This window comes from Staurois parvus, unplaced genomic scaffold, assembly GCF_062004578.1.
Source record: "Staurois parvus isolate SC_StPar_1 unplaced genomic scaffold, SC_StPar_1.0 ptg000425l, whole genome shotgun sequence".
NCBI classification, from domain to species: Eukaryota; Metazoa; Chordata; class Amphibia; order Anura; family Ranidae; genus Staurois; species Staurois parvus.
Window position 1 is genome coordinate 4,814,059 of NW_028318221.1, and position 108,037 is coordinate 4,922,095.

General features: G+C 41.7%; 1 protein-coding gene across 2 annotated transcripts; it reads right to left on the minus strand.

Annotated features, from left to right (window-relative positions):
• Positions 1–11,870: 11,870 nt before the first annotated feature.
• MATK (megakaryocyte-associated tyrosine kinase) lies at positions 11,871–106,313 on the minus strand. 2 transcript variants are annotated; one of them, XM_089687460.1, is made up of 13 exons: positions 106,217–106,313; positions 102,122–102,213; positions 93,591–93,710; positions 83,327–83,442; positions 82,784–83,003; positions 76,071–76,164; positions 74,363–74,428; positions 48,469–48,568; positions 23,365–23,449; positions 23,201–23,274; positions 13,082–13,280; positions 12,844–12,930; positions 11,871–12,320 (listed from the first exon to the last, which is right to left on the minus strand). In XM_089687460.1, the coding sequence occupies exons 2-13, from the start codon at positions 102,128–102,130 to the stop codon at positions 12,144–12,146; spliced, it is 1,347 nt and encodes a 448-aa protein (XP_089543586.1). In that variant the 5' UTR covers positions 102,131–102,213; positions 106,217–106,313; the 3' UTR covers positions 11,871–12,143. The 2 variants fall into 2 exon arrangements, with proteins under 2 accessions (XP_089543586.1, XP_089543587.1); XM_089687461.1 differs by lacking the exons at positions 23,201–23,274; positions 23,365–23,449.
• Between the last annotated feature and the right edge of the window lie 1,724 nt (positions 106,314–108,037).

Sequence of the window (108,037 nt, forward strand, 5' to 3'; positions counted from 1 at the left end):
GGCAGCTTGCGGCTTCATGCACGAGTAGCGCTGCGCTTCATGAATCGTCCTGTAGTCTTCTGGGACCTGTCACATGTCCCAAAAGACTACAGGGAGGACATCTTCCACTTCTGATCGCCTAGGCAATCGGACCCAAAGTGGGAGCGGGTACCTGTCAAATTCGGGTACCCGCTCCCCCCCCGCCCCCCAAAGGTGCCAATCCTTAATGGGGAGCGGGGGAGCAGTCCTTAAAGCGAAACTTCCCCTTTTGTGTGGAGCTCCGCTTTAACATGAGTTAGATTAATTGATCCTACTCCTTTTGTTAGTAGTGCTACCAGTTTGGGTCAATTTTTCCCACCCCCTAACAGATTTACCTACCCAAGTATCGCAAATAATTTCTGAATCTGTTGTGTGGCATATATGTTATGTAGAGCAAACATAACAAAAGAATTAAAGTATATTTAAACTCATTCACTAAAATCATATATGCACATTAACTGTCAAAAGACACCAGAGACAAAATTGTGGACCTCCACAAGGCTGGAAAGGGCTACGGGGCAATTGTGTATATATATACAGTGGGCCAAAAAAGTATAGTCAGCCACCAATTGTGCAAGTTCTCCCACTTAAAAAGATGAAAGAGGCCTGTAATTGGCATCATAGGTAGACCTCAACTATGAGAGACAAAATGAGAAAAAAAATCCAGACAATCACATTGGCTGATTTGGAAAGAATATATTTGCAAATTATGGTGGAAAATAAGTATTTGGTCACCTACAAACAAGCAAGATTTCTGGCTCTCACAGACCTGTACCTTCTTCTTTAAGAGGCTCCTCTGTCCTGCACTCATTACCTGTATCAATGGCACCTGTTTGAACTTGTTATCAGTATAAAAGACACCTGTCCACAACCTCAAACACTCACACTCCAAACTCCACTATGGTGAAGACCAAAGAGCTGTCGAAGGACATCAGAAACAAAATTGTAGACCTGCACCAGGCTGGGAAGACTGAATCTGCAATAGGCAAGCAGCTTGGTGTGAACAAATCAACTGTGGGAGCAATAATTAGAAAAGACATACAAGACCACTGATAATCTCCCTCGATCTGGGGCTCCATGCAAGATCTCACCCCGTGGGGTCAAAATGATCACAAGAACGGTGAGCAAAAATCCCAGGACCACACGGGGGGACCTAGTGAATGACCTGCAGAGAGCTGGGACCAACGTAACAAAGGCTACCATCAGTAACACACTACGCCGCCAGGGACTCAGATCCTGCAGTGCCAGACGTGTCCGCCTGCTTAAGCCAGTACATGTCCGGGCCCGTCTGAAGTTTGCTAGAGAGCATTTGGATGATCCAGAAGAGGATTGGGAGAATGTCATATGGTCAGATGAAACCAAAATAGAACTGTTTGGTAGAAACACAACTCGTCGTGTTTGGAGGAGAGAGAATGCTGAGTGGCATCCAAAGAACACCATACCTACTGTGAAGCATGGGGGTGGCAACATCATGCTTTGGGGCTGTTTCTCCGCAAAGGGACCAGGACGACTGATCCATGTACAGGACAGAATGAATGGAGCCAAGTATCGTGAGATTTTGAGTTCAAACCTCCTTCCATCAGTAAGGGCATTGAAGATGAAACGTGGCTGGGTCTTCCAACATGACAATGATCCCAAACATACCGCCCAGGCAACGAAGGAGTGGCTTCGTAAGAAGCATTCAAGGTCCTTGAGTGGCCTAGCCAGTCTCCAGATCTCAACCCCATAGAAAACCTTTGGAGGGAGTTGAAAGTCCGTGTTGCCCAGCGACAGCCCCAAAACATCACTGCTCTAGAGGAGATCTGCATGGAGGAATGGGCCAACATACCAGCAACAGTGTGTGCCAACCTTGTGAAGACTTACAGGAAACATTTGACCTCTGTCATTGCCAACAAAGGATATATAACAAAGTATTGAGATGAACTTTTGATATTGACCAAATACTTATTTTCCACCATAATTTGCAAATAAATTCTTTCCAAATCAGCCAATGTGATTGTCTGGATTTGTTTTCTCATTTTGTCTCTCATAGTTGAGGTCTAGCTATGATGCCAATTACAGGTCTCTCTCATCTTTTTGAGTGGGAGAACTTGCACAATTGGTGGCTGACTAAATACTTTTTTGCCCCACTGTGTATATATATATATATACTGTATGTGGTGTATTCTCATGTTATTATGCAGGCCAGCATAGGACTGAGCTAGATGTATTTTACACAGCAAAAGCATTGCCAAGGATTCTTTTCTATGTTACTTTTATGCAATATCACCTTGGCACTTGGGGACCAACTTGTTACAATAGGTAATTTGCAAACTTGCAAGGGTGATAAAATGCAGATTGCTCAGTCAGACTTGAAAGGACTTGGCCAGCATCTAATATCTAATAACATGAAAAGGGGTATTAGGTATGGTAAATAGTATTCTTCAAAGGGGAACTTGTTTATCTAATTATTAGTAAAAGAATGTAGTTTAGGAAATATCTGGACAACTTTGATTAGAATTATGACTGCAGCTGTTCAAGCCCAAAAGGCATTACTTGACACCAAGAAGATCAAAGGGGCTCCTAAAAGTGCCCAATCAGAGTGCTTGTCACTCTACTTAATTGGGAGAATGTGTACATTAGGGAAGCTTTTTTTGGTTAAGTTGTGACAGGAGAAAGTGAGCCTTGAGTTTGATGGTTGCATGCAAATTCTAAATACCCTGTCATCTGCCTTGTCTGTACTTCTGCTTTATAAATTGTTTCTGAGCCAAATAAATGCATCTCTCTAGAAAAGAACTGTTGGACTAGTTGCTGCAGGAAAAGTACATTTATAAATATATATAATTACAATATCCCTACAAGGAGGACAGTGGACAAAGCTTGGATTTGACTTACTCCCCTACCCACAGCTATGGTCACCAACTTTTTTTTATAGCAATGTTTCCATTAGAAGATGGAAGCTGAGCTGCTTTCAAGTCCCACTGTGGAAAAGGCTTTACTGCAGAAGATCAGCTTCTTGTGACAGATTATTATTATTATTACAGGTACTTATATAGCACTGTCAATTTACGTATTACTTCATATATATATACAGTGTATGTATATATATATATATATGTATATATATATATAACATTCACATCAGTGCCTAACCCTCAAGGTGCATACAATCTAAGGTCTCTAACTCACATTCTTACACTGGAGCCAATTTAGGCAGGAGATAATTAACCTACCAGCATGTCTTTGGAGTGTGGGAAGAAACCAGAGTACCTGGAGGAAACCCACACAGACACAGGGAGAAAATGCAAACTCCAGGCAGGTAGTGCCATGGTTGGGTTTCAAACCAACCTCCCTAGTGTTGCTAGACGGAAGTGCTAACCACTTAGCCACTGTGCTGCCCTAAAAAACTTTTGATTTGACCATTGACTAGTCATATATTTAGGAAAGTAGAAAATCCACTACTTGCATTTGTATTTACTGATAGCTGTTTTTCTGCTCCTTCTTAAAAAATTCTAGTGCAGCAGCTTGCATTTTGCATGACATTCCTTTCTTGTTGGACAGCCATTAGTTGATCGTCTTACAAGCTCTCTCATACATGGTGTTTGTGACCTTTTCCCTACCTGAGAAAGTGGTATCAAACTTTAATGTTGTGCCCTCAAAATTTCCTGTTCAGGTACCAGGTTGTTAACTTGGGACATTATATTACATTTTGTTGTACTGTACTGGAGCCTGATGAATTAAATGTGGGATGTTGGGCAGAATCTATGTGGTTTCTTGCTTAGCCTCTGGAGACTGTAAAAGCAAGCCCTCTGTGGCCAATAAGTGACAATGTCTGTCCAGATTTTCTGTATCACTTTGGAGATTAGGGAAAGAGGACAGAAATCATATGCTAGGTGTCTATGAGTGAGAAAATGCATCTAGACCCTGGCTACCACATTTCTCCTCTAGTGAAAACAAATGATAATTGTAAATTTGTTTTGGATGTAAACAGGTCTATGCTCCGTCTTCCTCATTTCCCTATCTGTTGAAAAATGTAGTGATTTAATTGCTATTCTGATTGTTTTAGTTCTTTCCTGATAAGATACTCTGCTAAGGAATTCAATGTCCCATTCTGGTGTACAGTAGATAAGAAGAGCAAATGATCCTCTGAGAACAGAAGAACGTCTTCCACTATGGAGGATGACTTAAAGTCGTTGTAAACCATGTCCACAAAACAAAAATCCCCTGCAAGTTAAAGGCATAATGTGTTAGTATGCATCACATAGTGGAGAGCTGTCACCGCTGTAGAGGCTTCCATCTTCACCCGGTCCACGAGTTCCGGTCATCTGGCTGACTGAGCCACGATGATGTCACTCCCGCACATGCGCACGGGAGTCTTGGGACACGGCACAGTGCTCTGAAGGAACGGCACGGAGCGCATGTGCCAACTATAGAAAAAACAGAATATCTCCTAAATGGTGCACGTTTAGGAGATATTAATTTTTACCTATAGATAAGCTGTATTATAAGCTTACCTGTAGGTAAAAATTAACAAAGTGGCTTTATTACCATTTTAAAAAATCAGTAGCAACATTCTACTGGTCCTGTGCTTTCAGAAAATGTGTGGTTTGTAGGAATTTTATGAAGTCTGGGAGCTGTAAGGAAAAAAATATAGCAAAAATGGTCTCGACAATTTGTTATACAAAGACCACAACTTTTTCTTCGGGTCAGCAAGGCTTTTATCTGGCTGGGCTTTGTTTAAAAAAAAAAAAAAACTGTACCTTAAATCAATTTAATAAGACCTCTTGCCATCGAAATGTAAATTAGAGATAGAGATCTCAAACCATACAACCCAGGGATAAAAAAGACCACAGTGCCTAATCCCTTATATCATTGGTCAGGGCTGCTGTTAGAAACCACGGGGCCCCATACAGCCAACCTGACAGGGCCCCAATCCCAAAAAAACAGTTGACTATGCTTTGGTTATGAATGAACACAGTGAGTGATCGGTAACGGTACTGGTATGGCTCTCTCTGCAGCAGCAGAAAGCCAGCAAGAAGAAGAGGAGAAGAAGCCAGCTTTTAGCTGCTGCAGAGAGAGACATACAGGGGATTGGTTCCAGTAATTTACCCCCTGCCACACGATCACCCTCTCTGCCCAAATCAGATTCACCCAGCTGCCTGGGCCCCTCTGCTGGCCTGGGCCCCATATAAGAAGACTGGTGGTACCCTCTTATTCACAGCCCTGTCATTGGTAAAGGGGAAAATGACCACAAAGATACAGCTAGAATGGGGTTCCGTGGAAGCAGTGGCAAGGTCTTTTGAGTTTGTCTTATCCTCTCTGTACTTGATGGCTGCCTTGAAGAAGTGCTGACTTTAAAATATTACATATCCCCATTGATCTGGTAGCTGATGTGCTTGCTGGAAGTGATATTTTGAGCACCTCCCTGTCCCCTTAAGAGGAGAAATGTGTCAAAAAGAAGGAGGTTTTCCTGTGTTTACTCATGCACACCCACAATGCCAAACTGCAGACTTCATTTAGTAGCAAGGAACATATTACAGTGCTGTTGTTATAGCTGGTGGAATCCAGGAATTGTACATGAGCCTGAATGGGGCTAGATTATGAGGCTGCTTTAACCCATATCTCAGTATGGGGAAGAAGAGAGAACAACTAGGTCCAACAGAAGTCTAAAAAAAAAGAGAATCACTCTTGCTCATCAGTTCCTAAGCATACAGGTCCACTATCCTGGGACGCAGCTTGAACTGGGTGGGGCCCCTCCAACTAGCATGGTAGCCTGGAAAACATAAGACACTACTTGTTGTGAAGTTGTCCCTGCTCATCCAAGGAAACACAAATAACTGAGATAGCTAGTACTTTTTTTATTTGGATGTGAACGTTGTGTTTCCTGCTTTGGGTGGAGCCACCTGCTCATTTGCCCTTTTATCAGCCACTCTCCCACCATCCTGGAAGACAATTAAGAAAAAACATTTGGCTTTAGATATACTTTAGATACAGTATGTTAAGGGCTCACTTTGCGGTTAGCTGTTGGGGATGGGTTTTAGGGTTAAATGTTATAGGATAATATAAAAAAATATTTGACTTTGCTATTATTAAAAAGTGTTTGTCTTATTATTGTCCTTAGGTAATCCCTTATTCATCAGACCTTAGACTGGGGGAGGAAGGGGCTGCCCTAGAAGACCATTAGGTGGGCTGCTTTGCACATGTTTTAACCTCTTGCCGTCCGCCTGCTGTTTATAAACGGCAGGGCGGTGGCAGTCCAAGGTCGGGTTGCCGTTCCTAAACGGCACCCGCCTTTTCTAGCTGTGCGCGCTCCCTAGGAGCGCGCACCACCGCGATCCGGTGTCCGCTGTGTCCTCCGGACACAGTGAAACACCGATCGTCGGACGGGACCTCTGTACGAGGTCCCGGTCATGTGATCACTGATTGGCGAATCAGTGATCACATGCAAAGTAGTAAGCAAGATGTCACTTGTGACATCATTGCTTACTACGTGTGAAATCTGTGAATGATCACAGAGGTCACATGGTACAAGGCTATTCACAACAGCCTTGTACCATGTGACAAGCTGTGACCAATCACAGCTCACTCAGTATTTCTCAATGACTGCAAGAATGCAGACAGAGAGAAAGAGAAATGATTGCTTTTACATCCTATATGGGTGTAAAAGCAATCAGTGTAAAAAAAAAAAAAAAAATCTTCATCACCCCCCACAAGTAGTACAGTGTCACCATGGTGACACTGTACTGCTAGGGTGACAGTATGTAAAAATAAAAAATAAAAATAAAAAATAATATAAAAAAAAATAAAATAAAAATGTAAAAAAAAATGTTTAAAAATTATAATGTTTGGTTATAAACTAATTTGGATTTTTTTTTTTTATTAAAAAAATAACGGAATAAATTTTGGCCAAGATTTAGGATGAAATATTATTTATTTGCAAAATTTTATTAAAAAAAACACTTTTTTTCAAAATTTTTGGACTTTTTCATTTACATAGTAAAAAAAATAAAAATCCCAGCGGTGAATAAATACCACCAAAATAAAGCTTTATCTGTCTCAAAAAAATGGTAAAAAATTCATATGGGTACAGTATTGCATGACCGCGCAATTGTCATTCAAAATGTGATAGCGCTGAGAGCTGAAAATTGCCCTGGACAGGAAGGGGGTAAAAGTGTCCGGACAGGAAGTGGTTAATAGGAGAGACAGCAGAAGTGTGAACTACTGCTGCTTCTTCACTTTTCAACTACAGTCTAGTGGGCAGGTACCCTAGTTTTATTTCTTAATTGTACTAGAGAAAAGTATGCCTGGCTTCACGGTCTGTCAGAGCTATGTAAATCTTAGGACTGGATGGAGAGGGAAACAAAATTTTTGCCTGAAGCTCACCAAGTGTTGGGTGAATTCTAAATTTTTTAATTTGCTGTAATGGGGGTACAATTTTTTAGCACATACCAAAAAATTACCGGTGCCAGACATTGAAAACAAATAAACATGTTTATTATTCTATCCTACAGAACAGGGATAAAGCTAAAAAAATCACAGGGTCCCATAGCAAAATTTTAATGCCCCCCCTCCCAACAGCATGTGGTCATTGTGCAAAACTAAGCTGTTACAGCTAAGCTCTTAAACCAAGAAGAAAGAACCAAGAAAAAAAAGAGGTGTCAGTGGTTGGTAGGTAAGAAAAAATCCTCAACGAAGGGGGAAAAGATAAATTGGTGATCAATAGAAGGATACAAAATACCCCTTTGGTGGTTATAGTAAAAAAAACTTATTGGTCAGTGGGAGGAAAAATATTCGAGGCTCTGGCGGACGCTGGTATGCTGTGCAGGGATGGATCTCTGTGGGAGTCTTGAGGACTCTGTGGGAAGCTGGAGGGCAGTGTGGAAGCAGAGGATTCTGCAAGAGCCTATGGAAAAAGGGGTCTGTTCAGCAGGCACTGTGGGAAGCTCTGTAGGTGGAGAGGAGATCTTTAGCAGGCTTGGGGGCACTATAGAGGGCTAGGGGTTCTGCAGTAATATGTGGCCTCCTTGAAGGAGAAGAGGGTATTGTGGGGAGAATAGGGGCACTGTGGACAGGTAAACTGGGGACACAGTACTATTGGTGGTGTAGGGAAAGTAGGAGGCTATTCAGAAAGCACTACACTGTAGCAGGCCAAGGAGGGGAGGGGGAGGGGTAGGGGGGTGGCTGCACTGTGTAATACTGGAAAAGCACACAGATTAATTAAATCAGGTGAAGATATTCTTCTTCTTCTAATCTGCATGCGGTTTCAGAAACAGTAGTCAGTAGTGTAAGCCTTTACACTTGATAAGGATTGCTCACCCCACCTTACTTACTGATTAGACCTGCTATCAGCACTGACTCCCATTGGGAAGTCAAGGTGTTACTACCCCTTCTTCTCTCCGGTCATGTAGGAGGAGAAAGAATGGGACTCCCTGGTGCGTGCCTAAGCTAACGAGAGGTCTGTAGATGCTCTACATTAGAAGAATAATTGATCTACAATGCCTCCCCATGATGCCTCATGGAGCAATGCCCAGTGCTGGAACATTTAGCGATCTAGCATTTGACACTCTTTCCCACTAACTGGCACCAACTTTAGACCACCGAGTTCCATAGCCACTGCATAGACTGATAGTTTGTACATACTTTATAAACTACAAATATATAGAATGTATTACAGTTGGGGAAACACATAAAGTTATGTGAAAAAGTATACTTTGTGGAAGTTGTACACTTTTTCAACATATTTAAACAGACATACATCAAAAGTTGATTCAAATAGTGCTTACAGATAAAAGTTATATACTTAAACAAATGACATATAAAATTGAATGGTGTATTCATTTTCATGATTTAAATTAAAGTGGTAGTAAAGGCTGACTTTTTTTATCTTTATGCATTCTATGCATGAATGTAAAAAACCTTCAGTGACAGCAGTGCCCCTAGTCCCCTCAATACTTACCTGAGCCCCATCGAGAGCCATTGATGTGCATAACAGCCTTGGCTGTCCTGGGTATCTGCCTCCTCATTGGCTGAGACGGCCAGCGGGAGCCATTGGCTCCCACTGCTGTCAATCACAGCCAGTGGGCAATGAGCTGCGGCTCCATGTGTGAATGGACACATGAAGCAGGGCATAGCAAGCTGCTTGCTGTAGGGGCCCCCGACAGACAGAAGGAGCCAGGAGAGCCTGCAGGGGAGCCAAGAAGAGGAGGATCCAGGCTGCTCTGTGCAAAACCCTTGCACACAGCAGGTAAGTATAGACATGTTTGTTATTTTACAAGAACAAAAATTTAACCTTTAGTATCGCTTTAATGAAAATGCCGATTTGCCGTATGAAAAAACTAAGTAAACATCCACATTTACCACTAATTAAAATCCATGAGATTAAAATCAGGTGTTCCATTTCAAGTCATCATGCTAGTGCAATGCATGAATGTATGCTAGTGCAACCTGTGTTATTTACACATCAGACATTTAGGGGTTGATCTATTTTGCAAGTAAATTACCACTTATTTTACCGAAACAGTATTTTTACTTGCGCATGACTGTATGAAGGAAGTTAGCACAGCTTCCCCACATTTGCTAAGCTAAAGGAGAATGCCTTTACAAATTGAATAGCTCATTTGCCTTTAGTAAATCAATTCCATAGGGGCAGGTGTTTTATTTGTTATTGATAAATAGTATGTGGTATCATTATGCCAATACCATAAGAGCGCACAGAAAGAAAGTTGTAGATGCTATGAGCTTGGCAAGGGATTTGAAAAGATCCCCAAATTACTTGCTATCAGTCATTCCACTGTAAGGAAAATAATCTACATGTGTCACAACTGCTAATCTGTCCAGTTCTAGCAAAGACTTCAAATTTATATACTAGTGACAAACAAATGGAGAAGAGTGTAAATGCTGACTGAAATCATTACTTGATTATAGAGAATTAATAATGACTCCATATTTATTGTGTATGTGTCACAGCATTAAAATTGATTAAAATAAACACCGTTACATTATGTAACACATACACTATATTGACAAAAGTATTGAGACGCCTGCCTTTACATGCATATGAACTTTATTTGCATCCCAGTCTTAGTCCGTAGGGTTCAATATTGAGTTGGCCCACCATTTACAGCTATAACAGCTTCAACTCTTCTGGGAAGGCTGTCCACAAGGTTTAGGAGTGTGTCTATGGGAATGTTTGACCATTCTTCCAGAAGCGCATTTGTGAGGTCAAGTACTAATGTCGGAAGAGAAGGACTGGCTTGCAGTGTCTGCGCTAATTCATTCCATCAGTTCCATACGGTTGAGGTCAGAACTCTGTGCAGGCCAGTCAAGTTCCTCTGCCCCAAACTCACTCATCCCATGTCTTTATGGACCTTGCTTTGTGCACTGGTGCGCAGTCATGTTGGAACAGGAAGGGCCCATCCCCAAACTGTTCCCACAAAGTTGGGAGCATGAAATTGTCCAAAATGTCTTGGTATGCTGACGCCTTAAGAGTTCCCTTCACTGGAATTAAGGGGCCAAGTCTAGCCCCTGAAAAACAGCCCCACACCATAAGTTCCCCTCCACCTAACTTTACACTTGGTAGAATGGTAACACAGTCAGGTAAGTACCAAACCCAGACACATCCATCAGATTGCCAGACAGAGAACCGTGGTTTGTCACTTGAGAACACATCTCCACTACTCTACGGTCCAGCAGGGGCGTGCTTTACACCACTGCATCCGTCATTTTGCATTGCACTTGGTGATGTAAGGCTTGGATGCAGCTGCTTGGCTATGGAAACCCATTTTATGAAGCTCTCTATGCACTGTTGTTGTGCTAATCTGAAGGCCACACAAAGTTTGGAGGTCTTTAGCTATTGACTCTTTAGACAGTTGGCAGCTTCTGCGCATTGTGCACTTCAGTATACGGTCTGTCAATTTACGTGGCCTACCATTTCATGGCTGAGTTGCTGCTGTTCCCAGTTGCTTCTACATTGTTAAAATACCACTAACAGTTGACTGTGGAATACTTAGTAGCAAGGAAATTTCACAGATGGACTTATTGCACAGGTGACAACCTATCATGGTACCACGCTTGAATTCACTGAGCTCCTGAGAGCGACCCATTCTTTCAAAAATGTTTGTAGAAGCAGTCTGCATGCCTAGGTGCTTGATTTTATACACCTGTTGCCATCGAGGTTATTGGAACACCTGAATCCAATGATTTGGAGGAGTGTTCCTATACTTTTGGTAATATAGTATATTACAACTCAGTGAATTGGGCATTTACTATATCTTACCTGAAACATATTTAAAGTAGATTTAAATATGTTATTTCAAACATTATTTTCAACATTTTAATGTCTGCAGCTCTCAATAAAATAATATCTAGTGCTCCTACCAGAAAGGTCCTTGTTCAGACATTTCCTGTTATAGGGAAACAATGCTCTGTTCCTGTCTCCCCGTTGTGGATCTGTTGTCTCCTTGTCACACAAGCTTCCGATGGAATCTATACGTGACACATTTTAATGGCATGATCCACTGTTGTCACCACCAGCAAACCATTCCTGAGGAATGCCATTATTAGTGCGCATGCATGTAGGAAGTAGCTGCGAAGAGGCTGGATTTCAACTAGAAGGAAATAACAAATAAATGTAATCTGGTTACATTAACTTGCCAATTCTCTTTAGCATTTTCTAACATTGTATCCATTGTTACAAAGACTTATGTATTTCCTATGCCACTAAGCTTCATCTAAAGGCCATAATGAAAGAATATTCGTTCAGAAGAGAAAATAGGCTAAAAAAAACTTTCAATTTTGGCCAATAACACAAAACAAATGTGGAAGAATGGCTATGCCACTCTTTTTTTTTTTTTTTACAAATAGAAAACACAAAGTGTAGGCATGTGTTTAATGCATGATGAATTTACATCAGTCTTGATCAAATTGAATAACCTTCTAGAAGCAGTAAAGAACTGCATGCATTCATAAGTTAAAATAATTTGCTGCTCTGACTTTTGAGTCATAAAATCATAGTTGCAAACAGTGCCATTGGATGATGAAAAAGCAGACGTTGACTGGTAAGTTAATTTTTTCATTATTTAAATGAATTGTTGAATTCATCAGCCATTTGTGGATGAGAAATATTTATGGTATGTCTATGGGTACTTTTATTGATCTCCAGGTATTAGCTTCTCCAGCTTCTCTTTCAGCTTTTTGAAAGAAGGACGTTTTCCCGGATCATCATCCCAGCAGCTCCTCATTAAGCTGTAAATTATATGTGGACAATTTGCAGGGGCCTCCATACGGTATCCATTGCAAATCTTCTCATAAACCTCTTTTACCGTCTATAAAAGAAAACAAAAATTGTTGAAGCAATTTTAAAGGTTTTTTTTGGGGGGGGGGGGATAACAAACATATAATACTTACTGTGTGCAGTGCTTTTGCACAAAGCAGGCTGGATCTTCCTCTTCTCAGGTCCCCCGCAGGCTCTCCTGGTCCCTCCCTCCAGTCAGGTACCCCCACAGCAAGCAGCTTGCTATGGGGGCACCCGCTGCTCCGTGTGTCGATTCATTCCGTGTGCCCCCTCTCTCTCCTCATTGGCTGTGATTGACAGCAGTGGGAGCCAATGGCTCTCACTGGCTATCTCAGCCAATGAGGAGGCAGAGACCTTACAGCTTAGGCTGTTGTGCACATCGATGGATCGTGATGGGGCTCAGGTAAGTAATGAGGGAGCTGGGGGCACTGCTGCACACAGAAGGTTTTTTTTACCTTCATGCATAGAATGCATGAAGGTAAAAACCTTGAGCCTTTACAACCAGTTTAAGGGTTCACTTTTTCATTATACCAAAACAGTAAAAGCATAATTACCAATCTAGGGTAAGGTGCTCGCCCATAAGAATAAACTTCCCACAATAAGATTCCATAACTCCACACATCTGACCGAGATGAGAATTTCTGAAAGTTATGAGAAAGAAAAATCAATGTAACAGTAATTTAATTTCAGTTCAATTTCAACAGATTAATTAAATGAACTAAAAGTGCACAGCAAAAAATACAGATGGCTGAGAACAGATGTAAAGATTAGAAGAAAGAAATGACTCCTCACATTTTGTAGCAGTGCTTCTGGAGCAGTCCATTTGATAGGAATACGACTGCTTTGGTCCTTTTGCAGTAACTTAGACTGAGAAAGCCCAAAGTCACTGACTTTTGCGATACCCTGCTCTGATATCAAAATGTTCCGTGCAGCCAAATCACGATGTACAAGCCGCTTTTCTTCCAAATATTCCATACCTTGAGCCACATCCCTAAGTTTTTCAAATAAAACAGTGAGATGTTAAATAGGCAAGTAACTATTTTTAAAGTATTACAACTAGTATTTGGATGAATATGGTCAATAAGGTAAATATCAACAATAAATAACTTGTGGCATTAAATGGACAAAGAATAACAACTGAGGCAGGTTCTCCACACGATTAATGATATTAAAGAATAACAACTGAAGCAGGTTCTACACACAATTAAAGATATTACTTCAGTTGGGTAACCATGGCTGGGGAAGTTCAAGTAAGTTCTAGAAAGGCAATCATCATATATAGTGTAGCCTTTGAGTATTAGAAATCATACCCTAGCCCTTACAGCTAGTATCAGCAAGTATCCTGCCCATAAGGTAAATGTCAGTAATAAATGGCTTGTGGCATGAAATAGACAAAGAATAACAACTGAAGCAGGTTCTCCACATTACTAAAGTAATGATTTTGCTTCAGTTGGGTAACCATGGCTGGAGAAGTCCTAGTCAGTTCTAGAAAGGCACTTATCACATATAGTGGAGCCTCCAAAGAAATCATACCCTCTCAGTGAGGCTGGTTACTGCAAAAGAAATGTTAAACTTCCAAATGTGGTATATATGTACATAACTCACAACCATGTTGTGTATTTTACCCCGTACTAACTTTCTTTGCACACAACACTAATCACACTCTGACGTACACACATTCCTTCATTTCCTGGAATTTTCCCGTCTACATGCATGCATTGTATTGCTTAGTTGCACCTTTGTTTCCTTTAAAGTAGACTTGTGAAATTGCTTTCTTTTTTACGTAAGCATCTGTATAAAATCCAAATGCTCCATAATAAACTTTAGAACAGCTTCGGAAGCAGGTCCAGTGTATGTGTGTCTGTTCACTCACTGCAGCAATACAGATCGGATCAATTAGGAGCCGATAGTCAATTATTTTACAGAATTTTGCTATGAATAACTATATTTCGCAAAATTAGCACAGACCTTGACAATACAAAACTCTTTGTTATCACAGAAAATTAAGGAGTCAGAGCTTCACAAGTTTGCTTTGAATCTAAGATCCAGCTAAAAAAGTTAGATGCCAGTTTTTTTTTTTTAGCATAGTATGGGTTGTCAGCGCCCAGGGCAAGGCAACTTTTGATTGATAAGCTTCAAGCAATGTGATTTGCTGCACAACAATCATGGCAAAACCACACCATGTTTTAGGTGCCATTGAAAATAATGGTCACAATCCCCCCTCTCACTCCCTCGCTTCCCCCCTCCCTTCCCCATTACATGTCCCTGCGCCCGCACATAGCCCACACAAAGGGGTGTTCTGGGCGCCAGGGATCTGCCCCCTGCAGTGCGGTTCGCACCTCTCCTCAGCTGGATGCCAAGGAGTTGGCCACCCCGCTGTGCCTGCACGTGGATTCCCCACGTGCAAGCCATTTGGGTGTCTCCGCACGCCCCCTCCCCTTGTCTCGGCGGGCACAGCGCAGCCCTGAGGTTCCCGTGCTCTGCGTCCGCCGGAGACAAAGGCCGAGCTCCCTGTCCGCAGCCAGAGTGAGGAGGCTGGGCTTGTTGCCCTGGAAACCCAAACGCCAGGCTGGCCGTTGCCGGGGCAACCAGGAAGTGTCCTGCTCCGGCAATAAAGAGACCGTAGCAGGATCCGAGGTGTTAGTTTGTCCCCTGCTCGGGGCAGAGTGTTGTGAGGGGTCTGAGTTGCGGCCAGACCCCACAGTCAAGACCCTGCAAGCCTGTCTACTGAGCACCCCTGCACCCTGCCCGCTGCTGGGTGCCCCTGGAAGCTGTCGCTGAGTGTCCCTGAAAGCTGTCCATTGCTGAGTGTCCCTGGAAGCTGTCCGTTGCTGAGTGTCCCTGGAAGCTGCCCGTTGCTGAGTGTCCCTGGAATCTGACCGCTGGGAGTGTCCCTGGAAGCTGTCCATTGCTTAGTGTCCCTGGAAGCTGTCCGTTTCTGAGTGTCCCTGGAAGCTGACCGCTGTGAGTGTCCCTGCACACTGCCTGCTACTGAGTGTCCCTGGAAGCTGTCCATTGCTGAGTGTCCCTGGAAGCTGTCCGTTGTTGAGTATCCCTGGAAGCTGACCGCTGGGAGTGTCCCTGGAAGCTGTCCGTTGCTGAGTGTCCCTGGAAGCTGTCCGTTGTTGAGTGTCCCTGGAAGCTGACCGCCGGGAGTGTCCCTGGAAGCTGTTCGTTGCTGAGTGTCCCTGGAAGCTGTCCTTTGCTGAGTGTCCCTGCACACTGCCTGCTACTGAGTGTCTGCACGCTGACTGCTGCTGAGTGTCCCTGGAAGCTGTCCATTGCTGAGTGTCCCTGGAAGCTAACCGCTGGGAGTGTCCCTGGAAGCTGTCCGTTGCTGAGTGTCCCTGCACATTGCCTGCTACTGAGTGTCTCTGCACGCTGACTGCTGCTGAGTGTCCCTGGAAGCTGTCCGTTGCTGAGTGTCCCTGGAAGCTGTCCGTTGCTGAGTGTCCCTGGAAGCTGTCCATTGCTGAGTGTCCCTGGAAGCTGTCTGTTGCTGAGTGTCCCTGCACACTGCCTGCTACTGAGTGTCTGCACGCTGACTGCTGCTGAGTGTCCCGGGAAGCTGTCCGTTGCTGAGTGTCCCTGTAAGCTGTCTGTTGCTGAGTGTCCCTGCACACTGCCTGCTACTGAGTGTCTGCACGCTGACTGCTGCTGAGTGTCCCTGGAAGCTGTCCGTTGCTGAGTGTCCCTGGAAGCTGTCCATTGCTGAGTGTCCCTGGAAGCTGACCACTGGGAGTGTCCCTGGAAGCTGTCCGTTGCTGAGTGTCCCTGGAAGCTGTCTGTTGCTGAGTGTCCCTGCACACTGCCTGCTACTGAGTGTCTGCATGCTGACTGCTGCTGAGTGTCCCTGGAAGCTGTCCGTTGCTGAGTGTCCCTGGAAGCTGACCACTGGGAGTGTCCCTGGAAGCTGTCCATTGCTGAGTGTCCCTGGAAGCTGTCTGTTGCTGAGTGTCCTTGCACACTGCCTGCTACTGAGTGTCTGCACGCTGACTGCTGCTGAGTGTCCCTGGAAGCTGTCCATTGCTGAGTGTCCCTGGAACCTGTCTGTTGCTGAGTGTCCCTGGAAGCTGCTGAGTGACCCTGCACGCTGTCCGCTGCTGAGTGCCCCTGGAAGCTGCCGCTGAGTGTTCCTGCACTCTGTCTGCTGTGAGTGTCCCTGGAAGCTGACCGCTGTGAGTGTCCCTGCACACTGCCTGCTACGGAGTGTCCCTGCACGCTGTCCGCTGCTGTGTGCCCCTGGAAGTTGCCGCTGAGGGTCCCTGCACGCTGCCTGCTGTAAGTGTCCCTGGAAGCTGCCGCTGAGTGTCCCTGCACGCTGCCTGCTGTGAGTGTCCCTGGAAGCTGCCGCTGAGTATCCCTGCACGCTGCCTGCTGTGAGTGTCCCTGGAAGCTGCTGAGTGTCCTTGCACGCTGTCCACTGCTGAGTGTCCCTGCACGCTGTACGCTGCTTAGTGTCCCTGGAAGCTGCTGCTGAGTGACCCTGCACGCTGCCCGCTGCTGAGAGTCCCTGCACGCTGTCCGCTGCTGAGTGCCCCTGGAAGCTGCCGCTGAGGGTCCCTGCACGCTGCCTGCTGTGAGTGTCCCTGGAAGCTGCCCGCTGCTGAGTGTCCCTAGAAGATGTCTGCCGTGAGTGTCCCTACAAACCGCATGTTGCGGAGTGCCCCTGCAGTCCCCTACTGGGTGCCCAAATTATCATTGCCTGAACTCCCCCTGCTATGTGCCCGGATTATCCTTGCCTGAACTGCCCCTATCGTGTGCCGGAACTATCTTTGCCTGAACTGCCCCTGCTGTGTGCTCGGATTATCCCTGCCTGAACTGCCCCTCTGTGTGTCCGGACTATTTTTGCCTGACTTGCCCCCTGTTGTGTGCCTGGACTACCTTGCCTGAACTGCCCCTGCTGTGTGCTCGGACTATTTTTGCCTGACTTGCCCCTAATTGTGTGCTTGGACTACCTTGGCCTGAACTGCCCCCCTATTGTGTGCCCGGACTACCTTGGCCTGAACTGCCCCCTGCTGTGGGCCCGGATGATCTTTGCCTGAACTGTCCCTCTGTTGTGTGCCCCGGACGTTACCCTTGTTACCCCGATCAAGTGTCCCACATCCCTCAATAAAAAAACCTTGTGTGCCCACTGCTCTCCTTGTGCGTTCTGTCCTGCCCACACCTCCGTCACAGACTCAAATTTGCATTGAAGTCAGTGGGAGGCAGTGTGTGAACCCAGGCACCAGGATGCAATTCCTAGTCAACATGGCAACCTGGCACCTGGGATTTGTCGAGTCTGCTTTAAGTAATATTCAGTTGTACACAGGACCACTTAAAACATATTTTCTCTGTCAATTATACAAATTGGTCAAACCAAAATGTCTATCCAGCATGCATTTTTTCTGGAAAATGTAGAGTGTGGACTTTATAGGCACGTAACCTCACAACCAACATTTGTTAAAAATACTTTATTTATTACAATCTTAATAGTTAAACACAAGAGAAGAGGTTTATACATTTTTGCATAACAGTGAATGGCTCCACATTACTAATCATAATAGCACCAAATCATATTTGAATCAAAAGTAGCAATGGAAAAGGTAACCCCATAGGTACTTTCAAGTTTGGTACCAATGTGGTGCCAATATTTAAAAAGGGGTCAAAATCTTTACCAAGTAATTATAGACCTGTTAGTTTAACTTCTATACTTGGGAAGATACTGAAGAGTTTAAAAAAAGACCACATAGATGAATTTCTGCTGAAAAATAATATTTTAAGCAACAGACAGCATGGATTCATGAAAGACAGAAGTTGTGAAACAAATCTGATTTCTTTTTATGAGGAGGTGAGCAAAACCTTGGAAAGAGGTGTGGCGTTGGACGTGGTATACTTGGATTTTGCAAAAGCATTTGACACAGTTCCCCACACATGGCTAAAAGATTGTATTCAAACCTATGTAAATTTGATTATAAATGCCGCATCGGCTACCAGTTTGGGATGAATAATTGGTCCAGTAAGGGGATATCCAGATTCCAGTAAATAGATTGCTCGACATGTTTTGCGACAATAGGCGCTAAGTAGGTGCATTTGGTAAGGAAACAAACATACAGCTTTGATCATTGGACACAAAGACAATAGCCAATCATGTGTCAATGTGTCAATACAGAATACAACCAAGTGACAGTAGAAAAGGGTACAGAACAGTTGGACCGCCTGGCCTATGTATCTGGATATGGAGGATATCAGGTGGCTGTAAAGGGCACCATAAAAAAAAAAATAAGAACATGAGTATGCCTGAAATATGTAATATATATATGTACATATACACACACAGTTAGGTCCATATATATTCACCTGTATATATAATTAAATATACAGAAAAAGTATGGCCATACTTTTTCCTGTATATTTAATTATATATACAGGTGGATTTATACAGTTAGGTCCATATATATTAGGACACAGGCACACTTTTCATACTTTTGGCTCTGTATGCCACCAGAATAAATTAAAATGAAACAATCCAAATGAATTTGAAGTACAGACTTTCACCTTTAATTCAAGGGGTTGAACATAAATATCAAGTACAAATTTTAGGAACTGCGTCCATTTTTATACACAGTCCCTCCATGTTCAGGGACTGAAATGTAATTGGACAAATTAATATAACCTTAAATAAAATATTCATTTTTAATATTTTGTTGAGAATCCTTTACTGACAATGACTGGGTCTGGAACCCATGGACATTACCAAAGACTGGGGTTCCTCCTTTCTGATGCTTTGCCAGGCTCTAACTGCAGCTGTCTTTATTTGTTCTTTGTTTGTGGGTCTTTCTGCCTTTAGTTTTGCCTTCAGCAAGTGAAATGCATGCTCAATTGGGTTGAGATCAGGTGATTGACTCAGCCATTGCAGAATATTCCACATATTTTCCTTCAAAAGCTCCTGGGTTGTTTTTGCAGTGTGTTTGGATCATTGTCCATCTGTACTGTGAAGCGCTGTCCAATCAACTTTGCTGCATTCGGCTGAATCTGGGCTGACAGTATATCTCTAAACACAGCAGAATTCATCTGGATGCTTCTGTCTTCTGTCACATCATCAATAAACACCAATGACCCAGTGCCACTGGAAGCCATGCATGCCCATGCCATCACACTGCCTCCACCATGTTTTACAGATGATGTTGCGTGCTTTGCATTATGAACTGTTCCAAGCCTTCCCCACACTTTTTTCTTCCAGTCATTCTGGTACAGATTAATCTTAGTTTCATCCATCCAAAGAATGCTTTTCCCAGAACTGGTCCGGCTTTTTTAGATGTTTTTTGGACCTAACTGTATATGCAGAAAGGTCCATATATATTTGGACACAGGCACAATTTTAGTTTTTTCAGGTATTTATCAAAACCTATTCAAGCTATAGTATAATGGATATGGGCTGAAAGTGCACACTCTTAGGTTTAATTTGAGGGCGTGTACATCCAAATTGGAGGAAGGGTTTATGAATTACATCTCATAAGAGTAACCACCCCCCCTTTTTCAAGGAACCAAAAGTAATTGGACAATTGAATCAAAAGCTGTTTCATGGCCAGGTGTGGGCTACACCTTCATTATTTTTTCATCTAACAATTAAGCAGGTAAAAGGTCTGGAGTTGATTCTAAGTGTGGTATTTGCATTTCAAATCTATTGCTGTGAACCTACATCATGTGTTCAAAGGAGCTGTCCAGGCAAGTGAAACAGGCCATTGTAAGGCTTCAAAAATGAAACAAAACCATCAGAGAGATAGCAGCAACATCAGGAGTGGCCAAATCAACAGTTTGGTACAGTCTAAGGACAAAAGAACACACTGGTGAGCTCAGCAACATAAAAAGGCATGGACGTCCATGAAGAAAACTGTGGTGGATGATCACAGGATCCTCTCTATGGTAAAGAAAACCCATTCACACATCCAGACAAGTGAAGACACAGGAGGTGGGTGTATTATTGTCAAAGTCTACAACCAAGAGAAGACTTCACTACAGCAAATACTGAGGGTTCACCAGAAGGTGCAAACCATTCATAAGCCTGAAAATTAGAAAAGCTAGATTAGACTTTGCCAAAAAACATCTAAAAAAGTCAGACCAGTTCTGGAAAAGCATTTTTTGGACAGATGAAACTAAGATTAATCTGTACCAGAATGACTGGAATAAAAAAGTGTGAAGAAGGCTTGGAACAGCTCAAGATCCAAAGCACACAACGTCATCTGTAAAACATAGTGGAGGCAGTGTGATGGCATGGGCATGCATGGCTTCCAGTGGCACTGGGTCATTGGTGTTTATTGATGATGTAACAGAAGACAGAAGCAGCCGGATGAATTCTGCAATGGCTAGAGATTTACTGTCAGTCAAGATTCAGCCAAATGCAGAAAAAGTTGATAGGATGGCACTTCATAGTACAAATGGACAATGATCCAAAACACACTCAGGAGCTTCTGAAGGAAAAGAAGTGGAATACTCTGCAGACAGTTGGCAACTTCTACGCACTGTGTGCGTCAGCATCCTGTGGCCATATACACACACACAGTGATGTTCAAAATAATAGCAGTCAGACATCACTAACCTGATCAATCACTGTTTTTGGTAGAAATTATATTTCTACATGGCAAATAATTTACTAGCAGGTGTAGTAGAGTAATAGAAATCCAACAGACCCAACAGTCATGACATGCATGCTGCTGATTCTGTGTAATTGAATCACTAATTGAAAGGGGCATGTTCAAAATAATAGCAGTGTGGAGTTTTATTAGTGAGGTCATTCATTCTTTGAAAAACAGGTGGCAATTATTGCCCTTATTTAAGGAAGGAAGGCAGCAAATGTTGTACATGCTGGTTACAGTGCATTTCTCTCTGAAATTCTGAGGAAATGGGTTGTTCCAGATATTGTTCAGAAGAACAGCGTACCTTGATTAAAAAGTTGATTGGAGAGGGGAAAACATATAAAGAAGTGCAGAAAATGATAGGCTGCTCAGCTAAAATGATCGCAAATGCTTTAAAATGGCAACCAAAATATGAAAGACATGGAAGAAAGAGAAAAACTACCATTCAAATGGATAGAAGAATAGCCAAAATGGCAAGGACTCAGCCAACAATCAGCTCCAGGAAGATCAAAGAAGGTCTAAAGTTACCTGTGAGTACTGTTACAATTAGAAGACGCCAAGCCGATGTAAAGCCAAGCTATCTGCAAGAAGCCCCCGCAAAGTCCCACTGTTGAAAAAAAGACATGCTGAAGAGGTTACAATTTGCCAAAGAGCACATTGATTGGGCTAAAGAGAAATGGCGCAACATTTTGTGGACTGATGAAAGTAAGATTGTTCTTTTTGGGTCTAGTGGCCGAAGACAGTTTGTCAGACGACCCCCAAACACTGAATTCAAGCCATAGTACGCTGTGAAGACAGTGAAGCATGGTTGCGCAAGCATCATGATATGGGGATGTTTCTCATACTACGGTGTTGGGTCTATTTATCGCATATCAGGGATCATGGATCAGTTTGAATACATCAGAATACTTGAAGAGGTTATGCTGAAGAGGAAATGCCCTTGAAATGGGTGTTCCAACAAGACAACGACTCCAAACACACCAGTAAACGTGCAACATCTTGGTTCCAGACCAACAAGATTGACGTTATGGAGTGACCAGCCCAATCCCCGGATCTTAATCCAATAGAAAACATGTGGGGTGACATCAAAAATGCAGTTTCTGAGGCAAAACCAAGAAAAAGAGAAGAACTGTGGAATGTAGTCCAATCATCCTGGGCTGGAATACCTGTTCACAGGTGCCAGAAGTTGGTTGACGCCATGCAACACAGATGTACAGCAGTTCTCAGAAACAGTGCTTATACAACTAAATATTAATTAAGTGCTTCAAAGGAAAGTAAAATCTTCAAACATTTTTCAGTTTATATAGTGAATGTTTGAGTTTGTAAAGAAGAATACAAACACTGCTATTTTTTTGAACAGTCTAATATTCACATTTCTTCAATTTTTTTAGAGGAACAACACAAATTTGATATATTTTTCTTCATGTATTAATTTGGAATAGAATGTGTTGTGTTCCCAATGCATTTGTGTGTATGGAAATAAAAGCTATTAGAAGGATTTTGAGCTATATTCACTTTTTTCAACAAACTATTATTTTGAACACAACTGTATATATAACTGTTTATATATACCTACTCAAGTTCTTATTTTGTTTTTTTATGGTGACCTTTACAGCCTCCTGATAGCCTCTATATCCAGATACATAGGCCTGGTGGTCCAAATGTTCTCTGAACTTTTCTACTATCACTTGGTTGTATTCTTTATTGACACATTTGTAAGTAATAATACCACTTTTCAATATCTTGTTATGATTGGCTATTGTCTCTATGTTCAATGATCAAAGCTGTATGTCTGTTTCCTTACCAGATGCACCTACTTAGCTCCCGAGGAAGCAACTTATTGACGTGAAACATGTTGAGCAATCAATTTACTGGAATTAGGATATTACCCTTACTGGACCAATTATTCATCTTAAACTGGTAGCCCATGCGGCATTTATAATTACATTTATAATTAACTATGGGGGTAATTTTTTCCAATGCTACTTTTGATTCAACTATGATGTGGAGCCATTCACTGTTATGCATAATTGTATATACCTCACCTCTTGTTTTTAATTAATAAGATTGTAATAAAGAAAGTATTTTTAACAAATGTTGGTTTTGAGGTTACGTGCCTACAAAGTACATACATTTTTCTGGAATATATTGATTATAAGACGTGGCACATATTCAGTGGTGTTGGTTCCCTAGTACCGCCCTATGGTAACAACTTCATTAACTGTTTGGAATTTGCAGTATGCATTTTAAATACACTTCATATGCCAAATATATATTAAATGTATCAGCAACTCACAAACTAAAAAAGATAAGCTGCTGCGGTGACACTGAAAGACGACCTCTTGATTGGAGATAACTTACAAGGTTTCCCTTAAAGGAAAAACAAGTTAATAAAGACTGTGACTTGACACTGGTAGGTGGTTCTTCAGCTGGCAATGGGATGGTGTGTAATTTACTTACCTTACTCATAAATTCCATCACAATATATAGTCCATTGTGGAGGACAACTCCCAGCAGATTTACAAGGTTCTTATGTTTAAGTTTCCTTAAGAGACAATGAATTTACTATTATAATATAGTTCACAAATGTTTCATTTTGGAGCTGATTCTAGAGTTTATCCAGAACTAACTAAGATTGTGGGCTTTTTCCCAGGCATCACCTCAAACAGTTTTTTTCCTTTGCTTTCATAAGTGGACACCATTACTAATAACTAGAAGCTAGCCATTAGAGATGAGCGAATCGAACCAGGCGAAGTGGAATTCGTTTCGAATTTCAGGAAAAATTCGATTCGCGGCGAATCCGAATATTAGCATACTTCGGGTGCGCGAATCGGATTTTTCCCGATCAGCCGGCAAAAGTGTCCCTGCAGAGAGCTACGCTATTTCTGACAGTTCTCTGACAGTTCCTTCACATGTACAGCGGTTGAAACATTGTATCTATTTGTTTCCATTTAGGATACAGATGTTTTTATTCGGAAATAGATACAATGTTTCAACCGCTGTAAATGTGAAGGAACTGTCAGAGAACTGTCAGAAATAGCGGAGCTCTCTGCAGATACACTTTTTGCTGTACTGGAATACTTCTTCTTTTCATTCTTCTTTTCATTCTTCTCATTCTTCTTTTCTTCTTCATGAAAAGAAGAATGAGAAGAAGAATGAAAAGAGGAATGAAAAGAAGAATGAGAAGAATGAAAAGAAGAAGAAGAATGAAAAGAAGAAGAAGAATGAAAAGAAGAATGAAAAGAAGAATGAGAAGAAGAATAAGAAGAATGAGAAGAATGAAAAGAAGAATGAAAAGAAGAATGAAAAGAAGAAGAAGAAGAATGAAAAGAAGAAGAAGGAGAATGAAAAGAAGAATGAAAAGAAGAAGAAGAATGAAAAGAAGAATGAGAAGAAGAATGAAAAGAAGAATGAAAAGAAGAATGAGAAGAATGAAAAGAAGAATGAAAAGAAGAAGAAGAATGAAAAGAAGAATGAGAAGAAGAATGAAAAGAAGAATGAGAAGAAGAATGAAAAGAAGAATGAAAAGAAGAATGAGAAGAATGAAAAGAAGAATGAAAAGAAGAAGAAGAATGAAAAGAAGAATGAGAAGAAGAATGAGAAGAATGAAAAGAAGAATGAAAAGAAGAAGAAGAAGAAGAATGAAAAGAAGAAGAAGAATGAAAAGAAGAATGAAAAGAAGAAGAAGAAGAATCTTTTCATTCTTCTCATTCTTCTTTTCATTCTTCTTTTCATTCTTCTTCTTCTTCTTTTCATTCTTCTTCTTCTTTTCATTCTTCTTTTCATTCTTCTTCTTTTCATTCTTCTTCTTCTTCTGAGGATGAGGATGAGGATGAAGAAGAAGTAGGATGAAAATAAGAAGAATTCCAAGCCGGCAAAAAGTGTATCTGCAGAGCTCCTCTATTTCTGACAGTTCTCTGACATTCACATTTACAGCGGTTGAAACATTGTATCTATTTGTTTCCATTTATGGAAACAAATAGATACAATGTTTCAACCGCTGTATGGAGTGAATGTCAGAGAACTGTCAGAAATAGCGGAGCTCTGCAGATACACTTAGCGGAGCTCTGCAGATACACTTTTTGCCGGCTTGGAATTCTTCTTATTTTCATCCTACTTCTTCTTCTTCTTCTTCTTCATCCTCATCCTCAGAAGAAGAAGAGGATGAGGATGAAGAAGAAGAAGAAGAGGAAGAAGAAGTAGGATGAAAATAAGAAGAATTCCAAGCCGGCAAAAAGTGTATCTGCAGAGCTCCGCTAAGTGTATCTGCAGAGCTCCGCTATTTCTGACAGTTCTCTGACATTAACTCCATACAGCGGTTGAAACATTGTATCTATTTGTTTCCATTTATGGAAACAAATAGATACAATGTTTCAACCGCTGTATGGAGTGAATGTCAGAGAACTGTCAGAAATAGCGGAGCTCTGCAGATACACTTAGCGGAGCTCTGCAGATAGATACAGCGGTTGAAACATTGTATCTATTTGTTTCCATTTATGGAAACAAATAGATACAATGTTTCAACCGCTGTATGGAGTGAATGTCAGAGAACTGTCAGAAATAGCGGAGCTCTGCAGATACACTTAGCGGAGCTCTGCAGATACACTTTTTGCCGGCTTGGAATTCTTCTTATTTTCATCCTACTTCTTCTTCTTCTTCTTCATCCTCATCCTCATCCTCAGAAGAAGAAGAGGATGAGGATGAAGAAGAAGAAGAAGAATTCCAAGCCGGCAAAAAGTGTATCTGCAGAGCTCCGCTAAGTGTATCTGCAGAGCTCCGCTAAGAAATAGCGGAGCTCTGCAGATACACTTTTTGCCGGCTTGGAATTCTCCTTCTTCTCATCCTTCTTCTTCTTCTCATCCTTCTCCTTCTTCTCATCCTTCTCCTTCTTCTCATCCTTCTCCTTCTTCTCATCCTTCTTCTTCTTCTCATCCTTCTCCTTCTTCTCATCCTTCTCCTTCTTCTCATCCTTCTCCTTCTTCTCATCCTTCTTCTTCTTCTCATCCTTCTTCTTCTTCTCATCCTTCTTCTTCTTCTCATCCTTCTCCTTCTTCTCATCATCCTTCTTCTTCTTCTCATCCTTCTCCTTCTTCTCATCCTTCTTCTTCTCATCCTTCTCCTTCTTCTCATCCTTCTTCTCATCCTTCTCCTTCTTCTCATCCTTCTTCTTATCCTTCTCCTTCTTCTCATCCTTCTTCTCATCCTTCTCCTTCTTCTCATCCTTCTCATCCTTCTTCTCATCCTTCTCCTTCTCCTTCTTCTCATCCTTCTCCTTCTCCTCATCCTTCTCCTTCTCCTCATCCTTCTCCTTCTTCTCATCCTTCTCCTTCTTCTCATCCTTCTCCTTCTCCTTCTTCTTCTCCTTCTTCTCATCCTTCTCCTTCTCCTTCCTCATCTCCAAGGGCATTTAAATTAAAGGTACAGTGTTCTGCACTAATATAAAGGCTCTCTGAAGCCTAGAAACCCTTTTTATAAGTTAAATTCGCAGCGAATAAATTCGCATCGAATCAAATTTTTTGAATAATTCGCTCATCTCTACTAGCCATATATTGACCAGAGAAAATTATGCATCTTAACTTCTGTAGAGTCAAGTGCAAGTAACGTTTGAATTGCTTCTGAATTAACTAAACCATAACTCCATTTCTAGGAACATACAGTACTGTGCAAACATTTTAGCAGGTGTGAAGAATTGATGTAAACTAAGAATGCTTTAAAAAAAAAAATATTTTAATAGTTTTTTTTCATTAATTTACAAAATGCAAAGTGAGCAAACAGAAGAAAAATATAAATCAATATTTGGTGTGAATACCCTTTAGCTTCAAATCAGCATCAATTCTTACACACTTTGTAAACTTGCACAACATCAGGGATTTTGTATGGTTAAAGTCAGGTGTATGATTAACTGATTATACCAAGCAGGTGCTAATGATAATCAATTTCATAGGTAGGCTGAAACACAGTCATTAAATTAAACAGAAACAGCTGTGCAGGAGGTTTAAAACTGGATGAGAAACTGCCAAACTTTGCTACTAAGATGAGGTTGTACAAAGACAGTTTCATGTGACAGTTCATACACCACGGCAAGACTGAGCAGAGCAATAAAACACAAGGTAGTTATACTGCATCAGCAAGGTCTTTCCCAGGCATATATTTCAAAGTAGACTGGGGTTTCAAGGTGTGCTGATCAAGATCTTTTAAAGAAGCACAAAGAAAAGGGCAACGTTGAGGACCATTGTTGCAGTGGTCGGCCAAGGAAACTTGTTGCAGCAGATGAAAGACACATCATGCTTACTTCCCTTCAACACTGGACCATCAGCACAGAACTAGCAGAAACCAATAGGACCCAGGTCCACCCATCACATCTACTGTCCGGAGAAGTCAGGCCAGAAGTTATTTTCATTGAAGAATTGTGGCCAAAAAGCCATACTCCTGACATGGAAAGAGTTGAGCTAAGCAACTCAAGTATGCACAAAAACATAGGAACTGGGGTGCAGCAAAATGGCAGCAGGTGCTCTGAACTGATGAGTCAGAATTCTAAAGAACAAGGAGTTCTGAAAGTGATGGTCTGGCCCCCACAGAGCGCTGATCTCAACATCATTGAGTCTGTCTGGGATTATATGAACAGACCGATGAATTTGAGGCAGCCTACATCCACAAAAGATCTTTGGTTAGTTTTCCAAGATGTTCAGAACACATGACTGGGCCATTAATATTCTTGGCTATGTTCTCTTTCAGAGAGACAGGGTAAATAGGAAAGGTGGTGGTGTCTGTCTGTATGTGAGAAGTGATCTCAGAGCGAGTGTGAAAGAGGACCTAGTTGATGGATAGTGTGATGAGGCTGAAGTATTGGGTGGAACTGCACATGGGGGTGCGTACTACAAAGGAAATCATTGGAGTTTGTTATAGGCCTCCCAGTGTTAATAAGGAGGTGGAGATTCAGCTCCTTGCACAGAAAAGGCTGCAAGGGCTGGGACAGTGATAATAATGGGGGATTTAACTACCCGGAATCTGACTGGAGTAATGGTACTGCAGGAACAGTTAAAGGGCAAGGATTTTTAAACCTACTACAGGACAATTTTATGGTACAGTTCATAGAGGCCCCAACTAGGAATGATGCTCCTTACAGATATTTTTTTCAGAAATAGAAGTGTTAAGTTTATTTTTGTCAGTTATCAAAATGCACAGTAAATGAACAGAAGATAAATTCAAATCAAATCAATATATGGTGTGACCACTCTTTGTCTTCAGAACAGCATCAATCCTTCTAGGTACACTTGCTTACACACAGTTTGAAGGAACTCAGCAGATAGGTTTTTCTAGTTACATAGTTACATAGTTAGTCTGGCTGAAAAAAGTCCATCCAGTTCAACCATTAAAAGAAAAAAAAAAGTTATAATCCTACACTCAAAGTTGATCCAGAGCAAGGCAAAAAAAACAATATCTCCAACAAACTCTCACCAATACACCCCAAGAAAAGTCTCACTTTCACCCTTGAAAGTAAATAATCAAAAACCTTTTCTCTAATTATACTCAAACCCCTATCTCTAAATAACACCCACCTAAAATAAAACCTCTATAACCTTATACGTGTCTCACAAAAATCCAAAATCATAGCCCAAAATAATAGTGTCCAAAATATCAATGTCTTCCAAGATTCTACAGTGTGTCCAACTCAATTCACCAGTCCAGATCCTGTAAACCTCGAAAAAAATTAAACTAGATATAGTGTATTACCTTCAAATATCATTAAACAATAAATAAATTAGTAACCCGCGAATCATGCACAAAAATTATTATTAATCACTCGGTGTGCACTCCTGACAACGTGGAAAATCAAAACGCACAGACTTCTTACATTTCTAAATCTTAAATGTAAGAAGTCTAATACATTTGGTCTTATACCTCATATTATACAGTTGATGGATCTCTTCTTTACCTCCACGAGGAATTGGGGAAATTGAAAAGGGTACTACCTGCATGGTGGAAGCTGACAAGCAATTATATCCTGAAATGCTGTTTTTTTACTGCAAGAGGGTAATTGCCTTGAATCCCACTAGTGTGAGGTATCACTGAGTGTTCACTTCACCTTTGATGTGTATTGGAAGCTGACAAGCGAATACTATTTACATCCAGAAAAGCTTGTGATTCCAAGAGGGTAATTGCCTTTAATCCCACTAGTGTGAGGTGTCATGGAGTGCTCACTTCACTTTTGATGTGTTGAATTTCACTGAGTGTTTTGTGGATTTGTATTTATATAGAATTTTTTTTTTTTTTTTTGTGTGCGGTTTGATTTTCCAAGTTGTCAGAAGTGCACACCGAGTGATTAATAATAATTTTTGTGCATGATTCACGGGTCACTATTTATTTATTGTTTAATGATATTTGAAGGTAATACTATCTGTATATTACTATATTATATTATATAGTATATAATACTATTATAAAACTATAATATCTAGTTTCATTTTTCGAGGTTTACGGGATCTGGACTGGTGAAATGAGTTGGACACACTGTAGAATCTTGGAAGACATTGATATTTTGGACACTATTATTTTGGATTATAATTTGGGATTTTTGTGAGACACATTGAAGGCTAAAAAAACCCCCCCAGCAAAACATGATTCAATTTGCTCCTGCAGGGAACACAAATTCCTTCCTGATCCCCCGAGAGGCAATCGGATATTCTCTGGATCAACTTTACCTATAAATGTTAGTATCCAGATATATTCTGTGTATCCAAGAAAGAATCCAGGCCTTTTTTAACCACTTCCATACAGGGCACTTTTACCCTCTTCCTGCCCAGGCCAATTTTCAGGTTTCAGCGCTCTCACACTTTGAATGACAATTGCACGGTCATACAACATTGTACCCAAACTAAAATGTTATCATTTTCTTCACACAACTAGAGCTTTCTTTTGGTGGTATTTAATCACCGCTGGGGTTTTTATTTTTTGCTAAATTAACAAAAAAATTTTGAAAATAACCCAAATTAGTATTTATTATTTAGTCTGTAGGAAAGTTATAGAGTTCACAAACTATGGTATATATCTGAATATTGATCAATACTGAAGTTCTGATGGCCAATCTAATTTCTTGAAGTCCAAGAATGTCAGAACAGTACAGATATCCCCCAAATGACCCCTTTTTGCAAAGTAGACAGTCCAACGTTTTTCATAACAGGCATGGCGAGTTTTTTGAAGTTGTAATTTTTTTGTCATAATTTTTCAGAAATGAAGAAATAAAAAATAGATTTTCACTATTTGTTTTTTACATACTGTCACCAGTGCAGTACAGCGTCATCATATAACTGGCATGGCGGTGATCAGGGACACTGACTGGTTGAGAAAAATTTAGATTTTTTAAATGTTTTTAAATTTTTTTATTATTTTTTATTACATTTTTTTTTCTTTTTTTAAGATTTTTTTTCATATTTCACTATGACCAAAGTAGTATAATGTTACCATAGTAACATTGTACTACTTTGGGGAAGTGATCTATATATATTTTTTTTTTACACAATTTGCTTATAGCAAAGAATTACTTTGCTATAAGCAAGCATTTACCTAAATGAAATCGATTAATTCAGGATTTTTTTTTTCTTAACTGTGATTTGGCCACAGCTAATCACATGACACAGCTGGGCTGTGATTGGCCCAGCTTGTGCATGTGATTGCTGTGACCATTCACAGCTAGCCACACTTGTATACAATGGATGGCATGATAGGAAGCCATTCATTGTATACAACTGTCATGTGACCTGCTGTGATTGGTCACAGCAGGTCACATGGTACTGGCAACGGGACCGGTACACAGATCTGTCATCGGCCTTGTCCGAGGTACACGGCCGGTGACAGATCACGCCGCTGAGTGGCTCTGCTGGCATGCAAACTGCGCATGCCTGAAAGGACGCCATATGGCGTCCACCCGGAGGGACGAGGGTTTTTGCCGGCCACCATTTGGCCAAAGGCCGGGCGTGAACCAGTTAAAGCAATCCACTGAGCTGGCCAGAACCAACTCTTGAGGGAGTCTATTCCACATATTCACAGCTCTTACAGTCTGAAGAATTTAATTTGGAGATTAAATCTCTTTTCCTCCAGACATAAAGAGTGCCCCCTTGTCCTCTGTGATGAGCTTAAGGTGAATACTGTAACTCTACACCGAGTTTACTATATGATCCACTGATGTATTTATACATGTTGATCATATCCTCCCTTAATCTCCTCTTCTCAGGAAAGAATAAATTCAGTTCCTTTAATCTTTCTTCATAGCTGAGCTCCTCCATGCCTCTTATCAGTTTGGCTGATTCACCCTGAGGTCATCACAGAGGACAAGGGGGCTCTCTTTACATCTGAAGGAAAAGAAATTTAATCTCCAAACACAGAAAGGTTTCAGACAAATGGACACTCTTTACATTTGAAGGAAAATAAATTTAATCTCCAAACACAGAAAGGTTTCTTACCTTTCTGTGTTTGGAGATTAAATTTCTTTTCCTTCAGATGTAAAGAGTGTCCCTTTGTCCTCTGTGATGACCTCAAGGTGAATAACTCTACATCTACACTATATGAACCACTTATGTATTTATACATGTTGATCATATCCCCCCTTAATTTCCTCTTCTCAAGAAAGAATAAATTCAGTTCCTCTAATCTTTCCTCATAGCTGAGCTCCTCCATGCCTCTTATCAGTTTGGTTGCCCTTCTCTACACTTTCTCCAGTTCCCCAATGTTCTTTTTGTGAATTGGTGCCCAAAACTGAACTGCATATTCCAGATGAGGTGTTACTAATGATTTGTACAGGGGTAAAATTATATTTCTCTCTCTGGAGTCTATACCTCTTTTAATACAAGAGAGGATTTTGCTCGCTTTAGAAACCTCAGCTTGGCATTGCATGTCATTATTAAGCTTGTGATCTACCAGAACTCCCAGATCCTTCTCCACCATTGATTCCCCCAGTTGTACTCCCCCTAGTATGTATGATGCATGCATATTCTTAGCCCCCAAGTGCATAACCTTACATTTATCAACATTAAACCTCATTTGCCACATAGTTGCCCAATTAAACAGTGCATTGAGGTCGGCTTGTAAGTTGGAGATATCCTGTGTGACGTCGTGTTTGTGATTTGGACTTCACAGCTTACCACATGTTTTTTCTTTTTGCGGTATTTACCGACACATTTTTAATTTTGTGCTAAATACAGCAGAATCGTTATTTTGTTTGTGAATTGGACATTTTGTTACCGAATGCAATAATTTATGCAAATGAGTCATGTAACAGTGTTATCGCATACCTTTAGTGAATGGGTCAATTTTGTGTACTATTTGGCCTTAAAATAAGCATACACCTCTCTGAGAAAGTAAACATTACATTAAATGACGTTTTAAAATGTCATTTTGCAAAACAGGTAGGGGGTGCGTGTGACCGCCCTACCCATGCTGCCGATTGCGGTTGCGGGTGTCAATCACCGGGTCCCGGAGGGTCAGTACCCGCAGGGTCCCGGCGATTGCTGGCAAACAGTGACACAGAGCACAGCTGCATTGTTTACAATGCAGATCTGCTCCCTGTCAGTTTCCAGCACACTGTTTCTTGAGAGCGGAGTTAACCCTTTGATTGCCTAAAAAAAAGTTAACCCCTTCCTCCCCAGTGCCATCAGTACAGTGTCAGTGTTTTTTTTGCACTGATCACTGTATTGGTGTCACTGGGGATGTCAGTAACCCCAAGTCAGTTCGCTGATCACTATCATAAATCGCTGATCACCGCCATAAGTCGCTGATCACTGTCATAAATCGCTGATCACCACCATAAGTCGCTGATCGCCGCTATTATTAGTTTAAAAAAAAACAAAACAGTATCTTTCCCGCCATTTGTAGACGCTATAACTATCACGTAAACCAATTCATTTACACATATTAGGATTTTTTTTAGCAAAGACATGTCGCAGAATACATTTTGGCCGAAATTTATGCCGAAATTAGATTTTAAAATTTTTTCACTGGACATGTTTTATAGCAAAAAGTCCAAAATATAGTTTTTTTCTCAAAATTGTCAGCCTTTTTTTTATAGTGCAAAAAAAAACAAACTCACAGGCGATCAAATACCACCAAAAGAAAGGTCAATTCGTGGGAAAAAAGAGCGTAAATTTAATTTGGGTGCAGTGTTGCATGACTGCACAATTGTCAGTTAAAGTAACGCAGCGCCGTAACACAAACCGCTTCTGTAGCCGCTTCCTGACCGCCCTATAGCAGAAATACTGCTACAGGGCAGCATGGGTGTACAAAATCACACATATATATATATATATATATATATATATATATAAATATATACACACACACACACATGATTTGCACTCCCTTGGTTTTCACACCCCTCCCAGATAGCGTCAGATTGCCTGTCAGTACACCAGTCATCACCTTTAACCCCTTGATTGCCAGGAACACGCTCTTGCACAATAAAATTCCATTGCTAGTATAGTGTCTGAATGGATCAATATATTTGATCAGATCAGCAGTATACCAGCATTCACATTAGTATAGCGTCCCCAAAAACACAGCATTAGCGGGATCAGCCCCAGCACCTGCCAACACCTGCGTTTAGCCCCTACGCTTCCCCCCCTTCTCCCCCAGCAAGTGCAGTGTCAGTAGGTCACTGTCACTTGATACATTGCACACAAAACCGCAGTGTTCGCAGAATCAGGCCTGATCTCTGTTAGTACTTGCTGGTAAATTTTGATGACTCTCATATGCAGCAGAGTGCCAGTACTAGTGCCGCGCTACCTTTTTGGTGACCTGGCGAGCACAAGCGGTCTAGTACATCTTGGTCTTTCACATACCTCTTAGATTGTAAGCTCCCAAGATCAGGGCCCTCCTAACCTTGTATTTTTTTTTTTTATTTAAATATTTATTAATTTTTCAAAATAATTACAAACACTTTCATCATATTCACAATAAATATACATAGCTATATCTTATTACCTTTCTTTTCCCCCCTTAAAACGTTTCCCCCTTCCCCCGTTTTAATTGATGATAACGCCACTCATCTAACCTAGTGAATATCTCTCCCTTTTCCTTTACCAGATCTTTAAATGGTTTCAATTTCCCCTCCACTATTATATCTCTCAGTAGAACATCCTCCTTTTTAAACCATCTACCTGTTATCTCCTCTCTGCCTGAGGGAAAAAGTTCTGTATTCCTTAGTGGCATTAATATAGAATTAAACTCCCATTTCATATATTTGTGTACTTTGTCCCATTCCCTTAATACATTTAAAGTGTATACACTTAAATCCTCTTTTAATCCTCTATATTGTGTAGGTAACCAAATAATTCTATTCAAATTAGTTCCACTAAGTGCATTTTCAATTTTTACCCAACTTTTCCCCTCTAAATTAAACGTCCAATCAAAAATTCTCCCTAATATTACTGCTTTGTAATATCTCTTAACCTCCCTGGCGGTATTCCCGAGTGTAGCTCGGGGTAACATTTCAGTACCAAAAGCGGTAACCCCGAGCTACACTCGGGCTTACCCTGAGGCACTGCTCCGGCAAGTGTTCTTCACTTACCTTACCCTGCGCTCCCACGATGTGTCCCCTGCAGCGTCCCCGGCCATCTCCTCCGGCCGATGCCGGCATCCGGCTTCTGTGTCCTGTCCCTGTGACGTCGGGACGTACGGGCGCCGCAGCCGCCGGCGGCGGGAAATTTAAAAATTTTAAAAAATGTCATTTTTTTTTTTTTACATTTTACCTAGTAAAACATTGCTGTCTCAACCAATTTCACATACATATTGTCCCTAGTGCTTTGTCCTGCGCCCTGCCTGCATTTTGTCTGTTCTTTCTGCCTGGAAACTGAGAAATGTCCATGGCGTCCAAAAAGCGTCCCTTTAGGTCAAAAGCGGTTTTAGACCGGCTAGAGAACAGCGATAGTAAATCAGAACCACTTGCAGAATTGAGTGATAATGATTCGTGGGGGAAATTCGTCATCAGACACTGAAAACGATTTTGCGACTGAGCTCAGCAATGTGCGAACTTGGCGCTCTATTTCACATTTCAGTGTTTTTGGTTTGATTATATTATTGAATTAAATTTTTTATTATTTTTATATTATTTTTATGATTATTTATTAAATTATAATTTATGATTTTGTGTTTCAAATTTTATCATACCCGGGATGTTTACTAGACTCTTGTTCGGACAGATTTCAGTGAGTTTTTCCTAAAAATTACAGCCTACAATAAAAAAAATACATATTTCCATGCAAAAAAATGGTACCGCTTTCAGCACCAAAAATCTGAAATAATCATACCGCCAGGGAGGTTAATATCTGGAACTTCCAATCCACCCTTCTCTTTATCACTACTTAATATTCCATAAGACACTCTCGGTTTTTTATTCCTCCAAATGTATCTTATTATCATTCTTTTTATTACCTTGAAAAAAGCTTCTGGAAGTTTAATTGGGATCATTTGAAATCTATATAAGATTTTAGGTACGATTATCCTTTTTACCAAGTTTATACGTCCTATCCATGATGGGATTCCTCTTTCTAATGTTTTTAATTCCTCCTTAATTTTGTTTAATAATGAAATATAGTTTAGTTTATACAAGTACTTATATGCAGCAGTGAGTCTTACTCCTAAATATTTTATATCTCTTTCTTTCCAGATGAAAGGGAATTCCTTTTGTATTTTCTCTTTTTCACCTTTTGGAATATTTATATTTAGAATCTCAGTTTTTGTTGGGTTAATTTTTTAATTTGATAATTCCCCATATTCCTTCAGTGACTTTATTAAATTTGGGAGTGTTATCCTGGGATTGCCCACATAAAATAGCAAATCATCTGCAAAGGCCGCCACTTTGTGCTCTATGGCTTCTATCTGAATTCCCTTTATATCTCTATTCTTCCTTATTGTAGACAACAAGGGCTCCAATGACATAACATACAACAAGGGCGACAGTGGGCAGCCCTGTCTTGTTCCATTTGACATCCCAATAGGCTCTGTTCTTTCCCCATTTACTATAATAACTGCGGAGGGATTCCTATACAACGTTCTAATCCATTCCCTCATTCTAGCTCCAATTCCCAGGGCTTCTAAGGTGTCCATCATGAAGCCCCAGTCTACTCTATCAAAGGCCTTTTCAGCATCGATCGAAAGAGCCACCGCCGGTACCTTCCCTTTTCTACTTTTCTGAATAAGCATCAGGGATCTCAACCCACTGTCCCTACCCTCCCTCTCTGGGACAAAACCCACCTGGTCCCCATGTATCCATTCTGGCATAAGCTCTTTCAACCTGTTTGCTAAGACCTTAGCATATAGCTTGGTGTTTGAGTTCAGTAATGAGATTGGCCTATAGCTAGAACACTGTGAAGCGTCTTTTCCTTCCTTATGTAACAACACCACATGAGCCTGTAGAGATTCTCTCCTCATATCCATCTCTCCTCCCAGAGCATTCATATATTTCTCCATCTTGGGAATTAGTAAGTCGCTAAATTTTTTATAATACCTCACCGTGTAGCCATCTGGTCTTGGACTCTTTCCCGTCTCTGTGCTTTTTAACGCTACTTTTATTTCTTCATGTGTAATTTCTGCTTCTAGGGCGTTTAATTGTGCTTCTTTTAATTTCGGTAAACCCGCATTTTTTAAATATTTCCTTCCTTTTTTCCTTTTTTCAGTTTCCATATTATTTACTGAGTCATGGGGATTGATATTATACAAATTTTTATAATAATCCATAAACACCTTTGCAATTTCCTTGTTTGAATAAACCAGTTCTCCCTTAGCGCTTTTTATTTTATGTATATAATTCCTATTTTTCTTTTTCCTTAAGGCTCTCATTAAATGTTTTCCTGGTCTATCTCCCCATCTATACCTCTTGCTTAGCACTTTGTTATAGACTCTCCTTCTCTCCTCCTCCATTAAAGTCTCTAGCTCTTCTTTCTTTTTTATTATCTTCTGCTTAATTTCTTTTGCTATACTATTTTTATGTATCTGTTCCAGGTCAAATATATCCTTTAAGAGCCCACTCATTTTCTCTCTTCTTCTCTTTTCTTTCTTGCCCCAATCGCAATCAGGATACCTCTTATATATGCCTTATGAGACTCCCACACTGTAGCTATCGACACATCTTCTGTCTCATTCTCTCTAAAAAATCTCTCAATTTCTTTCCCAATCTTCTGTGCAGTATCTTTATCCAGGAGAAGTGCCTCGTTCAACCTCCTACACCACCTGTTTTCCCCCTTCCCCATCCCGTCTTCAATACAACAGGGGCGTGATCCGAAATAGTCATTGCTCCTATTTCTACTTCAGCCATTAACTCAATAAATCGATGTTCTATCAATATGTAGTTCAACCTCGAATACATCTCATGTGCATTTGAGAAGAATGTATAGTCTCTGTCTTTCATATGCATAATTCTCCATGTGTCCACCAATTGAAACTCATGGATCGCCTTCTTTAATAATCTCAGAGACCTACTCCCATCTCGCTGCACAGAAGAAGTTGTATCTTTTTTTGGGTCCATACAAAAATTAAAATCCCCAGCCAATATCAAACAACCCTTTTTAAAATCCATCAATTTTTTTAGCACACCTTTCAATATATATCTCCGGCTTCTTGTTTGGACAATATATGTTAGCTACTGTACCCTCCACCTCCTGCAGTTTACCCTTCAAAAACAGATATCTCCCCTCTGGGTCCACTTTTCTATCCTCCAACTCAAACCTTATATTTTTTGCTAACCCTATTGCCACCCCTTTTGCTCTCCTGATCGGGGAATCTGCATAATACCATGTTGGATAATCTCTAGATTTTAACTTAATCTTAGATTCTATCTCAAAATGTGTCTCTTGCAAAAAAACCACTGAAGATGCTTTATGGTGAAGTTCTTTAAATAACCTAAATCTCTTCACAGGACAATTCAACCCCTTTACATTATAAGTGATAACTTGTAGTTCTTCCATCTATCTATGTCGCTCCTCTTCCCTTCCATCTTTCCTCCTCTTTTCCCCTTGCTTTTGTACCTCCCTCAATCCTGCAGAGTGTTAAGCCTAATGCCCCTCCCCCCACCCCCTCCCATCCCCCCAACCCCCCTCCCATTTTTAGGCTACTAATATACCTATTAATCATTTGTGGGCCAAGGTCCCCACCTTTGATTTAATACTTAGGGTCAAACCCCGCCCATGGACAGCTCCTCCTCCCTCCCACCTCCCCAGTACCCTCCAACTTTTATTTAACTCCCTAAATTTCCACAGGCCCCTTGCATCAGAAGCTTAGGTAACATACTATAAAGGAAGGTATAGGGGAAAAGAAGAGAGAGAGAGAGGAGGGAGAGAAAAAAAAACAAAACAAAGAAAACCGCACAACTCCCCTCTCTCCCCCCCCCACCCTAATTTCTCCCTCTAATAGACTGTCAGTCCTCTTGTCTTATCATTCCTATTTCTCTCTCTTCTTCCTCCCATCCGGCAATCTCCATTCTTTGCAACTCAAGTTTTTCACAGAAATCGCTCAAGTCTTCCGGAAATCTCAGATAAGCTGTAACTCCATCTTTCCATCCAATTAGGCACGGTGGGGTCCCCCATCTATAGAGCACATTCTTTTTCCTCATCTGCTCTAAGAGGGATTTCAGGGATCTCCTTCTCCACAAAGTCTCTGGTGTAAGATCTGCAAATATCTGAATATAATTTTCTCCATATCTAATTGACGCTTTTCCTTTGATCTTCCTCCAAATCGCTTCTTTATCCCTATATTTGTTAAATTTAACAATTATGTTCCTTGGTTTTTTCCTTCTCAGTGTCTTGTTGGTGTTTTCCTATTCTCATGATATCGTCCAGATCAATCAACTCTAAGGCGGGCCTGTCCATTATGGAGTTTAAGATTTTACCTACTAATTCTTGCAGTGCTTCCCCTTTTGCATTCTCTGGGACTCCTCTTATCCTAACGTTACTCCTCCTGTCCCAATTTTCTTGTACCTCTATCTTATATATCAATTTTTTCTGGATTTTCCTCATATTCTTTATTTTCTTTTCTAGTTCTGCGATGCTTTGGGCCTGGTGTTTAACTTTCTCCTCTATTTCTTCCACTCTCACCAACACCTGCCCCAAATCATTTCGGATAGTTGCCATTTCTTGCTTTATTGTCTTCTCTAGTTCTTTAAACATCTCTGCCATTTCTTTTTTATTCGGCACTTGTAATTTACTTTCACTCTCTCTCATCTCCATGGTTCCTATTGTTTGTTGACTACTAATATTTAGACCCAGCGATAGTCTAGAACTGCTTTCCAGACTGATATCCCATCACCTTTTCCGTTTATACCTTGGGATCTTTCTGGGGTCACTTTTCCCTGGGATATATATTGTTTAATCATTCCCATTTGGGCCCCTTTGGGCTCGCTTCCTTTACTACTTTTGTTCTTCATTGTTTCTATGGGCCTTATTCTCCTCTGTGTTCTCTTATAGAGATAGATGATTCACATAGAAAAAGTCTTAGGTTGCTTAATCTTCTTCTCATCCTATTCCTCTTCCCTCTTCTTCTTCTATTTCAAAGCCCCTGGGACTCCCCCTCTTCTCCCCCTCACCCCCTGCTCTCCTTAACAGCACACTGGGACATTTTGGGTTGTAATAATTTCAGTCACTCTCACTCACCCACATCTCTCGTCCCTAGCTGCAAAGTAGGTGGGGTCTTCAGGTATCCAGCTCCTCTGTTCAGTTCTTTCCCTGGGGGGGACTTCACAGGGCTGCTTCTCCTGCTTCCATTGGGGTCTTCCAACGGAAAGCCGGTGTCCACGTCTTCACCGCTATACACTGCCAGCCAGGGAGCACACTAAGGAGCCGAAAGCCGGGAGCAGATAACCGCCTTCCTCTTTTATCAAAACGCCGTCCGGCGTCCTCCGCTCCCAATGCTCCTTTGCGGCTAGACACGTGGCCACGCCGCACTCCCGGCTTTCTAACCCGCCGGACTCTAGGCGGGCCGATCTCCCACAACCTCCACTCTCCAGCCGACACCCCCAGTGCTCAGGTAGGACTCGCCACGGCTCTTACTCCATATAGAGGGCCCCTGGGGAGGTTAGTGGAGGAGTTTAACGGCGAGCTCCTACATCAAGCCCTCCACCGCCACCATGCTCAGGCTCCTCCCCGACGTCTTAAGAGTTTAATTCACTGGAACTAAGGGGCCAATCTCTGAAAAACAACCCCACCCTAACCTTCTTGTATTGAACTGTATTGTTGCTGTATTGTCTCCTGTTATACTGTAAAGCGCAAACTGTTGGCGCAGTATGACTTGGTGACGTGATGAATCCCATAAGTCCAGTACTAGCCGGTGCGGTGGCAAGCACAAGTATTGTCCTGCAGCCACCAGGAATTCGCACACAGGCCCATAGAGCTCCTAGTATCCTTCCGAATGTGCTTGCAAATCCTGATTGACAGCCCACAAATTCTGCAGCACCCGTACTTCCCCCATTCACTGCCCAACCCGGAATTGTGATACATATGTGACATGGGTGTATAGAATGTATGTGTGAAGGATGATTGACACTCAATTGCCTTAATTTTAGTAGGATACATCAGTGGAGAAGTAACTAGAGTTTAGAATAATAAGACATGGACATTGTTAAAATCTACCAAGGCTAGATCTATGATTCATAGTTACAAGATGTATAGTCGAAGCAAGTCAAGGTTATTAATCACAATAGTTACACAAACAGAGAGCGCATGGCAGTAGAAAAGGACACTGCAAATTATGTATATAAAAGAAGGGGGATCTATGGGAATTCGGGACTCGTTGAAGATGCGGCAGAGGTGCCTTGTGGTGATTTCCCGGATTTCCCCTTGCTGATTGCTGGACTCCCCCAATCGTTGGGCAACGGGTGATGCTACAATATCCGGTGATGTATTGGTGCTTTATTCTTACTATAATATGATCCAAATATGATTTGCACTTCTGACCATTCTTATGTTATTATACTAACAGAACTTATTCAATAAATCATTAATAAAGAAGAACAGAACTTCTGCGCTAGAAATGGAGCCCTATCCCTATAGCTGCTGACACTTAGGGGTTTATTTACTAAAGCTGGAGAGTCCAAAATCAGACTCCCTTCTGCATAGAAACCAATCAGCTTCTAACCTCAGCTTGTTCAATGAAGCTTTGGCAATGAAACCTGGAAGCTGATTGGTTTCTATGCAAAAGGGAGTCTGATTTTGACTCTCCAGCTTTAGTAAATAAACCCCTTAGCCTCCTACCACAGTGAGTACAATACAATAAATAATAAACAGTGCAGCCCTAAATCATAAATCTAAAGATGCATAAATAAATAAATACAAAATTAATTTATATATACAATATATAAGTGCAGCCGTGCAAATAAAAATTAAATAAAGTGCAACACGTGTATTCACCACGGGAATAATCAAAGTGACAAAGTGATCACAGCAATCAATCTGTCAACAAATCAATCTAATATAAATCACCACTCATTATAAACAAGTCCATATAAATATAGTGTCCAATACGAAATCTTCATTCAAGTGATAACAAGTGTCCACACTGTGTATATCCAGAAAATGGCTACAGTGGCCCCTCACCTCCTTACATTGACCCTACAGGGTCAGCTCGCTTTAGGATAAAACACCACTCAGATGTATCACAGGATCCTCCCCAGAGATGTATACTCTGTCAGCAGCTTCCTCTCCGGTTCATATATAAACAGAAAGCTCTCATAGTGTAAAACCGCAATTTATTGAGTAAACTTTATACAGAAATGCCCACTCACATGTTCGTTCATCTTCATCCAACCCTCTGATGAAGTGCTGTAGCACGAAAGGCCTCAGGAGGAGCCAGTAGCAAGTGTGACTTCCTGACCACTGGGACCACGAGGAGGTCCGGTGGTCTTTGATCCTCGCCGGGTTAGTACATGTTTTTATCTTTCATATTTACCAGTCTGCTTGATGGCTAATGGTATTTGTGTGCACATGTAAATACCACGGGAATACACGTGTTGCACTTTATTTAATTTATGCTGCACTTATATATTGTATATATAAATTAATTTTGTATTTGTATTTATTTATTTATGTATCTTTAGATTTATGATTTAGCGCTGCACTGTTTATTATTTATTCAATAAATCATGTTTTGCTTTAATATTTATTAAACCTAATCCGTGTATTAGTGAGCGATTGTAGTAGTGTTAAAAACACTTTGTTTTGAGGCAAAACAGGGATCGGAATAACCAATCTTATCTCTAAGTATCACCCAACCCGTACACTCCGCTCCTCGCAAGACCTCCTACTCTCTAGCTCTCTTATCTCCTCCTCCCATGCTCGTCTCCAAGACTTCTCCAGGGCGTCACCCATCCTCTGGAACTCCCTACCCCAATCTATCAGACTATCGCCTACTCTACTTACTTTTAGGCGATCACTGAAAACATATCTCTTCAGGGAAGCCTATCGCACCCTCTGCTAATACTGGAATCCTTTACTCTTTCAACCACTCCATCCCCCACAGTTATTACCTATTGTACCATTCACCCCCCCTCCTAGATTGTAAGCTCCAAGGAGCAGGGCCCTCAAAACCCTCCTGTATTGAAGTGTATTGTTACAGTAATGTCTCCCACTATAATGTAAAGCACTGAGCAAACCATTGGTGCTATATAAATCCTGTATAATGGTAATAATTCAGGTGGAAATAGCAAATTTAACTACTCCCCTTAATTTTTGGAGCTGTTTTTCACGGAATATCTGTATGCGTTGATTGTGGATCAAAGCAATTTATATGCACAACAATTTATCGCCGCCAACCCAAATTCAAACCTTGTCAGACCAGTCGCATGGAAACTTATTATGGTTTCTGAATTTACATTTTTTTGGGGCCTAACCCTCAACATGGGCATTACTAAAAGAAATGAATTGCGGTTGTATTGGTCCGCAGACCCGATTCATCATATGTCCGTGTTCTCTGCTGCCATGGCCAGGCATAGATATGAGAGTATAATGTGTTTTATGCATTTCAAAGACAATACACTGTCATCCTCGGGGTGACCCTGAATTTGATTGGCTCCACAAAATTCAGCCCCTCGCAAATCACCTTAACCAAAAATTTGCAGATGTCTATACTCCCCAGCAAAACATCTGCGTTGATGAGACCCTGATTAATTTTTTTGGCCGCCTTGCATTCACACAATTTCTCCCCAGCAAGTGTGCCAGATATGGGGTCAAGATGTAGAAGACCTGTGAGAGGACAACAGGCTATACTTCTAAGTTTCGTTTATTATGAGGGAAAAGATAGTCACGTGGAGCCCCCTTGATGCCCAGACTACATGGGGAGCAGTGGCAAGATAGTTTGAGACTTGGTGTCATCCTTTTTCCATATGGGGTACCACTTATACATGGACAATTTTTATTCAAGCGTTCCACTATTTAGACATTTGTAAAATCTTGGAACTGGCGCATGTGGCAAAGTGTGACCTAATGTGTGCCCACCATTAGAAGTGGGTGGATGCAGGGCGGTATATTCTAATGGTGGGCATACCATACACTTTTTCTGGCAGAGATTTCTTCTCTTTTTTTCATTCAGTCCACAGGCTGCATACAAAAAAAAAAGAACATAGCATATACACCCAACAAGGACCAGCGACGTACTGGTATATCACTGGACTTTGAATGGTTATACCAGGATGATGCCTACAGCTGCAGGCATCATCCTGGTATCGTTTTTTTCAGCCGGTGATCGTCTTTCATGTAAAAGCAATCCTAGTGGCTAATTAGCTGCAGGATTGCTTTTACAAGCAGCGGGATGTGATGCCCCCCTCCCCCGTTGCCTTTCACGGCCTTCTCGGGCAGTCCCGAGCCATCGAGAGAACCTGAGAATGCAGCCGGTGTTTCTGCCAGCTGACCATAGAGCTGGTTGGAGACCAAAGTGGTGCCAATCATCTCTATAGTCTAAGAATTCGGAAGCTACGAGCATTTCATCACTTCAGTTTCGCAGGATATAAACAGCACCATTTGTAAATGGTGCTCCCCAATGGAATGGTTTCCCAATGGAAAGCATCTGATCACACCGATTTTGGTTTTATTAGATAATGTAAGGGCAGAGGAGATATCTAGAGCCTGATAGACCCCAGATTTCTCAAAAAAGAATATATGACAATCCCCATTAAAATTATAGGGGATATTTGCATTCCCTGTGATAGCATTAAAAGTGACAAAAAAAAAAAATGAAAGGTACAGTGTAAAAATAATTAAAATAACTTAAAAAAAAAAAAACACTCGCCCCTCCCATGCATGCACACCTGTGTACACAAGCGTTGACCCTGTGTCGGTATGTAAACAGCGGTTGCACCATACATGTGAGGTATCGCCATGAACATCAGATCAAGGGCAGTAATTCTAACACTAGACCTCCTCTGTAAATCTAAAATGGTAGCTTTTAAAGCGTTGCCTATGGATATTAAAAATGTATGCAGTTTGTCGCCATTGCACGGGGCATGTGCAGTTTTAAAGCATGTCATGTTTGGTATCTATTTACTCGACATACCATCATCTTTTATATCTTACCAAATAATTGGCCAATATATTGTGTTTTTGTGCATTAAAAGTAATAAAAGTGTATTTTTTATTTTAACAAATTGCATTTGAAGAATCGCTGCGCGAGTACTATGCGCCATACAAAATTGTAGTACCCACCATTTTATTCACTAGGGTGTCTGCTTTAAAAAAATATATAATGTTTGGGGGTTTAAATTAATTTCCTAGCAAAAAATTTAGATTTTTTTCATGTGAACAAAAAGTGTCAGAAAAGGCTTGATCTTCAGGTGGTTAGAAGAGTGAGTGATGTGTGGCATAAACTTCTAATGCTGGGCATAAAATGCCCCCACCCCCCAAAACGACCCCTTTTTGGAAAGTAGACACCCAAAACTATTTGCTGAGAGGCATGTTGAATCAATAGAAGAATTTAGTTTTTTACCACAAATTTTTGGAAAAATTACATTTTTTTTTTTTTTTTACACAAAATTGTCACTTAAATGATTTACTGCTCATACATGCCATGGGTATATGTGGAATTACTCCCCAAAATACATTCTGCTACTTCTCCCAAGTATGGGGGTACCACATGTGAGAGACTTTTTGGCAGTCTAGCCAAGTACAGGACCCCAAATCCAATAAGCACCTTCAGGTTTTTAAAGGACTTTATTTCCTCATTACACTTCCTGACTATCTATAACAGTTTTGGAGGCCCTGAAATACCAGGATAGCACCTAACCCCCCCAAATGACCCCTTTTTGGAAAGTAGATACCCCAAGGAATTTGATAAGAAGCATGGTAAGTATTTTGCAGATCTCATTTGTTGCCACACGTTTTTGGAAAATGAAGAAAAAAAACAAAAACATATTTTTCTATTTTTTTCATATTTCAAAGCCTTGTGAGAAAAAATGAGATCTGCAAAATACTCAAAAATACTCACCATGCCTCTTTTTAAATTCCTTGGGGTGTCTGCTTTCCAGAAAGGGGTCAATTGGGGGGGGGGGGGGGTTGGTGCTGTCCTGGCATTTCAGGGCCTTCGAAACTGTGATAGGTATTGAGGAAGTGAGATGAGGAAGTTACGCACCTTCAGGCTTTCAAAGTGGTCATTGGATTTCAGGCTCCTGAATGTGGCTAGGCTCCCAGAAAGTCTCACACATGTGGTATCCCCATACTCGGTAGAAGTAGCAGAATGTATTTTAGGGTGTAATTCCACATATACCCATGCTTGTGCGAGAAATAAATAATTTAAATGACAACTTTGTGTAAAAAAAAAAAATGTTTTTGTCATTTTCCAGAAACTTGTGGAAAAAAAATAAATCTTACATGGACTCAATATGCCTCTCAGCAGATAGCTTAGGGTGTCTATTTTCCAAAAAGGGGTCATTTGAGGGTGTTTGTACTATCCTGGTATTTTAGCACCTCAAGAAATATGATGAGCAGTCAGAAAGTAAAAGCTGTGTAAATTCCATTATCTATTCCATAGTTTGTAGATGCTATAACTTTCACACAAAGAAATAAATATACACTTACTGGGATTTTTTAAACCAAAAACATGTAGCAGAATACATTTTGGCCTAAATTTATGATGAATTTTTAGTCTTTTGGATATTTTTTATGACCAAAATGAGAAAATAGGTTTTTTAAAAAAAAAAAAATTCTCTTCAATATATTCAATAAAAATGTTTTTGTTTATAGCACCAAAAATAAAAAAGTGCACAGGTGATCAAATACCACCAAAAGAAAGCTCTATTTGTGTGAAAAAAAGGACATAAATTTATGTACCATATTGCATGATCGCGCAATTGTCCGTTAAACTAGCGCAGCGCTGTATAGCAAAAAATAGCGTAAATTGCAGTATTTATACCATAGTTTGTAGACGCTATAACTGTCACACCAAGCAATCAATATACACTCATTGGGATTTTTTTTTACCAAAAACATGTAGTAGCATATATTTTGGACTAAATGTATAACTAACTTTGAGTTTACTATATATTTTTTAATAGCTGAATGTAAAAAATATCGTTTTTCTCCAAACTTTTCGGATTTTTTTTGTTTATAGCATGAAAAATAAAAAGCGCACAGGTGATAAAATACCACTGAAAGAAAGCTCTATTTCTGTGAAAAGAAGGACGTAAATTTCGTTTGGGTGCAGCATTGCATGACCATGCAATTATCAGTTGAATTAGTGCAGTGCAGGGGCGGACTGACCATTTAGAAACTCTGCCACTGCCCGAGGGCCGGGGGTCAGTAGGGGGCCCCATGAGATGCACCTGGTACCTTTTTCATAGGCTTTTTTGAGTTTGGGCAAGGACACAGGGGCCCCATGATCCCCTATTGCCCGGGGGCCCCATGAGTTGTCAGTCCACCCCTGGTGCAGCGCCGAGTAGCAAAAAGAGGCCTGGTCATTAAGGGGGGTAAATCCTCAGGAGTGCCAGTGGTTAAACAAACTCCAATACCAATAGCAGACACCCAAATACATACTTAGGAATGTATGAACATATGTATTAAATGCTACATTTACATATGAACTATTTTGTATCATTCTATATGTATACAGTACAATTAGAAAATGAGATTTTTCTATAAATGTTGATATTTTTATGTTTGAGTTTTTTAGTTATACAAATTTGGTCTACAGCATAATAAAACATAGAAAATAGAAAAAATATCAAATGTTTAAACTGAGAACATGGTAAACCTGGAGCAGCTATATATAGAAGCCAATCAGCTTTATTCTTCAACTTGTTAGGTCACGCTTTGAAAATGAAAGCTAGAAGCTGATTGGATGCAATGCATAACAGATCCAGATTCTGGCTGCTCCAGTGCTAATAAATTCATCTCATCATATTATTATTGCATCAGTTTTCCTGCAAGAGGAATGGATGTACTTTCATATTTATATATATGAAATATATAATTATGTGCCTAACATATGTTTGTGTGTGTACTGTGTGCTGCTTTTACTGTGGATCTAGTAGTTTTCATTCCTCGCTTAGCACAGCCAGGCAGGCGTGCCCCTGGATCCTCTGGATCAACTGTGGGTATAGGATTATAACTTTTTCTTTTTTTATGGTTGAACTAGATGGACATTTGTCTTTTTTTAGACAGACTAACTAGGTAATGTGCCCCCTACCCAGAAATGCAGAATTGCATTTTTATTTACAGCGGCCGCCTTGTAGCAGTAAAGCTGCAATGGCCTGGTCTTGAAGTGGTAAAGCAGCATACTGTGACTGTGCACAAATTATAGGAATCTAGCATATGACAATTTAGAATTTGTGCCTGGAGCTTTGCTTAAGTCAAAGAGGAAGTTCTGCTTGTTTGTCTCCTCCGCCCCTCCACTGCCATATTTGGCACCTTTTGGGGAGGAGGGGGGAGCGGATACTTGTTTTTGACAGGTACCTGCTCCCACTTCTGGCTCAGTTTGCCGTGGCGAAGTGAGCCTGAAATTGAGTCCCCTCCTTTCTGCCGCAGTCTCCTGCGAACCTTCACAAGTCACAGAAAATTGCCCAACCAATCAGAATGCGCAGCGTGACTCGCGCATGCGCAGTGGGCACCCGCAAGCTGTCACAGCCTGGTGCCCACAGTTGTAATGCCGGTGCCAGGGAGAGAAGAAGAGAAGGGACAGCGCGGGTGAGCACATCGCTGGACCCCGGGACAGGTGAGTGTGTTTATTAAAAGTCAGCAGCTACAGTTTTTGTAGCTGATGACTTTTAATAAACACAAAACTGACTGGAACTTTGCAGGGTGTCAAACTGAAGGCTCTCCAGCTGTTGTGGAACTACAAGTCCAATCATGCCTCTGCCTGTGGGAGTCATGCTTTTAACTGTCAACCTTGCAATGCCTCATGGGACTTGTAGTTCCACAACAGCTGGAGGGCCACCAGTTTGACACCTAAAGTGATGTGTGTATATATGCAATTTAATTCAAACTAGAACACTTCTCTGTAAAATGCTAAACACACAAACTCTTCTATTATTAGCTTTTATTGTGATGTTGAAATGAAAGTATCTCTAAATGTTTCACCTACTTGATTATTCAAAAATATTACACTCACGTCATTGTAGCAGTTTCTGCCAAGAAACAGTTTGCTGTAATGTCGCACCTAATGTTTTTAATGGCTACAGGTTGTCCCATATATTCACCTTGCAGAACATCTGAGGAAAAAGCAAAAGATCACAAAGCCTAAAGTTTGAGTGTGATTTGAATATTAAATGCCACATATTCTGATTCAACAACCAAGGATAATATACTTCGGTGCCAAAGATAAGCTACACTTCCAGTTACAAAAAGCACTAGTCCGAAAAGCTCTCAGTCTCAGTTTTGTAGAAGAGAAAGAAAAATAATCATCCCATTACAAAGATGAAGTAAAATGGTTCTAAAAGCAGAAGTCTTTTTTTGCCTTCATGCATTCTCTGCTTAAAGTAAGAAAAAACCTTCTGCATGCAGCTTCCCCCCGCCCCTTCCTTATACTCACCTGAGCCTGATCCTGATCCAGCTATGTGCAAAATAATTGCACAGAGAAAGTAAGTACGTATAACATGTTTGTTATTTTGTAAAAAATAAAAAGTTTCCCTTACAATCACATTCAATTCTGTGGATACTACAAGTCCCAGCGTGCCTCACATATAAGCAACTAGCATAGATGTTTATAATGAAAAATTATTATTCTCATTGTTTATGCAATATTTTATTTATGCAGTATTTCTCCTGTCTGCATAGAATCATGCAATACATGAATCATAGCAGATAAATGAAGAAAAACCATCATCAAAATAGGTCGGGAAATTGAATTTGCTAATGAGATACTGTGGCCAGATTACACTGTAGTGGCATCTAGATAACAGAACACTATAGTGGTGAAAGTGCTGGTCACTATGATGGCTATAGAAAATCAAGTATCCACATTCTATCTGACCTGCAGCAGAGAGCTGAGAGGAGTGATCTCAAACTTCTCAGCTTTGTGCTGCAGCTCTGATAGGCAGTGGGAAAACACAGGAGGAGGCAGCAGTTGAGTATATCTGCCCACCACACAAACTCCAACCCCTGGGCGTGTGGCAAGGTCATGAGCAGCTGGTTGCTTCTGGACTCTAGTGGGAGTTGTGTGGGCACTGGGCATCAGTGATAGATTTTAAAATTACAGTCTGCAATTGTCTAAGCCTGGCCATACACCAATGATTTTTATTGTTCAACCAGAGGGTTTGAATGAAAGAAAATTACTTGGTTCTCCTATGTTTGGGGGAATTCCTCGCCATCAGAATACACATTCAACTGGATACTATCATTTATAGGTAAAGAATCAGAATAGGTAAAGTTTGATCCAGGGAATATCCGATTGCCTCTCGAGGGATCAGGAAGGAATTTTTTCCCCTGCAGGAGCAAATTGGATCACGGTTTGCTGTTTTTTTTTGCCTTTTTGCCAGTAGATCACTGTCACTTGATACATTGCACACAAAACTGCAGGGTTAGCAAGATCAGGCCTGTTCTCTGTTAGCACTAATAGGTAAATTTTTTTGTAGCGGTTCAACAGCCAGGTGCTGTTTTTCCCATGAGTTGCGCTATATACCTATAAATTTAGTGGCCAAAATGTCCAGCAATAGGTACACTAGTGAAGAGGCCTACAGGATTCTGAGTGTGCCAGATGAGAGCAAAGGGGAATCCTCAGTGACAGAATCAGGCTCAGAATACGAACCTGTAGAGAGCAGCGGCACCTGCAGTATCACTTGGTGATGTGGCAAGTCCCATAAGTGCAGTACAAGCTGATGCGGTGGCGAGTACAAGTATTGTCCCGCAACCACCAAGAATTCACATACAGGCCCATAGATCCCCTAGCATCCTTTTGGATGTGCTTGCAAGCCTACAGATTCTGCAGCACCTGTACTTCCCCCAATCACTGCCCAACCCAGAATTCAGGTGGAAACAGCAAATTTAACTACTCCCCTTGATTTTTTTGGAGCTGTTTTTCACAGAATATCTGAATGGATTGATTGTGGATCAAAGCAATTTATATGCACAACAATTTTTTGTCGTCAATCCAAATTGAAACCTTGCCAGGCTATTTGCGTAGAAACCTATTACGGTTTCCGAATTAAAATTTTTTTGGGGCCTAACCCTCAACATGGGCATTACTAAAAAAAAAGAATGAACTGCGGTTGTATTGGTCCACAGACCCGATTTATCATATGCCCGTGTTCTCTGCGATGGCCAGGCATACCATATGAGAGTATAATGCAATTTATGCATTTCAATGGCTATACACTCTGTCATCCTTAGGGTGACCCTGAATATGACAGGCTCCACAAGATTCCGCCCCTCATAAATCACCTTAACCAGAAACTTGTTGATGTGTATACTCCCCAGCAAAACATCTGCATTGATAAGTCTCTCATGAATTTTTATGGCCACCTTCTATTCAAACAATTTCTACCCAGCAACCGTGCCAGATATGGGGTCAAAATGTGTAAGACCTTTACATACACCTTTACAGGGCAACTGGTTATACATGTAATTTTTGGATTTACGAGAGAAAAGATAGTTACGTGGAGAACCCGGATGCCCAGACTACAGGAAGTGCAGTGGCAAAATCTTTTCATCCTGTCTTCCATTCACGAAGACATACATTGTCTTTGATGACTGGCATAGTACCACTGAATTGGCGTAAGGCAAATGTGGTGCCTATATTTAACAAGGGATTAAAATCTTTACCAAGTAATTATAGACCTGTTAGTTTAACGTCTATAGTTGGGAAGATACTGAAGAGTTTAATAAAACACCACATAGATGAGTTCTTGCTTAAAAAAATATTTTAAGCAACAGACAGCATGGATTCATGAAAGACAGAAGTTGTCTGATTTATTTTTATGAGAAGGTGAGCAAAACCTTGGGCAGAATGGTGGCTGTGGACGTGGCTAATGTGTAAGGTAAAGTTTACGGGCTTGGCAAAAATCAGTATATAAATGGATAGAAAACTGGCTATAAGATCGTATACTGAGTGGTTATTGATTTATGCTCTAAATGGTCTAGGGTTGTTAGTGGTGTACCCCAAAGTTCAGTGTTGGGACCCTTACCTTTTAATATATTTATAAATGATATAGGGTCTGGGATTGAAAATACCGTTTCAATCTTTGCAGATGACACCAAGCTGTGCAGTGGAATAACGTCCTTACAGGATGTCTCCAACTTACAAGCCAACCTCAATTCTGGGAGTTCTGGTAGATCATACGCTTAATAATGGCATGCAATGCCAAGCTGCGGTTTCTAAAGCGAGCAAAATCCTCTCGTATTAAAAGAGGTATAGACTTCAGAGAGATAGATATCATTTTACCCTTGTGCAAATCATTAGTAAGACCTCATCTGGAATATGCAGTTCAATTTTGGGCACCAATTCACAAAAAGAACATTGGGGAACTAGAGAAAGTACAGAGAAGGGCAGCCAAACTGATAAGAGGCATAGAGGAGCTCAGCTATGAAGAAAGATTAAAAGGAACTGAATTTATTATTTAAGAAGAGGAGATTAAGGGAGGATATGATCAGCATGTATAAATACATCAGTGGATCATATAGTGAACTCGGTGTAGAGTTACAGTATTCACTTTAAGGTCATCACAGAGGACAAGGGGGCACTCTTTATGTCTGGAGGAAAAGAGATTTAATCTCCAAATTAAATTCTTCACACAGTAAGAGCAGTGAAAATGTGGAATAGACTCCCTCAAGAGTTGGTTCTGGCCAGCTCAGTAGATTAATCCAGGGAATATCCGATTGCCTCTCGGGGGATCCGGAAGGAATTTTTTGCCTTCCTCTGGATCAACTGTGGATATAGTATTATAACTTTTTTTTTTAATGGTTGCACTAGATGGACTTTTGTCTTTTTTCAGCCAGACTAACTACAGTATGTAACTATCACAGACACGACCATCCAATTTTCTACAATTGTTGTTGAGAAGCCCCTCTGTGTCCACGACTGTAACCTTAACATGGGAGGGGTGGACTACAACTATCAGATGATGAAGCCGTATTTAGTTTCCCATAAAGCCAGACTCTGGTACAAAATTCCAGGAAGAGATCACGGTCCTTTTGTATCGAAAAGGTGCTCTGGCCCAAACCCCCAACCCAGATGCAATGAGCTGGCTGCATGAGAGGCATTTTCCTGATGCCATTCCTGGTACCCCAACCCAAAAGTCACCCCAAAAAAGATGTTGTGCTTTTTTGTTCCTCCTGTCCTGGCCAACCTGGTCTCTGCCTCAAGGACTGCGTCCGTTGCTACCACACACTAGTGGAGTATTAGGATAGGGTACAGCATGGCACGTCTAGGGCACATATATACGCCGGGTCTCTAATGATGTTAGATAGTCAGGAAACAGGCATTGCATTTTGAGAGACCCTGACATCTGGATTTTAGTTTTTTTTTTTTAAAAAAGTTTAAAAAATAAATAAATAAGTTAAAAAAAAACAAAATTGTTTTATTGAGTTACTGATTTATTGTTACGGTTTTATTCTGACAACAACAGGGTGTGGAGAATATACGTCAGAGTGTGCAGTGCTGCTGGATGAGATTTTTCATCGGCAGTTAAAAAAAGAACATATATGCCCAAGCGTGGGGGCCTGGGGTGGCCAGTGGGTGCATTGCTCCTTTGCTTCAGCATATTTTTTTTTTCATATTTTTTGGCACACATTTTAATAAAGTTGTTTTACTAAGTTACTGTTCTGTTGGTACTGTTTTATTGTTAAGCATTGTTGTTTTCTTTGCCAGAACACCATTCAGCTGAAGCACCGATCTGTTTATTCTGACAGCAAGAGGGTGTGCTCTCAGAATATACGTCAGGGCATGCAGCGAGATATCTCATCTGCAGTTAAAAAAAAAAGAACATATATACCCAAGCATGGGGTCCTGGGGAGGTCAGAGGGTGGATCGTTCCTATGCTTTGGTATATATTTTTTTTTTTTTTTTTGTATTTCAATAGTTTTATTAGTTTTAAGCAGTATAAAACAGAGGCGACAAAACATGCCCCCACAGGGGCTATCAATTGCACCGATAAGATAAAAAACATAATAACAAAAGAAAAACAGTGCTCTAACTTCAACAAGGCAGAAGGTACGCCCACGCAGGGGCTATCAATGGCACATAGGTTACAATGACGGTAATGAAATTCTAACTGCAATTAAAGGCAACTGTCAACTATCACCCAAAAAAACTAACAGAAATGGAAAGAAAGAGAAGAGAAATAAGAGGAGAGAAAAAGAAAAAAAAGAGAAGAGGGGGCAGAGATCCAGGAGCGCCACCATCAAACGCCAGTGCCTAACGTCAGTACATCCCCATACTAGCCAAAGGAAGCGTAGGAAAGGCATATTGCAACCATGGTTCCCATATTTTCGAGAATTTACATTGGGAGTCGTTGCATATGCTCGACATCTGCTCATTAAGCATCATATTGGTCATACGATCCCGCACCCCCTGAAAAGGGACAAACGGACTCTTCCAGGCCTGAGCAATTGTTCTGGTGGCCGACAGAAACAAATAGGACGCCAGCTTCTGCTGATGAGCAAAGAGACCCGGTATGGGGCAATGAAGCAAGGCATACCGAGCATCCCGGCGTATGGATAGATGAAACAACGTGAAAAGGAGGCCAAATACACGAGACCAAAAACGGACCAGTCTCGGGCATGACCACCAGATATGCAAGACATCGCCACGATGGCCACAACCCCGGAAACATCGATCACTACAAGCGGGATTAGCCTGGGCCAAACGAGCCGGAACCCAATACCAACGAAACAATACCTTATAGGCTGCCTCCAGCGTGGTGGTATTGAATGAGCATTTAGCTATGAGTGACCAGGCCCTATTCCAGTCCTCCGGATCCACATCCACCCCCAGGTCACGCTCCCACTGAACAACATATGAAAGAGAAGTATGCGACGGGCGTCTGTTCAAGGCTGCATAAAGAAGGGAGATAAGGCCCGGGGCACCCGGGCGCTGCTGACAAAGCTGTTCAAAGGCCGATTTCTGGTATGGAAAAGAAGAAGTGCCCGCAGCGAGAGTAGCCAGTGCCGCAATTGAAGGTATCGAAAAAATTCCGCCGGGGGAACATCCCGGGACTCCCGAAGAAGATCCCAGGTAGGGAAGGACCGAGAAACCAAAAAGTGTCGTACCTGCGAAAACCCATGAGCCACCCACCAAGAGAACGCCCTTGGGTGATCTAAACCCGGTGGAAAAAGAGGGTTGTTAACAATTGGAAGCAAAGGCAGAAAGGGTGACATCAGGCCACTGGAATAACGTACCGAGTCCCAGATTCGTAAGCCATGGAGCAACATCGGGCTCAGCGATATAGGGCGCAGGGCAGGGGGAAGCCATAGAAGCGCCGACGGTTGGATAGGGGCACAGTTAGGTAGCTCCAGCAAGACCCAGAAAGGGACGTCAGAGGAAGCGTGCAACATAGACAGCGGGGCAATCTGGCTCGCCTGGTAATACTTAGTTACATTGGGCACCCCAAGGCCACCCTGAAGTCTATGAGCAAAGAGCGTATTTCTAGATACTCTGGGGTGCTTATTGGCCCAGATGAAACGCATAAGCTTCGCCTGAAGCAACCGAAGGAAATGAGGGGGAACCCGCACCGGGAGAGTACGAAAATAATATAACAATTTCGGCAGGACGGTCATTTTCACCGAATGAACCCGCCCTATCCAAGACAGGTGCGGAAATTGCCAGGAATGCAGAAGAGAAGATAAAGAACTAAGCAATGGGTAATAATTCGCAGCAAAGAGGGAGTCATAGGTGGGGGTCAAGCGGATGCCCAAATATTCAAGAGAGGAGGAAGCCCATTTATAAGGGAAGTAGGATTGAAGGCGTGAAACCAAATCGGAATCCAAAGTAATATTAAGAGCGACAGTCTTATCCAAGTTAATACGGAGACCCGAAATCAAAGAGAAGCGCTCAAGAACCTGTTGCAGATTAGGAAGCGTCGTCAGAGGCTTAGTAAGAGTCAAGAGGGCATCGTCTGCAAAAAGATTCAGCTTAAACTCCTGTCCCGCGTATGAAACCCCCGATATATTGCAATCGGTCCGGAGCGCTAAAGCCAGCGGCTCAAGCGCCAGTATAAAAAGCGCCGGGGACAAAGGGCAGCCCTGTCTCGTCCCTCGCCCAATAGGAAAGGGGTTCGAGAAATACCCAGCATATTTAACGGAGGCTGAAGGAGACGAATACAAGGCTTGAATCCAAGAAAGGATAGAATCCCCGAAACCCCAACGAGACAGCACAAACCGCAGATATTCCCAGGATAGAGAGTCAAAGGCTTTATATATGTCTAAGGACAGTAAGAATCCCGGGATTTTCCGCTGTTGCAGAAGATATATAAGATGGACCACCTTACGAACGTTATCACCCGCCTGCCTCCCAGGGATAAACCCCACTTGGTCCCTGTGGACCAGGCTACGCAAATAGTTATTGATGCGAGAGCTAAGAATCTTGCCCAATATCTTCAGGTCTTCATTAAGAAGAGAAATGGGCCGAAAGGCTTTCGGTTCCTGTACATCCTCGTTCGTCTTAGGAATCATGGCTATATGTGCTCTAAGTGCGTCCGGGGAGGGCAAGGAGCCCTGTCGTAACTCATTGAAATAGTCAGCCAAGAAGGGCGCCAACAGGACCGAGAATTTCTTATAATAGAGACCGGAGTAGCCATCAGGACCTGGGGCCGCGGCGGACCTCAAAGATTTGATGGCTTGGAGCACTTCCGGTACGGTAACACAGGCATTGAGGGCCACCTGTGCTGCCTCGGATAATCCCGGAAGACGAAGATCTTGAAAAAATGCCTCTGCCTGAGCCACAGGGAAGGGATCAGGCGCAGTGTAAAGGCGCGAAAGGAAGTCCGAAAATAGGGAAACAATCTGCCGAGGATTAGAAGTACATCCACCTGTGGGAAGTCGCAGTCGAATTGGTTTATGGGGTTTCCCCACGGAATTGAGCTTCCTAGCCAGCATCGGGCCCGGTTTATTAGCACAGGAATAAAATTTGTGTTTGGTCCAACGCAGAGCCCGTTCCGCCTCCGAAGAGGCAAGTAAGTCTAATTCGGTCGCCAGAGCGTCCCGAGCGCGTTTATGGGCTGCGGATGGAGACGACTTCCAGCGCGCATCCGCAGAAGCCAGGAGAGAATGAAGCTCCAAAAGTCGGCGCTCCCGCTCCCGCTTCCGGACCGCCGCCAGCTGTATAACATGACCCCGCACCGTGGCCTTATGCGCCTCCCATAGGGGCACTGCCGAGGAGACCGATCCCGAGTTTTCCGCGAAGTATGTACGTAAGAAAAATTCTATTTGTTGGCAGGTAGCCTGAGTGGTCAATAAAGAATCGTTGATGCGCCAATGAAAAGGGCGCCCTTCTGACCCAGAGAGGGCAAGGAGAAGTACCAAGGGATCGTGATCCGACCAAGGTGAGGAGGGAATAGTTATCCGCCTGACCAAGGGAAGCTGCTGAACCGGCATAAATATATGATCAATTCTACAAAAACTATCATGAGGACTGGAATAAAATGTAAAGTCGCGTTCAGTCGGGTGAAGCTCCCTCCAGACGTCCGCTAGCCCCGCTGTCCGCAAAAGAGAGCGCATACGTTCCTCCAGCACCAAATCATGGGAAGGGGCCGCCCCCCGTGCACAGCGCCTATCCAACGTGGAATCCAAAGTAACATTTGAATCCCCCAAAACAAGAATGAGACCCTTGGAGTGTCGGGAAACAATGGTGCAAAGATGCGAAAAGAATTTATCCTGAAAACGATTGGGTGCGTAGTAAGAGACAAAAGTAACCTCCTGGTCCCAGAGAGTGCCCTGCAAAAGCAAATACCTGCCCGTGGGGTCCGCTATATTCCGAGCACAGACAAAGGGAAGATTGCGTTTAAAAGCTATCAGTACACCCCGACGCTTCTCAGGAGCCGAGGCCGTGTAAAAGGTGGGATAGTGAGGTGAAAGATAACGCGGAGCGGAGGACTGCGAAAACCTGGTCTCTTGTAAACATACCACGTCAATTTGTTGCGATTTAAGGTGATGAAAGACTTTAGCCCGCTTCTGAGGCGAATTGAAGCCTTGAACATTCTGCGAGTGTATTTTCAAAAGGGGCGAGGCCATGGCGATATCAACGCAACACGCTCGGCAGAAAAACCCATAAAGCAGCTAGCAATTTCCGCTTCCAATGGCGAGCGGACCGTGGCGTCCTGGAACCCTGCAGAAAACAAGAACAAAAAAAAAACCAAAGGAGAAAAAAGACAAAGAAAGAAAAAAGGAAAAAGACATAAAAAGTATATACAATAGTGCAATTGTGTCACGCCAATGGTGACGCGCATCCTACAAAAGGAAGGATACCAGTTAGGGGTGGCTCTACCACCGGACACATGGCTGCAAATGAAAACATCAGAAACTAAAGCCCCCAGGGGGCAAAAGGGCAATAAGGCAACAAACATAATCGAACGGGGTCCGAAGCTATAAAACTAAGGGTCCCAGGAGCGAGGCCTCCATGATGACCTCCCATAAAAACCCAAAGAACCTTGGGGCCAACCCCCTCCCACCCAGCCGGGCCCGCCAGATCAACCTCCCACCCCGAAGCCCGAGGGAACCCTCACCCCATGCTACCAACGGAAACCAAAATACCCTCACCCAGGCCCAAGATAGGTTGCGGCAGCGGAAAGTCATAAGTCCTGAGTCCGCGAGGGGACCCCCTCCCACCCAACCAGGGAAGGAACCCAAGGGGGTAAACCAGATCAGTCCCAACCCGGAATGCTGACAAACCGGGGGAGCCCCAAGGGCCAAACTCACGGTCCCGCCAGAGAAGTCCATCGCTGAGATGACACACGGGAAGTCCAAGACACATCCTCAGCCCGGAGAAGAACAAGAAGGACTTGATCGCGAAGGGGTCTGGGGGAGAGCCCTCTTCCTATCGGACGACCGCTCCCAGATGCGGCCCGGAGGAAGCGGCCGTGCCGGAGATCCTGATGAATGAGCCGGGCTCCGATCCGCAGAATCAGGCGAAAGAAGGCGCAAGGACTCCAGCAGAGAATGGGCCTCCTCCGGCGTAGCCACAGAGTGACTGCGGCCCTGGTAGGTGAAGGTGAGGCGAAACGGGAAGCCCCAGGCGTATTTAATACGGTGTTTCACCAGGACCGAAGTGAAGGGCTTCAACTGGCGGCGCTTCTGAAGAGTGGTCTGGGAGAGGTCCGCAAAGAGCTGGTAGCGATGCCCCTGGAAGCTGAGGTCAGGGTTGTTCCTAGCCGCCAAGAGGATAGTTTCCTTAGTGCGGTAATACGTAAACTTGATGATAATGTCCCTGGGGGGCCCCTCCGGTCGTCTGGGGCCCAATGCACGATGTATGCGGTCAAATTCAAGCCGGTCTATGGGAATAGCGGGTGTCAGCTCCTGGAACAGAGCAGTAGCAGTAGAAGTAAGATCTGCGACCGTTTCCGGGATACCCCTTAACCGCAGATTGCCACGGCGGGAACGGTTTTCGAAATCCTCAAGCCGTAGTAGCGTGTCCGCCAATTCTTTCTTGAGGTCGCACAGATCCTGTTCGTGATTTTCCATGACCGTGACTGCCGCGTCCATCTTATCTTCAAGGTCGTTCGTCCGATTGCCCAACTCCCGAATTTCCCGTGAAAGACGATCGACCAGCTTGGAGGTAGCGGAGGACAACTCGGACTGCAACATGCACTTAAAGCGGCGTAGGAGCTCAGCATCCCGCAGGGATGGGATCGGAGACTGCAGGGATGGCTCTGGTGCCAGGTCCTCCCCACTGCCAGGGTCCGACCCACCCAGGGATGGTGACAGCGAGGGACCCAAAATTGCGTCTGGGGCTCTATCTGAGGTCCCCGGCGGGAGCCGCGAATCCGCGGCCGGGGTCTTGGAAGTGTCTGGCGGCCGGCCAAAAATCGAGGCCGCGGCTTCAGCCGCAATCTCCGGCGGGTAGGCCGCAAACTCCGGAGCGGCCCGCCGGGAGCTGGAGGCACGGGCGGCCGGCGTTTTTTTGCCCATCAGGGCACCAGGGAGACAGGGGGCCAGAGAGGAGACAGGGGGACCCCCCCTGGAGGGCGAAGATCGGCCGATGTGTCCGGCGGCCGAGGTGGGATTTTAAAAAGCAGCCATCCTGGTTGCTGCTCACGAGCGCCCCCATCTGGTATATATTTTTAAATTTTTTTGGGGAAGAGATTTCTTCATCCACATCAATCGATGTGAATAGAGGAATCTGTCAGAGCATTTCATGTATGCCCAACATTAGAAGTGGGTGGATGCAGGGCAGTATATTCTAATACTGAGCATACCACACACTGGCAGAGATTTCTTCTTCACAGACTGCATAAAAAAAAAAAATAACATAACATATGTGTCCAATAAAAACCAGCGACGTACTGGTACATCACTGGACTTTGAGTGGTTATACAGTACCAGGATGATGCCTGGTACTCAGGGGCAGACTGACCATTTGGAAATTTGGGCACTGCCCGAGGTCAGAAGGGGGCCTCATGAGATGCCCCTGGTACCTTTTTCATATACTTTTTTGAGTTTGGGCAAGGACACAGGGGCCCCATGATCCCTTATTGCCCTGGGGCCCCATGAGTTGTCAGTCCACCCCTGCTGGTACTGCCGCAGGATTGCTTTTACAAGCAGATGTTTCCCCCTTCCCCGGTACCTTCCACAGCTTTCTCGGGCAGTCCCATGCCATCAGGGAACCTGAGAGTGCAGCTAGCATTTCTGCCAGCAGACCACAGAGCAGATTGGAGACCGGAGTGGCTCCAATCATCTCTATAGTCTAAGAAACCGGACGTTACAAGCATTTTATCATTTCGGTTTTGCAAGATATAAACAGCGCCATTTTAGATTGGGAAAGCATCTGATCACACCGATCTTGGTGAGATCAGATGATTTAAGGGCAGGGATACTTCGGCCCTCTGGTGGGTGACCCAGATTAAATACTTGGGGCTACATATTACTAGGTCAGTTTCCGATTTCATTAGGCTGAATGTCATTCCTATAGTTTCCCTTCTCAAACATAAGATCAATACCTGGAAGAATCTCCCTCTCTCCATGATAGGGATAATTAATCTGCTCAAAATTAAATTTCTCCCTGTTTTGCTTTATGTCATACGTAACTCACCAGTTTGGATCCCCAAATCCATTTTTCAGTCTACACATAGCCTGATCTCTGGTTTTATTTGACAGGGGTGGCCTTTATTTAGGCTTAGGCTAGCAGTGCTGCAACAACCATGGAAAAAAGGGGGAATGGCAGTCCCGGATATCCATAAATATTTCTGAGTGGGGCAGGTGGTGTTTGCACACAGATGGCTCACGAAACCTCTTGATAATGCAGCGGTCGCCTTGTAGGCAGCCATAGTGGGTTCTTATGAAGCCTTAACACACTTGGTTCATCGAGGTTGCAAATCCCCCCGGGGATTCCTCCCCCACTCCCTTCATGATGCTCCTCTCTGGAAAAATCCTCGTTTAGCCCATTTTCTTAATTATGAGGATTAGATAGTGTGGGGTCAAGACCATTGGGATATATTACACAATGGGGTCCTGCGATCCTTTGATGAGTTGAAAGCTATGCACCGCCTTCCAAATACTCATTTCTTTAGGTTCCTACAACTCAGACATGCATAACAATCACAGTTTGGGAGGGCCCCGGTCCTCTTTGCTCCTTCGGATATAGAAACGATGCTGCGAGATGAAGACCTACTTAAACCCTTGTCTACTATATATAAGTCCCTGTTTCCTCCCACTCATAGCTTACTCACTAAATGTATGACTAGCTGGGAAGCAGTGGTTCCAGATCTTGATACGGAAGACTGGGAGGATATTTGGGATGCCCCTTTTGTTAGGCTAATTTCTGCTCGGGATCAGCTTATATATTATAAATTTGTTAATCGTATTTATCTGACTCCTGCTAATCTAGCTAAAATATTTGGTAAAGAGGGGGGCGTGGCTTGGTGCATGGAGCTGTAGGATGTACATCCCTCCAGTTCCCGACCTGACATCCTCCCGTGGGGATATACACCCTCTTCACAGCACTAAAGCAACCCGAAATGGGCAGGAACCAGCACCAGACCCCCAAGAGAGTGGCGAGGGGGGGGGGGCCGACACTGACCTAGGCCTTTTTTTCACACGGTCCTGCAAACTCCAGTGGACAAGATGGCACTGGCTTCTCCTTCCCCTTCTCCGGATACGGGACCGCCACAGACCAGGCAGGTGCACTCATACAGCCACCCCTCCTCCCCTGGGGAGCCTGGCACACTCTCCCAAAGGTCCCGCAGCCCCTCTCAGGCTTCTATTTGCTCCAAGGATGACTGGGACTTGCAGTCCCACATCAAGTCTTTACATACATATATTAGATCCCTACCCACTAAAACTGATTTTGAACTTTGTGTGAAACATATAGAGAATATGTACAAACAGGAGATCTCTGACCTTAAACAAGATATTTGCGTATGTATGGAGGAGATTGAAAATACTGCTGGTGGCCTATCCAATTCCTTACACTCCCATGAAGAGACCCTTAATTCTCATACGGTCCTACTACAACAACTCATGTACCAGCAGGATGATATCGAGAATAGGAACCTCTATGCGGATCAGGGACATGCCGGAATCCATTGAAGGACTTAGTCGCAGCGGTTACAGCCATCTTCAACCAGTTACTGCAGCAGCCTAAGGACACTTATATTGAGCTGGACCATGTACATCGTACCCTGGACCCCAGGAATCTTGAGCCCTCTTTTGTCTGTGATATCTTATGCAGGGTCCACTATTTCAAGATCAAAGATGCCATTATGCGTGCGGCTAGCACTCAAAATAGTATCTTATTCAATGAGATACCGGTGATGCTCCTTCCTGATCTCTCCCTCCAGACCCTGAACATGCACAGGGCCCTGCACCAACTCACTCAGCTACTTCAGGATAGACACATTCGCTATCAGTGGTGGTTTCCCTTCCAACTCCAGGCTTCCCAGAATGGTATCCACAGTTTCCCATCCTTGGGGACCTGCCTACTTTTCTTAGTATTTTCGAACTGCCTCAAGTATCTCTCCCAGAATGGCCCTTTCCACTCCCAACCCCGGGCCTTCCATTTGCTTCACCTTGGCAACGTTCTGGACGGAAGAAGCGTTTCAGGTCCTCCTCCCAGAAGATCCCAGATAGCTGATTCCCTATCCGGTTGAAACGGGAGGTTCCTCTTTTGTCCATTTATATTTGCATTTACCTATGCTTCTGTTTTTGTTTCTGGAGTTCTGCTGGTTCCATGCTCTTGCTTTAAGGCATATAGATTTGTGCCTATTAAATATGTTTTTTCCCCTTTTTTGCCTGTTCCGAGGGTTTACTATACACTTTTTTTTATGAGGGGATCGCTTTTTTATTGGGGTGACATCCCTCGAAGTTTATGTTTCCATGTGGGGGGTCTGGGCCGGAATTGTACCATTGTGCCTTTGACATTCCCCACCTAGGACCCTCAGTGTACCTTTTTTTTGGACACACTGTATGTTATTTAGACAGTTTTTCTGTCTATTAGCTTCTCCCTTCTGATTTCCTTTTATCCCTGGTTCCTCCTTTCCAGTTCTGTATCTATTCTCCTCTTCTTTTTCCCCTTTTCCTCCTCTTTCCCCCCTTTTTTTTTTCTTTACTCTTCTTTTGGGGGTGGGGGTGGGGGGGGGGCTTGGAGTGGCGCTGCTGGTGGTTTCTGTCTCCCTTGTTTTTTCTCACATTTGGCAGGTATGACTCCAATTGGTTGTTCCTCTGTTAATTGTAGGGGGTTTAATACACCGCAAAAGCGGAGCCACATGCTTTACCATTTCCACAAAACTAAAGCACAAATTTTGCTCCTTCAGGAGACTCATTTCCACACAGATAGTGTGCTGGCCTTTTGGAATCTCTATTAAACTCAATGGTATCATAGTACTAATGCACAAGCCAAATCTAGGGGGGTGTCAGTGACCTTTCATAGTACCTTTAGCCCTGAGGTCTTGGACTCGTTGTATTTTTCTTGAATTGAAACATCAGGACTTTGTTTTTACAGAGGCAAATGTTTATGCTCCTAAATCAGGATGGGCCCCTTTCTCTCTGCGGTTCTATTCGAACTGTCTGCCTTTGGTGGTCCGTGTTTCATCGTGGGAGGTGACTTTAATATAGCCCTGTCCCCTGCCGTGGACAACTCCTCCAGTAGATCTTCTCTTTCTTTTCTGGTGTTAACTCAAATCAAATCTCATCTACATGACCTGCACTTAGTGAATGTCTGGTGTGTCCTACACCCTTCGGAGCGTGATTATAGTTATTATTCGGCAGCTCATGAGTCCTATAATCGTATTGACTATTTCTTTGTTTCACAATCCTTACTTGATTCCCCTATTTCGGCTTCCCTCTGTAATTTTTTATTGTCAGACCATGCCCCTATTCATCTCACTAGCCACAATCTTCCCATGCCTTCATGCCGCTTTTCCTGGAGCCTGAATGATACTTTACTTAAAGATTCCGTATGTGTTGCGGAAGTCATGAAGGCCATACAAAACTTTGTTCTGGATCACGCCTCGGATACCACAGGCCCCCTTACTCAGTGGAAAGCCCTCAAATGCGTCCTCTGAGGAGGGCTCATCCAGCGTGGCTCCTGAGTGAAGAAGGCTAGGACGATGGAGATTCGTTGATTGTTTTCACTTGTTGCAGCATTAGAGTCCTCCCACAAGTGTACACTAGATTCGGGGCTCACAGTGGACCTCTTTAATGCCCATCACAACTTAACTTACTAGAATCCTCCTCCCTTATCGTGCGATGCCCATTATTCTCTAGCTAACAAATGTGGTCAACATTTAGCGCGGGTACTGCACCCTCATCCATCTCGTCATCTGATTCAAAGTATTCAAGCTCCTGATAACACCAAAATTTCCCACAAGGGAATTGCAGCGGCGTTTAAAACCTACTACTCTCAACTTTATAATTTTTCCACGCTTTCCCTGCTGTTCAGGTGGATTCTTGCCCCCAGGCTATGACACAATACATTGCGGAGACAGCATTAATGGTTCTTGATGTGCAGGACTCTCTTAAACTTGAGGAGCCCTTTTCTGTCTTGGAAGTTCTTGGAGCAATCAAGGTCCTTAAATCTGGTAAGTGCCCAGGCCCTGATGGGTTTACCCCAAGATTCTACAAAACATTTGACCCTATGAGGGCCCCGCTTTTAACTCAGGCCTTTATTGCCATTGATGACTCTCCCCAGCCTAATATTTTGGTTATCCCTAAACCAGGTAAAGATCCTTCTCTCTGTAGTAGCTACCGCCCGATCTCTCTGCTTAACCTGGATATTAAGCTCTTCACAAAACTCATGGTGAACCGTCTTTCTCCATTCCTTCCAGCCCTGATACATCATGATCAGGTCAGGTTTGCTCCCGGTTTTGAAGCTAGGGACAATACTACTAAAACAATCCACCTCATCTCATACAGCAAACAACACCGTCTGAAGGCATTTGATCGAGTCAACTGGCGTTTCCTGCACCTTACCCTAGAGCAGACAGGTCTGGGTCTGCGGTTCATCGATAAGATTATGTCCCTTTACTCTCACCCCATGGCATCTGTTCTCACGAATGGCATGGCCTCTGCGCCCTTCTCTATCTTGAATGGTACTAGACAGGGATGCCCTCTGTCTCCCCTACTTTTTGTTTTGGTCATGTAACATCTGGCATGGGCTATACAGGCTAATGATTCTATTCTAGGCATTCATACCCCCTCCTCATATCATAAACTTTATTTTTATGCAGACACCCTCCTAATTTATATGCAACAACCACTCATTTCTCTCCCTAGGCTGCTTCGTAAGTTCCACAGATTCGGTTAGTTCAGTAACTTCAAACTTAACATCTCAAAAACGGAGGCATTAAATATTTCTCTACCTGATTGTGTGCTGTCACACCTTCGCTCTAGCTTTTCTTTTGAATGCCGTCCAAAGGCTATCTCGTGGTTCTGATTTCTTTTGATCCTGCTGCACTTTACTTGCTTAATTATTTGACCCTACTTACACGTCTCCGCAAAGACTTGGCAGAGAGCCTCCTCTCTGCCCTGGTTTGGACACATTAATACCCTTAATGTTATACGTTTTCCAGAAGGTTTCTTTGCCCAAGAGTTTCTTTCTCTCTTTATCAATCAGGTTTATTTGGCATTGAGGTTTCTCGAGATTGAAATACAAGCTGCTCACTTATCTGAAGCTTAGGGGTGGAGTGGGTTTACCTGATTTTGTGTTGTATTATAGGGCCGCCCTGTTAGCACGGGTACTTGACTGGTTCCCCAGACCCTTGCTTAAAGCCTCCTGTATGATAGAACAGGACCTATCACAGATTGACCTACGGCCCTCCTCTGGGGTTACGACTGTGACCTTCAGCTTTTACCTGGCCTGTCTCCATTGACTGTGGCTGCTTTGTGCTTGTGGTATAAACATGGCCTCCTTACCCTTCTATCCCTTCCCCTTAATCCTCCCTATTTGATAATCCCTCTCTCCCCCAAGGGACGGGATCCTCTGTGCTGGGTCCCTTTGCCCATACCCCTTGGGCGGTAGCTTGGGACTTTATCCACCCTCAGACAGGTCTCCCACTCCTCCCTGGCGGCTCCAGGGATTGGCTGACTGCTTTACATCTATCTTCGTTTTGTAAACTTTTACATTCCACTTCTCAAATTCATCTCCTGCTTACTGAATTAGAGCGGTTATGTTCCCTCTCTGAACCACTGAGACATGTCTTGGCCTCCCTTTATAGGGTATAGGGTAATACATGCTGCAATCCATGCTGAACCTCCGCCCTTCACCGGGGCATGGTCACGGGATATTGGCAAAGATATATCTGATGAGGAATGGTTTACGTCACTCTACTTCACCCATAAATCCTCTATATCTTGCTACTTTCAAGAAAATAATTTTAAGCTCCTCTCCAGATGGTATAGGGATCCTTATTCCCTTCACAAGATGTTCCCTTCTACATCCAATCTTTGTTGGCGTTGTAATACAGAGGTGGGTACTTAGTTCCATATTTGGTGGGAATGCAATAAAATTCGACCCTTTTGGTGTCAAGTTTTTTAAGTCTATAATAAAATCTATGGTGAGTCCCTGACTTCATTGCCAGAGATTGGCCTTCTCTCCATCTTACCAGGTTTGTTGGTGGCACAGAAGAAATGTTTATTACGTTTCTTCCTGTCTGCGGCTCGCCAATTGATACCGCTTTTCTGGAAAACGGCCACCCTCCCCCCTACCGTTGTAGGTTTCTGCGATTAATATCATGCGAATGAAAGAGATGTTGGAATTTGCCAATGATACCTATGAAAAACATTGTTATCATTATTAAGTTATTATGGTCAGTCTGGCTCCATTTTTCCTCCTCCTCGACCCTTCGGGAGTTATGTGCTCCTGCGGTGCCTCCTTAGACTTCGCCCGTTCAGTAGGGTGGAACCATGGTTATTTGTATTATGTCAATGTAATTGCTTTTGATTTGAATGCTTGGAATGCCCAGTTTAGGCACCTTTGGAGTGGGGCTATCCTGGTTCCGCCCCTTGTCTGTCCCGGCTCCCGACTCTCTTCTTTTGTTTTATATGGTGAACTCTACTTAGACATATATTGATGCTCTTAATGCCTTTTTATGGGACAATTTTTTCAGATATATGCCTAACATATGTTACTTCTCAAGGTTTTTCTAAATTGGCCAGTGATATTCGTTGACTACAGTTATCTCTTTGGCTCATCTCCTGTTTGAGCCTGATAATTGTCCATATGTGTATGTAATTGCTGGTCCCTTTCTTTTTCCTTTCTGTATACCCGGTTGTTAAAAACCTAATAAAGACAAATTTGCCTTTAAAATATTTGGTAACAACTCATCCTCTTGGCATTGTTCAGCCTCTGGGGTGGATTTTATGCATGTTTTCTGGGACTGCCTTGCCATACAGCGATACTGGTCTGGAGTGCTTCAGTGAGTCCAGTCAGTCACTAATATACCCCTTTGCCTGTATGGCTTTGACTCCTGAGTTTGGTGGATGACTTGGCCCCCACTAGGGCCATTCATACTTTTCTTACTCTCCTTTTTAATTATGCACGTAAACTTATTGTACTGTCCTGGAAGAAACCCGAGGCTCCAACTGTTGCAGCTTGGAAAGCTCTTATAAATAAGGCCCTCCCATTATATAAGACCACTTAAGCTAATAGAGGGGTACCCCTTAAATTTGATAAAGTCTGGGGTGGCTGGGTTTCTTCCTCACTTTCAGTGGCAGACTGAGGAGTACTAAACTTTGGTTTCCATGACAATTATATTAGATTGTTCATGCCTACTGCTTAGTGGTCTTGTTGGCCTGTGAGTTCATGTTGCTGGACTTTGTGACAATATGCCTTTATGTGCAGAAATGGTGTGGTGCATGTTTCTTTGTAACCTGTAGGATGTATGTTTTCTTTGGTAGGGGGGTGTCTTTTATCTCCTGAATGTATATGTATATTGACGTTCACTGTACAACATGGGCATGGTTTCCTCTCTTTTGTAGTTTGTATTTGGATGACTACCTGGCTTGTTCGGCTGTAGCCATAGATTGTTCTTTTGTTGTTAATTTTGTATGTCTTCTGAAAAATACCATTAAAAATAATTTTACAAAAAAAAAAAAATACTTGCCACAGTTATCCTTTCCTGATGAGATTCATGTAGCCTACTACTAGAGTATGCCCCACCCATACCCCCACCTGCAGGACCTAACTCATGAATGAGTCCTCTCTCTCTGACTCTCCCAGGCCTGCGGTACATACTGTAGCTAGATTTCTGCACTTGGGTGGGACTTTGTGCTGACATGGAGCTCATCAAGAAATTAAAATTGCAGTATTTGGTATTCAATTTTCTGTTTTCCTGACAGCTCCATGTCAGCCTACCACTGGGAATTAACTAGATAACCAGGGTGGGATGATTGGGAAACAAAATAAGGTTAATTGTGGCATCTGACTGAAGAGGTAAACATTTTGCTAAAATTAACAGTTGTCAACAACGATGGATAATGAGAAATAAAGGTGTGTATGGATGACCATGTTGTCACCTTGCAAATTGTCTCTGGCGAGACTCCACAGGCAGCCACCCATGAGGTCAATAAGTTTTTTGTGGAGTGCACCAGCCTGGGAGATGATGTAAAATTTATGAGTTAGGTCCTGCAGCTGGGGGTATGGGCGGGTCATACCTCAGTGGTAGGCTGACATGGAACTGTCAGGAAAACATTTTAACTCCTGAAAAATCTAATGCATGTTTCCAGAAAGGGATTGGAGAAAATGATGGTAAAAGAACAAAATCGTTACTTAATATGGTGTTGGACAGTCTTTGGCATCCAAGACAGTCTGAATTCACCTGGGAATTGACAAATAGAAGTCTTGGATGGTGGGTAATGGAATCTGATATCACTTCCTGCAAAAATCGTTTCAGTTCTTGTAGAGATACTAAAAATTAGACTGAACCTTGTTCTCCAAAATTGACCATAGTGGCTCTATGATATTGAGGTCTGGCGACTGCTGCACCCAGGGATGGTGTGAGACTTTGTCTGCATGCTTGTCAAAGCATGATTTGACAACACCAACTGTGTGAATCAGAGCATTATCATCTTGGTAAATGGCACTGTTTGCACCATGGGGTGCACATGGTCGGTCAAAATGTGTACATAGTCTTTGCCAGTAGTGACTCTACCTTTCAAGGTGATGATGGGGCCTGCAGAATACCAAGATATGGTTGTCCAAACCATGATGGTGCCGACACCATGCTTTACCATTGGCACAAGACAGTCCTGATCGTAAGCTTGGGAAAGTGTTGCCACATGAAATACTGCTACAGGGCAGCAGGGCTGCATAAAATCACATATATATATACGTGATTTTGCATTTCCGGGTAGGGGGCGCGCTTGCCATACCCACGTCACCATTGTTGGCTTCAGCTGTCGATCACTGGATCCTGGCCGGTGATTTCCTGCTGGCACCCGGCAATCGCCGAGTATCAGTGACTGGGGAGAGGTCTGTATGTACCGTATTTTTCGCTCCATAAAATGCCCTTTTTCCCCCCCAAAAAATGGGGGAAAATGTCTGTGTGTCTTATGGAGCAAATACGGAGCAGCCGGCCTGGTATTCCTGCTGCCACCGTGTTAGAATACCCGGCCGGCCGCTCTGCTCTACTATGCAGAAGAACCTGCTCCTCGGTCCTACCTGTTCCTCGGTCAAGCGCTGTCCTGCTTTCACCAGCCATCTTCTCTCCCCAGCATCAGCATCTTCAGTGTGGGCACCTGGCTGTGACAGTTTGCGGCTTCACAGCCAGGTGCCCACTGCACATGCGCGAGAAGCGCTGCGCTTTGTGAATGGCCACCTGTAGTCTTCTGGGACCTGTCACATATCCCACAAGACTACAGGGAGGACAACTTCGGGTACCCCCCCCCGTTACCCAAAGGTCTGCAGTCTCTGGTCATTTCCTGTAGTATGTCCGCAGTCACTGGTCATCTCCTGTAGTATGTCCGCAGTCACTGGTCATCTCCTGTAGTATGTCCACAGTCACTGGTCATCTCCTGTAGTATGTCCGCAGTCACTGGTCATCTCCTGTAGTATGTCCGCAGTCTCTGGTCTTCTCCTGTACTATGTCCGCAATCTCTGGTCATCTCCTGTAGTATGTCCACAGTCACTGGTCATCTCCTGTAGTATGTCCGCAGTCACTGGTCATCTACTGTACTATGTCCACAGTCTCTGGTCACCTCCTGTAGTTTGTCCGCAGTCTCTAGTCATCTCCTGTAGTATGTCTGCAGTCTCTGGTCTTCTCCTGTACTATGTCCGCAGTCTCTGGTCTTCTCCTGTACTATGTCCGCAGTCTCTGGTCATCTCTTGTAGTATGTCGGCAGTCTCTGGTTATCTTCTGTAGTATGTTTGCAGTCTCTGGTCATCTCCTTTAGTATGTCCGCAGTCTCTGGTCATCTCCTGTACTATGTCCGCAGTCTTTGGTCATCACCTGTAGTATGTCCACAGTCTCTGGTAATCTCCTGAACTTTGTCCGCAGTCTCTGGTCATCTCCTGTACTATGTCCGCAGTCTCTGGTCTTCTCCTGTACTATGTCCGCAATCTCTGGTCATCTCCTGTAGTATGTCCGCAGTCTCTGGTCATCTCCTGTAGTATGTCCGCAGTCACTGGTCATCTCCTGTAGTATGTCCGCAGTCACTGGTCATCTCCTGTAGTATGTCCGCAGTCACTGGTCATCTCCTGTAGTATGTCCGCAGTCACTGGTCATCTCCTGTAGTATGTCCGCAGTCTTTAGTCATCTCCTGTACTATGTCCGCAGTCTCTGGTCTTCTCCTGTACTATGTCCGCAGTCTCTGGTCATGTCCTGTACTATGCCTGCAGTCTTTGGTCATCTCTTGTAGTATGTCGGCAGTCTCTGGTTATCTTCTGTAGTATGTCCGCAGTCTCTGGTCATCTCCTTTAGTATGTCCACAGTCTCTGGTCATCTCCTGTACTATGTCCGCAGTCTTTGGTCATCACCTTTAGTATGTCCACAGTCTCTGGTCATCTCCTGTACTATGTCCGCAGTCTTTGGTCATCACCTATAGTATGTCCACAGTCTCTGGTCATCACCTGTAGTATGTCCGCAGTCTCTGGTCATCTCCTGTACTATGTCTGCAGTCCATTGGTTCAGAATATTTTTGTTCTTGTTTTCCTCCTCTAAAACCAAGGTGTGTCTTATGGAGCAAAAAATACGATAAGTAGTACAGATCTCTCCCCTGTCAGCTCCTGCACACTGCTTTGTATTGCTCTGCATATCAGAGCAATACAAAGCAATGTGCTTACACAGTAAAACACACACACAGCACTCAGTAAAACAGCACAAAGTTAACCTTTTGATCGCCCCAGATGTTAACCTCTTCCTGCCCCATGTCATTAGTACAGTATCAGTGCTTTTTATTAGCACTACTGCATTAGTGTCACTGGGGATGTCATTGACATTAGTCAGCTCCCCCCCAGTGTCAGAATGCCTGCCTCAGTCCCGCTATAAGTTGCTGATTGCTGCCATTACTAATACAGTCATGGCCGAAATTGTTGGCACCCTTGATATTTTTCCTGAAAATCAAGTATTTCACACAAAAAAGGTATTGCATTAACACATGTTTTGCTATACACATGTTTATTCCCTTTGTATGTATTGGAACAAATATAAAACAGAGGCAGAAAAGCAAATATGACATAATGTCACACAAAACCCCAAAAATGGGCTGGACAAAAGTATTGGCACCCTTAACTTAATATTTGGTTGCACACCCTTTGGAAAACATAACTGAAATCAGTCGCTTCCTATAACCATCAATAAGCTTCTGACACCTCTCACCCGGAATTTTGGACCACTCTTCCTTTGCAAACAGCTCCAGGTCTCTCTTATTGGAAGGACACCTTTTCCCAACAGCAATTTTAAGATCTCTCCACAGGTGTTCAATGGGATTTAGATCTGGGCTCGTTGCTGGCCACTTCAGAACTCTCCAGCGCTTCTTTGCCATCCATTTCTGAGTGCTTTTTGACGTATGTTTGGGGTCATTGTCCTGCTGGAAGACCCAGGATCTTGGACGCAAACCCAGCTTTCTGACACTGGGCCCTACAGTGCGACCCAAAATCCTTTGGTAATCCTCAGATTTCATGATGCCTTGCACACAGTCAAGGCACCCAGTGCCAGAGGCAGCAAAACAACCCCAAAACATCATTGAACCTCCACCATATTTTACCGTAGGTACTGTGTTTTGTTCTTTGTAGGCCTCATTCCGTTTTCGGTAAACAGTAGAATGATGTGCTTTACCGAAAAGCTCTATCTTGGTCTCATCTGTCCACAAGACGTTTTCCCAGAAGGCTTTTGGCTTACTCAAGTACATTTTGGCAAACTGTAGTCTTGCTTTTTTATGTCTCTGTGTCAGCAGTGGGGTCCTCCTGGGTCTCCTGCCATAGCGTTTCATTTCATTTAAATGTCGACGGATAGTTCGCGCTGACACTGATGCTCCCTGAGCCTGCAGGACAGCTTGAATGTCTTTGGAACATGTTTGGGGCTGCTTATCCACCATCCGGACTATTCTGCGTTGCAATCTTTCATCAATTTTCCTCATCCGTCCACGACCAGGGAGATTAGCTACAGTGCCATGGGTTGCAAACTTCTTGATAATGTTGCGCACTGTGGACAAAGGCAAATCTAGTTCTCTGGAGATGGACTTGTAACCTTGAGATTGTTGATATTTTGCCACAATTTTGGTTCTCAGGTCCTCAGACAGTTCTCGTCTCCTCTTTCTGTTGTCCATGCTTAGTGTGGCACAGACAGACACACAATGCAAAGGTTAAGTGAACGTCTCTCCTTTTTATCTGCTTTCAGGTGTGATTTCTATATTGCCCACACCTGTTACTTGCCCCAGGTGAGTTTACAGGAGCATCACATGCTTGTAACATTCTTATTTATCCGCAGTTGTGAAAGGGTGCCAATACTTTTGTCCAGCCCATTTTTGGAGGTTTGTGTGACATTATGTCGAATTTGCTTTCTTTCCTCCCTTTTTTTGTTTTGTCCCAATACACACAAAGGGAATAAACATGTGTATAGCAAAACATGTGTTAATGCAATACGTTTCGTGAGAAATACATGATTTCCTGGAGAAATATCAAGGGTGCCAACAATTTCGGCCATGACTGTATATATATATATATATATATATATATATATATATACATAAATTCCAGTATATATACCGCCATTTGTAGACATACCTTTCACGTAAACCAATTAATTTACACGTATTGGGATTTTTTTTTAGCAAAGACATGCAGCAAAATACATTTTCCCTTAAATCTATGATGAAATTTGATTTCTTTAATTTTTTTACTGGACATGTTTAATAGCAAAAAGTCAAAAATATTGTTCTCAATATTGTTCTCAAAATTGTCGGTCTTTTTTTGTTTATATAGCAAAAAATAAAAACCACCAAAAGAAAGCTCCATTTGTGGGAAAAACAGACATAAATTTAATTTGGGTGCAGTGTTGCATGACCGCGCAATTGTCAGTTAAAGTAACGCAGCGCCGTATCGCAAAAAATGGCCTGGTCAGGAAGGGGGATAAATTCTCTGGAGGACAAGTGGTTAAAAACCGGTCACTAGTGGTTTGGCAATTGCAGATCGCCTGTGAATGTTTTGCTTATGGAGTTCCTTCCACACATTTTTCATGGACATGGGCTTTGGAAAAATGGTATTAAGCTCTGCAGTCACTTTTGCAGCAGTTGTTCTCTTATTTCGGGTCACAATTCTGTGTCCTTTTGTCTTTTTCGGTCACTTGACCATGTCGACAGTGATTTATGCTTATCAGACGATGTTTTCCCGGACACTGTATTTGCTGTCAATCTTTGATACTGTACCTCACGACACAGTAAATTGGCAACTTCAGTCACAGAGGCACTAGCTAAGCAGGCACCAACAATTTGCCCTCTTTGAAGCTCAGTAAGCTCTGACATGACTCTGTTTTTCCAGCAGCGCACGTATTGAAGGACGAAAGTGAGGCTTCCCACATGTTAGCTAGGTGTCTCATCACACAGCAGAAGCAAAAGAGTGTTACATCACGTCCGCTTTCAATGTGAAACATGTTATCACTTTCACACCAGCAAATCATGTAGTGTTTTCATATTTTGTAATAATACATTGTACAATATTGCTATACATGTCTCATGAGGCAATGGGGTTGATTTACTAAAACTGAAGAGTGCAAAATCTGATGTAGCTCTGCATATAAACAATCAGCTTCCAGGTTTTTTTTTTGGCAAAGCTTAATTAAACAAGCTAAAGTTAGAAATTGATTGCACAGCTGTACCAGATTTTGCACTCTTTAGTTTTAGTAAAAAACCCTAGTGTGCCAACTTACCCGGGCATCATCATGACTACACAGTGCATTACTGTTACTGATTTTTTTGTGTTTTCTCTACCTTACCTCCAAACTCTCCTTGGCCAATCTTCTTTCCAAGAGTCAAGCGCTGAAAACTAAGTAACCATCCAGCTGTAAGGAAGGAAGATAAGTTACATGTTTGTATCATTGGAAATGGTGTAGAGAAGAAAAATAGCATTTATACTTGAACCTGATCATCGACAAGTTTTAAAGCTTTTAGGTCAACATGACAGCCAGGCAACTACAATTCAAAAATTGGTGAGTAAAGGCAACTCCTATATGTTATATTATTTTGTTGTGTATGATTTCTTCTTTACTGTTCTGGAAACTAAGAAAATTACATTTAAATATGTTCCTTTTTTAAGTAGGCAAATAGGACATATTGTATGGAAAAGCCCTGGGACCATCCTAAAATTCTGAGTTTAAAGTTTCAAAATCAGAGTTCTGAGATTAAGGCTCAGTTCACACTAGCTTTGTCAGCAGGTGTCATACAGGCGTTTGGGTAGTGTTTTTAACGCTTCTCAAATGCCTATGAAAATTCTGCACATGGCAGCACACACTGCTGTTCACACTGAAGCTTTAGCATCGCGGCAAAACTGGCGCCTCGTGTTGAGTCAGGAGGAGTTGAAGCCTTTCATTGAAGTCTATGGTGCCGCTCCGCAAACGCCTGGTAGGCGTTTGCAGTGTAGTTGCGATGCTGTTGCGAGGCAGTCGAGGAGTGTTAATACCATTTAACTTCATTATAGGCATTTGTGGTGCGGTTTTAACACTTTGCAAACTCCTCTCAACTGCCTCAAATCCAGGCACGGGGCGTTTGGGGAGCATTTGAGGAGCGTTAAAAACGTTTCCCAAATGCCTGTCAAACGCTATATGGGCGTTTGGCAAGAGTTAGAAATAAAGTCAAGTGTGAATGAGCCCTAAAAGTCAGAATTCTGAGTTTGTAAATGCAGTAGCCTCTCTTAGGAGAGTTGTGGTTTGTAGGATAGATAACAACACCATGGATTGTTGACCAAGGAAATATCCGATCACTTTCTGGATGATCAGGGAATTTGTCCCAATGCCGGAGCATATTGGACCATATTTCATTGGGAGTATTTTGCCTTCCACTGGATCAAACTGGGTATAGGATTTTGTATATGGAGGTTTTCTATTTATTTATTCTGTTAATTTGGGGTTTTTCTGTTTTTTATTAATTAGGTGGGCTTGTGTCTTTTTTCAGCCTGGCTAACTATGTAACCATGCCCATCGCCAATCTGTCTGTAAATGTCAACTAAAACAGTGCTGTTCATCTGCGTGGTGTGAACCTGGGTTGGGGAAGAAAAGAGAGTTAGTGCTTTCCTTTTAAGTCAGCAGGTGGAACTTCAGGCACCTTTTTCATATGTTTTCTCTGTCTTTTTTGCCTAAAATGTACATGCATTTTTGAATGTGTCCACAGAGCGATTCATCCCTTGTCTGTGTCCACTGCTTCAGTCAGAGAAAGCAAGTCTCAAAGAAGGCAGTGTTCATAGTGAAACTTTTGTCATATGATAAAATGGGAAACAAAGCTGAGGCTAAGATCAGATTTATTTGAAGAGAGAAAACAGAAAGTTGGCAGAGTTAGGATACGTATAGAAAAATATAGCTTTGAATTGTACAAATGTTCTAGAGACATTTGAAGGTTGAGGTCGGAGACAATGCATATTTAGGAATTAAGAACTTGTGAAAATAATTTACCTAACCTACTTAAAATGAAATGTTTTGGGAATAAGCAAACCTTTCGAGAGTTCTTCTTCTGCAGATTTGGTTCCTTGTTTAGGTTTAGGTTTCAGTAGCTTAGTGCAGAGCGCTCCTTGATTAATGGTGTAGAACTGAAAGTGGAATGGAATGGAAAGTAGTAAGAATGTGCACAACAGTAATAATAACTACTGTAAACAAACAGGAAAACCTTTACATAGTCCTTTGCTTGCAAATGATGCCTCTTGTCATCCACTGATTGCAATGATGATCGTTAAAATCGTTCATGTGTGACGCCATCATCAAAGATAGTGCAAATTGACATATGGGTTGAAAAAAAAAAACAAACCACAAATCCATCTACTTCAACAAACTAACCCAAAACAGCATATACTGTAAAATACTGGATGCATCCAGGACCAAGCAAACTCTGCATGTGTCTGCTGTGGGGCTTGAAAGGTTGCCCTGTGGCACATCTCAGTATGCCTTAGAACCAGCACTTAGCTGGTCACAAGTCCAAACTTCAGCAAACAGAAAAAACTCCCTAAGTGCCCAGCTGCCTCTTAGTAGGCAAAGCCGATTGACTGATAAAAAAAAAGAAAACCGATCTATGGTCAGCTTTAGTCTGTACCCTATCTCAGCCTGACATATCTTTAGCTGGAGACTGAATGAGTCTCTCCTCATGACACATAAAAATTAGCTCCAACTTCAATCCCACATTCAAACCTTGTTTTCAGAAAACATGGCATCTATATTCTACCAGATCATGCTTTAGGAGACCCACAAGGTCATTTTTCAGGGACACCTGATTTAGATGATTTCACATAGAAAGGCCAAAAGGGAAACAGAAGATTCATGAACTTTCCACGTTGTTAGCTCAAGCAGATGAGGCATAAAATTCTTAACCTATATACTACAATAAAAGTATGCACAACACCTATGCCAGACATAAGTTTTACTCATGTGCAGGTAAATCACGCCCCATGTTGGCCAAAAGGCTCAACATAGCTGGGGGCCCTTTAACCCTATATAACTGCAGAAAAGTGCTGGTGACCTCACTTCTGACTTTTTCAAAATTCTTTACTGATTTACCAACATCCTCTTTTCCTTGTATAGAAAACACACACTTTCCTGTGAGTTGTTCTCCCACATCCAGGCTCATTTTCCCAACCACTAGATATCCTTGAAGCTGGACTATTTGCGTAATTAAATAAACCCTCAGTTTATGTAATTGTTTTCAGCAAATTATTATATCCTGCTGGGTTCCCTAACCACACTCTTGCAATCCTGGAAATGCCATTCCTGTTGTTGATAGGCCATGTGAACGTGGTAAAAATGACCACCCTCGGACACTCGAACATACACCTTTGGGTATTCTTAGAATTGCAAATTGCGAGTCACGACTTTACTCTGGTGCTCAGGTTAGTTAATGGCCCCATTATACCCTTATTACCAATTCCTAACAACCCACTATTCCTTCCAGATGTGGAAAACCCAGGGTCTTTTGATGCATGGACTAATCATGGCTTCATCATATACATCATTTCCTGACCTCATGCTCTTTTCCTGCTTGGGCAGGAAAAGAACATTGCAAAGTGCTGAGAGTGGAATATTATTATTATTATTTTCAACCCTAGTATTGGATCTCTTCCCTCAGAAAGTACCCAAAGTTTTCATAATTTTCACAAAATCAGTCCTCCACCTCACCTATTTCATATATTCAGAAATAGGAGCAGGATCTCACTGGCCCTCTGGAACTTGAAGACTGGGACAAAATCCACTCAAAAAGCAAGTGCACTAAAAACCAGCAGTGCACCATTTGTCCGGGACACCTGATTTAGATGACTTGGTCATCATCTAAATCAGGTGTCCCTTGGACACCTTAAAAATACTTGTATATCATTAGGGTACATGCCCTCTTTAAGGTAGCGACCTCAGCATCACTTCAGCTTGTGTAATCTGGCTGCTACTTCTGAGTAATGTGATGAGGTCACTAGGGTGGAACTTAGTGACATTATTATGTTACTTGGAAGTAGCTACTTTTTAGTGCACTTGGTTTATAAGTGGTTTTCATATTACTTTAATAAAGTGCCATTTGTTTAAAATGTAAAAACACCATGTTGAGCTCTTATTCCCTTTGAGCAGAGGAGCCTGAGTTTGAATTGTCATGGTCATCATCAACAAAAGCAAAGGAGGTGTCCAGGAAACTGCTTAAGGGGAAAGCGCATATTGACCTGTTTATCCATAATAGGTCAATACATTAAGGTGAGTATTAATGGTATTTTCACAAAATAAATATAAGATTGTAATTAGCTGCACTATTTTATATGTTGCATTCCAGGTTCTTATTTAAACTGAAGCATTGATGAAGGCAGAGTGTTTTCTGAACCTCAAAATCTGTTGGCTGTTTTTAGGTATAAACTAATAAATAAATTTGGACTCTTATCCTTTGGTCTGTTTATCCTTCTATTAGTGCATATTTTTTTCTGGTCACCAATGTAAGAAAGTACACTGACCACCAATGTAAGAAGGCACGCTGACCACCAATGTAAAGGGCACACTGATCACCAATGTAACTGGGCACATTGACCACCAATGTAGTTGGATACAATGGCCACCAATGTTACTTGGCATACTGACCACTACTGTAATGGCCACACTCACCACCAGTGTAATGGGAAACACTGATCAATTTAAAGGAAGCACACCGACCACACTGAATGGGGCACACTGATCACCAATGCAACAGGCACACTGATACCCAATGCAATAGGCACACTGACCACCAATGTCATGGACACACTGACCACCAATATAATTGGGAATGAAAGAGAAAACATAAGCTCCGCGTAATCAAATAAATCTGAACTTGTGACACCCCAAAAAATTAAACCATATGCATATATGTGGGATGTTCAAGTTAAACTGTGACTTTTAATTTTACAGGCATAAAAAGGGATACTAGCGTGGCGCACTACATGTAGTGGTAAACATTCAGCGTGTGGAACACCTAATCCTGGATAATTGACGCATAACCTGTTGTGAAATTGCACAAGAAATTAATCTTTATGTGGGAACAGTGAACACAATCAATCATTCCCAAATATTTGCATTTTCAAAATGTTATCCTGGGCACCAAGACGGCTTTCCGCTTTTGGCCGGCAGAGAAGAGTCTGTGGAAAAAACGGCCTGGTTTGATCACTAAGGGTGTCCTGTTTCTCCAAGACAACACACAAGCTCATACTACTCACCGCACTACGTGCACATTACAGCAACTCAGCTGGAAGGTATTACCACATCCTCCTTACAGCCCGGACCTCGCTTTGAGTGATTTTCACCTGCTTGGACCCCTTTAAAGAGTTCCTTTGAGGTTAGCATTTCAGCACTGATGGCGAATTGAAGCAGGCTGTCCTAGGATGGTTCAGGCGTACTGAGAAATCTTTCTATGTCCAAGCTTTCCAGGCATTAGTGAAACACAGGTAAAACTGTACATATATAGCAGGGGAGTATATCGAAAAATAAATGCAGTTTCCACACCTTACAGCAGTAATCAGATGTGGAGTTCCTATGGGTTGCTGCAGGTTGGATATTGGCTGCCAGCCAATCGGGCTCCATGTGCGGGATGTCACCATTGCAGGCCCCACCCTACATGTTTTGTCGGATATGGCGTTATCTGGGGGATGACCTGCAGCAACCCATAGAAACACCACATTCGATATTACTGCTGTGCCTATGTTGCTTGTTACCTTTTTACAATTGTGAGTGTTTCTTCTACTTGTTAATAAATTCTGTTAAACGGTTTTACACTACGGAAGTGTCTCTTGCATCTTGTTTTGAGCAATTCTGGAGGCATGCATTTGCATTCATCAACTGGAGGAGGTTAGATGCTGAGTGGGATTTCTTAATCCTTTGAAGTGCTGCCAGACCTATCTGTTTACACAGGGGTCATTAGTTTCTGGTTAGAAGCTGTAACGTGTGCTCTGGACCGGGTGCACTTTTTTGCTCTCTAGTTGGAGTTTTATAATACATAAACTCTTTGTAAAACACTTGGTGGTGTTTTCTTTATTTGGATCAAAAAGATCCCCTGCACCTCTGAATTTTTACTGTTTTCATCACTATTTATGGACTTTGAAAAGAGTCTTTACATTGGATTAATTTTGTTCTTTCATTTGCTTGATTCATATCATAATAGTATTTTTCATTTGAGTGTATTTACTATTAATAGTGTTATTTACATTATTTATGTTATGTGTTTTTATAGCGCTGCACTTTATTATTTTACATGGTTTTTGAGTTTATGTATCCAAACTGTTTGTGCTGGCAGCAACTATTGTCTTAACCAAGCACAGTGTTTTTTTTTTTCTTTTTTCCTGGGTTGTATTTGCTCGGCTGGCCAGTCCTGGACAAATTAGCGTTTGAAAAATGCACCATTTGTAGATTAATTTCCTTACAGTGGAATGATTGATTTCAGATCATTTAGAAATCTTTTTAAATCTCTTGCCAGATTCACAGGCATCTACAACTTTCTTTCTGAGGGTCTTAGGGAGCTCTATTGATCTTTGCATGATGTCAGCAAACACGTCAATAGCAAAGAGAACACCAGACCTAAGGTAATAGAGGTGGTAAATGTAGGGTTGTATTTAATATTTAAAGTATTTCTAAGATATTTATACAAGATATAAAGTATTTATAATATTTAAATATTTATAATACAAATTGTTGACTTTTTCAACAAATGTGAACAGGCAAACAAACAAACATTAGATCTTGATTCAAATAGTGCCTATTATTATTCCTATTATTATACAGTATTTATAAAGCGCCAACAGTTTGCTCAGCGCTTTACATTACAATGGGAGACAATACACGAGACAGTACAATACCAATACAATGCGATACACGAGGGGTTCGAGGGCCCTGCTCCTTGGAGCTTACAATCTAGGACGGAGGGGATAGTGGTACGGGAGGAATAGCTGTGGGGGATGGAGTGGTAGGAAGAGTGGAGGAGATCAGCAATTAGCAGAGGGCAAGGTAGGCTTCCCTGAAGAGGTGGGTTTTCAGGGTGCGCCTAACGGAGAGGAGAGTAGGTGATAGTCTGATGGATTGGGGTAGGGAGTTCCAGAGGATGGGGGAAGCCCTGGAGAAGTTCAGGAGACGGGCATGGGAGGAGGAGACCAGGGAACTAGAGAGTAGGAGGTCTTGTGAGGAGCGGAGAGTATGTTTTGGGTGGTATTTGGATATCAGGTAGGTGATGTAGTTTGGGGCAGGGTTATGGACAGCTTTGTACGTCAGTGTTTGTATTTTGAATTTTATCCGTTGGGCAATCGGAAGCCAGTGGAGGGATTGGCAGAGAGGGGTGGCGGATACGGAGCGGTAGTAAGGTAGATGAGTCTGGCCACAGTATTCAGAATAGACTGAAGCGGGGATAGCCTGTGGTGAGGTAGGCCGCTGAGGAGGGAGTTACAGTAGTCAAGTCATGATATGATAAGGGAATGAATGAGTTGTTTAGTAGTTTCCGGGGTTAGGAACGGAGGTATTTTGGAGATGTTGCGGAGGTGGAGTCTACATGAGTTTGTCAGCGACTGGACCTGGGGCTGGAAGGACAGATTGGAGTCTAGTATGACACCAAGTACTCTGGCTTGCGGGGTGGGACTGATGGTGGCATTGTTGGTCGTGATGGAGAAGTTGGGGGGGGGGGCGCGGGCTGGGGGGAAAACTAGGAGCTCGGTTTTGGAAAGGTTCAGTTTGAGGAAGTGGAGTGACATCCAATCCGATATGTCGTTCAGTAGGTTAGTGATTCGGGCGGAGACTGAAGAGGTGAGGCGAGGGGTAGAGAGATAGATTTGCGTGTTGTCGGCATAGAGATGGTAGTTGAAGCCGTGAGAGTGTATCAGTTGGCCAAGGGAGGAGGTGTAGATGGAGAAGAGAAGGGGCCCGAGGACAAAACCTTGAGGGACCCCAACAGAGAGGGGGAGTGAGGGGGAGGTGGCAGCATTATAGGTAACACTGAAGGAGCGCTGTGATAGATAGGAAGAGAGCCAGGAGAGAGCGGAGTCTCTGAGGCCAAGAGAGTGTAGTTTTTTGAGGAGGAGGGGGTGGTCGACTGTGTTGAAAGCCGCGGAGAGGTTGAGGAGTAGGAGCACTGAATAGTGGCCATTAGCTTTGGCGGTTAGCAGGTCGTTGGTGAGTTTGAGTAGGGCAGTTTCGGTGGAGTGTAGGGGACGGAAGCCAGACTGTAGGGGATCAAGGAGGTTGTTGTCGTTGAGGTGGGAGCTTAGGCCTACAGATAAAGGTTATATACCTAAACAAATGATACATTAAATTGACATGGTGTATTAATTTTCTTGATCTAAATTAACAAATTAGCAAAAAAAATAAAAAATTTCCATGTGGTGTACTAATATATACTTTTTCACATGACTGTATTATAAAGGATAACCATATCTTAAAAGAATCTAACTTTCATATGTCTGTAATATACTTTTACCGACTACTCTTGCCTTCTAGTTCCTGAAAGCAGAAAACTTTTTACACACAAATTATGATTCGGTTTATATGATAATAGGATAAAAGCCAGAATATACAGAATATTTTTATATCTGTATCCCAGAGAAATCTCAGAGAACTATTCTGCAATTAGGCATTGTATAAATGTAATTTATCCATTCGATATTTTCACTGCCCAAAGAATGGACACACTTTTGCTAATAATAATTAAACCCCCTTAGCGGTTTCATAATGCAAGTTAATCACCTCAATCATGTCCATCAGATTGCTGAATTTCTGTTCCAGATCGATGGAAAGGTTACTCTCAAGGCGGTGAATCCGGTAGTGCACAACTTCGCCATTGTGAGATAAACAAAGTACATAATCCCCTGGGTGTCTTGTTGATTCTCGTACTAAAAACAATCCTTCTTCTTTAGTCTGAAGCTGCTGGATGGCCTGTATCCCAGATATAGAGCCATGGAACCATCTGTGATGTGGTAAGAGGCAGACAGGTCCAAAAGTTTATATTATAAAAGAACAAGATATTATATACATACTAGATCTTCTCAACGTTATATAATATACAGTGTAACCTAACAAAGTTAAAGAAAATTTTGTACCGGGAATGATAAGTTAAAATGTTGGTATCTATTTATAAAATGCTGGAAATCAACTAACTTTTGTCCACCTATAGGCAGTTGCGGGAGAAGAGGGTGAAAGCTGCCACTGTATGCAAATAAGGAATTTAGAATAATTCCCTAAAAAAAGCAATCTTAATATAATGAAACATTGGTTAGACAGCAAACTCACGGCATTAAGCTAAGTCGAGAATCAACTTTGATTGCTGGACGTTCACGCAGAGCACTAGCAGGTATCAGACCTTCCAGACCAGTTGAATGATGACAGGCACGAAACCAGCCTTTATTCTAAAACAGTGATTAATCAAGTAATATAATTGTTTGACAAATAAATATTGTGTTCCAGAAAAGTTTTGCTCTAAAATGCTCCATCATTGCATAATTATGTAAGAACAAAAAATACAATATATTTGATAAAAGCATGACATTCTACTATGCTGGGTAAGTAAAATATCACAGTGATTTTAACACAGTGATTTTCTTCCACCTTAACAGTCACGTAACACATGCGTTTGGTTTTTTTTGTGTCATTTGGGGCGGTTTCGTTGCTTTATCCCTGCCCCCCTTTCTTGCACAGAGGGAGAGTGGCAACAGCTCCCACTGCCATTTAGTTCCATATATAAGTATCCTTCCTATGCATTGCACCTTCATCTATTGCTCTGAGGAAGGGAGTTTGACTCCTGAAATGTGTTAGCACTTTATCTGAGGATGCATGCTGTCCACGATTGTCACCTTTGACTTCTTGTCTCTGTTTTTATGACCTTTATGGCTTGTGAGTATGTTTTTGCATCTTTTTAATAAATTTATGGTTTTCGCGTTAATGCACAAGGAGAGTGCGCCCTGTTTTGTTTTGTTTCTGCTAGTATCAAGATTCTATCAAGGGCAGCACCTCAGCCAGTGCACTATTCCATTTTGAGTGTAGCAAGAGAGATTTGAGTGCCGGTTTCTGGTTACTGTTGGAAACAAACTAGTACCACCAATGTGCACAATTCCCAGATCAGTATACACTGAATGATGGACATCAAGAGGGTAAAAAATTGTGGGCTCTGTATTGGCGGTGATGGACAAAGAAAATAAAAGAAAAGGGCGCTAATCTTCACTAGGAATTGGATTTGTTTGGTTCCCTCTCCGGTACAAAATTAATAACTCCAAAACAGAAGTTCTGACTCTTAATGTCCCTTCCCTAGTTCTACATCACCTGGCCCAAACATACCTTTATACAAGGATATCTACTGCACTGAAATACTTGGGAGTGACTCTAACTCCTACCTATGAGACGCTCTACAGGGAAAACTTCCTCCCTCTCTACAACGCTATGATAAACTACTTTTCCAGTGGAAGTCTCTCCCAATCTCCTTTTATTTTGGCCGCATAGTGACAAGAAAAAGACCAGTGTGCTGAAACTGTTGTATCTATTTGAAACGCTCCCAGTACTGGTCCCGTAGTCTCATTTTAAAAAACTCCAAACTAAACTGTTGAACTTTGTTTGGAACTACATACATCATAGAGTTGCCAAGACCAAGGAGGATTGGCCTTTCCAAACTTCTCCAAATATTATTTAGCTGCTCAGTTGCGCTTATTAGCCTCTTGGCTTACCTTGCACTCCTATAATAGGTGTACGGAGTTAGAGAAGTTGTGGATGGCTACGATCCACCCCAACTCCATTCTGTGGAGCTCTCATACCCTCCCAAACCTAGCTATTTTACTATGACCCAACTTTACACCTTGTGGAGATGGGCTATCACGTACCTGGTGATGGAGGTCAATGGAGCGAGGGCTTCTCTTTTGGCTAAGTTCCGGACTCCCCTGAGAGTGGGACAGCGGGAGTCAGGCCCAAAGTTGCACAGGTTGCCTGAAGGAGTGCTGGTTGGTGGTCCACTCAGAAGTACAGCTGGTGGACGGAGATAGGTCTGCAGACAGGAGGCGCCTGTGTGTGGTATGCAAGCCCTTCCGAGATTTAGAGGTTTACTGGGTAGTCGATTCAAGCCAAGGTCAGGTACCAGGTGGGAATCAAAGCAGACGTAGTCAGATGGGATAGCCGAGGTCATACACAGAGGAGCGAGAGAGAGAGAGTATCCGTAAGCCAGGCCAGGTCAGATCAGGGGTAAGGCAGAGTAGACAAGTCCAGGAGCAAGCCGAGTCGGTAACAGGAAATCACGGGTCAAGTCAGAGGAAACTGGAACAGGCCACGGGGAGCTAGAAATCATTCAGCAACTTGGGGAAGTGATGAGCCTTCTTATAAAGGGCGTCTGGCACCAGACTGAGGCTGATGTGTCCTTCTGCAGCCATGCAGAGTACTGGCAGAAATGCCAGATCTTCCAGAACCTCTGCCGTGGACAGGACCCTGACATGGGCCCATAGGCAGCACTCTCTAATGACCATGGCTTCTCTAAGTGCTAACTATTCAACCAAGCTGTTCCAGATACCCTCACTTCCCAGATGTCTTCAGGTTGAAAAAATAGAGGCCTATTTCAATATGGCTATTTGGTGGATCCCAGAACTAGAGTTTCATTACCTTTCCAGGACTTTCAAAGAGCCCATGTCCTTCCTAAGCAAGCTTTTTATGGTTATTTACAAATCTGCCATTATGCCCAATCTTTGACGAAATCCCTCCAATTTTCCAAATGAACTCCTGTTTGAGAGAGTTTGCTTGGATGGCCCATCTAGCAAGGGGCTAATCTCCCAAATCTACAAAATTCTAATATGCTCACCTTCCTAGCCCCCTCCAAAGCATGTTTTTTTTTTAAAAATGGGAACAAATTTTAGGAGAGGAACTACCCTTTGCCACTTGGCAGACGATATGGCCCCAGGTGGCTAAGAGCTCCATTTGCACCATATATAAAGAAAGCTAATATAAGATACTTTTTCACTGGTATTATACTCCAGATAGGCTTTGATCTATATATCCCACAACAAATTTTATATTCTAGCGATATAAGAATAGTCTAGGAACGCTTCCACATATTTATTGATCATGCCCACTCATCAAACCTTATTGGAAAGCAGTACATGTCCTTATACATCGAGTCTTCAATCATTGGCTTCCATTCACTCCTAAAACTTTCCTCTTGGGGTTACTCCCTTCTAAATTCTCTAAGACATTTAAAAGGCTGCTATCACATCTTCTCACGGCAGCACGGTGTTTAGTGGCACTTGCATGGAAACAATGTGAGCCTGCTTTTCTGACGGCACTTCACGCTAGGATCCGGGATGTCCAAAGGATAGCATACTTAACAGCCTCACTAAATGACTCTTTGGACAGGCATAATAGGGTTGTGGCACATCTTTGAACACACACCTTGATTGACCCATCATCACTATACAAACTTTGTCCTCTTCCGCCTAGAGAGATGGGAGTGATCTGCAGGTCCCACTTGGTTGTGGAGTGCATCAGATATGCTTTTCTTCCTACCCCCTTCCCTTTATTTTTTTCTTTTCTCTTTTTCTGGTATCCACCTTTGATTACCTAAAATGCCTACCTAATAATATCAACTTCTTGCTTGTATGCACGCTTCATATCTGCATTACTTACTGATTGCCATGTGCTGGTTTGATTGTTCTGCTTCAGGCCATATTTTTTGCAAGCTGAGTTAGATCAACCACATGGGAACTGGCTCATTCTGTATGTCAGGGAAGCATAGTAAACCCACTCTGGACTTGATTGTGAGACACTGTGAATGCTTACCTTATCCATTCTGTATACCTTGTTAATTATTTAAAAGACAGTTTTCCAAAAAAAAGGAAGGGGGAGAATATGGGCCTGGATAGTTAGGATCAATAGTGGGAGAAATAGGTTGGGAGTTAAGAAAGGGTGCTGAGCTCATACCTCCAATAATTTGTTATGAAAAATGAATCACAAAGTTTAATACTTACAAAGAAAAAGATTTTTTGCACTTTATCTTCAAAGCCTCATTCAAATTAAAGTAAACTTGAAAGGCAGGCCTTAATACATGGTGCATGAAAAACATTTGTTAGGATGCTTTTCCATGTGAGATGTGATAAAACAACATCATATCCGGTAGATCAGAAATTTCTCAAACTGTCATGAACAGAGATTAAGGATAAATTTGGGAATCGGTAATGCAAATGCAATTTTCAATTACCATACATGCATGCATAATGAAAAAAATCAAATCTACTGGTTAGCTTACATTTATTTTCTTTTACTATTTTTAGGGCTGGGCATGACCCAGCTGTCTTGGTCCATGTTGGAACCAATGACAGAATACATGGAAGGTGGAGGCTTCTCAAGAATCAATTTAAAGAACTAGGCTGCAAGTTGAAGGGAAGGACCTCCAAGATGATTCCATTGGAAAGCGTATATTACCTGTGCAAATTCTAATACTAAATTAAAAATTGTAAATTAATACCTCATAATTTGATTTACCTTAATATATTAATTTGTGATCAACCAAGTGTCACCTAATGTGTAATATCCGTATAAGTGTAAAAAAATTAAATAAATATAATCAATATACAGTACATCAAAAATTCATATTACATATAAATAAAGATAATTTTTAAAATATTAAAAAATAATAAAGTCCAATGAGTATCTGTGCTAAAATATCTGTGCAATAAGTATCTGTGCAAAAATATGCGTGTTCCAACAAAAATTGTATATACTTTCCTTCCAGCTGGATTGTAGTAAGGTAGCTGAAGTCTTGCAGCTTTACTATGAGCCTGAGTGAATGTAAGGTTTTCTCCCTGCTTGATCCACTCCTTGCTGCAATTCTCTAAGTATCCTCATAAATCCCATGCAAGAAAGAAAATAAGAGATATGGTGCCTTATCCAAGAGGTATAGGGGAGGGGCAGTGACGTCACCACGCATCTAACCAACATTACGGCGAGTACTGACGGTGTGTGTCAACACACCCACGAGTTTGAATTTCACCGCGTGTGGCGGTCTATTGATTTTACAAGCGCATTGTTATCAGATCTAATGTGAGTGCAATATGGGAACACACTAAAGGTCACTTGTATACCTCTTGGATAAGGCACCATATCTCTTATTTTCTTTCTTGCATGGGATTTACGAGGATACTTAGAGAATTGCAGCAAGGAGTGGATCAAGGAGGGAGAAAACCTTACATTCACTCAGGCTCATAGTAAAGCTGCAAGACTTCAGCTACCTTACTACAAACCAACTGGAAGGAGAGTATATACAATTTTTGTTGGAACACGCATATTTTTGCACAGATATTTTAGCACAGATACTCATTGGACTTTATTTTTTAATATTTTAAAAATTATCTTTATTTATATTTAGTATGAATTTTTGATGTATATTGATTATATTTATTTACACTTATACGGATATTACACATTAGGTGACACTTGGTTGATCACAAATTAATATATTAAGGTAAATCAAATTATGAGTTATTAATTTACAATTTTTAATTTAATATTAGAATTTGCACAGGTAATATACACTTTCCAATGGAATGATAGTATTAGAGCGCGGTTATTTATTTATAAATCATCTCACAATTAGCGCACAATACATGAGGGTGGGCAAGTAAACCAGCGAACTAATACATTTATCCATTTGTAAACTCCAGTGGCTCACAAGATAATTTACTTAATACCTCCAAGATGATATTCTCTGAAATATTACCTGTGCCATACGCAACTCAGGAAAGACAGAGGGAGATTAGAGAACTCAATGCATGACTAAATACCTGTGTAAGAGGGAAGGATTTGGGATTCTAGAGCTCTGGGCTAACTTTTCATTGGGGTGCAGCCTATATGCTTGCACCTAAATGGAAGGGGGTCTGCTGTGCTGGGGAAGAGGTTTATGGGAAGACTGGAGGAGTATTTAAACTAGGATCGAGGGGGGGGGGAGAATTAGATTATAACGGAAAAGACAGATCAGACAGCAGTCAGTACTTATTAGAGGGTGGAATGGGGAAAGACGGGGGAAAGGCTATGGCAGATAAGAAGGTTCCCATGTTACAAACAACCATTGGAATTGGTATGAAAATAAAAAAATATGAAAAATACATGTGCACAAGGTGTCAATGAATTAAAGTGTTTGTTCACCAATGCCAAAAGTCTGCCAAGCAAAATAGGTGAGTTGGAAGCTTTGGTACATGAAGAGAACAATGATTTAATTGTTATTGCTGAATCTTGGCTTCATTCTTCACATGACTGGGCCATTAATATTCCTGGCTATGTTCTCTTTCAGAGAGACAGGGTAAATAGGAAAGGTGGTGGTGTCTGTCTCTATGTGAGAAGTGATCTCAGAGCGAGTGTGAAAAAGCACCTAGTTGATGGACAGTGTGATGAGGCTGAAGCATTATGGGTGGAACTGCACATGGGGGTGCGTACTACAAAGGTAATCATTGGAGTTTGTTATAGGCCTCCCAGTGTTATTGAGGAGGTGGAGACTCAGCTCCTTGCACAGATCAAAAGGGCTGCAAGAGCTGGGACAGTGATAATAATGATTTTAACTACCTGGAAATTGACTGGAGTAATGGTACTGCAGGAACAGTTAAAGGGCAAACATTTTTAAACCTACTACAGGACAATTTTATGGTACAGTTCATAGAGGCCCCAGCTAGCTAGCTAGCTGACCCTAGCTGACCTGGTAATCTCAAACCATGCAGAGCTTATTATGAATGTCCATATAAAAGAACATCTGGGTAGCAGTGACCATAACATTATTTCATTTATTGTTAGCTGTAAACAGCAAGCACAATAAAAATGCTCAATTTTAAGAGAGCTAATTTTCCAAGGCTGAGAGCTGCTCTTCAAGACTTAGACTGGGAGGGAAAATTGGCATCAATGAACACAACACAGAAATGGGAGTTCTTCAAAAAGACTGTATGTGAACACACTGCAAAATATATTCCAATGGGCAACAAAAAGTTAAAAAAAAAAAAGTTTAAAAGGCTAAAAATCAAACCTATGTGGCTGACAACCAAAGTTAAAAAAGCTATAGATAATAAGAAAAGAGTTTTTATTAAATATAAAAATGAAAGAACACTACCATCGTTTAAACATTACAAAGAATATAACAGAATATGCAAAAAGGAAGTAAAGGCTGCAAAAACTGAAAACGAACGACAGATTGCAAAAGATAGCAGGACAGACCCTAAAAAATTCTTCAGATATATTAATAGTAAAAAGGTCAGGTCCAAGCATGTAGGCCCTTTACAAAATAATCTAGAGTGGGTGACTGGGCACAAAAAGAAGGCAAATTTATTAAATACCTTCCTCAGCTCTGTGTATACAAAGGAGCATGGGGGAGCTCTTGTCCATAATAGGAATGGTATTGACACAGCTCCAGATGATCCACATTGGCTTACAATTTATATGAACCAGAAATATTTAGACAGAATAGAGGTGAATAAAGCACCTGGACCAGGTGGCATACACCCACGAGTCCTTACAGAATTGAGCTCTGTCATTTCAAAGCCATTGTTTTAAATTTTTAGGGACTCTTTAATGACTGGCATAGTACCACTGGATTGGCATAAGGCCTATGTGGTGCCAATATTTAAAAAGGGGTCAGAATCTTTACCAAGTAATTATAGACCTGTTAGTTTAACTTCTATAGTTGGGAAGATACTGGAGAGTTGAATAAAAGACCACATAGATGAGTTCTTGCTGGGAAAAAAAAATTTAAGCAACAGACAGCATGGATTCATGAAAGACAGAAGTTGTCAAACAAATCTGATTTCTTTTTATGAGGAGGTAAGCAAAACCTTGGACAGAGGGGTGGCGGTGGATGGGGTGTACTTGGATTTTACAAAAGCATTTGACACAGTTCCCCACACACGGCTAATGTGTAAGGTAAAATCTACAGGCTTGGAAAAATCTGAATGTAAATGGATGGAAACTGGCTAAAAGATCATATTCAGAGATTAGTGGTTATGATTCATACTCTGCATGGTCTAGGGATGTCAGTGGTGTACCCCAAGGCTCAGTGTTGGGACCCTTACTTTTTAGTATATTTATATATGATATAGGGTCTGGGATTAAAAATCCCATTTCAGTCTTTGCAGATGACACCGAGCTGTGCAGTGGAATAATGTCCTCACAGGATGTCTCCAATTTACAAGCCGACCTCAATGCACTGTTTAATTGGCAACTATGTGGCAAATGAGGTTTAATGTTGATTAATGTAAGGTTATGCACTTGGGGGCTAAGAATATGCATGCATCATACATACTAGGGGGGGTACAACTGGGAGAATCAATGGTGGAGAAGGATCTGGGAGTTCTGGTAGATCACAAGCTTAATAATGGCATGCTATGCCAAGCTTCGGTTTCTAAAACAAGCAAAATCCTCTCTTGTATTAAAAGAGGTATAGACTCCAGAGAGAGAGATATCTTATTACCCCTGTACAAATCATTAGTATGCCTCATCTGGAATATGAAGTTCAGTTTTGGCCACCAATCCACAAAAAAGAACATTGGGGAACTGGAGAAAGTACAGAGAAGAGCAACCAAACTGATAAGAGGCATGGAGGAGCTCAGCTATGAGGAAAGATTAGAGGAACTGAATTTATTCTCTCTTGAGAAGAGGAAATTAAGGGGGGATATGATCAACATGTATAAATACATCAGTGGTTCATATAGTGAACTCGGTGTAGAGTTATTCACCCTGAGGTCATCACAGAGGACAAGGGGGCACTCTTTACGTCTGGAGGAAAATAAATTTAATGTCCAAACACAGAAAGGTTTGTTCACAGTGAGAGCTGTGAAAATGTTTAATAGACTCCCTTAAGAGTTGGCTCTGGCCAGCTCAGTGGATTGTTTTAAAAAAGGCTTGGATTCTTTCTTGGATACACAGAATATAACTGGATACTAACATTTCTAGGTAAAGTTGATCTAGGGAATATCCGATTGCCTCTTGGGGGATCAGGAAGGAATTTTTTCCCAGCAGGAGCAAATTGGATCATGTTTTGGTGGGTTTTTTGCCTTCCTCTGGATCAACCATGGGTATAGGATTATAACTTTTTTTTTTTTTTTTAATGGTTGAACTGGATGGACTTTTGTCTTTTTTACAGCCAGACTAACTATATGACTATGTAACAATGTAACCAAAAGACCAAAAAGACAAAGGGCGTACCATAAATCATAGCCAACATACAGAAAACAGTACAAGAAGTTCAACATCTGGATGGACTTTGCAGAAACCATAGTTCATGGCTTTTTGCACACCCATAGTATAGGAGCAAGCATCATCAACAATCTAGACATTTGTAAACCCTGAAAATTAGGAGAGGGTGGGAAAGAAGTGGAGGTGAGGGATAAGTAGAAGGGAAGATGGGAGAGGGGGGGTAGACGTGAGGGGTTGTTCAAGTAGAATCTATCCATGGAGACCAGATTTTGTAATATTTAGCTGGGCAGCCTCTGCTCATATATGTCCACTGGTACATAGAAAGTGACGATGTGACAGCCAGGACCAATCATTATAGGATGGTGGTGAGTTTCCTTTTAAGGAGAAATTCTCTTTTATCATAGTAAGATGCAAAAAAAAAAATAATAATAATTTAGCCTGTTTTTGAATGGGGAAATAGCCATAAATACCCAGTAATAGTACATGGTGTTAAGGGCAGCTGAAATGCCTTGGGCAGTCTGATCAAAATTTTATTCCAGTAATCAAACCTGGGGGCAACTCCACACCATGTGATAAAAGGTGCCAGTGGCCCCCTGGCATTTGTTGCAAAGGGATGAGAGGATGGATTGATGCGATGTAGCCTCTGAGTTGTGTAATATTTCCTTTGTAAAAATTTCAATTGGACAAACTTGTCCTTAGCAGAAATCATGAGTATAGTGTACTGAGCTATAACATCCTCTCATTCCTCCTCTGAAAGGGTAGGTATATTGCTTTTCCACTTCTGTAACAAAGAAGAGGTTGTATGGCCATGGTATGTTCTAAGGTGAGCATAGACCGAGGAGAGAGGTTTGTTCAGATACAATGCCTTCAACTTAGGATATAAGGGATACTGCTGAAGAGTAGGTAGGTGTTTGAGGAATTAGGCCCTAATGGCATGTCTAAGTTAAAGATATCTGAAGAAGTGCCAGTTGGAGAGGTTTTATTCCTCTCCAGATAAATATATTTACCTAGATCTGACAGCTGGAGCCTCTGATGATTGCTTACATCAAGCTCCACAATTCTGGCCATGTCTGTGTGTTGCAGGACCCATAGCTTTCTATTGGGATGTGTCCCATGGTTGGAGATGAAGCGAGGCAGCAGGATGTAAACAAACATTGGAAGTTATGGCCATCGGATCTAAGTAAAAATTCATCTGTGGAGGGAGCAGAGGGTGGGTTAGTTTAGGTCTGGTGAAGGGGCAACATGATAAGTGCACTTTGTCTTCAATAAACAATGAAATCATCAATAAAGACTGAATAAAGCATTTACATAAACATGACACATTCCATAACTACAGTAGGATAAAGGAAAATAAAGATCTTACCTGGCATGTACTTATAATTGTAACAAGATCACCTTTTTGATATGCCAGTTCCTGCAACTTAGGATTGGTGTTATCAGTTTTTGTGATACATTGCATCCCAGGTTTTAGAGTTCTCTGCGACTAACAACAGAAATATGATATACAGCGTCATGGTTACTCTTTTACAACTGTTTCAGCTAAAGGCTGTTAAGCTAAAGTTATCCCTGGGCCAATAGATTGGCATCTTAGATATGTATTAATTCCAGTATTTATACTGTTTCTGGTTCTCTTGTTAAATTATGTGTTATCCTTGCTTAACTAGTTCAGAAAATTGTTTTCACACTGTTTTAACAGTGGTGCAAAGTGCCAAATCTATAAATCAATAACACTGAAAGGAGTGAATATATAACAAACCAGGATTTTTTGGGGGCACCACGTGATTTTTTTTTAGTAAAAAACAATTTTGTTTCAACATCCATGAAAATAACTACATGTACAAACAGTTGTGCTCAAAAGTTTGCACACCCTTGGAGAATTGAATACAGTATGTGCCATTTTTAACCACTTGCCCTCCAGAGGATTTACCCCCCATACTGATCAGGTCATTTTTTGCGATATGGCACTGCGTTACTTTAACTGACAATTGCATGGTCATGCAGTGCTGCACCCAAATGAAATTTATGTTCTTTTTTCCCACAAATAGAGCTTTTTTTTCAGTAGTATTTGATCATGTGTGTGTTTTTTATTTTTGTGCTGTAAACAAAAAAAGATGAACAATTTTGAAAGAAAAACAATATTTTTGACTTTTTGCTATATAACATATCCAGTAAAAATTAAAAAAAATAAAATTTCTTCATAAATTTAGGCCAAAATGTATTCGGATATGTCTTTGTTAAAAAAATCCCAATACGTGTAAATTAATTGGTTTACGTGAAAGTTATAGCATCTACAAATGGCGGTGTATATATACATGAATTTAAAAAATATATATTTTTATACTAGTAATAGCGGCGATCAGTGACTCATAGTGGGACTGTGGGACTGCAGGCATTCTGACACTGGGTGGGAACTGACTAACTGCCACTGACATCCCAATGACACTAATACAGGGATCAGTGCCAATAAAAAGCACTGACACTGTACTAATGACACTGGGCAGGAAGGGGTTAACATCAGGAAGGGTTAACTGTGTGCTGTGCTGTGTTTTAGAACATGTGCTGTGTGTGTTTTACTTGGGAAACATGCTGCTGTATATTTCTCTGCTGTGCACCCTGCGATTTTGCAAGTTCTCCCACTTAGAAATCATGGAGGGGTCTGAAATTTACATTGTAGGTGCATTCCCACTCTGAGAGACAGAATTAAAAAAAAAAAAATTCAGGAAATCACATTGTATGATTTTTAAAGAATTAGTTTGTCTTGCACTGCTGAACATAAGTATTTGAACACCTGAGAAAATCAGTGTTAATATTTGGTACAGAAGCCTTTGTTTGCAATTACAGAGGTCAAACGTTTCCTGTAGTTCTTGACCAGGTTTGCACACATTGCAAGAGGGATTTTGGCCCACTCCTCCACACAGATCTCCTCTAGATCTGTCAGGTTTCAGGGCTGTCGCTGAGCAACACGGAGTTTCAGCTCCCTCCCAAGGTGTTCTATTGGATTTAGGTCTGGAGACTGGCTAGGCCACTCCAGAACCTTGATATGCTTCTTACGGAGCCACTCCTTGGTTATCCTGGCTGTGTGCTTTGGGTCATTGTCATGTTGGAAGACCCAGCCACGACCGATCTTCAATGCTCTGACTGAGGTAAGGAGGTTGTTGCTCAAAATCTCACAATAAATGGCCCCATTCATCCTCTTAATACAGTGCAGTCGTCCTGTCCCCTTTGAAGAAAAGCACCCCCAAAGCATGATGTTACCACCACCATGCTTCACAGTAGGGATGGTGTTCTTGGGATGCAACGCATCCTTTTTCCTCCAAACACGATGAGTAAAGTTTAGACAAAAAGTTCTACTTTGGTCTCATCTGACCACATGACTTTCTCCCATCCCTCCTCTAGATCATCCAGACGGTCATTGGCAAACTTCAGACGGGCCTGGACATGTGATGACTTGAGCAGAGGAACCTTCCGTGCAATGCATGATTTGAAACCATGACGGCGTAGTGTTCTACCGACAGGGACCTTTGAAACTGTGGTCCCAGCTCTCTTCATGTCATTGACCAGCTCCTCCCTTGTAGTTCTGGGCTGATTCCTCACCTTTCTTATCATCAGTGATACCCCACGAGGTGAGATCTTGCATGGAGCCCCAGTGCAAGGGAGACTGACAGTCGTCTTTAGCCTCTTCCATTTTCTAACAATTGCTCCAACAGTTGATCTATTTTCACCAAGCTGCTTGGAAATTGCCCCATAGCCCTTTCCAGCCTTGTGGAGGTCCACAATTTTGTCTCTGGTGTCTTTTGACAGCTCTTTGGTCTTGGCCATGGTAGTAGTTGGCATCTGACTGAGTGTGGGGTGGAAAGGTGTCTTTAAAGAGCTCAGACAGGTGCTACTAAGTTAAATTAATGAGTGGAGTAGAGGTGGACTTTTTAAAGGCACAGTAACAGGTCTTTGAGAGCCAGAATTCTTGCTGTTTCTTAGGTGTTCAAATACTTATGTTCAGCGATGCAAGACAAATAAATTCTTTAAAAATCATACAACAATGTGATTTCCTGATTTTTTTTTTAAATTCTGTCTCAGAGTGGGAATGCACCTACAATGTGAATTTCAGACCCCTCCATGATTTCTAAGTGGGAGAACTTGCAAAATCGCATGGTGTTCAAATACTTCTGTTCCTCACTGTATATATACATGAGTTTGCGCAGCCCTGCTGCCCTGTAGCAGTATTTCTGCTACAGGGCGGCCGGCATTTGGTTAAAGAAAACATAAGTGAGCAGGCAAAACACGTTTCTTTAACTTCTTATGGGATTCATATTCAACTGAAGGTCATAACACAATGGCATAATCATAAAACAAAATATGGTAACAAGTAAACAAATGAAATGATCCCTGCTCAAAAGTCTGCATGCCCTTAGTTCTTAATACAGTGTATTGTCCTCTTTAGCATCAATGACAGCATGCGGTCTTTTGTAATAGTTGTCTATGAGGCCTCGTATCCTTACAGGTAGTATAGTTGCCCATTCGTCTTGGCCAGAGGCAGACTGACCATTCGAGAACTCGGGCACTGCCTGAGGGCCTGGGGTCAGTAAGGGGCCCCATGAGATGCCCCTGGTACCTTTCATAGGCTTTTTTGGGTGCGATTTGAGTGTGGGCGAGGACACAGGGGCCCCATGGTCCCCTATTGCCTGGGGTCCCCATGAGTTGGCAGTCCACCCCTGGTCTAGGTAAAATACTTCTGGGTCATGCAAAATCTTTGGTTGTCTTACATGAACTACATATTTGAGATCTCCCCAGAGTGGCTCAATGATATAAAGGTCAGGAGACTGTAATGGCCACTCCAGAACCTTCACCGTTTCCTGCTGTAACGACTGGAGAGTCAATTTGGCCTTGTGCTTAGGGTAATTGTTTTGCTGGAAAGCCAATAAGTTCATGCGCAGATTTCATGCAGAAGAATGCAAATTGTCTGCCAATATGTTCTGATAATATGCTGCATTATTCTTGCCATTAATTTTCACAATATTTCTCTATGCCTTTAGAGCTCACCCTCCCCCCCCAAAAAAAAACCATCAGTGAGCTACCACCATGCTTCACAGTGGGGATGGTATTCTTGTTGCTATAAGCGATGTTAACCCCTCTTCAAACATAACGCTTATTGTTGAGACATAAAGCTCTACTTTGGTCTCATCACTGCAGATTACCGTGTGCCAGAACCTGGGAGGCATGTCAAGGTGTTATCAGGCATATTACATCCGGGATTTTTTGTGGCATTGGTGCAGTAAAGGCTTCTTTTTGGCAGTTTGACCATGCAGCTCATTTTTGTACAAGTATTGTCGGTTTGTGCACTTTAAAACAACCATACCGTCTTTTTCCAGAGCAGCCTGTATTTTCCTGAGGTTATCTGTGGGTTTTTGTTTGTTTCCTGAACAATTCTTCTGGCAGTTGTGGCTGTGATCTTTCTTGGTCTACCTGACCTTTGTTTGGTATCAAGAGATCCTTGAATTTTCCTATTCTTAATAACAGATTGAACAATACTGACTGGTCTATTCAAGGTTTTGGATATCTTTTTATATTCCATTTCTATCTTTATAAAGCTTCATTGCCTTGTTATACAGGTCTTATGACAGTTCTTTTCTTCTCCCTATGGCTCTGTGTCTAAGCTGCTCAGTGCGTCCATAACAAACTCATTTACTATTTACACACAGGCACTAATTGCTTTTTAAAAAGCCACAGATGTGGGAGGTTAACTTTTAATTGCTGTTTTAACCCGTGTATGCCACCTTCTGTGTCTGTATAGGTCAAACATTCCAGGGCATGTAAACTTTTGATCAGGGCCATTTGGGTGATTTCTGGTAACATTAGCATCTAAAAAGGAGCCAAACAACTATGTGATAACAAATGGCTTCATATGATGATTATCTTTATATAAAATACATTTTTATGGCATGATCAGTCATATTTTCAATATAAATACCATAATTTCACAATTTCTGCCAGGGTATAAAACATTTTTGAGCACAACTGTAAAATACCCATAAAACAATCATAGGGTATCAGTATGAGTAGTGTTGAATACTACAGTTATGTACAATATTGTTGTGCTGTACCTTTATGATTCAAGATGAAAACAAACATCCATATATCAAATAAATCAAATCAAATAAATAAGTGAATGAATCAACATGAAAATATATGAACACCTGTTAATGGAAGATATTTCTTCACTTGTAGACATCCATCTCTGCTCTCTCTGTTAACTCCTCTCTTTGCAGCACTCCCGCCAAACACCTTTATTTTCATTATTCATTCTACATTATGGGAAAATCTATCAGAATGCCACCATAATGGCATAGCAGTTGAGAAAACTGAGAGGATTTCTCATTGCTCAAGTATCCAGGAGTTATAAAAAGCCATCACATCATTCAATGTGGCAGCAATACTATGACTATGACCTTTGCTAGAAGCCTAATTTGTGCTTTAAATTTGGCATGAGTGGCAGCAAAAGCAAATTCACAAAATAAGTATAGATCACGGTACAGATCACTGAACGACAAGGACAAAAGGTGATGAAAGAATTGTATAGGGAAACTGTTTTTTATTGTATACAAAAGTTTGTTCTACATATTTGTGACCAATGAGATATTAGGACAACTCACTTTTAAAGGAATATATTAAAGTGTTACTATACCCAGGACCCTGCATTCACTATATCTGGTCTCCCACATTACACAGAACATGGAAATGCAATTATTTTAGTAAATATAAACTGCTAAATACCTTTGCTCATCAGCAATTAGAGCAGTCTTGTGACTTCTATCAGTGTCCAACTGAGCACAAGTTAAAGCTTGTAGGAGAAGTTTTAATTCTCCTATGACTGATCTGTAAGGCTGTATAACCACTAACCCTCTGTCTGGCCAGTGCTGAATGGCCCTGTGCTGATCACATGCACCCTCCTAAAAGAAAACAAAAACTCTCTAGCAATACGCACCAAACTGGGCATATGCAAGTGACTCCATAAACTCTGTCTTATCAGAAGATGAGAGGGGGACAATGGAGGAAGGGGAGGATCAGAGGAGACAGGATCAAAGAGCATTTTTACACAATGCAGAGGATAACCCCTTATGTTCCACAGTGAGTATAACAAGCATGCTTGACTGCATATACAGACTGATTTTAGTGTTGTGGGTTTAGTAACACTTTAAATACAAGGCAGATATACAGCATGTCTATGTCTTTTATGTGTAGCAAATCTTTGAGAATAATTTGAAGTATAAAAATTGTCTTAAACTTATGAGAATGAGGTACGTTATGCTGTATATAAGTAATGCAGGTAGATGGTCATATTTTAAAAATGTATTTATCTGATTGCACAGCAGTTTCAAAAAATCTTCCCTCCCCCCCACCCCCATCAAAATGACATATTTAACAATGTAACTGTCTGGGTCTATTCATATCATTTTGAAGAAAAGTGTATGGGCATTTTTAAGGAAATATGCAATTAAAAATAAATTAATTCCAGGTATGGATATTTTATACATACTGTAATTAGTTGAGCTTGCACCAATGTAATTATGGATATGCCATATCTGATGGATCCCTCCAGAAGCTGGAAATCACTGATGCAGACAACGCTACCCTTGTTGTGCCAAGCTGCCGCCCTGCTGCATTAAGAAACGCAGGAGGTCAGCTGCTTGACACAGGCGCCATTCATTGAATGCTTTGCAATTTCTAAATCAGTGTTCATTTTGATGTCAAAGTTCGATTTAGTTTTAGTCATATTTTAGACAACTCAAGTACTCAAGTACATTTAAGTCGACTAAAATCTAATGGGTTAGTTAAATTGTAATGCATTATTTAAGCATTTCTCCAGAATTTCCAAACTCAGTATACCTGTATATACTAATCTAATAATATGTTATTATTTATGGTATTAAGGTTTGAACATGCACTACAGGCACAGATTTAGGCTGCAAGTGGGGATGGGGAAGTAAATGGGAGTGAGGAAGTGCCCAATGCAATGCAGAGAACTGGATGGTTTAGAGAGGCTGTTTTTTTACACAATGCTAAGCACTGTTCCTCTTCTGTGGTTTGCAGGGCATTGTTCCAGAATTCCCAGGCACAGGCAGATAGAGGGAGCCAATACAGCTTGCTGATAGAGACAGGGGGGATGGTGCTCTAACAGACAGGAAATTCTGAGAAACGTGGACGTTCAGATGGGTAAACGTCCCTCCTTCACATTTTTGTTCCATTTTCGTTTGTTGGTAAATATTAGAATTGATTTTCATTTCGTTTTTGGCACTGAAAACATGCAACTGATGAAAACTATGATGAAAATATTTTTGTCAATGAAACACTGTTCTAAATGAATGCAAAGTGCTCTCTGATTGGACGACTTGAAGAAACATGATGTTGCTGCTTCTCCTCTCCACCTCATCCAATCAGAGAATGAAAATGCAAAGCATTCTCAGAACAGTGCCCATGTAGAGCAGCCTACTTCCTCTGTTTACAATTCAGCCGCTTGGCACAAGACCTGTAAGCAAGTGGAGATTACTGGAGTAGCGGAATCTACTTTAATGATCAGCCAGGTATGGTATATGCATATTTAGTATCTATACCTATAATTCTTCTTTAAGGTGTATGATATATTTGTCCAATAGGATCCCCACTAACATCTCTCAGTATAACCAACACTAAAGGTCAGAATTTTCTTGGAGTGAGAGCGAAAGATGCAAAAATGTAAGGAGGCGTTGAAGAGTCTTTAAAGATTTGACCCACCCTTCCCACCACAATATAGTAACAGAGATTTGTTATCTGATGGTGGAAAATAGTCCCTCAATCATGGAAAAGGGTACTTTCAACCTTCCATTTGCACCCAGGATGCATTTCCCCTGTTCATTGTGCCAGAACCATATTCCCTAAGAGACTAGAGATTGCGGAAGCATATTAGAGAGAATAGTGAACAAAACCAGATCATAGATGATATTTCAAAGATCATGAACTTCAAAAACTGATCGAAAACTGTATGAGTGCTATTCTATCTCAAACACAATTTAGTAAAAAAAAAAAATCAAAAACCTTAGGGGCTGTGCTGTATTTTTCAAGGGGGTCAGAGACTGTAAAATCTAAAATAATTTTAGGCTGTGTAACGGAACCGACCCAGACTGTGCTTGAGTACTACCATTAGAATACCGCTTCCCCAGCCAAACACCAACAACAGACACCACAGCCGACCATACAAGACTAGACGACACCAGTCTTGAAGTAAACCAGGAGGTAGACTAGTTTATTTAAACACAGATACAAGATAGATACACTCAGGGGACAATCCCCCCTCCCTGCATAATGACACAGGGCGGGACAATCTACATTTAGTAACAAGAGACACACAGGTATTCAAACTTCACACAGCAGACAGTCCCATCAGGAGGGAGGGCTGCTGGAGACACCCCCCACTAAGCTAATACACATAAACACATACATCCCATAATAGTTTGCTCCCAAGCCAGACAAACAATAGAACAATGGGATGCAGCCACATAACATTAAACAATCAACAACCCCCATCCCACCTATCTCCTAAACATGTCTACACAGTCTGAGACAAAGCCCACAAAATATTAGGACAGATCACCCTGTACCCCTAACAGGCACAGGGTGATTTACACATAAGAGGGATATGGGGAGCTGAGACAGGGGTCTCTCCACCTCTCCAAAGTGAGCTGGGTTCCATGGTCCCCCCACCCAAAGTTACTTCCATCACAGGCTGCAGATCCACCTAAATAACTTACCAGGAAGGCCCAGATTTTCTAAAGTGGAAGGCTTAATAACAACTTGTCAAGCAGTAAGGCTGTACTCTGTATGTTTTAAATTCTCTTGATATTTTTCTAGTGCTAAGTAACTTACATCAGACATGTTTTTCAGTATAGCAGCTGGCAAAATCTGTATGTGCCTTCTCTCTCTGATGAAGGTAACTTCTGGAATTTTGGGTAAGCCACCTGCATATTAACAGTGCATTAACACAATAATGACATAGATTTATTTGATATAATAATGACATAGATGTATCTATAATAATAATACATTTTAATGTACAAACATATGTAAACAAAAGTATATGTAAACTGTAACATTTAATTTCTCTTGTGACCAACGATAAATGCTTAGTGGTCCCTGCTCAGGCTAACAAGGTCCAATGAATTGGATGTCGCTGACTAGTGAAGGTCCAAAGTACGATGTAGAAATAGAAAGAGATAGCCCGACTGCCACACACCTTGTTCAGCCCGAGTGGTTAGCAGCTTTTGAATATCTGAGGGTTTCTCCCTCCTTTTCCTTTGGCAATTGTTGAGAGGATAGGATCTTTTTCCACAGGAAAGGCTTGATTTGTGATATAACTACTTCTATTAAAGGTAATGCTTAACATACTAGTATCATTACTGGGATGGCCAATTTAGGAGAAATTTTATTTCTCTTGCAAGTATACATATATTACTAAGAATTTTTTTGGGCTGCGCCCTAGTATATATTACTTGTATTTTCCTGATTATAAACCATTGAGGTTTTGAACCTTCAGCCATTTTTTGCTCCCCCATATCTGGCCTGTCGAGCGGCCTCTTGCCTTGTGGAATATGCAAAGGAGGCCTACCCCTTACATACGGAGGGTTTTTCTGCTGCATGGTGCAAATTGATATCATATGTAAGTCGTATTATGTTAATATATGATTGTGCTTTTTCTTTTTTTATAATTACATATTGTAACCTGATTTCTTTTAGATTTTACTACTAAGCCCCTGAGGAAGCGATCACTGTTGCAAAATATGTTGGCCATTTTCCTCTGATTTATTGTCCTCCACCCCCCCCCCCCTCCTTATGGGATTCATCTGGTGGCTATTATGTCTCCAATCACAAAGGTGTTCCTTGTATATGGTGGGCTGTGGGACATTGTCTGCGGGGATAGTATAACTATGATATTTTTAAACTGCATAATGTTTTCCCATGACTTATTGTCATAATAAAGTACAAATGATTTTACCAATATGTGTTTGGAATCTCTGCGCCTTTAAAGTCCATTTGCAACTTTTCTCCCCGCCCTTTCCCCTTCAAACTTTGATAGTTCGCAGGTAAAATTAGCCTCAGCTTGCTTCATGCAAGCCATGCCCCCAACATGTTTCGTCCTGACCCCCAACACCCCCCCCCCGGTGAGGAGAACATGGCTAGGTTGAATCAAGGCTTGGTTGAATCAAGTTGAGGCTGCTTTTAACTGCTAATCACTCGGGCTGGACAAGGCGTGTAGCTGCCGGGCTATCTCTTCCTTTTTCTACAATTCATTTCTCTTATTTGCTCTCTTGTGGTCTGCTAAATAGTGTTTAAGTGTTTTGTTATATCTGTGCAACAAGTGCAAAAAACACCTTTAGATTTTGCCAGAGATCTTTGCGCTGATAATTTCCTGTGCTCTCTGCCTGTGCATACAGAGGGGTTATAGGGATGAAGAGTGGGGGAGAGGGCAGCTGTGTTTTCTTAAATCCATCAGTCATGAAATATGCAGGGCTGACTCTAGGTTCTTAGGAATTTTGAGCTGTATTGTTATGTGAAAGAGGAAGGTAAAAGTACACTATATTTCTGGTAGATCAAGAGTTATCTTTCTGTACTTGCAGCATGTGTACAAGGGGATAAAACACGGAACAAGGTGTATGTATTCCAGAGATGTACTAATAATGGTTTTTATTCCACAACACATGCTTTAAAAGGAAAATTCAATTGCCCCAAAGCCATAATTTTTCCCTTTAAACAAATCTGTCACATTGGGGTTGATTTACTAAAACCGGAGAGTGAAAAATCTGATGCAGCTCTACATAAAAACTACTCGGCTTTTAACTTCAGATTGTTCAGTTAAGCTTTGACGAAAAAAACTGGAAGCTGATTAATTGCACCAGATTTTGCACTCTCCCTTTTTAGTCTTCCCTTTGTGTTGTAGAGCAGAGCATATGAAAAGAATTCCACTATTTTTAAATCATTTGTGAAATGTCAGCAGTTTTAGACTGTAATTTTTTAAAACATATATGTGTATGGGCTGCAACTAATTGTTTTCATTGTTGACAATTTTCAAATAACTACATGAGTACTATATACAACATACACCTTTATTATTTGTTTACTACATGTACTTATATAGCACTGTCAATTTACGCAGTGCTGTACACACGTGTGTATATATATATATATATTACATTCACATCAGTCCCTATATCTCAGGGTGGGTTATCTAAGGTCCCTAACTCATATTCATACATACACATACTAGGGCCAATTTAGACAGGATCCAAATAACCTACCAGCATGTCTTTGGAGTGTGGGAGGAAACTGGAGTACCTGGAGGAAACCCATGCAGGCACAGGGAGAACATGCAAACTCCAGGCAGGTGGTGCTACGGCTGATATTCAAACCAACGACCTTAGTGCTGTTAGGCAGAAGTGCAATATTTACACCAAATGCATTGCCTATAGTTTTTTAAGAAAGATACAGCTTTCTTTTGATTGCTTTTAATAGCTGCTTGTGTTTTTATTTTTTTTAGTAAAAAACACCTGTTTCCCTTAGCTTTTATCACAAAATATACAAAGTGTCAGAACAGAACAGCTGCCATCAAAATTACCCTTTTTTTGGAAAGTAGACATTGCAAGGGGATGGTATTTTTGCCACAATTTTCTGTAAATGAAGAAACATGCTGGTACTGAGGTGCTTAAAACCTGGAGCTTGGTAAGGGTGGACTAGGTACAGCATATCGTTAATATACAGGTCAGTAATGTACTTGTAAGCTGCAATACAATATATAATGCTCAATAAATTAAAATAGGCTGAAAGCTGCATAGGCTTTTTAACCTCCCTAGCGGTATTCCCGAGTGTAGCTCGGGGTAAAATGTCAGTACCAAAAGCGGTAACCCTGAGCTACACTCGGGCTTACCATGCGGCGCTGCATAGGAATTCCCTGCAGAGCTGACCTTGTCCTTCGCTCCCGCGATGTGTCCCCTGCAGCGTCCCCAGCCATCTCCTCCGGCCAATGCCGGCATCCGGCTTCTGTGTTCCGGTCCCTGTGACGTCAGGACGTACGGGCGCCGCCGGAGGCGGCGGGAAATTTTACATTTTTTAAAAATGTCATTTTTTTCCAAACAAATTTTACATAGTAAAACATTGCTGTTTCAACCCATTTCACATACATTTTGTCCCTAGTGCTTTGTCCTGTGCCCTGCCTGCATTTTGTCTGTTCTTTCTGCCTGGATACTGAGAAACATCCATGGCGTCCAAAAAGCGTCCCTTTAGGTCAAAAGCGGATTTAGATCAGCTAGAGAACAGCAATAGTAAATCGGAACCACTTGCAGAATTGAGTGATAATGATTCGTGGGGAAAATTCGTCATCAGACACTGAAAACGATTTTGCGACTTTGCTCAGCGATGTGCGAACTTGGCACGATATTTAAAATTTCAGTGTTTTCGGTTTGATTATATTATTGAAATAAATGTATTATTATTATATTATTATTTTTTATGATTATTTATTAAATTATAATTTATGATTTTGTGTTTCAAATTTTATCCTACCCGGGATGTTTAATAGACTCTTGTTCGGACAGATTTCAGTGAGTTATTCCTAAATATTACAGCCTACAATAAAAAAAACTACCATTTCCATGCAAAATAATGGTACCGCTTTCAGCACCAAAAATCTGAAATAATCATACCGCCAGGGAGGTTAAACTCTGAGCTTGCAACTAATCCAGAAAGTAAGATGTAGCTGAAACCCAATCCCACCTGAGAAATGCATATTTGTGCCAGCAGGAAAGGTTGGCCTTAACACCCAGCCACCATGTAAATGCACCCACGATGGTCGGAGGCTGTGTGCTGAGGTGTGTTTATTCCATTCTGCGTGGCACACATGATATGTCAACATTCCAGTAAAAGAACACAAGTTAGAAGGCTACCAGGAATAAACGAATTTGTTTTACTTACCTTATGAAGATCAAATTCCAACTGTTAGTTGGCCTGCCACCTGTTCATCTGAATCTGTAGGTCTCGGAATATGGGTGACACAAAAGGTATCACTAAGGTTATGCACTGAACTCAAGGTATAATTTTAGCTGTCAGGAAGAAGCTAGTAACTTGAGGCTTCCTGTGGCCACAAATTCCTCTTTGATTTGACTAATCTAAACAGCAGAAATGTGTAAATGTATTACAAGGTAATCTTACAGACAAATGATTTTATTATTTTATAGAAGCCCCAACTAGAATTAAAATGTTACTGAATCTTTTAGCATATTACAAATACCGGTATGTATAAAAAAGAAAAACATGGGTAGCAGGGGCCGTAAGATGATTTTATTGAATAAAAAACACGCAAAAGACAAACATACTTAATTTTGAAGCATTTTTATGGGTATGACCCCTCTCTTCTAGAGTATGAACCAACATGATTTTTTTTACTTTTTTAATGTAAAATGAAACAGCTTGTATTACTTCCACTGACAGGCAGTAGACCCACAGAAATACATCTCTGAAAATAGTTCATTCCCTACAAAGCATGTGCAAGCCCTTAGCAGCATTGTTAAGAATCTAATTTATGAATGTACTGTATGTGTGTGGAGTGGTAGTTAAGAGCATTCTAGATTCCTGACAGGTCATTGGGTATTTTTCTGTTGATCTGCAACTGCAATGTCTTACAAGGATAAAACATGCATGTATGGCATAGATGCCCTGAATATGTTTTTTTTTTTTACATTTACATACCTTTAAGTGCATCTAAACTAAAAACAAAAATTTAGTATATTGCAGCTTATCAGTCCTAATAGAAGGTAGATTTATTTGTTTTGTTTATTACTTTTTTCCTTTTATGTTACTTTTTTCCTTTATGTTCTTCCTTTTATGTTCACCTGGTTATCCTTCCAGTAACACACTTTCTGTTCTAGGGTGACAACATTGTATTTACAGAGGAGCAGCGCTGTCTCTTGGACAGGAAGTATGTTGCACATACAGCACACCTCTCCCTCTCCTTTTCTCTGTAAAATAGGGGAAAGTGTTCTGAAGTTGACAGTGGAGAACTAGACAGAGCCAATAACAGATTTTGAGAAAACACTGCAGAGTGTACAGGACACAGTATAGCACTCTAGCATGTGTTCTGTGTACTTATTGAACAGATATAGCTAAAGGATTTTAATGGTATATTGAAAGTCCAACTCCAGGCAAAATAAACTTCCTTTTTTAACCTCTTCCATACCGGGCACTTTTACCCCCTTCCTGCCCAGGCCATTTTTCAGGTCTCAGCGCTCTCACACTTTGACTGACAATTGTGCGGTCATACAACATTGTACCCAAACGAAAATTTTATCATTTTCTTCACACAACTAGAGCTTTCTTTTGGTGGTATTTAATCAACACTGGGGTTTTTATTTTTTGCTAAATTAACAAAAAAGACCGAAAATTTTGAAAACAAAACCAAGTTTGTCTTTGTTTCTGTTATAAAAGTTTGCAAATAAATAATTGTTCATCATAAATTTAGGCCGAGATGTATTCTGCTACATGTCTTTGGTGAAAATAGCCCAAATTAGGATGTATTTTTTAGTTTGTAGGAAAGTTATAGAGTTCACAAACTATGGTATAGATCTGAATATTGATCAGTCCTGAAGTACTGACAGCCAATCTAATTTCTTGAGGTCCAAGAATGTCAGAACAGTACAGATATCCCCCAAATGACCCCTTTTTGCAAAGTAGACAGTCCGACATATTTCATAACAGGCATGGCAAGTTTTTTGAAGTTGTATTTTTTTGTCATAATTT

Coding starts and splice junctions, on each gene's coding strand:
- MATK (XM_089687460.1), bottom strand. Junction 83,443..93,590: donor CAATTATAAGTACATGCCAG/GTAAGATCTTTA, acceptor TCACTGTTTTAG/AATAAAGGCTGGTTTCGTGC. Junction 12,931..13,081: donor CAGAAGCACTGCTACAAAAT/GTGAGGAGTCAT, acceptor CATAACTTTCAG/AAATTCTCATCTCGGTCAGA.